This window comes from Pezoporus flaviventris, unplaced genomic scaffold (assembly GCF_033815535.1).
Source record: "Pezoporus flaviventris isolate CSIRO_AGI_PZ_B2104156 unplaced genomic scaffold, CSIRO_AGI_Pfla_v1 ptg000025l, whole genome shotgun sequence".
Taxonomy (NCBI): Eukaryota; Metazoa; Chordata; class Aves; order Psittaciformes; family Psittacidae; genus Pezoporus; species Pezoporus flaviventris.
Genome location: NW_026892573.1, coordinates 25,338,890 through 25,471,695, shown reverse-complemented (window position 1 = coordinate 25,471,695; position 132,806 = coordinate 25,338,890). Strand labels below are relative to the sequence as shown.

Sequence of the window (132,806 nt, the reverse complement as noted above, 5' to 3'; positions counted from 1 at the left end):
TGAGCAGGCAGTGTGCGCTTGCAGCCCAGAAAGCCAACCGTATCCTGAACTAGATGATCTTAAGGTCCTTTCCAACCCTAACTATTCTATGATTCTATGAAAGAAAGTGAGCATCCTTCTCTGGGCCTCAGGCCAGTGCTTCTGGCAGCTTCTTTGCTATCCCACTTCATGTCCCATAAGCTCTCAAAGTCTCCATAGACTTAGTCCAATGGAGGGCTTGAAGCAAGAAGAAACCCAAACAAAAGGAGAAGGTGGAGTGAGACGTTCACTTACAGGGTCTTAATTTCCCTGAGCCTTTCTCCTGAAAAACATGAAGAACCTGAGAATCAGTAATTCACAGTCTTGAATATCACTGCTATTCCTGCTAACCCCTGTGGCCCCTGCAGTATGTGAAACGCCAGATTTCCTGCAATGAAGAGCTAAGATTGGACAAGTGTTTAGATGCCCATCTGTTTACTTCTTCAATTTTTTATCATGGATTTGGTTGTTATGTGCTTTCAAAGGGACACAAGAGGTGGAGTGACACGTATCTAACTTCACAAATAGCAAACTGACTTGTCAGGGAACGTGGTAGATGGACTTTCTGAGAACTTCTGGTTTTCTCCATTACAACTTTCCTGCCCTGCTTGCCAAGCACCAGGCTGAACATGCCACCAGAACCTATGAAAGAGATGTCCAATGCAGCTGACATTTTGGCTCCTTCCTTCAGTTTACAGAGTACATAACTTTACAACAAGGAATAAGTCAGTCTTTTAAAAACTTTTTATCCTGGCAGGAATAATAATAATAGCAATGGCAAACATGTCCAAGAAGGTGAGAATGAGTTTGAGTCTCGTTTTTATACTGGTTTCTGATGTGATTTGAAAAATACATATACTATTCCTGTTAATGTAAGCTTTGAACAAAGACAAGAATGAGAAGAGCAGCCTCTGTTCCTCACCGTGCAATGTACTGATACACTTCGACCAACACCAAGGTGAATGAAGCAGCTGCCAGGTGACATGTAGGTCCTGAGCTGGAGATAGAGCTGAGCTAAGTTACAGCACCTCTGCTTTACAATAAAGAATGCTTTCCCCAAAAGGCGATTAAGCTCTTAGGAAACACCTCATCATCTCCACATTAGGTGTAGATCAGGTGCAGATCATCTGCGCATTTGATGTTAGGAATCACCTAAACATCTGCAAATACAGACCTAATTAAAACGCTGACTTGCCTGCAGAGCAGCTGGTTGTCTTGCAGAAAATATTCTTTCAGTACCTGTATGTCCTTTCTGTGCTCTCTGTTTGTTCTCTGAAATTCTTCTGATCTAGTTTCTTCTGCATACACTTCCCTGAAAACAATTGTACGGTCGATGGCAAAAACTTGCTCAGCCTCGGAAGCTATGGACTTCTGGCTGCTCCCTATTTGCAGGGCACACAGGAATTCAGAACAAACCATTTGTACTGAAAGCAGACAAAACCTGAAATCTGAAATACTTTTCCAAGCTACTGAGGGTTTTTTTAGGAACACGGACTTCAGCTGTAGTAGATCTGGTCTCAAACATAGTTTCATTGGTGGATTTCATCTCCCATAAAAGACAATGTCTTTGTGCCTCTCAGATTGGGAAACAGGAAGAAGGACTCCATCATCATTACATTCACAATCCAAAGTATACTCAATATTATTCTTAAGAGCCAGTTTTTTGCTGTGAGCGCTCATTGCGGGTCGCTGCCCATCAACAATGAACAGAAAACTACTCACAGACCTGCCTGAGCCTCGTTGCTGTGGGCTCTGCTGCCATCAAGTGGAAACCAGCACAAACACTAGACCCCATCTCTTAAATACGGGGGTGCTGTGTATTAATGCCTCGGTTATTGCCCGGAGGCCAAGGGGATGGACAACTCACAGCAGAGCACAGCCTGCAGCTTGCCCTTAGTCGCTGATGGCAAAGCCAGCTCTTCCGAAGTGTTGCACTGCGGTCTGTGCCGCAGGGCAAGTGGTGAATAGTCAAGCAAGGCCATTATTTTGGGGAAATGAGCATCCTCATTGCAGTTTTTGAGTCAGCAAAGTAATTTCTTTCTTATACATATAGATATATCTATCATATAGCTATCTATATATCTTCTAGATATATAGAGTGTCAGGCAGTGGTGGGGCAAGGGCAGGAGACATGGGGGTCAAGAGTGATGGTGAGGGCAATGGCAGCTCCCTTCCCAACATGGTGGTGTCCCACACTGCCCTGCCAGAGGAGCACAGCAGGGGAAGGGACAGGAACTGGGGTCAGCCACAACGCAGGTATAGCCAGACCAACCCACGGCAATGGTAGGTCTCACTCTGGTGGGAACTGAGCTCACATGTGGCACCAACCTGGGTAAACAGTACAAGTATAGTCTGATCCAAGTGATGCCTTCCCATCACCGCTGTTGGAGCTGAGCTGCTTTGCAGCAAAGTGTGCACACTGACTACCAGTGCTCCCCTTCTGCTTCCTCTCCTTCTGGTACCTCACACACATTTCTGGTACTCCATCTTTTGGGGACATAGAGCGTCTTCTCTGTTTCTTCCATTCACAGTACATAGAAACTTACCTGGCTGGCTTCTGTGTTCTACATTTAGAGTGAGATTCACCCCACAAATGTAAGAAAATATGCTAACAAAACAAATGAGTATAATAATTTCTTCCTTGTAGACAGCACTAGTATGTATTGCATGTAGCCATTTCTAAGGGTGGGATGTTTTCAAAGACTGAAAATGGTGCAAAAGTCTTTTCTACACATCATCCGATGAATGCAAGGAAAGCAGCAAACAGGAATTGGCTGCTTCTCACACAGGAGCAACCCTGTCTCCCATTTGACACCAGGCACAAGGGTGGCCAACACTCCAGCACAAATCACACCACCAACAACAGTGACCACCCGAGCACCCATAGATGTTAAATCAGTGTTCAGGTATCGTCTCTTACAACAGCAGCTCTAGGGAGCAGCCTGTCTCTCTGACAGCAGGCTTCTTCTGGGAGGCAAAGGCAGCTTCTAGGGCTTTTTCTTAAACCAGCTTAGGAAACCCCAAAGTACAATTCCAGAAGTTCAGGATTCATGTTGCCCACTAAGAGGTAGTTTGTTTTCAACTTAGTGTTGGCAATTCATATTGCAAAGCTCAACATTTTAGGAATGTAAGTACAGCCTTTACGGTTCATGTTCACCCAGGATTCATCCACCAAGGATTCAGTGCAGCACACAGATACATTTCAGCCAAATATTCATCCATGGAGGTATTGAAATGATGCGTGGCAGTGATCCTTTGACACGTTTAATGTGGATTTGTAGCAATGAGAGAACTGGACCCTTATACTTCCATAAGGTGTGTGTGCAAGGCACAAAATAGCCAAGAAGTTCTGCTTTTTATCTCAGGCCACTACATCATACAAGTCTTTCCTAACCAGATCAGGTTCCATCCTAAACATACTCTTTTCTATTTCCTTTAGTCTCTATGGATTTGCTTCATAGATAGTTAGAAGTTTCCTGATTTCATAACTGAATGGTTTCACGTGAGGTGGTTTGGGATATTTTCTCAATTTTGTCTTTCAGTTTAGATCATCTTCACCCAGTGAATATTTTCTCCTTCCCTTGGCATGTCTGTCCCGATGTATTTATAGGAAGTAGCTATATTCTTGCTAATCTTTGGCTTGGAAGGTTAAGCAAGCCAAAGTCTTGCCACATCTTTCTGCATTAATAGCATAGAATCAGCATGTACTTGCCTTCCATTGCACAAATGTGTGCAACTAAGTAAAAGAATGGCAATTGAAAATGAAGACCAAAAATACTGGGGAAAAGGAAGCCACTTGGAGCCCTGTAAGTAGGGCTGGGAACATGACAGATGGCTTTGTTCCACAGCCGCACTGAAAAATCACAGCAGGAATTTGGTCTGAATCAAAACAGAACAACATTTCTATTCAAATGTTTCTACGAAGTAATTCGGGATGGATAATTTTGGTTTAAGTGGAAAACTTTTACTCAGTTTTAAATGAAGTATTGAATTTGGTTGTCTTGTTGAATATTTGGTCTTTTTGGAGGCCTTGCCCTCTACTTTCTTGTTTAGGAAAGAGGTTTTGTTTAGGAGGCATTTAAGAATTCAGAACTTTGTAGGTTTCAGTCAAAACAGACATTTCAGCAATACAGAATACCTCATCCTGAAAATGTCAGAATTAAATGTTTTAACATGTTTACAATTTATCCTCCTCTTTTGCAGTCTCAACTATTTGTCATATCCAACGTGACCTCACAGTTTGCTTAACTGAAGTGTCCAGTTTGGACAAAGTTACTAACCCTTAGAAAACAAAATGGTCCCCATCTACCTACTGGATCTGTCTCCTCTTGTCCTGCATCCTGGGAAAAAAGTTGGTTGATAGTAGGATCAGCAAAATGAGCAGTAAATGGAGATGTGACCAGGACTCGGTTGTTACCTGCTTCTCCCAGTACAAGAGCTAAGAAATATCAAATGTAGGTGGCAGATAGAAGTTTGAAGAAAGGGAAAAGGAAAGTTTAACTAGAATTCCTTAGTACAGAACATGACGGAAACTAAAAATTACATGGGCTGGAGGGATGAATTTATGGAAAAGAAATGTTAGAGGATGACTGAAAACACAGACATCACCTCTGGCTCAGGAAGTCCCCGAGCTGCACACTGTGGAAGGTCAGAAGAATATTCTGGTGTGCGATTCTTGTCTGCTTTCTCTGCTCCCCGCAGATATAGTGCTGGAAGGATACTGAGCGAGAGAGACCCTTGGTCTGACCCACTCGTCTGTTCTGAAGTGTGTCAGTGCAAATAATGCAAAGAAACTGAATTAATGAGACCCGAGCTTGGCCACTCTGCCTGTTGAGCACAGCTGTGTTTCAGTGGTACAAACCCTATTAAAAATGTCACATTTGATGTCTTCAATGCTCTTCTGAGCTCCTTTTGGAAATTGAGCAGCTGCCCTTCTGAGACGCTTAAACAACACAGACATTATCTGTTTTATTTCCCTATTGGTAAGATGATGATATCTTGTTCTATCAAACTGTTTACTGTGCCATACCAGTCTACTTTATTTCTTCTTGTCTTACATAGGGATTCAGATTTGTTGAGAACAGTAGGGTCAATAAATAAGCAGAAGGCAACCTGCTAAGATCTTAAAGCAAAAGAAAAGAAGTGGAAAGGGGAAAAACCAATATAACTTCACTTAGATGTTAACTCCATAGCTTCGAGCTCATCAAACAGCAATGCTTTATATTTCCCTTCATTCTGCATAAACATTTAGCACAGCATGGGGGGTGAAGCTATTCCTCAAACCCAGCTCTCCCCTCTCAATGCTGATTTCATTGCATCCTTTACAGAAAGGGCTGGCAGCATTATTCTGCTTTCTCTTCTAAAATGAGCAGGGAGAAAATTAAACTGATTAAACTTTTTTTTTGAAGCCTCAGTCTTTTAGTTGGGTTCTTAAGCATCATGGTAATGTGGCAGCTGCTGGTCTCACTTGAACATATACCCTTGAAAAACTACTTGAAAATCTGTTCTGTGATACATAAGCACCATGTGGAACTCGCAGTCAGTGGAGTCGAACAGCCACTGCATGGAGCACTGCAAGAAGAATCAAGCTAAGGAGGGGAAATGTCTGGTTTTGTAACACTTGTAACAGCTTTTTTATTAATTGTTACCCATAATAACAATAATTTTGAGAATCACAGAATAGTTAGGGTTGGAAAGGACCTTAAGATCATCCAGTTCCAACCCCCTGCCATGGGCAGGGACACCTCACACTAAACCATGGCACCCAAGGCTCTGTCCAACCTGGCCTTGAACACTGCCAGGGATGGAGCATTCACAGCCTCCCTGGGCAACCCATTCCAGTGCCTCAGCACCCTCACAGGAAAGGATTTCTTTCTTATATCCAACCTAAACTTCCCCTGTTTAAGTTTTAACTCGTTACCCCTTGTCCTGTCACTACAGTCCCTAACGAAGAGTCCCTCCCCAGCATCCCTATAGGCCCCCTTCAGATACTGGAAGGCTGCTATGAGGTCTCCACGCAGCCTTCTCCAGGCTGAACAGCCCCAACTTCCTCAGCCTGTCTTCATACAGGAGGTGCTCCAGTCCCCTGGTCATCCTCGTGGCCTCCTCTGGACTTATTCCAATAGCTCCGTTTCCTTTTTATGTTGAGGACACCAGAACTGCACACAGTATTCAAAGCGGGGTTCTCACGAAAGCAGAGTAGAGGAGTAGTATCACCTCCTTTGACCTGCTGGTCACATTTCTTTGATGCAGCCCAGAATACCTTTGTTTTTTTGCCACTTTCAGAATCACATTAAGTGTCTTCCCCAAAAAAGGACAATAATGCTGTAATTGTAAAATTGAAAGAGGTTTTCAAGCCTTGGTTCATACATTATTTGTTAGAAGTTTGCAGAGGAAACAAAAATACAGTTGGTACCTTCTGATTCCCAGCTGCATTAAAAACTGCAAATGTTCAATATTGTCAAAATACTGTTTTCTCTGCCAACAGCTGCTGATTTTGCTACTGAAATGGTGCAGTGCTATAATTGGGAGTTTATTGTCCTTGGTGGTAAAGGGTGTGACAGAGTTCACAATAGATTATAGCAATCACACCAAAAAGCAGGGTAAGTTTGCAAAAGAGACATTATGCAATGACTCACTGCTTAAGGACCAGGTTAATTAAATACTAATCAGGGCCTGAAGTGTCACAATGAGAACTACTGAGCTCAGCTAAATTTGTGGCCCTGATTGCAGCTACAAAACACTTACTCAGAAATGTGCCCAGTGAGACACAAAACACACTGCTGAGGTACTTGGGCAGAGTTCTTCAACTCAGTGCATGATGCTGTATAAAGGGAGGGAAAATAGGGAAGAAAAATCAGGCTGGAGAAAAACAACGGGGATCGACATGAAGCCATAAACATTTATGCCACAGAAAGACACTACTGTTATAGAACCATAGAAACATAGAATAGTTTTGGTTGGAAGGGGCCTTCAAAGGTCACTGAGTCCAAACCCCCTGCGATAAGCAGGGACACCTTCAACTAGACCAGATTGCACAGAACCACATCCAGCCTCTCCCTAAATATCTCCAGGGATGGTGCGATCATTCTTCCTATTAGAGGAATAGTAAGAGGCAGGTAGATGTAAAGAAAGAAGAAAGGTGGCCACTGTTTAGAGGGAAGGTGCAAGAGAAGGGGTGTTGCAGATGGAGTGGTGCACTTCCCTCTTAAGAGAGAAGTAGCACTATGTTTACTGATGTAAACCAGCGATTTAACAAAGTTCGTCAGTGAATGTGACAGTGGTTTAACAAGATTCAATGGAGAGGTGCACTTGGATATTACTGCATAGAGGACAGGGTCAGAGACTGTCAAGGAGACCCTTCTGTTGGGTCATGAGGTTCAGCAAGGGCCCTCTTGCTTTCTGGACTCCTTCTGAGAGAGGAGTCTAGGTGCAGCTGGATCCAGACTTAGTCCCATACTTGGTCAGTGGTTTATGTCTAAAGGATTATATGTGCACCATCAAACTCTTACATCACTTAGCTAAGATTTCAAGGTTTATCCTGCTATTAATCACTTACTGAGAATCTGCTGTGACAAGAAATCTCTCAACCTTGAGGAGTAACCTTAAGAGGTGTCCCTACTCAAATGAAGATCCTGGCGTGCAGCCTGCTGCCATGCAGGGGAGCTCAATGGGCCCTGGGCTGTCCAGTATTTATGGAGAGGGGCAGCTGCTGGCCTCAAGGAAGGGTGGCTTCAAGATGAAGGAAGCCCACCACTGCCCTGCCCTGCAGTACCTTGCCTCTACCCTATTGCTTCCATGCAGTGCCAGCCACTTCGACTGGACATCCCCTAGTAAGGCGGGGATTCACTGAAGAAGAGGTCTAAAATAAATCAGGTGGTGGAGCAGCAGCCAGGAAGCTGATCCTGATAGTTTACTCTGAAGTGGAGGGTCATACGGATGCAGCAGTGGCTTCTAGGTGAGCATTCAGAAAGTCCCACCTAGGTCTCTTGTTTCATCAGATGAAGGTCCCTTGTTTCACCTCTATTCCTCAGTTGCCATTCTACAAAATGAGACTAGCTCCCCTCTATCCTAAAGGATTTTGTGGCAGTAAATGCACACCTGGATGTTCTGATGAAATGAAGTGGTAAGGAAAGCCACAAAAAATCTTGACAGAAAATTGAATATTTTTGGTTTTCAGAGCAAGTTTTTAAAGTTTTACAGCAATAAGGAATGGGCACCATCCACCAAATGAGAGGAAAGCTGATGATGAAAGAGGTCCTGCAGAGGAAGAAAAAGCATTTGATAATGGGTGTGATAATTAAAAACTATGTAATAATGCAGCTGGACAAGAAGTCTGACCTGGGATTATGCAGTGTTTCATTTTTTAGTGCTAGTCTTGCAATTTTAATAGCATTCATTTACTTCTGGCTGGGTACCACGCATCAGAGAGTTCTCAGATCACCTAATGATAGAGCATTCACTCCTTAATTGAGCTAAAATATGAACTAGGGCTCTGCATACGGTGAGATCCACCTTTTTGAAAGTATCTTTTTGTTAAGCTGCTATCAAATACTTTGGAGATTTGAATATTGGTAAATGTATCAGGCACAGAAGTCACTGGTTGCTTCATTGTAGACTTGGGCACCAGGTAGCTCACAAGTACCATGGTAGGGCTGATGAGTCCATCTAAGTTCTACTCATATGTATATATACATAAACAAACACAAACACACGTGCATGCCCTTGTACACACACGAACACACCCATCTCATTATGTATGTATATCTCTCACCCCTATTATTTCCTTATATCTCATCATATATAGGTATATCTCATGTATACCTGTCTCGTTATATCTCATTTGCCTGATTCTCTCTCATTCATATTTCAGAGTTTCAAAAGAACCTCAATTATGTTCTCCTGCACCACATTTCTCTTTTGTTTTCCTTCACCATTTCCCCACAGCTTGGTGGCCTCTGCAGGTTTAACAAGAGGGCACTCTGTCGATTCCTCCAGATTGTTGGTAAGGATGCTACACGGGACAGGTCCCAGGACAGACCCACGCAGCATCCCACTTGTTGGTGGCCTCCAAGGTAGAGCCTGACCCATTAAAATTGACCCTTCAAGTCCAGTCATGCAACCAGTTTTACTCATTTAGCTTTACCCCTATGTAGATCATAGTACCCTAACTTGAGTCATGCCTCTCTTACTCATTTTTCTGTACAGAGTCCTCTGTAACTAATATCAAAAGTCTGGTGTAACAAAGGTGCATACAGGAATTTGTGTTCTCCTAGGAGACAAAGTAAGCTGAATCCTAAAAAATGTCCTTACCATCAAGTAAGTAGTCTTATTAATGTGATGATTGTGAGAATGCGGCGAGACAGAAAAAAATCCAGGTTCACATGGCACAGGAACACAAGAGGACGACAATCATTAGCAGAGATGTTGAAAGGAAAGAAGATGACTTAGGAAAAAGACACTGAATGCTAATTCTCTGCTGCTCATCATTATTTCAGAGAAACTGGACCCTCTCCAAAGCCAGGCACTTTGTGCATTGCTATACAGCAATGAAAGAGCCATCTGGGGTCAGCAGTAACTGTAAAATAAATGGACAGCAAAGGAGTCCCTCATTACTCAGCTTGACTGGAGACAGAAGAATATTTGATGATCACTTTTACATTCTGTCCCCGAAGCTGACCACAATTAAGCCAATCCAAAATGATGATGGCTAATGGGATGCCACTGAGATTCAAATGTAGAATCCCACTGTACGTGAAGTCAAAGCCAGTAGCACATTCGCGTGGTCTAATTAAAAACAATAACGGGAATTTAATGAACACTGTGTTAGTGCAATGGGAGAAATGCGTGTTAAAGAATTGTCCTAACAAGAGAAGATGGATCATTTGTGAGAGCTGGAAAAAAGCCCAGCTGGCCAAAGGATCAGAAGGTCAAAGATATTTCACTATCGCTTTTAGTTTCCTGTCAGAATTATAAACAGAAGGATCTCTGAGGAACCTAGTGCAAGAAAAATAGCTTTAGCAGCACCTGAAACTATAGAGGGCAAAGGTATTTCAATGGCATTCATTGTAGCCTGAAAGAAGAAATTGCTCACTTCTCTGGGTGAAACATATTAACCTCCAAAAGGCAGTGAGTCAATAAAAATGATTTAAGACTTCTTTCTGGCCTTAAACTCTGAATCCATGAATACCAGACAACACCTGTGCAAAGCCAACTGCTTGTCATTCATACCATGATCTTCTTTATGTTTTCTGAAGTATTAAAAGGACAATGTACTTCTTCTCTACCTGACCACTTGTACATCTTAAAAGAGTTTGTAATCATATGCCAGAGACTTTGTGAGTTGTTGCTACCCTCTGGATGACCTACTTGGAAACTGTGAACTTGGGATACGTGCGCAGAATTTCAGCTGTGCTGCTATTAGCTCATGATAAAAAGGGGAATGTGACTAGGTCATGGTTCTTTAATTTTTACCAAATCCTTCTTTATAAACTATGGATTTCACATAAATCCTGTAGCTCTCACAGTTCTGTCAGGACATAAACACCAACAGTGACTGCAGAATATGAGTCCTGGTTTTACTCCCACCACAAGATACAGAAGGCAAGAGCATCTTCAAATGAAACAATTCCCAAGTCATAAAGCTTTGAGCACACAGTAGCATGAAAAGATCTTCCACGAGGTAGGGAGCAAAATATAAGCGCATCTTAGGGAGGATGTAGGAGAAGGAATGGTTTTCCAAAAGCCAAGATGGATGGGAAGGGTGACAGGAAGAGAGAGGAGAGGTTGTTGGGAAGTCCTCTGTCAAGCACTGGTGTTAGGGAAAGCATCCCACATCTCTTCTTGAGTGCAGAAATCACTGGAGTGTCAGAGGGGGTTTGTTGCCTGCTGCAGGCCCTATCAGAGGAGTCTGCAATCTGTGCAGTGCCAAGCGCTTTCTATTTGTACCTCTGCTGCTTGCAACACTGCAGTCTGACAGTCACTTCCCTGTGCAGCTGTGCACCTTCATACCCCCAGGGTACTGGGGCAGAGTTTTGTGCACCTTTATCCAAAATGCAGTCATCCTCCCAGCTTTGTGCTCCCTGCGCTGGACCTCAGCCATGGCTTTTGCGTTGGATTGCTCGCAAGAAGCGCTTGCTACCACTGTGTGAACCACCCTTTTCGTCTTTCCCTATTCACTCTTTGTTTTGGGGCTTTTAGTGTATAACATTGTGTTAGGGAGCATGTAGTGCCTAGTAGCTCCTAATAGGAGATAGCAGGCTTTTAGGTGCCCAAGAAGCATTGTCTCAGGAAAAAGCTGAGGGGCCAGTTAGCATGGGCAATACTTGTACTCTGAGCAGTATTAGCACAATGAGTAAGGGTGACTAATAAAGAGGTGAAGTGCATCAGGGTGAAACCATATAGCTACTGTATGAAGAATATCTGTGGAGCATCACCGGCTGCACTGGACGGGAAGACTGTCTGGCAATGCTCACCACCACCAGCACCACCACTGCTTCACCTCCCAGCTAAGCTGCCATGAAAGCTTCACTTTTCTCTTTTCCTTTTTCCTTTCTCATATCTCTTTTCATCTTCCTTTTTCCCTTTCCCACTTCCTTTTCCCTTTTCTCTTTTCCCCTTTCTTAAATTTGTGGTTTTTTTAGTCTTTCCTTCAAAATGGCCATTCCCACCAGGGCTGATATCCCTTGGTTCTTCATATCATCAGTCATACCCAGACACACTCTATAAAACATCCATTGTTGGATAAAACAGCTGGGTAATCAGTCACTTCAGTGATTTATTGCTGGTGCCTAGGATGCCAGGGTTTCCACTTTTAGGTTTGCAACAATTTCGTCTGAATTTATAACGATTTCATCTGAATTAATATCTAATAAGCCTAAAAGGTCTTGCTTCTTCTTGTCTGTTCTTTTGCATTTAAAAACTCTCATCCACAAAATGAGACAAACAATTCTTCCTTCAAAAACCAGTCCTCTCTTACTTTCATCTAACAGCCTGGAGCACCTACTGGACAGCTACTGTGTCAGGAGTGCTGCCGGTCATCCCTGCAACCTGTTTTATTGCCTGTCTGTGGGAGGCAGCATGCACCAGTAGACAAGGAGGTGTACAAAGACTGAAGACTGCCGGGTCTATCACTGTCTGTGTGATTCCCTTTTCTGTGGTTTTGGCGAGTTATTACACTCCTGTGTCTTAGTTTCTTTATCTGTAGCAAAGAAAGCATTTATACCAGGTTCTTACTGTTATCTGCAAAGTACTTTGACTTTAGAAATGAGAAGGGATTTAGATAAGTATAAGCATTTTTTGTTAGATCCATCTTGTTGACAATTAAATCTTTATGAACAAATAGGCCCTAAAATTAGAGGTCAGCTTATTTCATGTCACCAAATATAGGAACCTGGTGACAGGAGGGAAGCTGCTTGGAGGCGCATGAAAAGGTACCTACCTGGTCAAGTTCTACTGATGTGCTTTTATACACTCAGTACAAATGAAACACTCTGGATTCGCAGCTAATTATTACAAATGTGACTTATTTTACCTGTTTTACACATCTAAAAAGTGGGAGTCTGATTCAGACATCTAATTTCCTGCTACAGTTGAGAGGGAGACAGATTCCTTGAAGAGCAGTCCATCCAACTGTTAGGATTCTACCATGCACAATGGCATCTTTAGCTGGTATCTGCTTATCTACTAAGCATACTGTAACTGCAACATCCTAGACATGTACCGTTTTGTAGTTGCATTTCTTTGGTTGCTTGCAGTCTTTTTTGGGAAAAAGTAGCCTGCTGAAACCATTCTTCCTGGTTGTTCTCAAGAGATGTCCTCTTGGGTGACTGCAGAAATTCATTCTACTGTTCTTAAATCCATAATTTGACATTTTATGCTGTTCAATTTTTTTCCCATTTCCACTAGTTCGAATCTAAAGATCATCTATTTATTTCTTGTGAGATAGCCTGAACCTCTTCTATATTAATCAGTTCCCATAACACAATGCCATAAGCAATTTTTGTCAGCATGTTTTGACATTTAATCCTAAAATAATGTGAAAATATCTAAGAAATCAGTTACTAGGCTACTCCTTGAGGAACTGCACTCCTGACTTTCCTCCACACAGTACACTGCCCTTCAAAAGCACCCACTGCTGTCTCTCCTCTAACTAATTCCTTATTCACCTGAAATTTCTTCCACTAATTTGCATCTTCTCCAATTTCCCATATGGCATGGTAGTCCAGACAGATAACATCGATGGCATTTCTTTTGTCTAGAAAATGCGTTAGCAAAGAAGGATGTCAGGCTATTTAAATGCGCTACACATTCAGCACACCCAACCTGCAATTTATCTCATTCTTCATTTTTTTCATTGTCTCCTGTTTCTTTTTCCATTAAAATACATCAGGGCCCTGAGGGCACTAATAATCCTTAATTGCCCTGAGCAGCTCTGCCTGAGGCCTCCAGCCATCTCTTCCAGCTCCTCCAGGAACCGCCACCCCTGGCTGTACCCTCACAATGTGTTCTTAAACCTCTCATACCTTTGAGATCAGAATAATAGGCCTGTAGTTACATAAATAACACTTTTAACCATGCTTTAATAATGCCACTGCATTTTCATGCTTCCCCTGACTTGAGCTCTGTGTTGGAAGTACTGCTATTAGACCGATAGCTCTGTGTATTCTCAGGTCTCTTTACAGATGTCTCTGTAATGGAGATGACAGCCTGTCCCTGACCTGAACTCATCAATCTCTCTGACGTTTTTGTGTGCACCTCTAAGTTTTATTTCTATACTCTTAATCACAGAGCTGTCCTGCCTTTGCCCATATGTTCCTCATCGTCGCCTTTGGTAACAACTGAGAAGTACAACAACAATCAATGCTTCATCAGAAAACTTCCTTTTGTAGATCTTCATCCAGCTAGGCTGTTAGGTACATGCTGATGTGAGTAGCTCCAGAGGGGGTGCATTCAGCACCAGAGCATGGAGAAAACACAGCGTCCAGGAGTCTTGATCCTGAACAGCAGGAGCTACCAAGGGAACCCCAAGTCTTTGCCAGGCCTTGCCCAGGAGAGGGCAGCTCTCTGCAGGCATGGTGAGTGGAAAGGATGCAGTAGCCCAGCAGGCTTCAGAAGTGAGCTGCCATAAAAGACAATTAAAAATACTTTTACAAATATATTAACAATAAAAGGAGGGCCAAGGAGAACCTCCATCCTGTACAGGATACTAAGGGAAACCTAGTGACTGAGCATGAGGAAAAGGCTGAGGTACTTAATGCTGCCTTTGCCTCAGTCTTCAATAATCACACCAGTGTACTCAGTTCCCTGAGCTGGATGGCAGAGATGGGGAGCTGGCTGAAGTCCTCATAATTCAGGAAGAAATGGTTAGCGACCTGCTGCTCCACTTAGATGTACACAAATCTATGGGGCCAGATGGGTTACACCCAAGAAAGCTGAAGGAGCTGGTAGAGAAGCTTGCTAAGCCACTCTTCATCATCTATCAGCAGTCCTGGTCTAGTGGGAAGGTCCCAGGGGATCAGAGGTTGGACAATGTGATGCCTCTCTGCAAAAAGGGCAGGAAGGAAGACCCTGGAAACTACAGGCCTGTCAGCCTGAGCTTAATGCCAGAGAATGTCATGAAGCAGATGATCCTGAATGGGATTATAAAGCACATGTGGGAAAACAGAGGGATCAGGCCCAGTTAGCATGGGTTCATGAAGGGCAAATCCTGCTTGACCAACCTGATCTCTATGATAAAGTGACCTGCCTGGTTGATAAGGGAAAGGCTGTGGACATTGTCTATTTGGACTTAAGTAAAGCTTTTTACACCGTCTCCCACAGTGTTCTGGAGAAATTGGCTGCTCATGATCTGGATAAGTGGATTCTTCACTGGGTTGGAAAGTGGCTGTGTTTGAAAGTGTTCAAAAACTGTATAGATGAGGCCTTCACTGATATGGTTTAATGGTGGTCTTCACAGTCCTGGGGTAGTGGTTGGACTTGATGATCATAAAGGTCTTTTCCAGTCTAGCTAATTCTATGATTCTATGCCTAACTTAGAGGCCAGAAAACATGCTTAAACACTTCACCCTGTTGGACACTTGCACCCAGTTGCCAAGCTTGCTGTTACGAGATTAGTGACATTCTACACTTCAGCTCACATGATGTAGTCTTCAGGCATCTCAAGGAGCTGACATAGGTGACAAGAGACACTTCCCAAGGCTAAATACTGGAGCTTGCATTTTAATACAGTACATTATTACAGGAAAATATTCTCATCTAGCAGCCATGCACCATATGGTTATCTACTTTCAAGCAGATTGCTAACCCCAGACCGCCTTAATGCAAATAAATCATGGCATTCCTTAATATATTGGAGACTGCATCTGCTATCCTGCACCTGTCACTACCACAGCAACAGAATGATTTATGGTTCTAAACTTCAGCTTGTTATGAAATGGCACATGGATAGACACACATGCCCCCCTCAGTCTGGGGGACAGATGGAAATGTAGCTGTGTCATAAACTTCAGACATTATTTCCTGATAATACCAAAGCACTTTGATGGACAGGTCTTTGGAGAAACACACCTAGAAACTGGTTACTCACCGACATCTATGTGTTTCTTTGATAACTGGAACTATGCTTAACATCTGCCGGTTTAACTTATATGACATGAGGTTCATTTAAAACATTTGTCCACACTGGAGAAATGAAGATCAGTATGTAGCCTTAGAGAAGAGAAGCTCCCCAATTACTTGATGCTTGCAACTCAATTTAAGGTGATTTTAAAGTAAGTGATTTTGTGTGTGTGTATATATATATATATAAAAGTACACACAACTTAGAGAAAACAGACCTACTACTTGTTCAAGAACCTATAATGAAATATATTCATAACTTGAAACCCAACTATAAACTTGGTTTAAGTTGTTCTTTCTTAAAGATAGAATAAATTTCATGTAACTTTACCAGTCTAATATACACATGTAAGTCTCTTGTGGCTCTATGGACAATGAAGGGCAATGCCTCCCATGGTAAAATACATGTCAATACATAACTATCTGTTAAGTAGGTACAGAAGACTTTTTTTTTAGTATGTGCCAAAATTCAGTCACATAAAAGAAGATCAACGCCAGGACTTTTAAACATTAAATTAGGAATTAGCATGGCTTGCTCAGATTAAGTTATTAATTCATCTGTTTCCCTGTGTTGTTTAGACAAGCTCCTTGCCCTGGCTTCCAACTACCACTTGTCTGTAATATCATATATTACCAAGAAACTCTTACTGATGTGTGATCTTTTCAAAGCATTTAAACAGAACTGCAAATAATTTCAATTACACACTGCTTGAACACCATGAAGATAACTCAAGTAGCTTAAAACATTTCCAAACACCTTGAAGACATTTGACTTGGGAGAGCCTTAGGTTTTTCCTATTCTTCCATTTCGGCTTTCAGAGTTATCACACTCTATGCGGAGAACAGCAGAACATGGCTTTCTTCATTATCATGTAAGTATAATACCTTGAACAGCAAGATGAGATGGACAAGAAATACTATTTCTGTGTAGTCTTTGTTCTCTTTCATGACCAAATTGGAGTAACTAAATTTCTTCTGCCTAAGAACTTCATACATCAGTACAGGCAGATTATTTTTGATTGTGCTTTTCACTGATACCAAGAATCTGTAAAAGACACCAGATCTGGTCAGTAATTTTCTCTAATAAATTGTTGCACTGGCATCTTTTATTCACATTACTTTTTTGATGGTTGCTTGCCTGGTTTCCTGCCAGCTTGCTTGCTTCCTCAGCAACCACCAAGAGACCAAAAAAAGCTTCAGATTCCTCACCTTTTGAGCTCTGTGACTGCAGGGGATTAAACATGAACATAAAATTCACTGTTTCTTCAGAAAATCGCTGGCTGATTCATGAAAGAGAATACACTTGAGTCATTACCTCTACATTCAGGTTATTAAGAGCTTTATCTTGTCCCAAACAAGAAAGCTTGTTGGACCTCCAACCCCAAAACTATCAGACTCTTTTAGGCCACAAAGCAACATATTGTGGAACAGGATCCCTCTAGATCCCTGAAGTGTATCTGCAGCTAAATATTGAGATTTTCAGCTCCATTCAAACGTCTGGGGTATTAAACTCTCATCCCAGTTCTCAAAACTATTTTCACAGGTGCAAAACTTGCTTTTTCAGCAAGCTGCGAATGAACAGATGTTATTATACATCTCAGTAGACATCTCACAGCTCACTAGAGTTATGTATTTGATGCCATGCTGCAAGATTTTCAGGGGGTTTAGACGTGCAAATTGAAGGTAGGGTACTTAACAGGATCTTCAAAAAGTCCTACAGAAATCTAATTCCACTCATTTCAAACATGCTTTTTAACAGAGAAGTAAATAATATGTACAGAAGTACATTTGCACAATATACATTGTGCGTCTGTATATTGAAAACAAACATTTGTGAAATGATTATTGCTTCTGTGGCAAATAACTCTGCAACAGAGGACATGCTGCCTAGATTCGAGTTATTTATAGTCTCTACATATTGTAAGAATTATTGATGTTCTAAGGTTGTGCTTTAGAGCCTCAAAGTTATTTAAAATGCAAAATTCTTTACTAATTGTTAGCAGATTAACACTGGTTTTGAAAAAAAAGAAAAGCAGCAGACATGGGTTTTCATACCTGAATGGAAACTGGTCTTTGAGAACGCACATAAATAAACTTCAGGATATTGGGCCAAATTCTGCCTTCAAATGAGCGCAGTAAAATCTTGGCATTTTACTGAAAATTCCTAGACTGTAAATCAAGAAAGATTTTTGCCAGTGCTGAACAACAGAAACAAACCAGTCTTGGAGGAGCTGTAAGTCCCAAATTTCATTTTTCTGTTAAAATTGAACTGGCTTAGGCAAACTGCAGATCTCAGTCAACAGCTTCGCCCATATGAGAAAGAAAAAATACTATGCCAAACTTCTGCTTTCAAGTGAAAATACATCAGCGTTATTAGCTATTTAAGGCTGGAGCCAAAGCCGGTGGAAGTCTGCCACTTATTTTAATAGACTTTGATACGAATCTTTCTGAGTCATAAACAGATTAATAGTAAATAAATAATACTCCAAAAAGCAATCTCAATTCTCCTTCATTGGTTTAGATCTTGTACAGCTGGAAAACTACCCTATGGAATTACATTTCTGACATGTGAAATTACATATGCAGGGGAATCCGCACAAAGAAATGAACATTCTTCATGTTTCATCTCGTTTCCTGCGTTTTATATATAGGCAATTTCAACTTCAAACACAGCAGCCTGAAAGTAAGTGGGAAAGTTAAGATTTTGAATGAAATAAAAAAGACAAAGAAATCATTGCTGTCTTAAACTGTATGGGAGCAAGCTATTTTTAGTTGTGTTCCTGTAGATTACCAGCAATTATATAGAAATATATACAAATAGAATACCAGATTTATATTCTTTAGGAAAATAATGTTACCAATTTTCTAAATTTAATAATTTTCTTATATATTTTTAGTGCTTTTCTTGTAGTTCCAAATTCTTTGGATACAGTAATAATGCAGCAATTCCAGGCTTCATTGGAAACCAAATTAAATTTCTAATCCCTAGAGCTAAAGAGAAAAGAGCGTGCCAAACAGCTAACAAAAAGATCAATTAAATCTGTAGGGTTTTTTAATCCAAAATCATACTTATTGGAAATATTAGGATTTAGCAGCACTGAACTACTATTAAGGATACAAAAAGGATACACTTGCATCATTGGAGGTCTTTTTATATTCTCATTATATCATTATATGATTATATTCTCATTTATTCTATGTTAATCAGTGTAATTTGGGGGTTGAAAGTAGAATTTGGTTTGTGAGCCAATTTTTCTTATGTTGCTGGCAGTCCCTTTATCCCCCTGCTGAGATACATACTGTTCTCAGAACAGACTGGAACCCCAGTCAGTACTCCCAAAGGAGTCAGGTTAGCAGAAACACTCAGAAACAGAGAAATAGCAGTGGTAAGAGACTTAGAAAATATGGCCTGCCATAAGAGGTTGAAAGAATCAAGATTCTTTAGCCTAAATCAGCCAAAAGAGAAAATGTTTGTATTCTTTTATACCAAATATCGCCAAAACCAGGAAAGGACTTGCTCTGCATAACTGGGATGGACAGGATGAGAAGTCACAGGATTAAGCTGCAGGAAGGATCATTTCGGTTGGATATTAGTAAATGCAATTTGATACGTTTTTATAACAGCCTTTTGACCTGTTCCTCATGATCCCTACCACTGATTGTGTGTTAGGGAAAAAGAAGACTTCTATAGAGGACTTTTTTAACATGATTGATAACAAAATATACGGCATTCAACTGTAGATCAGAATAACTACTTAGGTTCTTTGATTGGTAGAAAGTGAAAAGACAGAGAAGGCAGAAAAGTAGAAATTAACTGGTGGTTTACAGCTGCTTTTTCGATATCCTTCAAGGGTATATTTCATTATAATGAATCCAGAATGCAGAATTTCCCACATCCTAGAGGAATTATCCCATCATTCCTATTCAATTAAAAAAAAAGAAAATTAATCAGTCTCTTTTTGAACAACACTAATCCAGTCTCTTTTAAGGCATTAAGATCTAATTTATACACTCAGTCATAAGTTTCACATATCCAGCTGCATTACAAGACTTTGATGTAAAGGGCTCATTATGCCAACCACTGAAACTCCTGCCACATGCAACTCCTCAATCTAACCTAGAAAAATCATGTAGTTACATTTATTTACTCCTTTTACCTGGAGATATCAAAGTGCTTGAGAAACTTTAATTATCCTCACAATCCAACAAGGTAGCAAAGTATTAGTGCAACCTATTTAAAATACAAGAAAATAGAAGGACAAGACTAAGTAATTTTCTCGAGATCATGGAGAAAAAAAGGAGCTATCATTAAAGCAGATTAAATAATTCTTCGTTTCTATTCACAAGATGGTGCTTCCTCTCTAACCATGACAATGTCCATCAGGTGTGACATTTCCACTTCTCTTGTCATTTGCCCTTTGTCTCAATTTTAACATGCAAAATTGGTGTTTCATAATAGTGTCTGATCAGATCAAGCTTCCAGAGCACCCAATTCACTGAAACGCAGAGGCCGCTAGGTCAGGCAAGACTCGCCCTTGGTGAAACCATGCTGGCTGTCTCAAATCACCTCCCTGTGCCTTATGTGTCTTGCTGACACCAAACACTTCTGCTTCACCCTACACATAAAGCCTTTCAGATAACTGCAGAATAGAACAGATCCTGGTTGCCCATGTGAATGTTTTTTGTCCATGTAGCAGAATACATGCAGTAGGTTTTTTCCACCTCTGCTTTGCCTCTGCTGACATTAATTAACGTAAGTAGTTGTATAAAGTTGTATTATTGGATCAGTGGCTTTTGCTGAGTGCTCACCTGGGCATCTGTCCTGGGTTTAGCAGTAGCAGTCAATTTTTCTCCTTCTTAGTAGCTGGTGCAGCACTGTGTTTTGACTTCCAGCCTGGGAACAGTGCTGATAATACCGATGTTTTCAGTTGTTTCTAAGTAATGTTTACCCTGACCAAGGACTTTGTGAGCCTCATGCTCTGCCAGGGAGGAGGGGAAGCCGGGAGGAAGCAGAGACAGAACACCTGACCCAAGCTAGCCAAGGAGGTATTCCATACCACAGCACGTCATGCCCGGGGAGGTAACTAGGAGTTACCTGGAAGGACACGGGGTCTTCTGGGTCAGACTCTTTTCTTGGCTGGTGGTATCATATTCTCTTCCCTTGTTATTTTCTCTTATCATTGTTGTCATTGGTGGTAGCGGTGGTGATTTGTGTTGTAGATTGGTTGCTGGACTGTTCTTGTCTCAACCCGTGGGAGTTGCATTCTTTCAATTCTCTTCCCCATCCCTCTGGGAGCGGGGAAGGGGAGAACCCCTGGGGCAGGGGGGACGCTGGCCTCGACTGCTTCCAGCCCGGCACCCCTCACTGGGAGTGAGTGAACGAGCTGTCTGGCTGGGTGTAAACCACGACAGCATCTCTGCACTGCTTCTCAGAGGTCCACTTAAGACACTTAAGCAGATAGATCTCACATGTCTTAACCCTGCTTAAATGAAAAGTATTCAACAAAACACCATTTTCATTAAATTGGATCCATATATTTCTTTGCAGAAGAAAATGCAACAAATCAAATAAGAGAAGTGATCTAGCTCTGTGATATTTTTCAAAAAAAAATTATATCCTTAAGCACATAATGGTGTTAGCTATTTCATTTCTGAAGTCTTCACAACCTCTTTTTGATATTGAGGTGCCCACAACAGTTCATTGTTGTGACAGCCTCTAATATCTAATAGCCATTTAACATCTCTGTGCACTCTGGCCTCCTGTACCTTTTCACAGTAGGAGCTATATATCCTCCCTGCCTCAAGGGCATAGCTACTCTGTAGCTCTTTTTTATTATTATTATTTTCTTATTTTGCTTACTTTTCTGGGAAGACAGCATGATTTAACATCTCCCTGGAAAATGCCAGGCAGCATTCACTCCTCTCTAGGTCAGCTGTACCAGTTCCCTTTTAAATTTATTAAACCAACCAGTCCTTCTAGTATTACCAGCATGATTATTACTCATTAGTTGTACTGCAGAAACACTGCAGCGCTTCATCTTGTTACACACTCCAGCAATAAATAGCAAATAATTGAACCTGTTCTCAAGACAAAAAAAAAAAGGGGGAAACTGTGGATATGACAAATAAGTGAGAGGAAATGCGAACTAATCATAGGAAATATTCTGTGCCAAATTTGTTACAGAGGGAAAACAGACAACGAATGTCATTCTGGTGACAGGTAGATGAACTGCTCAGTATATGTAATTACAAACAAGATGCTCTCCTCTCCAAAATATGAACAAGCCAGTCTGGAAAAGGCAGTGCATGCTGGAGCAAAGGGAATGTGTGACTCCTCTTTCTCTTCTGCAGGCAGGAGGGCTTACAGCAAAGCAGATACACAGCCTCCAACACATTTCTGGATTCCTTCTACCCATTTTAATTACCAGATGTCTGTGCACTCCCAGTTCCTTGGTATTTGGATACTGTGATCTCCTTAAGGGCACAAACAATCCCTAAAATCCCTGATGAAATAAAACTTCACTGGCTTTACTTCTTTTCAGGATTTCACATTTCTTTTTATATGCATTATCATCTGCCTTCTGGTACATTCACAACTCACCTCCAAATTGTGAGTATGGTCGTAATGCTTGAAAGGCAGTAATATTCTGAAAAGAAACCTCAAATGGCACTGTATGGATGCAACCTTTTATTGTCTCCCTGCTGCTTCTAATGCAAGCTGTTTACTTTGGCATATTTGAAAGGCCACACTGCTATTTGTCCTAAAACTTGCTGCAGATTGATTTGATAATCATGCCAAGTTCTTTCTGTTTCTGATGTCTTCAGTCCTAATAATTCAACTCATTTATCAGTGCTGGTAAAGGAATGGAATGCCTCTTGCTGTGCAGCGCTCACAGAAGTACGAGTGAAAGAACTTTTATCAATCTTATGTGTCCAAAAAGTGCTATGAAACACTCAGCATGGTTCCTGTATGTTGCACTTCTGAATTCACACAACTGTAACCATTCTATTTTGTCTACTTTTCTGACTTTCAGTCCTTGACATAGATACGTTCGGTCTGCTGAGGGCACAATGCTCTAAAGTTCACATTGAAAAGCAGATCACCAGAAACAGAAAGATTAATTTCAACCTTTTGTTAATTAGAAACTTGTGTTCTGCCTTTAAGAAATTAAACTTAAGAAAGACTCAAAATCCTGTGATCTAGAAATCTACCGCACATATTTCCTGCAGTATATAAATGATTTTTTAGATGCAATTACCACAAATGTAAATAAAAAGAGTCAGTGTTCCTCTGGAAAACTTGTCTATGTTACCATTTGCATCCACTTTTAAACTTTGCAGCTCCTTGACAAATTACTCTTTATATTGCATTGGACACATTCTGAACCAGTGTGACTCATTTTCCTGTGCTAGAGATCCTGGCATATCACAACACAAGAGCTACTAATCTCAGTGTCAATATGCAGTTAATTTGGAAATGGAAATCAGCTTGCCATGCAAAAAACTTAGCTTGAGGTGTGGATAGAGAGCCTGAAAGAACAAACAGAAAAAAAGGCACTTGATTGAAGAGTGCAGCTGATCTGCAAGAAGCTGTGCAAAGATGAGCCACAAACACCGGTGTTCAAATTCATGGAATTGCATGTCACAAGGACTTTATTACTTTTTTAGGTTTATCATAATGGAAGATAGTTGGTTCAATGCGTGAAAAAATAATGCAGCTAGCAAGGTAGCAAATACACTTCTGTAATTTGGCTACCTTTATATAGGTACTTACAGCTGACGTACCTGTGTGGCAGGGCAATTTCTGTCCTACAAATATGGCAAAATCTTTGTAACTTCAACAAAGCTAAAAAAGTGAGAGGAAAAAAAGTAAGTAAAACATGGATGCATAATTGTCTTTATTTTGTATTCCTTACTTTATCCACTCATCAAGTATGGGTAATGATTTTTTTTCTCTGTGCCCTCTAAGCACGTACGCTCATAAACCTGGAAACTGTATCCAACTTTCATAGCACTCTTATTTGTAAAGTGATCAGTGTGCATTTCATCATGTGCTCAATATGTTTGTTTTTTCCTTTCAGTCCTACTTCAGTTCTGAACAGAGATCTGATGTACTGATACACAGTTTGGTCCACTATAAACCACAGTGAATAAAGTACTTGGATATTTTTATGCTTTTTGGACTTAGTGAAAGGAAAAGGTAAATGCATACTAAGGTGATGGGCGTGAGCTTAGATGTTTCAAAGGAAAGCGGAGAAAAGAGGAGCTACCACAGGCAGCAAAAGACAGCTGTCATGTTCAAATACAATGTCTACAGGATAAGGATCCCCACAGATCCCTGGGCTCCCTTGAGAGAATTCTCTTTCTTTACAAGTTCAGACTGTGACTACTAATGCTACAAACACCCTGGTTCCATCTTTTGTGTGCAGTCTGTTTACACTCTCTCCTACTGCAAATAAAGAATACCCTGTAATCTGTTTCTTGAACAGAAGCAAAAGCAAAATATTCAAGGCCTGTAATATCTTAGTTTCTTTGATCACAGCTGGGTGGCAATATAGACTAGAGAGACTAATGACTTGTAATGAAGGAATATTCCCCACACGTTCAAACACATTTACCTTTCCTTTTTTCCACCTTCCCCAAGTAACATGAAGAAATGCAGACAGCCTTTTTATTAATAAAAAAGTTGATACAGAAGTGGATGAAACAGGAGCCAAAACCAGCAGGCACCAGGTAACCATGATACTAATTAGCTGTAATTTTCTTTCAAGCCTTTATCTAACTCACCTATTCAGACTGCACTGTACCATTAGACTGTCTCTTCTTTCTGTTGGGTATACTTATATTCCAAGCTCTGTAATCCAATGATAAGAAGGTTTTTGGAAGTCATTTAGTCTTTAAGTCATATAAAATACGTGAAGACAGGCAACAAGGACCAGGATGCAAAACTCCTTTCTTCTCATCGGAGTATGTACTCTTCTCACCAGAATACAACTCTCTATTTTCTCCTCTGGTCACATTAATCTTGAATTCTTCTATACACAGTAGCTTGATCAAGCTCCAGTAAAAGTGATAGAAATCACACCCTGCCAGAGACCCTCTGGACTTTGAAAGGGTAAGACCAGGTTTGCAAATTCGGGGGTTTTTTTACTAAAACTTCCTCACCACAAGGTTATGTGCAGGAAATATCTCACACCATTACTGCCGAAGTCCAACCGTTGGCTCTCTGATTCCTGAAAGATATAGGAATCAGACATAAAACAGGCACACACTTTGGTAAAGCCAGGTTCCAGCTCAAATACAGCTCTGCATATTGTGTTTCTTCATGCTTTCTCCAGCTGGGCCCTTCGATGTGATATGAAGAGTCAGAAGACTGTCAGTGGAATGTAAACAAGCAGTTTCAGAGAATTTTCATGCTAATACTTCTGGCAGTGAAGAGAGGCGAATAGTAGCAATAGCATTAAATAAATTATGATGATTTTAAAATAATTCTAAAATCCTCTAGTTGTATCAGTCAGTGGTTTTGTACACAGAATTTCTTCTATCAGAAATAGGAGACAACAAACTATAATCAGAATCTTCAAAATGCAGTAAAAATGTGTCAGCCGTTGAACACAAAAATGTAACAATGGGCCTCATCCCATGGGGTATGGCCCTAGAGAGAAGAGGGGTCCAGCAAGCTGGTTGATATTCAGGTATTACCATGTCCAAGCTCAAGAAAGATCCATCCCAACAATCTGGAAATCAAGCAAAGGTGGCAGGAGGCCTGAAGAGGTAGGGAAGGAGCTCCTAACTGAACTTTAGACATAAAAAGAAGTGTACAAGAGGTGGAATCAGGGTTGGGTTAGGATAACCAAGGCCAGCCTGGAGCTGAATTTGGTGAGGGATGTGAAGAGCAACAAGAAAGGTTTCCACAAGTATGTTAGCAGCATAATAGGGAAAATATGGGCCAGCCACTGAATGGGGCAGAAGAACTGTTGACAAAAGACATAAAGAAGGATGAGGTTATCAATGTCTTCTTTTACCTCAGTCTTTACTATTAAGCCTGACCTTCAACAATACCAGACCTCCGAGACCAGAGGGAAAATCTGAGATGAGATGAAGACATACCTTCAGAGGAGGAGAACCAGGTGAGGCAGCACTTAAAACAAACTGGGCATGCAGAAGTCCGCAAGTACTGAGGGAGCTGGCTGATGTCACTGCAAGCCACTTCTGATTATCTCTGAACGGTTATGGCATCTGGGAGAGGTTTCTAAAGACTGTAAGAGAGTAATTGTCACTCTGCCTTCAGGAATGGCAAGGAGACAGATCCAGGGAACCACAGGCCAGCCAAGCTCACTTCAGTCCCTGGGAAGGCGATGGAGCAAATAATCTTCTAAAACATTCCAAGCCCATGAAGGACCAGAAATTGATTGGGACTGAAACTGAAAGGGGTGGATGTTGTTTAACTCAACTTAATTAAGACTTTTGACACTGACAGTCTCCATGACACCCTCATCGACAGGCTGACACAAGTACAGGTTAGGTAACTGGACAGCAAGGTGGACTGAAAACTGGCTAAACAGCCAGGTCCAGAGGGTCGTGATCAGCTGCAAAAAAGTCCAGTTGGAAGCAAGTCATTAGAGGTGCGCTCCAGGAGTCAATACTTTTCATTAACAACCTGGATGATGGGACAGAATGCACCTTCAACAAGTTCCCAAGTAACACAAAAGTGGGAGGAGTGGCTAATAGATCAGATTGATGTGCTGTCACTGAAATGAAGAGTTTGGAGACATCAGGTGACAGTAATCTCATGAAGTTCAAAAGAGGGAAATGCAAAGTTCTGCCTCTGGGGAGGAGTAACTCCAGGCAACAGTCCATGCTGAGGGCTGACTGACTGAAAAGCGGCTTGGCAGACAAGACCTGGGTGTCCTGGTGGATAACCATGCTGACCATAAGCCAGGAAATGGACTATCATGGCAAAAAAGGTCAAAAGCTGCAACTAGGAAGAATGCTGCCAGCAGGTTGACGGAATACTCCAGACTGTGATATGTGAGACCACATCTGGAGCACTGAGTCCAGTACTCCCCAGTACAAGACAGATACAGACTTACCCGATTGAGTTCAGAGCAGGGCCACAAAGACAGTTAAGGGACTGGAACGTTTTCCGTACGAGGAAAGGCTGGGAAAGATGGGACCGTTCAGCCTGTAGAAGTGATGGCTCAGGGTGATCTCATCAGTGTTTATAAATGCGTGGTTGGAGGGAATGAAGCCGGACTCCTTAGAGTAGTGCCTTACAGAGGCTGAGAAGACAAGAGATAATGGGCACAAATTAAAAAATATTCAACTCCATCTGCTCTCACTCACTCTGCTTGAGCAGGAGAATTGGACTTGATGATTTAAAGAGGTCCTTTCCAACCTAAATGATCTGTGATTCTATGATAGAAGAGCAATGGAAAATCAACTAATTTCTCCAAAAGTGACAGCACTCATGAATTAAGACATAGTAAAACCTGCTGAATGCCTCATTCTCAGGAAATAAAGTAGCAATTTGGTCTCACGGAAAACCTAGTGTCACAAAAGACTGAAATAAAAGCACAATGTTTCTACAGAAACACTCTGTAGCTCTGGAAACCAAAATCCTCTGTAGAATTATGAGTTTCAGTCATCTTGAATCGCACTAGAACATATTCTTGCAAGGAAAGATAACAGACTGCTAAATCAAAGGAAATAAAAAATCTGCATTGTTTTAAAAGCCCGCCTTCTCATTTAAGAAAGCCTTAGTCAACTCCAAAGCTTACAAAAAGTATTATTATTGAAGTGAAATGTGTCTAAGAGAACTGCCAAATGAAGGTCAGGTTGAACACTCTGCTGAAGTATACATTTTTAACATAGCATATCTCCTGTGATGTCTGCCATAAATAAGCAAAGTAAAAAGAATTCTGAATTTTGAACAAGGAATAAAGTCCATGCCTTCTGATTCTGTTTTCACTGCTTTTTGGTTTAAGTTTTAGAGCAGGGATCTCTGTATAATGTCTATTAATGAGGCTTCAGGTCCTGTGTGTATCCTGTAGGAGTCACTACAGTGCAAGTAAGTATAGTTCAGAGAGGACAAGGTGAAAAAGAGGTAGATGAAAGAAATAGTAGAAATAAAATTGATGCAAGTTCAGCACAGACTTTCTGTGTTAAAATAATTTTCAGGGGAAAATATCAGAAAATAACACATATCTAAGACAATTAGAATCACAGAATCACAGAATGGTTTGGGTTGGAAAGCACCTTAAGATCATCAAGTTCCAACCTCCCCACCATGGGCAGGGATGCCTCACACTAGACCATGTCACACAAGGCTCTGTTCAGCCTGGCTTTGAAAACTGCCACGAACGGAGCATTTACCACTTCTTGGGCAACCTGTGCCAGTGCCTCACTACCCTCACAGTAAAGAACTTCTTCCTTAGGTCTAACCTGAACTTCCCCTCTTTACATCCATTATCCCTTGTCTTATCACTACAGTCCCTTTCTGGCCCCTTTCAGACACTGGAAGGCTGCTCTGAGGTCTCCACGTAGCTTCTCTTCTCCAGGCTGAACAGCCCCAACTTTCTCAGCCTGTCTTCACACAGGAGGTGCTTCACCCCCTGTATCATCCTTGTGGCCTCCTCTGGACTTACTCCAACAGCTCCATGTCCTTCTTATGTTGAGAACACCAGAACTGCACACAGTGCTCCAAGTGGGATCTCACAAAAGCAGACTAGAGCAGCACAGCTTTCTCTTCTAACACTCTTGCCTCAAGGAAAGGGTGTTATAAGGCATAGTCTGGATGGAAAAGGAAAAGGAAAGGAAAGCTGGTGCATGAGCTTCAAGGGAGCCATAGCATGCTGGAACATCTGGGTAAACCATGGAGCTGCAGAGGCCATAATACAGAAAGCCAACGTGATTTTTTTTATCCCATTTCCGACAGAAGGAAAATCAGTGGTTCTGTCTGATGAAGACAAGTGGGAAGAAAAAGGTAGGGTTTAGGTGCCTAAACACTGATATATGGTACCATAGACACCATAAGGTAATGCAGATACCTGCTAGCATATATCACACATAAAGGAAAATAATCAGGGGCAGAGGAACATGTCTAGATGAGAAAGAAATTAGTGGTGCATATTATTGCATTATTGGTAGCTACAGAGCTTCAAGAAAAAAATAACACAAAGCTCCTTAGATTTCAATAAGCAGTGCAGTCTCAGAGGAATAAACATCTGAGAAAGCAGCATGGACTCATATTAATTTTGTGCCAGAAGTAAAAGCTAATTCATAATATTGTAGAAGCTAATGACTGTTCGATGTTAGAATAATACAGTCAATTAAGTTATGAATCTTAGAAAAAGAACCTAAGGATTTGGACAGAATTATCTAAGCAACCAATTACTGGCATGACTTCAACCTTGGCAAAAGATCCGCCAATAATACAACAGAAAGAGAGTGACTTAGGGACCCTGGCAGCACAGTTGTGATTGGAAATCCACAAGTAAAGACATACAGATGAACTGTAGAAATCTGATGGGTTTGTTTCAATATTTATTTTTACTAGAAGTATTCCAAAATCATAAAAATAAGAATAAAACCTTCAGCTTCCAAAGTGAAGTATCATGAATAAAAACCTGAAAGTTATTTTTTACTTAATGAGCATGCATGCCTCAGAGTGAACAAATACCTTGAACAGATAGAGCTCATTGTCCCACTCACAAACCACTGTTCTCTGAGGATAAATGATATTCTGGAAACGCTCATATCTGAATATGATCTATAATATCCAAAGCAACCAATACCAAGTTTGCCAGACACTCCACATCTAACTAGCAATAATTTCCAAAAGCATCAGAAAAGAGTGTGAAAATCACAGAATGTAAAAATACCTGAACAGTCACACAACCCCAACTGCAGTAGTATCTTAATCAGAATTAGTTATGTGTAATGAACCTAAAAGAAACCTTAGAAGTGGGGAAACTTCTCCTTGTCTGCTGTGTAGAAACACCTCAATATAAAGTCTTGGATCTCAAAATGAAATATGTAGAAATAAAATTTCAATAATCAACTGGCTTTGGAGTTCCTGTGAGAGGCTACATCCTCTACAGTTAAACCAGACAAAAACAATATTTGAAAAACTTACCCTTAGAAATGTCACAAGATCATTTTTCAAGATGGGATTAAGCACTTATCACTTCCTGATCCCCTGCATTCAAACCCGTATTCAAAAAGCAGTAAAGAAAAAAGACAGCAAGTCAAGGAATCAAAATTCTATTAAATCACATTTTTCACTTCCTGAGACATTGTTTTGACAGGCTTCCCTGTATCATTAGCAGCAGCATTTTTAAAGAAAGGAATGTCACATTAAGTAGTAGGGCTCTATATTCAAACTGCCTGTGCAGTATTTGCTGCTATTCTAATTACTTTAGATGGTGGGAAGTATCACATTGATGTGAAAAGTGTTGTCTGAGTTTAAGACTCAGTTCACTTAGCTTTAGACATATAATATACAGTTTTCTATGTGAACTAGGCATCCTAACTTCCTTTTCTAATTACTGGAGAGTAATAAGAGCTCTGAAGGCAAGTCTCATCAACCTAATTTTAGATACATACATTAGGAAGACATGAATTGGGCCTAGAAATGCTTGTCTCTTCTCATGGACTGTCAAGAGACAAAGTCAGAAATTTCAGCTGTAGACAAATACTACGTAGACCTTCATAGTCTTGAGGCTTTGATTAACTTCATTTGACCTAGAATTGTAGAAAGAAGCAGTACTTTTAACCAGGTATTGAGGAATCTGTTGCATGCTTACTTGACATCAAGGTATTTATGTTAATCGTAGTTTTAAAGATATAGGTACCTTAAGAAATCTATTTTTATGAAATACATATATCACAAAATTAATATAATGGAAGTGAAAATGTTGTACACACTTTGTCTGTATTATTCTTTACTTCCTACACATCATTTATCTTAGGTTCAAAAAGCCAGTTGAAAAATCATGGAATATACAGCAAGACTATTATCTCTGCAGACTCTTTTTCCCCTCCTTTGTCTATTCTTCATCCTCATCTAACTGAAAAAGTCCCTACTCACTGCAGGGTGTGTGTGGATTAGGTAAATTTTAAAGGTCCCTTCCAACACAAGCTATTTTATGACTTGTCTCTTAAATTATAAAATTTCTATGGGAGGAATCTCTTACCAGAAGCTTCCTTTATTGAGGGCTAAACCAACTCAAATTTATTCCCATTTGTTGCACATCAAGACCACAAAAATGCTGAATTACTATGAAGCAGCTGCTAGACAGTAACTTGTGAAAGTGTCTAGAACACCACTTGGCACCCTGAACCTACTGCTATAAAAAATATATTTAATGGAATACAAATAATGCAATTGAACCTGACTTGACCGAAATAAAAAATGGTTACACAGTTGGCTCCAAAGAACTACAGAATAGCTTTTAAATCTATGTTTGGCCTTGTATAAGTTGAACAGCTACAAAATTATTTCATGTATCTCACTGAAAGGCATTATTGAGATACAAAGGGTGATAAGGCCTGGGTAAACCCTTTAGTAGCAACAGGCAATGTCTTTACTGAAGGTAAAGGGTTAATGGGGGTTAATGTGTGCAAAATGAAAGATAATAAAAAGGGAGCTGTAATGGGGAACTGCTTAATAAGGAAATAATGTATTAGCATTTGACTAGTGATTCCGTTTTTCAAAGACAGTTGATTAAAATCCTCTTACTGGTTCAAAGATTTCACCTTAGGCTACTTCACTCTGTGTTACATCAACTATGAACACTATAACTTACCAAACTACGCATATACCAAACATATACCAACAATAAATGGCTTTCCAGGCAGTGAGAAGGATGAGGAATTCTAAGCTTGACTACACACTAAAAGTGATAGAAGATATCTCCAAGTCCACCATTTGTACAACAACATATGTCAAGTTTTATAACTATTTAAAAATAACCTACTAGAACCTGAAAAGATACAGGAGGCAGGAATAGAAATGTTTGCAGATTTGGCTCCATGTGGCAGTAACAGATGACTAACCATGTGGCTTGGGAGTCACATTCACTTCCCAAAACTTAAGGAAAGGAGAGCAATGAAGTGAATCCTTTTGGAAAGCAAAATTTGCAAATATAGTTACTCTCTATGCACTGATAAAGAATTCAATACCTCAAAAGAAAGCAAGCTTTTTTGCCAAGGTTTGAAAGAATGCAAAGAGAACACAAAAGTCTTTATCAGCATGTCAGTTGATGCTTTGATCTGTGGATTTTATCCAGCAGAAAACTCTGTGGGAAAAACCCTTTACACTGTATAACAAGAACCATCAAAGCAGCTTAATCTTATATGGTCAAAACTCTGCTTTTTAGCACAAAGATGCTAAACTGCAACGAAGATGTTCCCAATGTTTCTAAGCAAATAAACTATTATTTAAATAGATAAATTGAAAAGCATATTAAAAACCTAATTTCTAGACGTGGAAATGTTTAAAAGCCATATAAAAAATTCCAGTATCCCCCTGATTCTGCTAACTGAATGCAATCCTTCTGATTTCAAAACACCTCTAACAGTCATTTTGTAAAATGATCAATGATATGCATTGAACTGCACTGGAAAACAGGATGAGAATGCAGAATGCCTTTTCATTACAGCCTATTAACAGAAATGTTAGTTTGGCTTAGATCTATCTTTCCCTATCATGCAAGATGAAATTTCATTAAACTAATTTTGCTGAAGTGAGTAAGAAGAACAATCTGTGAATGAAGAATGTACATGAATAATTAATGTCATGGTCACTGAGCTATTGAATCCCAGCCAAGAGAATTATTGGATGTAATGGGACCTTGCTAACCAAGCCAAGGCTCTGTTTCCTAAATATTGCATGTACAATAAGTAGGGAATGGTCATTGTGGCAACAGCCAAAGACAAAGGATAGATAGACAAATGAGAATATAATTAATTACATCTATTTTCTGTATCTGGAAATTAATCCAAATGGTTTGCTGAAAAACATATGAAGCCTATGACAAAGTTCAGAGTTAAGTCCAGAACTCATGAGTTCACAGAATCACTCCTTCTCTATTTGCTAAAGGTCATGACTCTATACATTTGGCCATCACAGTTTCTTTTTCTGCAGTAACCATGTGTAAGAAGTCCTAAACTCCACACAGACTGACTGCTTTCAAGCATCCTCTGACACTTTGGGTAATCAGTTATCCCACTGAATAAAGTTCCATTAAGTGCATGGTTTTGGCATGAAGCACAAAATGATTCAGGAAAATTGCAGAAAAATAGGAGTAGCTGATCCCATCTCACTGATCTATACATTATGTAGCAAAAGGAATTTTTTGGGTGGGAGAAGTGAAACTAAGTAAAAGAAAATCTTGGACAAAATCCCCCAAAATACTTACCCAGTAAGCTCTATCTGCCTGTCAAAGAAAATCTCCAGAAGACAGCCACTGTTTCAGTCAATAAAATCTAGCCTGGATATGAATATCATTAGAATTGGCCTTTAAAGATCATTATGGCCTTGAGAGAAGTAATGCAGGATGTTCTCCATAATAATAGGAATTGAGGGGAGAAAGCTATTTTTAGTCAGCAATTTTGTATTTGGTTTTCAATTTAAACTACTGGGAACGTGGAGAGCTGAAAATATTGCTTTAATATCTCCTCAGCTGCGGACTTTTTCTGATAAGATGGAAAATAATAATATCACCTTATATGTATGTAGCTGCCTTTGTCCCAAAGGATCTTTGGGCATCAATCAGCTATTCATAAGGAAAAGTATATTCACTCAATTATAGATTACAGCAATCAGATATTAGTCAGGAATACAAAACTTGTTAGAACAAAAGATTATACAAGGACACTGGTGTCATATGCAAACCCCTGTGTTTACAGTGTATGTTTAGGCAACCCTGAAAGTCAATAACTTAATTATCCTACAGTTGGATTTGAAAAGTAAGTGGCACCAGAAAAGGAACAAATGCGGAGCCTTTCCTGGGATGGTAGAAGACGGTAGAGGAATACAGCATTTCTAGTCAAGCCAACTTTTTATCTGAATGTTCCGAAAGAAGAATGTGTGAAATTGCTGTGAAGAATTGATATGGAAGATACTGATATAGAACTAGAATTGTTTTAGGGCAGAGAAAGAATATGCAAGAATGTGAAAGGATCACTATAAAACAATTCCGTGGTAGCTTTCATGTTACTAAATAATGATGTTATTTAGTTACTTAGGAACCAATTAGGTTCTTACTGAACTAAGATCTTCTCTGCAGACCTATGTCCACTGTACATCTGGTTTCAATGGAATGTTACAACAGTAGCTAATGAAGTTCTGGAAATAAAGCTATATTCACCATTCAGACTTTCTCCTTCACACTTGTTGCAAAAGTTTGAAAGGAGGATTGATTCTCCATCTGATACTTGTTCAGTCCTGTTTCATCTGACCTGTACTCCTTCACTGCTCCAGCCGCAATGGAGCCATGAAAGGCAGTGCGCTTGTATGCATGGTGGACTCGACAATTGCACAACACAGGTACATCATGAAACTGGACCAAATGCCATAAATGCTGTATTATGGATGCAATTTGTCCTTTGAATGCTCCTTTGCCCAGCACCAGTGTGTGTATAGCTAGCAACTAGCATCCCAAACAGCCCCTAATATACAAAGGTGATTTTGGTCAGTACGGGCAGAATCTCATTCATCTTACTTGACAGCAAACTACTGTTCTCTTACCTCCCTTTCGCATGTGTGCTCTGTACCCACCCTGTCTGCTCCCATTCCCCTTATTCTTTCATCTACCTAGTCCTTCCTGGTGTTTTTGACATACCATGCCGATGTCTGTGAGGGCTGCTACAGGACCATCTGTTTTCTCATGCCTTGTGTTTCAGATACAAAGAAGGAAGCAGAAAATAAATCCCTCTGCTCAAAGGCCAGAGATACAAATAAAACTAGGGCTGATTTCTTTCTTGCTTTCTTGTCACCACTTTACAGTAATTGTCTCAGTTCCCATAGTATGCACACAAAAGAAAAACAGATCTAATTGCTGTTTCATCGGAAGGGCAATGGAAAAGGTGACTAATCAGAGGTTGGAGTTCTTGAAATTCAACAGTGATGCTCCTTCTCATGCTACTGAAAAACTGGCTCAAACTATGGCCAGTTATTCACAAGAAAAACATAAAATTTGACAACGTCCAGGTAAAATCACCCTTTGCTCTCAGTAGCATCAGAAAACCATTCCCTGAATACACACTGTCTTTTCTGTTGGCATCTTCATTGCTTTGCCTTGAGACCTGGTCAAGGTCAGGCTGGAACCAGCAAGTAGCAGAAAGCAGCAGGCTTGAATGTACTAGTGAGGAAAAACACAGCCCCCAAACCAAGAGGGCTCAGCCAAGTTCAGGCAGGGAGGTCAGCCAGAGCAGATGCTTTGAGGAAAACTCTGCCTAATGCCCCAGAAACATCCAGCAGCAACTTGGCCAAGCAACCCGAAAGCTATGAAAAGGCAGAGGTCAGAGTCAGCTGTAGCACTTTTCTTGCCATACCAACTGAGCTGGGCGATTGGATGTTTCAAGAGCCATACCTCTCCAAGAATCTTTTGTCCTGGCCAGTCAATCACCCAGGACAAGTGTAAGGTTCAGAGTGCACATTTGTGTTTGTGTATGTTTGCACACGTGTGTGTCTGCATGTTTCCCCATAGGTCCTAGACATTTTCCCCTCTAATTTGACCAGCTACTCTCAATAAAAGCTAAATTGACTGTGGCTTGAATCTGACCAATTAGTCTTTTGGGCAACAGCATAATGCTCACAATGTAACAATGTGATGCCTTGAATAAAGTTGTAACATGGTCTTATGAGGTGGTGTTGCCCAGGTTGGGAGGGAAAGCCAACGATTAAGGATCTTCTAGAAAGAAACTTAACTCTATCCCAGCCAAAACCAGAACAGGCTCCTGGCTCCTCTGCTGAAGAGTGCGAGAGCACTCCAGCCCTCATTTCCAGCTTTTAGAAAATGTACTGTATTCCTGTAATCTCAGATTTTATAGGAAAGCCTTGCTTGCTGTTTTTCCAGTAAGCTGAAGCAAAGTTTTCATTGCTGCTGTTGCTGTTCTATATCTGAAGTACTCATACTAGCCAAAGTTTCATCACTGTGTATTAACGATTGTTACACAAACTTGAGGTTCAGGTAGGTGCAGTATTTGCTCAACCCAAACTCAGCCTTGAGCATGTAAATAATGAAGAGCCTGCAGAGGGCAAAGAAAGTAAGCAAATGTTGTGTTACTGTTATTTGCACTCTAAATAGAATGAAGACTCTCAAGGTCAGAAGGGTGAGTTTAGATGTGAGATTGTTCAAAAGCAGTTTTCTGTTTCTAGAGAAAAGCAAAAGAATGGCATAGCCAATATCCAATCTGCCTGTCTCTGAGACCCTAATTCGACTGACCAAATACCCTCCTACATTCAAGTCAAATGGAGGCTTCTCCTTGCCAGACAAGTCAAATAGCTCAGGGCTCTGAATGAACTTCGGTAGAAGGCACTACAGCAATACATTTTAACTGTTCTACCACTGTACCCCAATTCTAAAAATAACAGTATTCAGATCATTAGAAAACTAAATGATGAACCCAAAGATAAAATAAATAAAATGAATTATGGCAGAGTACATGATCATCAAAGCATAACCTGAAAATACCATCTAAATATAACCAATATAGTGTTGCATTCTATATGAATACATTCTTATGCAAGCGAGTAATGTGAACTCCCACGTCGTCCCCCCAAGTGCTAACTCTGAAACCCTGAATGACAACTTAAATGTCAGCACTGTTAATTATTTCTCTACAAGCTATTTCAACAGAATATTCACTTAATGTGCTTGAGTCAAAAAAGTAAATCTTGAATCTTTGCAAGATCACAAAAGTTCCAATTATCCACCTTTCAGCTGTCAAACTTAAATGTGGCCAAAAGCAGCTTCTACAATCCTTATCACATTTGAAATGCCATTGAAAACTAAAATGATAGAGATATAAACTAATTAAAATTTAACATGAAACAAAATGCACAATTTGTTTCCTGTCACCCCTTCAGACAGTACAAACTCAAATATATGATTTAGAGAGCTTATATGTTTCTCTATCTTGCCTATTTTTAACTAGAACGATTCTTAATAAATCCTTATGTCAGTGTGGCACAATACAGCAAATGAAGCAACTTGTGGCACAAGATACAGCAACAGATGAAATGCACAATATGAAGTTTAACAGTTTTTTCTTTTTAATTGCAGAAAAGATCACAGAAAAGCAGCTACTTCATTTTATAAGTAAAAACAAGATAACCAAGAAATATTGCCTAGCACTAGAAACCATCCCCATACTGCTAAACCATGAAGTAGAATTTTTATGCTGCAGTAGCAATAACTACAAAGGAAAGACCATGCCATTCTAAAAGAGGTTTTATAATGCTAAGCATTATTATGAGTTTCCAGAAAATGTCAGCAGAAAGCTTTAAAAAAGAGATTTTTCTTTTGTGCATATATTATCTAGATGAGATTCAATAAGACTTGGTGCTGGGTCCTGCACCTGGGTCGCAACAACCCCATGCAATGCTGCTGACTTGGAGAAGAATTGGCTGGAAAGCTGCTCAGTGGAGAAGGACCTGGGCATGCTGACTGACAGAGCTGAACATGAGCAGCTTGTACCCAGGCAGCCAAAAAGGCCAATGGCATCCTGGTTTGTATCACCACTAGTGTGGCCAGCAGGGCCAGGGCAGTGATTGTCCCCCTGTACTGGGCACTGGAGAGGTTGCACCTCAAATCCTGTGTTCAGTTCTGGGTGCCTCACTACAAGAGAGACACAGAGATGCCAGAACAGGTCCAGAGTAGGACCGTGAAGGGTGCTGGTGAAGGGCTTGGAGCACAAGTGTGATGAGGAGCAGCTGAGGGAACTGAAGGTGCTTAGTCTGGAGAAGAGAAGGCTCAGGGGGGATCTTATCGCTCTCTACAGCTACCTGACAGGAGACTGTAGTGAGGTGGGTGCTGGTCTCTTCTCCCAAGTCACAAGTGATAGGATGAGAGGAAATGGCCTCAAGTTGTGCCAGGGGAGTTCTATGTTGGGTACTAGGAAAAATGTCTTCACCATAAGGGTTGTCAAGCATTGGAACAGGCTGCCCAGGGACATGAGTTACCATCCCTGGAAGTATTTAAAAGACATGTAGATGTGGCACTTAGGGATGTGGTTTAGTGGTGGACTTGGCAGTGTTAGTTGGACTCAACAATCTTAAAAGTCTTTTCCAACCTAAATGATCCTATGAGTCTATGATTAATTTTTGGCATCATTAAAGACTGACACAGAAAGATTAACTTGTAATTGTCATAGAAACAGATCTAATGGCACCTTTATCCCCTTTCTGCATTCTCTCAGAGCAATACCCTTAATTTTCATGTTTCCTATCACAGGATAAATTCTTACAATTCTCCACTTTTAGGTAAGGTCCCAGCCTACAGTATGACTTATCAATCGGTTTACCTGGCAAATCCAATTAAATCCAAGCTCTTTCTCTTCTTCCCTTCAGTGATTTCATAAGCTGCTTATGAAAAGAGTAGTTTTCAGTTTAAACTAGAAACAAAACATTTAGAGACATCTAGCTGCCTCTATGTCTGTATTATGTCAGGATTTATCACCTCCTGCCAGTAAATTAGTTAGGCACCTTCAGAATCCTCAGGCAGATTTTATGCATGCCTAATTTTCAGAAACAGAAATCCCTCTTTCAAAGGTTCTTTTTGAAATGTCATTCTTCTCTTATTGCTTATTTCTTAGGGATTTTTTGTAGGCTTTATTGTCTCTCAGTGACTTCTGCATATTTGTTGATGGATGGTTTATGCTGAGCTATTCCCTTTCCTTTCTGTCTGTCACTTCCAACAGAGCTTCTGTAAATTAAGTTGCTATGTTCATAAACATCCAAACTAACGTACAGAATGTAATTATTAAACTAATGTACAGCTTCTTCGAATCCATCACATAAATACCATTAAACCCATGTGATTTCTATGCTGAAGGAATGATTGTATTTCTTATGAGAGCTACACTGAGCCTACTTCAACAAAATATTCAATCAAATCAGTCATCCAAGATTGCAAGGTAAGGTATGAACATATCCTCTAAATAAAAACTGTATTTAAATACACAAATGCACTTAACTTTTACCTACCATTACATTTTGCACTACAAAAATAACACATCTGGAAGACTTCAGATAATCATCTCTTTTGACTGGCTAGCTTTGATGCCCCCCATGATGCATTTTGCCCTCTTTGTTGCCAGGACATATTGCTGACTCTCACTGAACCTGCTGTCAATCAGCACCACCAGATCCCTTTCTGCAGGGCTGCTCTCCAGCCACTTCTCCCCCAGTTTATACTCACGCTCACTGTTACTCCATCCTAGGTTCAGAATCCAGCATTTCAACTTCTTAAATTTATTTCCATAAATATTTTCATTATACCACAATGCTTCAATCTATCTAGATTTCTCTGCAAGGCATCTTCCTAACTAACTCCTGTTGGTTTTATACGAATATCAATGTTGCAACTTGTCTCGTTTGACATTTGGTCTTACTCTGTTGTGTCCCTGCCCTGATCTACCTCCTTTTTTTCTGCAGAAATGTGCTTATAGCTTTCCATTAATTTTGATCTATAAGCTGATTTTACAGTATTTTTCTAGGCATTTGCTGGCTATCATAATTTGTAAAGCATGTTCTTTAAGGCCAACAAAGAAAGGTTTTGCACCTCATAAGACGAGCTCTAGTCAAGAGAGGATGTGGATGCGCAAAAGCAAATAGCAAATGTCAACGTTCTGATATGGGACTTTTTTTAATAGAGTGAATGAGGTATTTAAAGACACATCAGGGCATTAGAAACACACCTCTGGCTAATGGCAGCGGATATGTCCTTCTAAAAAGCTTTGGAAATGTTGATATGCAATTTTTTCTGTATATTTTTTAAGTTGCCCACCTCCCCCACTTCTATTTGGGCCTGACAGATGGAAGTTGCATTTCTGAATAACTGATTACCACTGAGAGATGATGAGACAGGGAAGAAATTAAAATATATGCACTGGGAATATGGCTGAAAAGTTCACCTCAGTTGCTGCAAATGAGCAAATGGAAATCTGCTGGCAGTTACATTAAAAATTATCTCTAGTGCATAATACTTTAAATCAATATAAACTTAAGTATTTAAGATAATACAAACTAAATTTCATTTTTTTAAATAGCTTAAAACAGTAGAGTAGAAGAAATTTTACTTGGAACATTTCAGGTTATCAAAAATCAAATGTTTCAGTGAGATTTCTTTGCATTATTTCTATTATAGTAAGTAAATAATGAAGAAAAGTGTAATTAAAGAAATGTAATGCAGAAAATGTTTTCAGGGCTCTGAGTGCAGCAAACAGGTCCCACAACTTCCTTCCCTCTTCCCTAATAACCTCAAGATCAGCTCTGACATGGTGTAGCCATAACCTGGGGTCAGTCCTGCTACAAGAAAGAGCAACAGGATGCTGTGTGTGAGATGCCCTCAGGTCAGGAGCAGCATTTCAGCTCGGGGCTGTTCCCCTGGGCCCCATCTGAGCAATGCTGTAGCTATGCCTGTGTTCAGCACTGCAGCTCACTCTCTACTTCTGCTGGGTTGAATTCCAGAGTCACCTCAGACCTGCCCATCACCACGGGCTGTGGTGAACACTGGTTACCACCCCTGTCTCTGGCTGGGTGCTGTGGGTCTGAGCTGTGCTGGCGAGAGCACTGCCCTACACCTCACCATTACCATCAGATCAGGGCTCGCCTGCCCTCATCCTGCAGCTGCTCCTGACAAGGAAAGATCTGAAGTGTCCCTGGGATATTCCTGAAATGACATAAAACCATGAAAATAAAGTGTAAAGCAAAAATAAAACCAATTTTAGTGATCTTTAAGAAAACAACAGGGGAAAATTGTCAATTATCTTCTACAGTAAGCAAACTTTACCAGGAGCTTTCCTGAAACTCTGAATGTAATTTTATTTTACTCTTTCATTTAAAAATATTTTTTTCATAATTCATAGCTTGAAACAGGATTTCTGCTGACATGAAAACCATCTGCCTCAGCACAGCAGGTAGGAACTAAATGAAACAGATTATGCCTTAGAACTGGTATTAAAAATGCAGTTCACTTGACTAATATAAGTAAACAGTCCAAACAAAACAAACCAAAAGCACAAAGTTTAGTGTGCATAAATAGACTAGCAGCTCCCAAAAATGCCACATGCAATTTTAGGACAATAAATACAAAGTGAATTGTACTGTCCTGGCAGAAAAAAAATCCCTGGAGTTTGAAGACATCTATAAACCCTAAGTTTGGAAGCACAAATTATTACTGTACAAAAGTTGAAATAGCTGTGATTCTTAAATGTGTTCTATTGCTGATTAAGGCAGACTGAAGCCAACAAAAGTGTAGAGAAGTGTCACCCAAACCCAGGTCGTGTGCACAATAATCTGTAAAACTGAAGCCATTTTACAGCAGTATAGCTAGTCATGCAGGAAGAAAAGGTTGTGTTGAGCCCTTTCTAGTAATAATAGCATTTTAAAAGAAAAAAAAATAGGAAAATTTCTACAACCCACAAAAAAACCCCAACCAAAACACCCTGCCTACTGAGTTCTTGAATGATGTATAGAATATATAGAATGATATACAGAATCATAGAATGGTTTGGGTTGGAAAGGACCTTAAGATCATCCAGTTCCAACACCCCTGCCATGGGCAGGGACACTTCACACTAAACCATATCACCCAAGGCCTCCTCCAACCTGGCCTTGAACACTGCCAGGGATGAAGCATTCACAACCTCCCTGGGCAACCCATTCCAGTGCCTCACCACCCTCACACTGAAGAATTTCTTCCTTATATCCGATCTAAACTTCCCCTGTTTAAGTTTTAACCCGTTACCCCTTGTCCTACCACTACAGTCCCTAATGAAGAGTCCCTCCCCAGCATCCCTATAGGCCCCCTTCAGATACTGGAAGGCTGCTATGAGGTCTCCACGCAGCCTTCTCTTCTCCAGGCTGAAAAGCCCCAACTTCCTCAGCCTGTCTTCATAGAGGAGGTGCTCCAGTCCCCTGATCATCTTGGTGGCCTCCTCTGGACTTGGTTAACGTTAACGCAAACTACATGTTCTTTACCCTGGCGCTACTTCCTGAGGTGAAATTCGCTCCACCTTCCTTCAAATCCATGGGCGGCTGGATGGACGCAGGGCCCTGCAGAGGACACGTGTGACACAGGGGTGCCTGCGGCAGCTCCCTGCGGCCCCGCAGGGTCCTCTCGCACGCTCCTTCCCTCCGCATCAAGCAGCAGCCGCCCTGTCCCTCCCGAGCCCGCCGGGCCCTGCCCCAGCCCCTCCGCCTTCCCCTCAGACCCCGGCAGCCCTCGCCGCCACTCCGGCACCCATCCGGAGCCTGTGGCAGCCCCTAACCGAAGCCTGCCTTGCGCCGTGGCCGTCCCGCCTCGCCCTAGCCGCCCTCCGCCTTCCCGCCTCGCCCTGCCGCCCTTCTCGTTACCACGGCGACGGGAGAAGCCGCCCGGCACCGTCCACAACGGGCGCTGGGAGCGGCGGGCAGGGGAGGCCATGGGCGGGAGCCGGGGCGAGAGGGGGCAGCGGGGGAGACCGGGCTGCGGAGCCCATCCCGCGGCCGTAGAGACATCGAGGGCGAAAAGAGCGACGGGGGGAGAGCGGCAGGTAACGGGAGGGGAGGGGCAGCCGCGGGTCCGGGACGTGCCGGGAGTGCCCCGGGCTCCTCAGGTGCCCGGCACAGCCAGGGCTGCTCCGGTTCCTGTGCTCCGTGGAGCCGAGGGTGGTGGTGCTGTGGCAGTGTCACCTCCGGTGCTGGTCCCTGTTAGAGCCGTGACTGCCCTGTGGCAGTGTCGCCTCAGGTGCTGGGTGCCCTGTTAGAGCCATGACTGCCCTGTGGCAGTGTCACCTCTGGTGCTGGGTGCCCTGTTAGAGCCATGACTGCCCTGTGGCAGTGTCACCTCTGGTGCTGGTCCCTGTTAGAGCCGTGACTGCCCTGTGGCAGTGTCACCTCTGGTGCTGGTCCCTGTTAGAGCCATGACTGCCCTGTGGCAGTGTCACCTCTGGTGCTGGGTGCCCTGTTAGAGCCATGACTGCCCTGTGGCAGTGTCACCTCCGGTGCTGGTCCCTGTTAGAGCCGTGACTGCCCTGTGGCAGTGTCACCTCTGGTGCTGGTCCCTGTTAGAGCCGTGACTGCCCTGTGGCAGTGTCACCTCCGGTGCTGGTCCCTGTTAGAGCCGTGACTGCCCTGTGGCAGTGTCACCTCTGGTGCTGGGTGCCCTGTTAGAGCCATGACTGCCCTGTGGCAGTGTCACCTCTGGTGCTGGGTGCCCTGTTAGAGCCATGACTGCCCTGTGGCAGTGTCACCTCTGGTGCTGGGTGCCCTGTTAGAGCCATGACTGCCCTGTGGCAGTGTCACCTCCGGTGCTGGTCCCTGTTAGAGCCGTGACTGCCCTGTGGCAGTGTCACCTCCGGTGCTGGTCCCTGTTAGAGCCGTGACTGCCCTGTGGCAGTGTCACCTCTGGTGCTGGGTGCCCTGTTAGAGCTATGACTGCCCTGTGGCAGTGTCACCTCTGGTGCTGGGTGCCCTGTTAGAGCCGTGACTGCCCTGTGGCAGTGTCACCTCTGGTGCTGGGTGCCCTGTTAGAGCTATGACTGCCCTGTGGCAGTGTCACCTCTGGTGCTGGGTGCCCTGTTAGAGCCATGACTGCCCTGTGTCAGTGTCACCTCCAGTGCTGGTGCCCTGTGGATCCAAGGCTGCAGTGCCGCATGGCAGAGTCCACACATCTGTCTGTACTGGTATCCATGCCTTTGGGAGCCCCTCTGCTAACCACCACGAGGAATTCGGGCTTTAATGTGTTTGGTTCCTGTTCTTGCATGCCAGGCTTGCCCCACGTCCTTGTGTGCAGCTGAACCCACAGAACTGGAGTGGCCCCAGCAACAGTCATGTTCTGATCTTTCTGCCAAAGTACTTGTGTATCTCAGTGTTGCGTCTGCTGAGTAAAGGAGTGAATCATCAGTAGGAGTCCAAAATTGTGTTGGAGAGCAAGTATAGCCTGGGTATAGATTAATTGGGGTGTGTTGATGAATGCAGCCGTAGGTCTGGTACATACTTACATTTTTATGTTCCAATGTGTCTTGGCAAATCACTGACATCACACAACGGAGAATGACCCAAAGCAGACCTCCCTGGATGGAAATCCAGGGTTATCCTCAAGCTCGCACCTCCTCTAGTATCTCAGTGCTGCACTGAGTGCAAGAGTTACTGACACTGAGCTGAGCTAACCTCAGAAGTTTTCATCTTGCCCATTCCAGCCTGTAATTAGAGCTACATTCCCCTGTTATTTGCAGTGGAAGAATCACAGAAACTGAAAGGAAAGCATAGAACTACCCAGTATGCACTACTTGGCCGTGTAAATGCATGCATTTAAGTATCTGAATGATGTAGTTATGTTATTTCAACAGGTTAAAAGAATTAAGAATAACATGGAGCAGGACTTAGAAGCATTTCAGGAACAAGCTGTCGCTAAGTAAGTAATGACTTAGTGTCTGGGAGTTGAATATACAATGAGATTGAGTTATGAGGGTTTATTAAAAAATGTGAAACATAAAATATTACTGATTTTAGAAGCAAACATGATTATTTTTCAATTTCTCCTGCTGCTTTCTATGCAAACTAGGGAGATTAGTGATAATTAAGACAGCAAACCTTACTGCTTTAGGCAATAATCTACTGACTGTTAGTTAATTATTTCTTTTATATATTCATACCTGAACCAAAGGGGGAAAATGAAAGTTATGTGGGGTTTTATTAAGATGTTAAGAAATGGCATTTGAAACTGTTTTAAAAAATAGTTGAAGTTGCTGGGCTACAGCAGCTCTTAAAGCATTCAAAAATCTTAAAAACAAGGCTATTGATTGCTAAAACCCTGGTCTTATATTGCACAGGTAAGAACCACAGAAGTTCTTCCTAATTATTAAGTGCATTTTTCATCACACCATGATCATCACTTTTGACATAATCCAAGTTTACTTATTTTAGTGCTATCTAAAAAAACATTAGTACAGCAGATCATCTTTCTAAAGAAGTGTAAAAATGGGTGAGATTTGATATAATACCTCATCCTGTCCAGACTGATCAAGGAACACAACAATATAAAAAGTACTTCCCCATATAAATATAATACTTAGCTATTATAATTTGTAAATAAACTTATTACCCATTTTTCATATTAAATAGTTTAATCTATCATTATTACCCTGAAGCAGTCCAAGATAATATGACAATATGACACATACTAAGTGTAAAGTCTTTCATTAAATAACAGAAATATATATTCTATCACATCTTATTCTGGACCAAGAAAGCTTTAATAGGATTTGAAAGTGTGCTCTGTTGTACTGAAGAACAATGTGTGCACTTCTCATGATAGGAAAAAATTGCTGCAGTAAAATATTATATTCTGAACAATGTGTCCCTATTTTTGGCTCTAAGGGACATTCTTTTTGTTAGTGAAATGACTGGTAAATACAGTCATATAAAAACTTGAATTTTAAAAATAATCAAAATATCGCTATTCTTTGGGTACTATTTTAACACGACAGAAGCCAGTTTCAGGAGTTCAGACTCTGCCTTGCCTTTGTTGTAATTGACACATGGGAAATTTCAGGTTATTGCAGATGAATCTAGACAGTGATTTGTCCCATCCTAAACCAGCTATTCTCAGTAGCTATTTATTTCCATGAACTGTAAAACGAACCTGAAAGAGTAGTTTGAAATACACATCTAATGGCAGGAGATATTCATTTCAGTCTATGCTGAGAGTATTCCAGAGATAATGCAGATAGCTTTACAGTTTGGGAAGGTGATCGAATAATGCTGGTGGAAATCATGACAATTACATCCCAGCTGCAAGAATTCATAAGTCACAAATTATCCATCCACAGCTGTGTGTGATTCTGTATGGCTGAAAATTGTTAAATAAATTTGGTTTAATTCGTGTAATGGAATTTTGGGATAGAAGATTCTAAAGGACTATTGTATCACAAGAGGTTTATATATTTCCTATTTTTAAAGCAAGTTTAAAGAATATAAAATGAATCAATATTGGTCTAGAAACTGGGTTAAGGATCAATGGCAAGTGAATGAACCATGTAAGATGGAAATCTTTGTTAACGTTGTTCTGCATAAGTTTTGCTTGTTTAGCCTAAATATGGCCATGCATATTTTCCTATTTGTCAGCAAACCTGAGTAGTAAGGGAGGAAGGCATGAAAGAAAGACTGACAGCATGAACCAAACATTTCTTAGAATGTCAGTTTCTGAATTACAACTTTATTCTAAAGTGTATAGACAATAATAATCTTTCTATGTCTTTTGAGAAACAAACAGAAAAATACTGATCTGTGCAGAACTCCAAAGAAAAGGACAGATAAATAGAGCTAGAAAGGCCTAACTAGTGCAAAATTGTTTGTGATAAAGACTCAGAGATGGCAAAACTTGTTACCTGGATTTTGGGTTGTCTAAATTTGGAAGTATTTAGATTTTACATTAAGATAAACAGTCATTAATGACAGCAGAATATGAATAATCTCTATTTTCACCAATTTGGAAAGAGAATAAAACAAATCTAAGAGCTTGCCTACATCACTTTAAAATGGAGATACCTGTGTTTTCTGCTGTTTCAAAGTAAATGCAACTAAGCAAAAAAGATCTGCCACTTGCTTAAGTGCAATTCATTACTTCCATGTATGAAGAATCCATTTGATGTATGCCTTCAGTGAGGTGGGAATGCTGAATGCATATGAGTAAAAGACCATAAGCATACTTCTTCACTTTAGGGGAATACTTGTTCCTTTGTGTGTTTGTTTACCTGATGACATATTAAACAAAATATATCAGTTTTCCATGTTTTCCACATTCACATCCAGTGACCACAGAATCATAGAATGGTTTGGGCTGGAAGGGACCTTAAGATCATCTAGTTCCAACCCCCCTGCCTGTAATTAATAATTACAGCAGCTAGTAGTATCTCTATGCTAGTAGGTGGGGATAACTGCCAAAGACATCCCTATGCAGATCTATTTGTAATACCACAACCACAATACAGAGTAATTCTGGTAGTAGAACAGTAGCAGTAATCGACAGCTTCAGGTACAGCTTTCCTTTTTCAGCTGCAGCTGTACCTACAGGATCTAAGTAAAGAATTAGAGAGAGAAGGTGAAGATAGACTGAGAAGCTGTTTTGGAAGGGGGTTTTTTTTCAACACTACCTTTTATATATTGGTGGTTCTATGTTTAAGAAGCATGCAAGAGTTGTTGAGAGAAGATTTTCTAGCCACAGCTGCAGGACTTGCTTTCTTCGGGATGATCTGAAGGAGACAGGTGAAACTGAAGAGGGAAAGATGTCAGCCATGACATCCGAAAGGGTATTTGAAAGGGTAACCCAATGATCCATGCTAGAAGTTGCATTTCCACTTGCATAACAATATTTAGATGATACATGTGACGTGTAATAAGGTGCCTGTTTCTGAAGGCTAAAATTAGATAGCTGAGTCATTGCTAGTGGTTCACCAAAGTGTTGCCACCTGACATTACATGAGGCTGGAAGGGCACGTCCTTAGAGCAATATCAAAGAAAAGGTAGTCCTGATGCATTGTCACTTCATCTTCTGTTTTCAAAATGCCATTTTATATTGCACCCAGAGGGAATCCAAGCTTGCTTTATCATTAATGCTATTTTGAGATGAGTTTCAGGCCCTCAAAGGGGGGGCATTTTTGTTTTGTGATCCGTACATCACAGTGTAATACTTGCTTGCACTTTGGTTATTATCATTCTGTGACTCATATTAAATTTTTAAGATGGCATTGCTAACAGTTTTAACATTAAAAAGATATTAAGATTTATATTTGCATTTAAAAAGCCTTTCCAAGCTTAGCATAATGATGAAGTTTTAAGGCTTTGTTGATAAAAAAGTTTTAAAGAATTTTATGATAGAAAATCATGTTGAGTTTTAATTATAATACTGTAAATCTAACAAATTTGCTCCATTTTCCTGTAGCAATTATCAAAACAAGCAATATGCATCACTTAAGAACAAAAAAATGTATATTCAATAGACACCTATCCATGCTAAGGAATTCTTTTTTTAGTGTAGTGCGTTCAGAAGTTGAGCATGCAGGGTATGAAATGCAGGGTGTATGGGACCAGTGCTTGACCCAGAGCACAACCTACAGACAGGGGATTTCAACATGGGCACGAGAAGGGCAGACATTTGGAGAGCTGGCTTCACTGCTGCAATATGAAACATTACCACAAAAGAAAGGAAGCATTTTCATGCTAGCATTCACACAAGATGGTGGTATCAACTACCAGGAGTAAAAGCAGCTGCTTACATGAAGTCTTGGTTTGCACAGTCACTTAAAGTGAGGAGCACATTAGCTGGCTTACATGTTCTTCAGCACTGTGCTGGCAGCCTGCTCAGCAGTTGAAGGCTCACTGGCAAGAGGGATATTGCCTCTGAACACATGGCTCTGTGTTTGGTTAAGTGCAGTTCTGCTAAAGTAGAGCTCCTAATTGCTTGGCACATTCTCTTTTGTCCCCCAAAAAACATACGCAAGATTGCAATGTTCGTGACACAAAATGACATTCTGTGCTACTTTTGGGTACTGAAAGCCTCTCCAGCACTTCCTAGGATGGAGCAGATACAGGCACACTGCTGTGCTTTTTATCATTAACCCTTTCCTAGGTTCCTGCTTCATTATTCACATGCTGCATGGTCTTTTGTCACTGTGTGACTGTCTCTATGGCAATTATTTCATAAAATAATAGCTATGCTCATTTTAAGGAAATAGCTATGCTCATTTTAATGAACCATTGTGCCACAGAGATATTACAATGGCTGCAAACTGATTAGCGATCAGAAAGGCACTTCTTGTGCACATAGAGGCACACAGAGGTGTGTACCGTCAGCAGTCAAGAGAATACATACCATTTAAGTTTTTATAAATGAAAGAACCAATTCAATTATAACCAGTGGCCATCACTTTTACCTTGGGGGAAAATGCCAGTGAGATAAGTAATATTATTAAAAGGAAAATGGAGCATGTCATAACTCAAAATGATGTCACAGCATCCTGAGACCATTTTAAGTGAAGAAACTCATTTTACAGAAGGCTAAATTTATTATCACAAAAAGTAATAGGTTACAATACATCTTTTTGCATCAGTTTAGCTATCAAGAGGGATAGTTGATAAATTTATGAAAGAATACGATTGTTGGCTCTATCAACGGGGAATTCAATACAGGATTCTAATCAAAACCAAAAAAGAATAAGAAGAGACTTGAAAATTATGCAACAGTATCAGGAAATAGAAGCGTAGATTAAACCTCAGTTGTACAATGAATGCTGTGTAACCTGCTCTAGGTGGCCCTGCCTTGGCAGAGGGGTTGGACTGGATGATCTCCAAAGTTCCTTTTCAACCCTAATGTCCCTGTGATTCTGTGAATACACTGTGACAAATGCAAAAAGGGAAGATAAAGCAGATGTACCACTGACAGTTTACTAACAGTGTAACTGGTTGAGATAAGGGTGAGGGAGTTGACAGTGGGGAAACAACACTGACTATATTTGTACTTTCATTTAGATACAGCAGTAATTGGATACACTAACCTCTAAATAGCTGCAAAGGGAAATATGCAGAAATTTGCACAAAGATCAGATCATACCATTGATAACAGTAATTTTAAGATTTTAAATGGGAATAATCTTTTTCATGGCCAAGATGTAGTTGCAATGACTAAAGAACATGTGACAAAGATAAGATAAAAGTATGTCTTCTACAAAAATTAATCATAGAATCATAGAATCATAGAATAGTTAGGGTTGGAAAGGACCTTAAGATCCTCTAGTTCCAACCCCCCTGCCATGGGCAGGGACACCTCACACTAAACCATGCCACCCAAGGCTCTGTCCAACCTAGCCTTGAACACTGCCAGGGATGGAGCATTCACAGCTTCCCTGGACAACCCATTCCAGTGCCTCACCATCCTTACAGTAAAGAACTTCTTCTTTATATCCAATCTAAATTTCCCCTGTTTAAGTTCTAACCCATTACCCCTTGTCCTATCACTACAGTCCCTAGTGAAGAGTCCCTCTCCAATAATAAAGCTGTAGATTAAGGTAACATAAATAGAATCTCTTATTTAGAAAAAAAAAAAAGTAAACCAATTAAAACTAGAACAGGTAAGGACAAAGGTATTAGAAAAGCTCTAAAAAAGAAATGAGAAGTTGAAAAGTTTATAGCCAGTTAACTCATGGGAACAGGATGTGCAGGTAAGAGATTGTAAAACAATTGTGTGGGAACAAAATGTTTACAGAAAGTGAAATGAAAGACATGCTACCCCTCAAAAGTTTAAAACTGAACACATTAATCCACTGGTTAAAAACAGTCAGGGAAAGGTTTTCTTTTGCTCCAGTGAGATACGTGCTTAGTATAAAATTATCTACAGCCAACGTTCTGTGTATGACTTTTCCAAAACCAAATTAAGTTGATAAATGACACAAAGCAAGTGATACAATAGTAAGTCTGCTAAAGACTTTTATCAGAAACATTGTCTGAACTAATTCTGATATAGAATTAATATCTCAATTTAAGTAAACTGAGATTAAATTAAAGTCTTCAGTGATTGAGAAATAACAGATTGGGTTTGGTGATGTGTAATTAATCACAGCGATACAAAATAAACTTGACTTTTTTTTCCAAATGACTAGATGGAAATAAAGTTTTATAGAAAATTTATGGGCTCCTATACATAGTGAAGCAATTTGTTCAATAGCTCAGCCTTCTTTGCAGCAGTCCAAAAGCACCTCTGAATGTTAATGGAATAAAATTCCCCTTCTTTATTTTATGGGGAGGAATTAGGCAAGAGTGTACATTGTCTCAAACATCATTTTTCCCAAACTCTAGAATTCCAGGTTAATTCGATAAGAAGCAGTAAATTAGGAAAATAAACAGGAACATTTTAATAAACATTTTTAATTATGACATAAAAATAAAATCAAACTGGAATTTTTCCCAGGAAGATGAACAGATCCATGAGTTCTAGAAAGAGTCTGACTTTTAAATAAATAATTGCAAATGTAAAATGCCAGCTGTAAATGTACAGGTTGAGAGGAGCTACCAGCTCATAAAACAATTGAGCTTAACTGGGCAATAAACTTCAGTAAAGAAATGTCATATACCCCAGAAAGACTGTAACATTTTGATGTGAAATTGTCATTTTCTACAAATAAAATGTTCTAGAGAGTAGAAAGAATTATACAATCTCTTGCATAAAAAAGCATCCAGAACCAAATTTTCTATAGTCTGTATCTTTCTTATCTCATTTTTTTTATTTCTATTCATCATCAAATACAAAGTTGGTATCAAATGGATTTAGAATAAAGAAATCTCCATGCTAAAGTTCAGATACTTTGTGTATATGTGCTAAACGGTATACATCAGCTGATTTAAACTTTGCTTCACACTGTCCAGACAAAAGCAGTTTCTAATATAGCATAAATTCACCATACATCATTATTCTGCTACTTAGGACACATCATATTCTAGAAGCAGCAGAGTAAGACATTGCCTATTGTTGATAATGAAGTTGTAATGCAGGGGGTGTATTCCAAATTTAACCTCAGAACTCTGGAAAAAAAATAAAATGTATATGTTGCAGATATTATACAAACCTCTATGAAATCCACCACACAGTCCCCCAAAGAGAAGTTCTTTTTCAAAATGCACTTCTGTGCTTTGTAGTAGAATAAAACCTTCCTATTATTATACAAGTCACCTTGTTATGTAAGTCCATTTTCCACACACAAAATGGGAAAACAGTGTAGAGTTGAACTAGCAATTAAGTATTGTGCTTTGCTTTAAAGCTGGCTGTTTAGTAACAAACTGCTTTCATCCTTATGTACTCTTACTGGGAAGTCCTGTGCCCAGTAGCAACTTAATATTCAGCTTCTCCAGCTTTGTCCATTGAGGTTTGGGCCTGGATATTTTCAACTTAACTTACGCTTACATCACAGCTCATCCCTGAAGGAGTAAAAGGATATCAAACAGCATTTAAGCTAGACAAATAGTTCAGAATATGTTAAATACTCTGATTTTTACTTTAGGCAAACTAAAGATGGATGAAATGAGATTCTACCTGCATTTGAAGGCATCATTTAACGTTCCCATTTCTTTCTTCCTGATATTGAAAAAGTAATTATTTCCATTAGAATTAAAATAAAATCTTAGCAATGTAACTAAAAAAATTGTTTTTTCCCTTATTCTGTATTTGAAAAAATAAATCTCTGTTTTTTACATTATTAGAACTTCTGCATGTGAAACTGAACTTCCGGAACTAGTGCATCAAATTGATATTGTGGTAAACAGCAAGAAAGTGGAATGGGAAAGGAAGATGAAAGTTTTAGAAGCAAAGATGGATATCCAGAATCAAGAATTAACGAGTGCCCAAAGCGAACTGGATCAAAAAGGTCAAGAGGTATTTAAGAATATCACATTCTATAAAGAAAGTATTTATTCTGGTGGTTAGTTAATAGTATGCTCTAAATGCTCTGTAAGAAGATGTGTTTGTTCTAGCATGTAAAAATACCAAACACCCTCTAAAGGTCACTAATTATCCTTAGTGTTATGCCTTAAAGTGTGCTTCTGTTCCAAAAAGTGATTGTAAAAATGTCATTGAAAGTCTCATATTCCTTCTGTTTCCCTAAAGACTAAATTGAATATCCTCAGTTTACCTGTAAAAAGATAACGTGATGTTTTTTCTAAATGCCAACACTTCTAGTTTCATCAAAAATTTTAAATAGAAATGTACAGTTCAAAAAGTTTCAGAAAATTACATCTTTGTATTTCCTGTTTACACCTGATTTTTATTATTTTACATGATATACTGTCTTTGTATGATAATTTTATTATTAAGAGTGAAGATCCAAAGTGTATCACCACTTAAGACTTGCTTATCAAACTGACAGCCACAGTGTACCTGATGTTGCCTGTACTTCACAGTCTTGTCTTCTGAATATTCATTTAGAAGCATCAGTAAATCCTAGCACAACATTCAGTTCTAGTTCAAGACATCTGAAGTTAGGTGTTTACAGTTGGGCATCATCGTGTGAGCTAGGTGTCTTGAACTGCCAGAGGGAGTTTTGAAAATGAAATAACTCTCCCTAATGAGCAATTATGAACTTGCCCTTAGTCACTGCAGCCAGAGAAGCCAAGAGAATAATTCATCTAATCCAGTCCTTAAAGCATCAATTTATTTGCCTGTATGGAGATGTTACCTGAAATATTTTTGCATATTCTACCTATCTTCCAGCTGCTCTCACCTGAAAAATATAGATGTCATGTATGCTCTTTGTCATATTTCTCAGGTCTCTGTGCAACTCAGGTAATTCAAGATTTCTCAAATGGCACTTTACTTAGGAAGCTGAAATGAGACTACAGTATCTCCCAATAATTTGAACATAACTAGTTGAAAGTCATTAATAGGGTTGTGTAAGCCATTCAAGCAAAACTTGCTTAATGGAGCACAGCAGTTCATAAAGTGGGGTCAGAAAAACTGCATTAAATGGTCTTTCATGACAGGCTCATACAGTATTATCATTAAGTCATAGCATAAGCATACAGTGAGACTTTTTACTATAAAATCCCTAACTTGATTTTGACACAATGTGGGTTCGCGGTGTCCAGTTTTGTTATTAAGTTACTGAATGAGTATATATTTTTAGCACCTATCTTTTAAGCACATGCCTGCTTTCAAGGTTTCAAATTACTAATCCAAAAATGATATACTTTGGAACACTTCAGAAAAGGTAAGTTTGAATACTTATTGTAACTGTAGGTGAGACTACTTCAACAGAAACTGGAAAACTTACAGAAAACTAAATATGAAATGGCTCAGAATTATGAAATTCAGCTTCAAGAACTGAAATCTGAGGTAAGAAAACTGTCAATTTAATGATTTTATGATTGCACTATAAAGAACCTAATGCCTAATGGTATAGATGTACCTTTATGGATTTGGGAAAGATGAATCATGTCATACAAATGATAATGACTTCAGCTTCTTACCAGGCTCCAGTGTCATTTCTGTAGTGACATGTCCAAATTCTTTTGATGGATTTTGATGTGACTGCAACATCTGTTATAAAGGCAGATACTTGATGTCCTGACTAATAAACCAAAACCTTGGTGAATGAATAAAATACATAATTAGATTCAGCTCAGTAAGATTCTGATGCACATCAGGAATATTTAGACTTAAACTGCTCTCATCATGTCTTTGCCACAAGTTTTTCTGGGTTTAGTTTGCCTGATTTACAGGGATTATTGATGTGGTCTGATAGCTCTCCATAAGGGAACATAGTATCAAAACTAGAGTAACTTGGACTATTAATGCTGGGAATTTGGTTTGGCTTTATTTATTTCAGAGTGTACTTGCAGCCCAAAAAAAGCAACCATGTTCTGAGCTGCATCAAAAGACACATAGCCAGCAGGTCAAGGGAGACGATTCTCCCCCTCTATTCCACGCTTATGAGACCCCACCTGGAGTGTTGTGTTTAGCTCTGGGGTCCTTAGCACAGGAAAGACATGGACCTGTTAGAGCAGGTCCAGAGGAGAGCCACAGAGATGATCAGGGGACTGGAGCATCTCTCCTATGACAAAAGGCTGAGAGAGTTTAGGCTGTTTAGAGTGGAGAAGAGAAGGCTCTGGGAAGACCTTATTGCAGCTTTTCAGTACTTAATGAGGGCTTATAAGAAAGATGGGGAGAGACTTTTTGCCAGGGCCTGTAGTAACAGAAGGACCAAGGTTTTTAAACTGGAAGACAGGAGATTTAAATTGTACATAAGGAATAATATTTATTTCTTTTAAATGAGCGCTCTGAGGCGCTGTTACAGGTTGCCCAGAGAAGCTGTGGCTGCTCCATCCCCTGGTAGTGTTCAAGGCCAGACTGGACAGGGCTTGGAGCAAGCTGGTCTAGTGGAAAATGTTGTGGTCTAGTGGAAGCCTGTTGCAGGGGACTTGGAGTAGACAATCTTTAAATGCCCCTTCCAACTCAAACCATTCTGTGATTCTGTGACAGTCTTTAGCTGTGTTTGTCCTGTGTCTGTACTTTTGTCTCTTCATTATTTTCCACTTTAATCATGAATCTAAATTCTTGCAAACTTCAGTCTATTCTGTTTTGCAGATTTTAACAAGTTAACGTGCATAATTCTGCATTTTTTTTTTGTTTGTTTTTCCTTCTATTCTACTGTTTCCTTCACTAGATTCTCCTACCAAGGGTTTAGTGTTAAAATTAAAAATTCCCAGTCATTAAACTTACCATGGAGTCATTGGATTGCATGAATTGGATATCATTATATTCATTTAGAGGTGATAACACCACCCAAATCCATAAAATGGCTAAATGTATAGCTTACTTTTAAGTGCATGTTCTCTGTTATTTTTTTTATATATGGAAATTGGTTTGGCAAACAGCTCTGTGTGTAAGCAGTAAATGCTTTGGTTGTTATATAATTAACACTTTAAATTATTTTGCGAAGTACCTAGAAATAAATGCTGTTTTATAATTGACACAAATTACAGGAAAAGAAACAGTATCTTAGCATGATCACTGAGAAGATAAACACCATACAATGAAAAACTGTGACTTTTTACATGGCAGTTGTAAAGTACTCTTAGCAATGCAGAACTATCCCCTAAAATACAGCAGATCTGTTTTCTCATCCTTTTTCACATTTGCTGAAATATTTTTCATTCAATTTTTATTTATCATAAGCTAAAAATGGGTTTATGTTACGTGTTATTGCTCAGAACTTCACTGAAAGGGAACTTTAGGAAACTGTAACTTTCAAAATGTTGATTGTGAAGCTGTTCATTACCTGTAAGTCCTTTCCTTGGGTCAGTACAATCTGTTTTCTCTGTGGTTTTGTTGTTGTTTTTTTTTTACCTTGGGTCAGTATGATCTGTTTTTTCTGTGTTTTTTTTTAACAGTCTTATACCTCCTAATCCACAAGCTTCTCTCTGTAAACCTGGTTATAGTTCTTGCCAGGCTTCTGCATTTTACCCATCATTCAGACAACCTAACCTTTCTTTGAATTTTCTGATTGCTTCTTCTTTTATCTTTATGCAACAAGTTTGTATTTCTAGCTCTTAAGAATATGCATCATTTTCCCAGTCTATGTGTCCAAACATTTCCTTTCTATCAGTCATTCTGTTTATTTTACCAAAGGTTCCTGCAGTGATGCCATTTGCATTTTTTTTTCCCAATTCCCATTCGTCTCCTTTCACCATACCACATTTCTTCATGAAATATCCATCCTGAAAAGTGCCTAAGTTAGGAGGCCTGCCTAGATTCTCTATGTGACGAACAGAAAACTTGCCTGTCAAAACAATTCCAGTTCATTCCAGAAAAATTCCTGTGACAGACAGTAGGTCTATTTTGCTCTGCTCCGCCAGCTTTTGCCACATCTCCTTATTCAGTTTCTTTCTTAAATTACAGTGCTGTGGTGTCTACAATAGAATGACTTCAGTTTCCCTGACTCTGAGCTGCACAAACTCATACCTAAAGTCTCAAGCTTCCCTGACAATACCAAATTTCCTTTGTCTCTTTTGGTTCTTACCCTCACTTGAAAGTTAGACCTCCTTCTCTGCTGTATAATCTTAAAAGCTAAAATTTAGTTTCGCACAAATGGGTGTGTTGCTATTTACCAGTAACATTGTATTTTTCTCTGCAGATGTATTCTTAAAATCCTTCCCAATTTTTGTTCCTTCCTAATTTTGGTACAAATAGGATCTCTTTTTCTCACTCTCAGAATGCTAGCCTATTCAGAACAAATCTCTCTGTTATACTCTTGCTTCTGTGGTCCTCTGTGCTTTTTAACCTTGCTCCTGATAAAAGCAGCTATTTAATAACCAACATTCCCACTGAATTGTGTGTCTTTTGAATGAAGAAAAATCAGTGTTTTTCTTGTATTGGGGAAATAATTTCTGATATGTTACCTGAAGCTCTTAGGGCGCACTGCTGCACTCATGCAAATATACAACACTTTCATAATTAAATAGCAAAAACTTTAGGGGCTTATCTTCATTACTTTTCTCCATACTTTTTTTCAATATTGTTTGGTAGTTATTCTCCTTTTGAAAATGACAGAAATTCTTCAGCAAAAGAATAAGAGTCCATTCTTGCTCTAAGCACTTTGGCAACTAATTGCCTCACTTACACATTTAAAAGCTAGATGGCTACATCTGAGCTAGCTCAGGCTTCCTTTAGTATCAAGGAAATAGACACCCCTAGAATATAATTCATGTCAGTTTGTGACAAGAATTTCAGATAACTGAAATGACTAAGCTTTTGAAGGCAGCTTTTCTAATGCAGAGTAACTCAGGCTTGGATGGCTACTAAACTTAGATAAAGTCTTCCACCCCAGAGCTCACTAAAATGCCAGAACTCACTTGTGCTCCGCGCAAAAAGAACAACTTGGATGTAATTTTTAAATCAAATATCTAGCATTAAATTGAAGGAATCTTGGATTTTAGTCTAGTTACTGGTCATGATAACATCCAGACAATAATGTGTGAGATATCCTACTTTCTTTAATTTAATAGTAAAATAATTATATATTCTCATTTTGGATATTCTGTTCCATTTTGGACTGGTTTGCTGAAGTGTTGGATCCTGTATTTCCTTACCTTTTCACATGAAGTCTAATAACTTCATGTGAGTTTGCTCTTCCCAGGCAGTTCACATATTCCATGATATTCAAGAACAAAACTCCTGTTATTTGAAAAAGGATATATTTCTTCCAGAGTCAATGAGTTCCATGTTGCTTGAACCTGGATACTCTGACCCATTTTAAATATTTTATCTTAACTGTGTTCTCTGGCAAGGTCAATTTCAAATACAGGCAGCTTCCCTGCAAGACTTTTGATTCTGTTTTGAAGATGGTATCTCAGCTCTGTACGTACATGTTACTGGATTTACATTCAGAAATTCTAAGTTGGGCAAATCTGTCCCTGGACCTCCTGTTGTGGTATCATGGATTAAACCCAGCTGGTAACTCAGCACCATGCAGCCGCTCACTCATTCCTCCCCACCCCACACACCAGACGGATAGGGGAGACAATTGGAAGAAGGTAAAATCCATGGGTTGATATAAGAACAGTTTAATATTGAAATAAATTAATATATAATGATAATAGAAATCATAATTATAATAGGAAAAAGCAAGGAAGAGGAATAAAATTCAGGAAACCCAAGTGATGCACAATGCAATTGCTCACTACCCGCTGACTGATACCCAGCCTGATTCAAGCAGCAATCAGTCCCTTCTGGGTAACTCCCCCCTAGTTTATATTCTTGGTATGATGTGCTGTGGTATGGAATATCCCTTTGGCTAGTTTGAGTCAGGTGTCCTGTCTCTGTTCCCTCCTGGCTTCTTGTGCCCCTCCTCACTGGCAGAGCATGAGAGACTGAAAAGTCCTTGATTTAGAGTTAAGCACTACCTAGTAACAACTAAAACATCGGTGTGTTATCAGCATTATTCTCAGACTAAATCCAAAACACAGCACTGCACCAGCTACTAGGAAGAAAATTAACTCTATCCCAGCCTCCCTATTTCATGAAACTTTGTAGTCTAGGGCAATCTATCTTCTGGTCATCTTTTCAATTCTTTTTTGCTGTTCCATAGTATGAGTTCCCAAAATCATTTCAAATATCTCTAGGAAGTTTCCAGATGATTTTTAAACTCCAATTTCTGTTCTGTATCTTTTCTGGACTACTCTGACCACTTTTGTTATCTGCACAGATCTCAATTGCTTATTCCTCATCTGTTTAATAGGATTCAATTCCATTTCCAATTACTACCTTGGAAGTGATTTCTTTTCCAAACAGTAGTTCACTTGAGCAGTTAACAAAACCATGAGATTTTATGGATTTTATTTGCCTAGTCAAATAACTTTATGTTAGAGTCAGAATTTTTAAGTCATATATACCTGAATCTAAAAGAACATAACAGCAGGATCGGTGTTCATAGTTGTCAGCTTTGAAAAGAACACTCAGCATCCATCAAGACCATATCTTTAGTGCTTTCTTTGTCAATATCCTTGATTTTCTTGTTTTTTGATTTCAAACCCAGATGTACACATCTCTACCAGTAAATGTCAGTTTGCTGTGTCAAGCCTGTTAATGGCCATAGTCCCTTTGCTTGTGCAGTATAGCTCACTGCTGATTGTTTTTCTGAAGAAGCTGGTACCTTCTGAAGAGACTGGTACTTCTACTGGTCCCCTTCCTTCTCTGCCTCTGATTCTTTTGCCTCTGACTACCAAGCCTTGCTTCCATGGTAAGATCCATAGGCAGAACTTAATGTCTAATTCCCATAGACGGTCTTTGGCACTTCATGATTCAAGAAGAACGCAGTCATCACACATATAACATTTCAACTATGTTCATGATAAAATACATTCAAGTTTAAAATGCGTTAATGCTAATCCTTCATCTGGGTAGTGAAGCACCCTTTAAAAATGTCAACACAAGATGGCAGTAAACAAGTATGGAACATTCCATATAGACGTAGTGGAGGAAATGACACTGTGGGTAACTGTGCCATAAAGGACTTCAGAAGAAATAAGCAGCTGTCAGATTACCCCATGTGAACAGTTAGTTAACATTCATATGAAAGCTTACTCTTGTTCATCTTTAATAAATTAACTTTATTGATGGACTGACTCTTTGTTACGCTGATTAAATATTTAGAATGCTGAAGCTGCAGTTGGGGATTATAGTTTAAGGAAAAATTTGGCAAAGTGGTTATCTTTGATAGATTCTGCTTGTTTAACTCTGCTTTCATTTTTAGCTTTCAAAGTTGGCACATAGCTATGAAAAGCTACGGTTACATCAGTTAAAACAAAAAAAGGTTGAAAGTAGAGAAAAATGTGAGGAAAGGATAGAGACACCATCTGAACTGAGCAATTTATACAAGAAACTGCAGGTAAGAATACTTTGTTATTATATTCTAATCTTAATGTGCCTTTAGACTAATTTGTGGCTTACAGTTATGAACTTTAATTTCCTGATAATTGTACAAAAATTTTATCATTTGCTTGCTCTAGCAAGAAAAGGTGTATCATTAATATTCAGGTTTTGTTCTTTTATCCAAGTTTTATTAGTTTTTTTAATAGTTCTATGAATTCATATAGATAATTTTCTTCATAAGTGTAATTATAAATTGATTTTATTTTTTCCTGATTACTGGATATATTATCCTGGATTATATTATCCTGTACTGGATAATATAATCTCTTGAGGCATGAGATCTTTTACATATGCAGGGTACAGTCATGTAATTCCTACCATTAATTCAAGTTTTATAGATCTCAGGACAAACTCAACCATGTAGGGCTAGATAAGACAGGATTCAGTATTGGAAAACTGTTTGTTACACCCATTTCAGTACAGGCTGGGGGATGAAGGGATTGAGAGTACCCCAGAGGAGAAGGATTTGAGCATACTTGCCTGTCTTCTATGTTATTCCACAAGATACAGGACTAACCTCTGCAATCTTCAGATGACTTTGCCTACATAACAGGACACATCCTAGACACATTCTAGCTTTACGTAATGTTGTTGTCTCTTCCGCATGGAAGAGTCCTTACCATCAGAAGAGCTACTACACTTTGGACTGCAGCGCAGCAGCCAACATCTGCTAATACAAGAATAATAAATGGGTTATATATCTATCATTGACAAAATATATCACTACTGTGAAGCTATCTGATCCAGCTAATTTGAGAATAACCTTCGTCAAAATTAAGATGTGAAAATAATGTAACACAATGCTGTAATTTGATTAATTATGCAGGATGAAAAATGTGTGCTTGGAATATATTCAGCGAATTCTAGTATTCAGAAAATAATTACCATGTTGAAAATCTACTAAGCTCAGCAGTGCTTTAGTAAGGCCTTGAACCAGCCATCCTCATTAAAGAGTCTGAAACTCCGTTTGTATCGCATCTTGTAAAAAAGAATGATATATATTGGTTTAAAATGCCAAACCGGATATGAGGAAAGCTGTAAGAGAGGATTTGTATTAATATATCATAGAACCATATGTTGGTTTGGGTTGGAAGGGACTTTAAAATCATCTGTTTCCAACCCCTCTGCCATGGGACACTGTCCACTAGACCGGATTGCTTCAAGTGCCATAAAACCTGACCTTGAATACTGCCAGGGATGGGGCACAGCTTCTCTGGGCAACCTGTGCCAGGGCCTCACCACCCTTGTTGTGAAGAATTTCTTCCTACAGTCTAATCTAAATCTCCCCTCTCTCAGATTAAAGCCATTCTTGTCTTATCCCTACATGCCCTTGTAAAAAATCCCTCTACAGATTTCTTATAGGTCCCCTTTAGGCACTGGGAGCTGCTCTAAGGTTTCCCCAGAGCCTTCTCTACTTGAGGCTGAACAACCACAGCATTCTCAGCCTGTCTCCACAGCTGAGGTGCTCCAGCCCTCAGAGCATCTTTGTGGCCTCCTCTGGACTCACTTGAGCATGTCCACATCCCTCTTATGTTGGGTCTTCAGAGTCAAACTGAGTACTCTAGGTGGTATCCCCTATATGTTGGAAAGCAATCAATTTTGCTTCAGCAAATCAATTTAGGGCATAAAATCTTATTTTTTTTAATTTGGGAAATACACCAGTACACAACAATTGTAAAAATTATTTTGGAATCAACATTTCTATTCTGGAAAAGGAAGTTCTTATAACAGATTATAAGTATTACAGTTTTCACTGTATAAAACAGTATACTGTTAATTTGGTAATTCTTCAAAATAAAAGAACAACAGCTCTAGTAACTGGAGTTCTATGTGTTTTTGTAGGATACTGCCTTTAACATTTATTTGTGAACATATAAGATCTGGAACAATTTAAGAGCAAATTCAAACACACTGTAAATAGGGATATAAATGCAAATGCAAACCCAGTACTAAATAAATCAGATATGATAGAATTTCTTTATTAAGTTTTTGATTAAGCTAGGTGAACTTGCAACCAGAAGCAGCAAATGTAAAGAGAGCAAGAAGTAAAACTTATTCAAAGTAGCTGCTGTCCAATTTGGCAAAATAACCCTGTACATTAAAGGTCTGAGTTCCTGCTGATTACTCTACTTGACACTGATATAGCTTTAAAGTCACAGGAACTGCCCTCCACTAAAATGGGTGTACTATAGTCATAACTCCAAGATCTACAGTGCTGGAAGTCATTTAAAATATTTTATCATTTTTATACAATTATTAACACCCTTTTTTTCAGCTTAACGATCTTTAAGACTTTTTTTTTTCTGGTGGGGATGACTGGATGGCTGCTTTGTATCATTGCTCTTTTTTATTCCTTTCCAAAATTACAGAAAGATTCTGTGTTAATTAAACAACTGGATTTTTCTTAGAACTATACAAATTGCAAAGTTATTTAGATCAAGATTTTTTGCCCTATATTTACTAGCCTTGTTCTGCTGTCTTCCAGGAATTTAAGGCAAAATCAAGAGAATGGGATAAGATGGGGACAATCTGCCAAAATTATCTTGATTATTTAGATGCTCAACAAAAATTATTGTACAAGAAATGTAATTTATTTCAGGTAAAATTCTTATCTTCCTGCTTTAGGAAGAAAATGATCTGTTAGCTCAGCTATGGTTCTTTTATCTTAATCTAAAAAAGTCTGAACACCACTAAACTTACAGTGAATCTGACAATACATGGATATATTGGTAGTGAATACATTGCTTTAGGCAAGGCAGGCCTTTAGGTAAGGCATGTTAATTTTTCCTTTTTAAATATAGCTTGGGGATAATTTTACCTTTTATGCTATTTACTAATATGCAATTAATTGTGATGACAAGTTATTGAAAAGTATCTTACCAAATAAGAACTGCATGCCATTGCTAGCTTGAATCAAATACAAAGTTCCCTCAAATCTAAGAAAGCCCTCTTTTTTTTTTTTAGGATTGTAACTATATATTAATATCATTTATGCAAACATTTTCTATATGCTACTTCAAAATCACAACTTGGAGTTGTTTGTTGGATCACTTACCCCTTTTTTATCATACTTTTCAGTTTGAAGTTATCATTCAGTTGTTGCCTGACTTCCTGATTGTTTTATACTTGCCAATTTTCTATTACTTTTTTTAGACAGCTTATTGATCTAGCATATTTTTATTTTTTTAATTCCTTCCAATGCAGAACAGAAAATTGATTTAATGATGTCTTGATGACCTATCCTGCTCTAAAATAATATTAGAAAATAACTTACAAGTGAACTGGGCCACAAGACAGCTCAAAAATTAACTAAGGGGAAGCCAATTACATTGCTGACTGGTAATCCTCTTTTCCACTGTTACCAAGATCATTGGACCTTAATCTAGTGAAACACTTTCTTAACAATTCCTAAGAGAATCTTAATGTTTCCAAGGATGGCAGTTAAGGTTTGGGTTTCAATGCTGAAAGCATTATACTGTATCTCTAACTTCCTTACAAATGTGTTAAAGGAGCAAGACTTTGACAAGACCAAACTAGAGGGATGCATGTTGATTATTTAGGTAGACAAGTCAAAGTACAGTATGCTCATTCACATTTTTCTGTTGAGGCTTTCACTGATGTCAGTGAACTTTCTTTGAAGACAGTTTTCTTCACAACTGTAACATAATACTGACTACTTTATCAAACAGAAGCCTGATGGACTGTTACCCTTTAACTGTTCTGAAAGCATTAACTGGTCCTGTGACTTTGTCTGAAATTCCTCTTTTCTGAGGTCTTGGATTTCCAGCTGGAGTCTGGGGTGCACTGTATTTTTCATGGGATGTTTTAACAGTTTGGTATGTCAGACTCTGTAACTTGATGTCAAGGGGACCTTAATTTGTCCACTATAGAAATGAATCTTACCTCCAAATTTCTTTTGGCTTTCATTTGCTATGCAGCCAGTGGTCAGTTCTACTTGAGTGTTCAGCTAACACAAATTATGGGAACATAATCAAGTACATCAAAAACTGTCTAAAGCATGTCTTTTTGCAGTCCTTGTCAATGACATACGGCGTTTGTAACCCTATTTATTTTTAATACACATTTTCTTGCTCACTTGATCTCTGCATATGAAATATGGTTTCCAGATTATATTTTATTGTCATTTTTTGGTGAATTCTCAGTCTTCTGAAAAATTACTGCTGCTTGTTAATGTCCCAGTAGGGGGATCTATCCAGATAAGTTTTTAAACAGCAAACCCAGTTGCCATAGCAATTATGATTCTTCTCAAGGCCTGTGAGTTCACAAATCCTGGCAATACCAGTTTTCTGAAGGTTTTGTTTTAGGATTTTAATTAGTACATGAAACTGAATGGAGTGTGGGACTCTGCAGAACGTGCAGATGAATCTTCCCCACGTTTAAGGATAATGGTATCAAAGTGCAGTTCCTGTAGTAACTGAGCTGTTTATACATGAACTATGTAATGCTAGCCTCTAGTCAAAGGTTAATATCTATCCTGAGGCGCACACACACACAACTCCTACCGAGTTCAATGAATCAAAGAAGGACGTTTCTCTCAAATTATTTTTTATAGGTAACTGCCTTGTGTAGGTCATCAGAATCACCTTTTCCACATTTGAGGCTAATTAACATTAAGTACTAGGGAAATACACAGCAGAGGAGAAATATCCTTGAAAAATTTCTGTGCCCTTCAAAGTCTCTGAAACACTTTTTTGACTGAGGACAAGGAACATGAGACTAAATAAAGGAAGAATCCTTTCGAGAAGTTATGCAGGCTGTTTCAATTGTGCCATCTTTTCTAAGCAGATCCTGGTGAAGATGGAAATAGCTTTATGTTTTAAATAGGAATGGTCTGGTCCTAGCAATTTACATAGAATTACTGAATTTCATTTAAAAGATTTTCTTTCTCTGTAGAAGCAGACCCAGAATTATCAATTCCAAATAAGCAATAAGAAACACGAACAAGAAGAGGTAATTACCTGTGACCAGTCCAAAAGTGAAATGGATGAGTTGATGATTGAAAAACTGAAGGCAACTGTGAATGAAATAGCAATAAATAAGAATAAACTAGAAGAGGAAAATCTGAAACTCCGAGAGGATCTAAAAATGTACCAAAACCAGTGCCAGGTAATGATGGGTTTTCTTTTTCCCCCGATGACTGAGGGATTAATGTTGGTTAATTAGTTACTTAGGAATATACTTTAAAAAGTTGTACTGAGATGCCTTTATAAAAGATCTGTACATGAGATATATGATTTACAGGAACACAGAATGAGCTGTGAACAGTATGTTTTTTTAGTGGCACTCAAAAAGAAAACAGAAATATGTTTGATACGTAGTGCTATATTTTATTCTTGTCTGTTTATCTAGGGGTTTTGTAATTTTCCTATATCCATAGCATCTACAAAAACTCAGCCTAGTTCACTTGGTTTATTGTGCATAAATGACTTCTATGAAACCTCTTTATCTGATTTACACCTTGTTGTACACTGTGCCTGCCGCATAGCTAGTAAATAAGTATATAGAAACGTGTGTGGTGCACTTTATTATTATTGAGGGAAGATTTTGAAGTCAATGAATTTTTAAGTTGCCAACCATGTAAAGAATCCTCAGCTTTTATCTTATCCCTAGTTTACCGTTTTTCAGCATAGCACTGATGTCTGAAGACAGCCATTTGTGCCTCTTCTTTTGGTCTTGATATATGAGTTCTGACAAGCCCAAGATAATACAAGATCTTTACAGACTTTTTTATTAGCTATGTTTGAAATAGATCACAAATGAGATTCTCGTTGCTGTGTTTTTCTGGTAACAAATATAAATTATGCATTTGCTTATTCATTGAAGCACTTTAAGGTCCAGTAAAGTATTGAGTGGCCTATAGTAACTTCAATTCTTTCTGAAGAAGGATAATCTATTTCTGTTTATAGGCAACCTTGCAGAGTTATAACTGCATACACAATATACTTCATGTGAATTAACATATATGTTGTGGAGGTTAATTTCAGGTGTTGTTTGAACAGCCAAGTTTAGCTCGTGATGTTCATACATTTCATCTGGACATTAGTATACAAGTTATTGGTATGCAACCAAAAATCTCTGTTTTGAGGCCTGTTAGAAAGTCTGCCATCAAAAGTGGTAGGATTAGAATACGAAGTGGAAGAAATTATGGCAATCGGAGCAGGTGGATAGATGTACAAGAGAGAAAGTAGGTGTTATTGTGCTGTAGCCTTAAAGAAAATCTTCAAGCAAGAGGATTTTTGGAATCGTGTGAATAGAATACAGGAGCTGTAGGAAGCACTGAAGATATTTTAAGTAGCAGCGGAGATAGATGTACATAACATTGTCAGCTAAAGGGCAGAAAGTTGCAGAATAACTGTGCTGGTAGCTTGGAATACTGCTGTGTTAGAAAAGCCACATTTGCAAATAGCTGCAGACGGAAAACACGGATGTAAAATTCAATTTATGGTGAAAAGGTGTAGCTCAGAGAAGATATATTTTTAGGAATGTCTGTGTGAGAAAGCAGGAAGCACAAGGCCTGTTGTCAGCCAGAAGAAGTAAGCAAGTTTATGTGGAGTGCTACATGGAGGATGGAAATAGCTGGACCTGATGTGGGTAAAGAAGGGAGAGGTAAATGGGAATCTAGGTGGGGAGAAGGCTGATGGCAATGGCAGCAAGCCTAGTATTGTGCCTCATATATCTTCCCTATACCCTCATGAAGAAGAAGGAGCAGTGGAGACAGTGTGTGATGAATTGACCATAACTCCCATTCCCCATCCCCCTGTGACTGCTCTGGAGGAGGTGGTAGAGAAATCAGGAGTGAAGCTGAGCACAGAAAGAAGGGAGGGGTGGGGGAAAGGTGTTTGAAGATTTGGTTTTATTTCTTATTACCCCACTCTGATTTGATTAGTGATAAATTAAATTAACTTCCCTGAGTTGAATCTGTTTCGCCCATGTCAGCAATTACTGAGTGATTTCTCCCTGCCCTTATCTCAACCCGTGAGCCTTTCAGTATATTTTCTCTTTCCTGTCCAGCTGAGGAGGGCAGTGATAGAGCTTTGCTGGGCATCTGGAGTCCAGCCAGGGTCAATCCACCACGAACAGCTTTGAGTAGTATTAGAACAGGACTTGATGAGGAAACTTTTGAGACTTCCTTTTGATATCAAACATGGGAAGAAAAGAGGATTTTGAATTTTTTTCAGATTGAAACACATTCTTTAAAAATTTGTATTCCATTAAATATTCTCTAAACAAAACCTAAAGTTTTCTGGTTCAAAATTACTTTTCTTTTTGGTGTTTTAACTAGATGCAGGAAATATCCCCTAAAATAGTAAGTGGTACATATCTAAATGATTTTTTTTTTGCAGTGATATGTGAAATTCTTGACCTGAAGTTCTGTTTCAATTATTACCGTGGCTGCTGTTGTGGCTGTTGTTGTTCCTGCTGTTATTACAATTCACAGAAGAAAATACAATTTATGTAAATCTGTTTGATGACTCCAGTCACATATGGATTCTACCACACATTTGTGCAGCATTCATTCCTCTTATCCGCCCCAGAATGAAATCAGGGGGAAAACCCTCCCCCAAATTCATATATTATAAAATAATTGTGACTATTTCTTGAATGTTGAAGTCATAAAGATGATCATAAGCAAGTCTTGCAGAGAATTTTAACAGTTCATTAAGCTTTATTTCACATGAATATGCCCAGACTTGCATTTCAGAGTTTAAAAAAGCTCTCTCAGCCTTATATTAACAAAGGATAAAATGAATGAACCTATATATGCAGCAAAAGCACTTCATATCTGTCTGCAGCAGCCCTTTTAGCCAAAGAAAACCCACAGGCTTCTTGGAAGGAAGGTCATTCTCATATAAGGCTCTAAGGAAAACAAACCTTTGAAGTTCCTTGCTTGCAATGTCATTTCTGGATTCCAGTTGTCTTATGAAAGTTTAAAGACTTTATTTTTGCTTTTAAACATGGAAACTATATTAAAATAAAATGAAGAAACTATGAAAAATACTAATGGATTTAGTGTAATGGTGTTAAAGGCAAAGGATCAACATCCTTGGAAAATCCTTTGGTTTAATCTAGAAGATGCTTTTAGATCTTGGGTGAGAGGAAATAAGTATTCTCTGAATATTATTATTGCAAGAATCTGGTTATTATTGCTACTTTTGTTATTCATGGGTTATAGTTCAGAGTTCTTGAGTATGTTCTCGGTATATTTGTGGAAATTCAGAGTTTGTGATGCGAATGTAACATCATAGATCTTCAGATTGTCTACCACATTATCAGTCAGAAATTAATGGCAAAATAGAGGTAAGATTTGTGGAGTCCCTAAGAAGAATCTTTTTGTGATAGTTCAATAATTTTGTGATATTCACTTAAATAAGCAGTTGACTCCATGCAGATAGAACTAGTTTTGAAGATGACTGAGCACACACCGTGGCTAAGTACAGATGTCTAGATGGATCTGCTCCAAGCTTCCAGGAAATGTTTAATAAAGACATGCACGTAATCCTGCCTTTCTATAGCCTTGTAGTTTTCAAGCTTATCAATTTGGAAATGCCATTAGGAAAATAGAAAATGGAAGTTACTTGTGGCACTTATTCTTGCATGTGAAGCATGTTCTAGGGTGGAGAAACAAGCAAACTATGTATTTTAGATGCATTTAGTACAATGAAGAACTTCTGAATGATGTTTCCTATGATGGTTTCAGAGGCAGATGCATGGGAACATTGCAAGAGCTAACGAATATTCAGCATCTGATTTTTAGATTACATTTCTGGAAAAGAGAACTGACATGAAAGCAGTGTCTTTTGCAGAAATGAAACTTATAATAAAACCATGTATGTCCTTTCATCCAAATTATACAGGTATTGAAACTGATGTGTTAACACACACCTTTTTGAGCCGTCTAAATTTATTTAACTATTTATGTATTTGCTTGTTTGTTTAGAATATGGAGGCAGGCTTTTCAGACATGAGGAATGAGCTGCAGTGGCGGGATGCTCTCTGGAGAAGGATACAACTGGAATGCCAACAGATGCATACAGAACTACAGAAAATCAGAGACTATAAAGATATGCAGGAAATGTATGTTGAAGACAATATTTAAATTAAGAAGTACTTCTGAGCTAATAACTTTTATTTTTACATTTGATATAAATTAAAGCTGTTTTAAGATACTCTGGATTCAAATGTTGGATTCTAAACAATATTAGAATAAACATTTTCATTGGCAATTATATACAACAAAATGGCAGCAATAGATGCAGGCTCTGTAAAAAGGCTTTAATGCTGCTGAGATCTTTACAAATCAATGCATTTAATCTATTTCTGTTTATATGTTTACAGGCTTTTTCCATTTTCTCAGCATTAAAACACTTTGGAAATAGTGTAATTAAGATTCTCCCTAACATCCCTTGAGTAAAACATTCATCTTTTTATGGTTTATCTAATCTACTTCAGCTATTTGAGGTTATAGGAAATACCAGTCTGCAAGAGATTTCAGGATTCTTTCTGCATGCACTCGCATTGTCCTTAATCTCTAGAAATCTCACAAGATCCAACCTGGTTTAGGCCAAATCTTTGATTGTTTTATTTTTTCGTCAGCACACAGCTCTTCCACAGTTTTAGACTGTAGAGAGGATGCTGTAAGGTAAAGGTTATTGAATGTTCTGTTTGTTTCATGTTTTGTTTATTTCTTATTTAAAGGCATCAGCCATTTTGTGCACAACTTACTGAGCAACTAGAAAATAAAAACACCAAGTTATTACTATTGGCACAAAGTCAAGAATGCCAGCAAGAAGAGCTAAATGAGGTATTTCATATCATTAAGTATTTCCAGGTCTTAATTGCAATATAGGATTTTTAGAAGAGAGAAAAGTACTGACCTTGGGTATGATCGTATGTAGAAGAGAGCAGGAGATAAATTGTGGTTTTAGGAGAGCATGAAGTTTTCATACATGAGAAAGTTTTCATATATTGTTGCATTTCTGGAGGTAGGTGCATAGCTGTAAAATTGACATTCGATTCTGTGCAGAGCTAGCTACTTCACTGAAGTGAGGGAAGAGACCATGCTCAAGCATCACTGTGGTTCAAGTAATACCATGCAAATAATAAACCCTCTAAGGCTAAAAGTAATTAATAGGCTTTAGGAGGTAAGTAGTTTGTAGGTGGTCTCAAATGTAAGATATGTCAACAGATCAACTGCTACAAGTCAGTAGGACAGATAGCTGCACAAGGGCAAGCTTAGTCAGTCACCTGCTGCACAATCTATGCCGCGCTCTTTAGTTTGAACTACATACCGCATTGCATTGCACATTTCTCAAGTGCTGTCTGCAAGCAGTGGTGGCATAGCACTGTGGACTGGCATATGGCTTGGCAGGCCAAAACACTTTGGGAGTAGAGGATGCTCAGAACTCCTCTTCAGGCATGTTGTGGTTTTGCTCAGTAGCACTCAAAGCAGGAATATCTCTAATTGCATGCAGCTGACTCAGATGCAGCAATTTTGGCATGATAGGCATGATCTAACTCTTGGAGTTTTTTGCATCTCCATCTATTTGTTTACAATTCTAGTATTTCTGTGTAGTTTGCATAAATAAAAATGAAATGCCATGTGTTACTGATTGTGCACAGTCCTGCAAGGAATTATTAAAATAGGGCTGAAAGGTTGTTTGCTGAGTTATGTAGTTTTGTTTCTTACATAATAAAAAAGACCTATCAATCAGTGCTGAATTGTAAAAGATATGAGAACAACCTTTGTGCTGATACTTTGAAGAACTGTGCACAGGATACAGTGCAGAAAGTTTGACCTTAAATTTTATGTTACAGTAGGAAAAATTCTCATACAGTGATTTACTGTATATGCTCTTTATTTCTAACACAGTTTCTCATCAAAGAGTCTCTAGATTGATTTATTTATATTGCCCTAAGTTAATTTAGGCTGCATTAAACTTATTTCAAACCTAAATTAACTTAGGAGCAATATAACTAAATCAGACTTAGGTATATTGAATGGATATTTCCTTGGATAGTCTTTGCCATAAATACCAATTTTTAGCATTCTTTTTAGTACATTCTTTTTAAATGTCAATTTAAATGTCTTGTATTGTGTTCAATTCTAATACTGAATAGGTAAATGAAAGCACAACAGAAGGGTTAAAAAACCAAACCCATAAAAATAAATAAAGCTATATGCCCTGATTCACGAAGACATTTTATTATGCAATGTCAAAAATCTCCGGTTCAGTTAGAAGAGTTGATACCTTGGAAGCAACAGCAAAAAGGTCACTGATAGGTAGCAAGTGATGCAATCATATATACTGCATAACATTTTTTCTTCTTGAAACCTTTTGCTCCAGATAAGAAACCATGTTTATCAAGAGGACCAGTCCCATCACTCTGAGAAGGAAAGAATGAAGACGGAAATCTCTGACCTGACAGAAGAGCTTCATCAGGAGATCACTATAGCAACTATCATGGAGAAAGCTAGTCTTCTGGAAAGACAGTTAAAAATGGAGTTGGAGATAAAAGACAAATTGTTAGCAAAACAACAGGTATGCAAGCAGGCAAAACCAGCGTAGATCATTTTACTCCACACTATTGGTAATGACATATATTATCTGCGAAAAAAGACATTACATTTCTTGCTGTAGTTTTCATCAGCAGTGCTGTAATATCTGTGAAGTGTTACTAGAGCAGCCAAATTGACACTGGAACAAGAATGCACTGGCAAATGTCAACTGTACATCTAAATTGCAATTCATTCTGACTATTGACTGTAGTTATCATTTTATCATGCAAAAGAGCTTGAAAACTTCAAGTTTGTTGTATTATATGCACTTTATCATTAGAACTGTTTGTTAGAGTATCTAGAACACTTTTTCAGGGATTTTTTTAAAGCTTTTTGAAGAATGTTACGTATCTATCTGCTTAGAAAATTCTGATAATTTGAAAGCTGAAAACTGTAAGATACCAGTGCTTTAATGTCAATTTTTAGTATTAAAAACAAATATGTTACCTTCATTACTTGGCTTTGTGAACAAAAAGAACCTTCATATTTAGAGTTTTCTGGGGATCTCTGTTTTTTGAGAAGGTCACTGCATATTGAAAGTTGTATTTAATGTAATACTTCATTTTTGACAATAGGAAAGTTAGTGCTTGGGAAAATGAGACATCTCCTATTGTGTGGCTTTACCAGCCTATATTCCCTACCATAGCACTAAAAGAGTGGATGTCGTTTCTAGGCTCCATGACTAAGATTTCACCCAGTTTCAGTGGCCTGCAAAATCTGTCTCTCTTTGTATCTCCTAACTGCAAGTGAACTCCCATATTTTCCTAAGTGAAAAAAGGTAACTAAAATCAGAAGCATTGCACCTGTGTATCTTTTATAGGTGGTTTAAGACTTCTTCCTGCTTTATTATTGCTGTATTTAAAAAACATTGTATTTAGTTTCATAATTATGTATGTTTTGTAAAATTAAACATATATATCTATACTCAGTGTCATTTAAAGTTAACAGTAATGTTCTTGTATTTAACAGAGAATTTAATCTTTTCCTAGTTCCTGGATTCCAAATACAAAGTTGTGAGCTCTGAAAACACACATCTAAAAGAGATGGTGGAAAAGCAGGTGTGTAAAAGTTGCATGGTATTTTTTTTAATCTATGCAATATGCAGAACAGTTACTTATATTTACTGTAAATGTAGATTGAGATCATGGCAGATTTAGAGATTTCTGACCTAAGTAAAACAAATTAATACAGATAAGGTGTGAGACATAATCAGCACCAAGTGGATTTAACTCAGCCTGAAGATGGGTATAGCTAGGAATAATTTTGACCTTAGCTGTAGTAAAGCAGAAGTAAGGTAAATTTTTCAGTAACTGTCTAGACAATAAACAGTTTCTTGGAGCTTATTTATTGTAAGTTACATCACTTATTTCAGAAAATATGTCTTTTTAAACTGTCATCATTCTCACAGATACGAAGATATGTCCTGGTTTTACTATATTACCGGTTTCTTCATATGATATTTAAATAACTGTGTAAAAACCAGACATATATTGCCCCCACCCACCTTATTTTTGGAGTTCAGCATTTATTTTTCTTCAAACAGGGGATTTTTAAAGTTTAATTCATAAAAAGTGTGCCACAAAATCATGTAGTACTGTAGTTTTTATGGGTACAATAAATGTTGTATATGCTGCCTTCCACAAAAAGCTTCAAAATGTCTCCTGTTTACGGAACATCTGCAGTTATTTTATCTATCACTAGAAAAAACACTGCAATGTTGCTTGCAAATTGTGCTGTAAATATATCTTTGGGGGATTTGTAGCCTGTTAATTGCCTTACTCTAGACTGACAAATGTATGAAAGAATGCCACATTTTTCCACACCCTTAAAATAGCATATATGTCTGTCAGTGATGTATTACCTATACATACATGTACACTATTATGGATATATGTATGTGTATATGTGACATTATTGTGGAAACGTAGACAGATGTGTTTATGCATGTCTAGCTCTTCTCTATGGTGGCATTCTTCATGAAGATTGAGAACTGTCTGAAAAGTATCTTTGTAGATACCATGTCTGTTAAATTTGAACAGTAAAATCCAGTCAGTAGATATACCAAGGTCACTACATATATCAATACATTTATGGACTTAACAAGTCTTTCCTACTTTACTAATGTATTGGCAAAATCTAAACATTAAAGATTGCGAGGTATTTCATGCTAAGATTGCAGGAACTGGAGAGATTTTTTACAGATGTGTTTGCATAGTACAGCAGAGCACTACACAGACTCCTCAAACTAATGCTAAGCTTAAGTCGGTGTGGTGTAATGCATCACCAGGCAGGGTTACTTGTTTAGATTTAAAAAGCAATGTAGCTGTGCCATCTCAGTTTTGGGGTACATGCTGTTATAAGTGTACTGCTGACTTGAGAGCTAGTAGTGGTAGTGTGACTTAGTGCTCTCCTTCCTCTGTTCTGCCACTTCACTTTGGAGACACAGCTGAGCCCCTGCCTGCCATCCTTGCAATAAATACTAAATTTCCTTTTACTTTCTGGCACTTCCATGCCAGCTTGGCTCATAAATTTCCCCTAAAATTAGCTAAGTGAGGCAAGGGTTACAGGAAGAGATAACATTAGATCAGATAGTGCAAAGAATAGACAAGCTTTCAAGTTGTGCTAACTGTATACTAAGATCCAAATGCTTAATACTCACGAGTTATCAACTTCCAAAAGAATAAGGTAAATCTAGAAATATATGAAAGCAAAACTTAATAGAATGTTTTGGGTTTTAGTATTCTGTGTATAATCTGGACATGGACCTGTTGGAGCAAGTCCAGAGGAGGCCACAAAAATAATCAGAGGACTCGACCATCTCTCCTATGGAGAGCAACCTTTCAGTACTTAATCAGCGCTTATAAGAAAGATGGAGAAAGACTTCTTACCAGGGCTCGTAGTAACAGAAGGGGCAAAGGTCTTAAACTGAAAGAGGGGAGATATAGATTGTTCATAAGAAAGGGGTTTGTTTGCTTGGTTTTTTTTAATGAAGATGGTGAGACACTGGCACAGGTTGCCCAGAGAAGCTGTGGCTGCCCCATCCCTGGCAGTGTTCAAGGCCAGGGTGGACGGGGAGCTTGGAGCAACCTGGTCTAGTGGAAGGTGTCCCTGCTTGGGGCAGAGATGTTGGAATAGATTATCTTTAAGGTCCTTTCCAACCCACACTGTTCTATGGTTCTATGAAATCATTTGAGATTTTTCTGTCAATGACACTGTACTGCTATTGCAGATATACTTACACAATGCAATGCAGTATTATGCAGAGAAGTAGTTTTGAATTAGCTAGCTCTGGTGTGCAGCATAGGCTTTATAGAAAAAGTGACAGGACAAAAAAGGAACGCAGTATCCTGGGTAGTCAACTTCCAGAGCTAATCTCCATCTTCCCTTCTTTATACCTTAGTGGATGGTCCTCTTTAAGCCCTAGTTGCAGAGCAAATGTTGCTTGCACTTTTAGTATTACGACTTGTATACTGTGTGGACTAACCCAGCTGAGAAGCAGGGTTTAGTAACACACAGAGCACTGTGCTAATGTGGCTTTACTTTACTGCTTCTGAAGCTGAAGGTGACTGTATCTTGACACAGATATTAAATTGTGCCTGTAGACATACCCTATATATAGTAAAGTAATGAACTTCTATAATTTTTTGTTATTATTTCTGGTGGGATTGCTACTGGAGGGAGCAATACAGTCTGCAGCTATAGCTGTTATGGTTTCTTTTATGTCATAAGTTTTACAAAGCAACTGATGAGTTTACAATAATAATATTTTGGATGCATGTTTGTTGAGAAACTTTAATTTGTTTTATAGTGTTATAGAGGCTGTTATCCATTCTTTTCCATTTATCTACAGTGGATTTTTTTCTGGAGGCAATTCTCTTGGTTTGCTCTAAGTGCTGCATGATTATATATAGTAGCTAGGTCTTTCTTTAGCATAGAACATTGTTTGTGTTTGCTTGTTAAAAATACTAACATCCATTTGTTGTGGAGAAGATAGATAACTATATAATGATGGCTTTATCTTCTTGCACAGAGTATAGATTTATGTAACAAACAACACGGAAATTTCACATCTTCCATTCACAAACCGGAATATGAGAATGTAAGATTACAAAGTAGTCTTGTTAAACTTCAAAATGACACGGAAACATCACTGCTGGGTCGCATGGGTACATATGGAGAAACAGAGCACAGCTACCAAACCCACTCAAAGATGAAAGAAAAGGAAGAGAGGTAATAGTTAAATTGTCATATATATGAATCTTCCTGTAAGGTTTTTGCAAGCATCTAACTGGGCTGAACTGTTAAGCTTTTCTGCTGTTTCTGCTCATTCAGAACTCCCACCAACATAAATATCAGACCTAGTTAGTATATTTGTAAGAATTCCCTACATTTTTCTAGGTGGCTGACTGAATTTGGCAATAAATGAAGTCCTAGACATGTTTGATCATTTTTTAAATGTTTTTCACATGAAATGACTTTAAAAACTTTTTATGTGCTGCATAAGTTACTCTTAGTTCCAGGTCTTACAAAACAGGACAGGATGTATTTTTACTGCCAAATAAAAACAAGACAAGGAAAGAATATAAAAACCAACATGAGAGGTAAACTGCTCCACAGGAAGTTATCTTAATAAGCAGTTTGAACTACAGCCCCTTCTGAAAACCTCTCTGTCCCACCAGTTTCATTTGTTGGAGGTTTCATTAAATGTATTTTAATGCCTTGTCTAGTTTTGGTGTTCTTGGGTGACCTGATTTTTAAATGAAACATAATTTCAGGTGCCCTGAATAAATAATTACTACAATAAACTCCTTGTTAGGGAAAAATAACGAGACAAAAGTACTCAGGCTATAGAAAACATTGTAGTGATGACTTCCTTCTTATTTCCCTGTATTCAGTGAAGCTCTGAATTACCTTCAAACATGTTATAATCATGGCATTGCAGTAATAAAAAGAAAATTAAACCCCATGCTAAACAATATTTCACAGTACGCGAGAGTAAAATTAATAGGAAGCTAAATATTTTGATCATTTGTAAAAAGAACTTACATGGTAACACTAATGTGGATCAGTTGAAGCCAAAATTACACAGGTTATTTCAAGCTCATACATTCAGTCATTGGCAAAATCTGAAGTCATTTTCTTGCTGCAAAATAGAAAGGCATCCCATTATATGTAGCAACATTCTTGCTTAAAACTTCCTCTGGAATATTTTGTTAAATATATAGTTTAGTGTTGTAGGTAGTATTCAGGTGTATACAAATACATATATATATATTGTATGTGTGCATGTACATATATATGCATATACATAATACACATATATATATGGAAATGGCAGGTATGGTTGTTTTCCTAAGTTTCAAATGATAGAATTATAGAATCAACTAGATTGAACAAGCCCTTTAAGATCACCAGATCCAACCTTTACTCCAGGACTGCAAAGTCCACCACTAAATCATGTCACTGAGGACCTTGAACACATCCAGGGATGGTGACTTCACCACCTCCCTGGGAAGCCTGATGTTGAAGGTTTTGCTGAAACAAATATTTACAAACCAAGTTACAGAGTATTCTGCACCTCAGAAGGTGCAGCTCTCATAATTTCAACAAAAATTGGTGAGTACATTTTTTGCTCATGCTTCCACTCTCTTTAATAGAGAGAAAGTCAGATTCTCTCAGGAATAAAACTTGCTGTACATGAGGAACTGTGAAATTTCATTTGTGAGCATGTAAGTGCATGAGACAATAGAACTATGCAGGTACTTTGCAGGATTCTGATTATTTAGCTACTGAAGACCAACATTAAACCAAAACTGGGAGAGAGAAACCTGGGGAAGAGAACCTTTCTAACAACAGAAAAACCTCAACCACATAACTGAACACAATTTAAAATACGATTCTAATGAATTTGGTGAAACAGATCTATTGAGCCTGGTTTTCAGGATCTGAAACGTGATTGATTTGCTAAATGAAAAGTTATTTAGCTAAATAAATACATACACAAATTCCACATGTAGTGTACATACACATCAGCCAGCCAGTCTCTTTAAGACTGAGCCCTCTCTGTACTGTCAGTTCCCTGTTCCCAAACAGGAACTACCTCAAGATTTTCTCAGAAAACTAAAATTGAATTTTCAACAATCAAATGTATGCAGATAATTCAGGCAATTTATGTTGGTTGAGTCAAACTCTAGGGTATATTTTATTTTATTGTGAGCATAAACCATGTTATTTCTGTTTTAATTTGCAGTTCTGTTTCCATGGTAATTATGGCACTGAAGAAAGGACAAAACCACTGTTTTTTATAGAGTAAAAGAAGTAGAAAACATGGTGTTTGTGCAAGAGGGGTGTTTGTGTTTTACAGAGCCATTTTCAGAAACTTTACTTTTAGTTTTTCCTATTTGCATTCAGAAACGTAGAAAGGTTTGCACAACTACAAAAAGTCTTTGACCAGCTACATTCCATAATGCTTTTCAGTCACGTCCCTCAACCCGTACTAGAATCCAAGGCATGGGCCCCGGCATTAGCTAGATAGGAGACCTCTAGAGAAAACGCAGGAAATTGCAGGAGGTTCCGTTGTTTAGAAAGAGCCCTGATTTCTGCTTTTATTCAGTATGCAGGGAATTTCTAAATATTACAAAGTAAGATACGCAGGAGTGGCATCTATTACCTAAAAAAGCCTGTAGTCACATCCTACCTACAACCACTTTAAGTAACTACTGTTCTCATGTAGGGTAGTTGACTTACTTCTAATTGCCGTTCACAGAAGCTTTCCCCACCCTCAAGACTCCAATCCTTTATTTAGACCTCAGCCACATACAGTTGATTTGAAGTTTGGTATGGTTGAAGAGGGCTTCCTCTGATGAAGCTGATTTATTTAGCCCATTTCTGCCAAAATTAAAACATGCATGTGAGCTCCCAATGAAAGGCTACTTATTCACCACGAAAGTACACACAAAATAGGTAATTGGACAAGCCAAAGTGCTCTTTCATCATCTGGCAAAAGTGAGGGGTAAAGGCTAGGAATGAATGCCCACTAAGGTAGCTGGGGATCACTTAAAGGATCTGTCTTGACAGTGAACTGTGTCTCAAGGAGGTTTTCACTACCTTTTGGAGTTCACAGACTCTTTGTCACGCTCACCACTGGATCAGGTGTTGCAGTAGATAAACTGGAAGCAGTGAAAACAATCTCTTAGGAAAATACTTTTTAACCATTTTTACAAACCAAGCCAGCAGTTACACTTGCCAGGTGAAAGCAACAAATTCTGAAGACATTCTGGTCACTAAAGATCTGTTGTTTTCTTTCTCAAGACCAGGTATGACAACTAGCACAAGCTGTGTAAGTAATTTGTTTTGCACCACTGAAGTCATTGATCACATAAAGACCAGGCTGATTTTATATATGAGTCTGGAAAAATCGATCCTGTCTATATAAATTCCCTTTGTGAAGACATCATTCTTCCACTTCTTGTCCCATATGTCACCATGTCCACCATGATATTATTTTTGTGAAGAATGTAGATATGTTCAATACTCTCTGACAATAAACCCATTGAAAGCACAGGTTTTTCAACTGCAGTTATAGTGTATTTGCATTGCCAGTACTAACAAATGGACAGTTTTGAAAAATTGCAGATATTTACCTACCTTTACATTTGCATTCAAAGAAGAACTCTGTTCTTACATACTATATTGCACTAAACTGGCAGATATTTAAACCCCAACTGTGAAGTCTGTCTGAAGTAAAGGCATAGTACCCATATCAAAGCACCTAAATGTAGGTGTCATGTTTTTCCCAGCAATGCTATGGATTATAGTAGGAATGAAGTTCCTTTATAAAGTCAGTCCTTTTTTGGGAGGTATCTGATTTTGCTATCTAAAAGCCACCAGAACTGTAGGCACCTGAGTCTGAAAACTCTGGTCTTAGTGAAGCAAGCCATAGCGTAACAGTAATAACTGTTATTAAATACACAGAGAAGCAGTTCTGGGGGAAAATAAAAAAGAACACAGCTCACAGACTTTACTGTGGGTTTACAGAGAAAATTACTTCAAAAGGGTCAGAACACAAGATGAAAAAATATTTGTGATTTTATTATTCATTCCATCTATCTTCTGTGCCCTTCATCCAAACAATAGATGGAATTGACTTCGGAAGGGGGGGGGGGGAGAAAAAAGGCATCTGTGGCCAAAAAGCAGAGTGTGTTTATTTGTTTATTTAAAGAAAAGAATGAATGAAAGGAGGAAACTCTGCCCCCATAAAAGTAAACATTTTAACTGATTAGAAAACTGGAAGGCTGGGTAAATGTTCTCAGAGAGTTTTATTTTAGAATGTATAATAATAATAATACAATAATAATAATATTACAAATCATGCTTATAATTTGCTTTCCTATAGCATTTGGAGTATCTTTATCACTACATCTTTTATAGCCAGAGAAAAATACGTTCTTCATTAGTTCTCTGAGTCGCTCTGCACAGTCTGTTGATGGAGTGCTCATTTTCATGTTTAAGGCTGTCAGGGTTTAACCTGGCAGGCAGCTGAACACCACACAGCCTCTCCTCACTCTCCTTCCCTTCCTGCAGTCAGATGGGGAAAGAATTGGGAAAAAAAAAAAAAAAAAGTAAAATTTGTGGGTGGAGATAGAGTTTAATGGTACAGAAAAGGAAGGGATGATGACAATGATAATGATGGTGATAATAATAGTAACAACAACAATAATAATAGAATCAGAATATACAAACCAGGTGATGCACAGTGCAGTTGTTCACCACCCACAAACCAGCCAGCTCCCAGGCAGCGGCCTCCAGCCAGCTTTCCCCCTAGTTTATAGACTGAGAATGACACCATATGGTCTGGAATATCCATGGAGTCTGCTGCGGTTAGCACCCCCAGCCCACTTGCTTTTGGGGTGGTGTGAGGCACAGAAAAGGCCTTGGCTCTGTGTAAGTGCTCCTCAGCAGTAACTAAAACATCCCTGTGTTATCAGCACTGTTTCCAGCACAAATCCAAAACATTCCCATACCAGCTACTATGAAGAAAATTAACTCTACCCCAGCCAAACCCAGCACAAGGGATTAAGTACAAGCAGGGTTCATTAAGACTGTACAGCCACCCTCTCCCAACACCAAGTATTGAAATTAAGATTAGAAAATGATGGTGTGCTCTTTCTGCAGGAAATGCTGTCCTTTCCCTGTGCTTGGCAAATTCTTCTTTATTAAAAAAAAAAGAGCTGTTTTCCTTAGATCTGAGCAGCCCTGCATACTCTTGAATATTTATAACAATTATACTTCAGTGTCAGAGAACTTGTCTTTAAAAGCTTTTATAACTGCATTTCAAATTAGTGAAGTGTTTTAGGATATTGCAATGATGGGATCTTTTCAAACAGCTATCATGTTTAAGTTGTTACCTCCCAAGACTACAATTCCAATTTTATTATAAGCACAGACCTCACTACAATGGAAATTTTTACATCAGTCAGAAATTTTGTAACAGAAAGTTAATTTTTTTTGCATGTTTTGCTATATAATCATAGGATCATAGAATAGTTAGGGTTGGAATGGAGCTTAAGATCTTCTAGTTCCAACGCCCCCGCCATGGGCAGGGACACCTCTGCCCTAACACCTCTGACACTAAACCATGACACCCAAGATTCTGTCCAGCCTGGCCTTGAACAGGAGTACTCACAACTTCCTTGGGCAACCCATTCCAGTGACTCACCACCCTCACAGTAAAGAACTTCTTCCTTATATCCAATCTAAACTTCCCCTGTTTAAGTTTGAACCCATTACCCCTTGTCCTATCACTGCAGTCCCTGATGAAGAGTCCCTCTCCAGCACCCTTAGAGGCCCCTTTCAGATACTGGAAGGCTGCTATGAGGTCTCCACGCAGCCTTCTCTTCTCCAGGCTGAAGTAAATACATAATAATAAATACAAGCAAAGATGCAACTGAAAATTAGTCTAATAGAGCAGGCACATGGGCAAGCTACTCTTGGTTTCAGAATTGTCCATGTCGAACAATATGGTTTCAGAATTGTTCAGTTAACTATCAGGAAAAGAAAATATTTTGGATGGGAAGAAAATAGCTTTCTTTTGTTCTGTACGTTATCATTAAATCGGTGGCAAAATCAGTATTGCAGTAAAAATGCAGGCTCAAAGATACCTGTACTAGTTTTTTATTCAGCAAAATCCTAGCTATTTGAACATAGTTGTTTAAAGTTATATTAGATCAAAATTGGCTAATTATTCAATCACTAATAATAGGTTTTGTTTCTCATCTCATCTTCATATTTCATTTCCTCTATTTGTTGGCTAAATTCACTCTAGATCCTATCAGACTATAAATTGTGAAGACCTGGCTGAAGACTGCTTACTTAGCTTCTCCCACTGAAAAACTAACAGGGTGATATCCTTTGGCAAAGGATGACCAACAAACACTTAAGGAATATTGGTATTTTCAATACCTGAAGCAGGTTTGTGGTTTAGCTCTTGTCCTGCCATAATTATATGGCAAGGTTATCCAACTTCACCTCCAGTGAATAGGTTTAAATTTGTGTGATTTAAGTCATAGCCGAGGCAGACAGGGAATGCACACTCAGATGTTTACAGCAACTTACCTGGAAAGATGCAAAATTGCTGCAGCTTGGTAGTTTTTGATCTGCATGAAGCAGTTTGCACAGGTAAGTAATCAAAATTGCGCAAACAAACAACAGTAAAAACACGCTTGGCTTTGCTGTGATAGCTCAGAGTTCCAACTGGTTTTCATACTTTGATTTGTTTTTCTCTTAGAACTTCCCAAAAGAAAGATGCATGGGAAATGGAATGTCAACAGACTACTGGGTTCACAGGATACCACAGAAACCACAGTTCTGCTTTATATGGCCAAGGCAGTATCACTGGTTCAAAAAGTGATAAGTATCCTTTGGGCTTCAGTGGGATGTTTCCTGAAGAGGGCAGAAGAGGCAGTTTACTGAGCCCTGCTTACAGTGCAGAAGAAATCAAATTATCAGTAAGTAACTATTTTCCTGTAACACAAATTCATCTGTGGACCAACCACAGCCCTGGAGGAGCCAAAAACTAGATCACCCCTGTTGTCATTATTATTTATATAATGCCAGCCCAGCAAAAATGGAAATACCTTAACATATAAAGCAGTTTTTTCTGGAAATTAAACATCCCCTGCTGGGCCATACCTTTGTTCTAATAACGATGGTGATAATTACCTGCCATTATGTGACTGTGAGAGAGATTTCTACATTTTAGCTTATTGTCTTCTATATTGGCGCACTCCTTCATACTGACTTTTGTAAGGGCACTCTGCTTTAAGTGTATTTCCATAATGCCTGCAAACTTACTGTCTTAAGTGCTGTTTGACAAATCAAGTTTCTACAGCATTCCACTGATGGATGAAATTAGAGGAATTGCAGCAACTATTTTCTATGTGTTAGCTATTGTATTTGAGAAGGAACAGAAATGATAACTGCTGCAATCTTTCTTTTTTTTGAAATGAAAGAGTAATAGTGCAGCATTCTGCCTTTCAGGCTTCAAAGGCTGAAGGTTACCAAGTTCCATGACAAGTGGGATAAATCTCCCTTTACCTGGGGCAACTTCTTAGGAAAAACTTTCCATAATTCTTTGACTTTAGATCTATCTTGAAAGTCGAGCTTTATCCTCTTCCTTAGTATCTTCTATTCTTCCTGAGGCCTCCACTAAAGGCCACTATGGTTTTCCACTTGAAAATTTAGCCCTTATTTTCCAGACCTCAAACCATATAGCCACACCATCATTAAATAACAGAACTAACAGATTAGTAGGAATAGACTGTAGCCATCTCTCTGTCCAGCTGTGATACATGCATTTTGTACCCAGTAGATCCTGAACTGCAGGTGTGTGGCTGAGCCTTATGGCTTGAGAGTTTTTATCTTTAAATTATTAATCATGACAATAATTGTTTGGACTTTTTCAGCAGAATTTGATAAATACCAGGTCTCCTCCTCTCTTCTGTCGGAAGTGTCAGACAGAGACTCCAGACCACAGATCCCAGAGCTTCTATTTCCAGCCAGCCCAGGTAAAACATCCATTCCGAGACACTTCTGCAATCTGCAGGGAAACTATTTGCCATCTGGCACTCAGAACCAGGTTGATGCCAAGACTAGATTTAAAGGAAAACACTTTCCAGCTCCTGTGTAGGCAAAGTACAAAATGAAATTATTAAGCAAGGTATATTTCTCGTACTGAATCTAAGTCCAAATCAGTGACATTGAAGCAGGTACAAGCCCAGAAGATCTCCAGAATGAAATGATTATTCAGACTGACACTGGATACCACAGCATTAGTGCAGAGAATACTCAAGTCTATTACTTTGGAGTTCTGTGTTCAAATGGAAAGCCATTGCATCAAGGAGAAAGAGTAGAAAAACATACAATATGTTATAAATAGAGTTCTCTGACAGAACTTGCAGGACTGATGTTTCACCTAAGTGCAATCTCCAATATGTTCAAAATGTCTAAAGATGTTATAAGGGACTATTTTTCTGGAGAATATTTCTAGCACTAACTGAAAACATCAGCATTGCAGGTGATGTCCTGATACCTACCAAAATTACTCTGTCGGTGTCTAGGGAAGACAGAAAACAGTCTCTAGGGCTTTATGCAGAGACTAACATCTCTCCTCCCAGTAAGGAATCATCAGACAACCTTAGCAAATGTTCCACTGGAATCTCTGTCCTTTCACATTCTTACTTAGAGGTTACATATGTAAGAGAAAGTCACTCTTACCTTAAAGTAAACTAGAAAGCTGAGCTAGGATTCAGTGGGAATTCACATAACCCCCATACTTCTTGGTTTAAGGCTTTCCAAATCTAGGAAAATACTTTTTCTCTGAATAGTACTTTGGACTGTGCTCTCTCTCTCAAATTAACAACTTCTGAAAATGGTTGCCTGATCTATTCCCAGTTTCTGGGAAGACTATTCCATACAACAGTCCAATGTCCTGCTTCAGAAAATAGATAGATAGATACCCAAAAAGATTATCTGCAGCTTCAGAATACTGCGTTTCTACACAATTTCTCCATTTCAGCAAGCAGTTGTGTACATTGTGCTTCTTAATCCAGAGCTTTAACTTTTAGTCACAAACACCTTCTCATGTTCTCTTCATATGGTGTACAGACATTTTTTGTTCTTGCTTCCGAGGCTTGGATAGACAAGAAAGACTTAAGCTGTAGCAAGGAAAAAATAAATGAGACATTAGGAAACTTTGTAATATTAAGTATGGAAAACTGCTTAATAAATAGATTGCAATGGAAAGTTGTGGAAATTCTACCACTGGACACTATTAGGACTGATTTTGACAGTCTTGGTCCTACCCTGAAGCATGCTGTGGTCCGTGTGCCCACTCTTAGCTATTGTGATTACTTAGCTGATGAGGTTGCTAGGCCCTCTAAAAGCCTTCCTGTGTTTCTTGGCAATTTCCTAGGCATCTCAATTTTTATTTTCATATATGAGCAGAAGCATGTTGAAGACAGGCATCTATACCTGCTACCTAAGATGTATTGCAGTGTAGGGTTGGAGAAAACTACTCCCCAAAGCCCTCAAATGTAGTCACAGCAAGACTAAAATTAGCCAGACCAATTTCTACTTTTGGTGTTACAAGAACTTTCCTGGAAAGCAGAAGAGGCTAAACATCAGGAGACTTTAACACTCTGGGATTTGACCACTCACGATTTGACCACTAAATGTTGCAATATCCTAAACGTTAAAGCTGTGTTGCTGCCCTGCTGAAGGTGCATCCAAGAATGCTGAAACAACTCATGGGAAAAGAAAGAGATTAAGCAAATTAATTAGGCAGTCTGTGAGAGAGAAGAGACCTAGCTTCCTGCAGTGCCGCTCCCCAGCAATCCAGAGTTAATTCATAGGCACTTTGGGTGCTTCTTGCTTAAGGAGAAGACATATTTAGCATATATTTCATACGTGGAAGTACACATTTCTGTCAAGTGCACTCCTTCATTTCCAGCAAATCATGAGGCAAAAAGGTGATTACTATTCTTGGTGTACAGCAAAGAAATACGGGATCAGCTGAGTCTGTAGAAATGAAGACATAGAGTCCTTGTTGCCTAACTACCCAAACAGTTTAGGGTGAAAGCTTGCCAATGAACCTATTTCTATTCAGCTTCAGTTAGAAAACCAAAAGACATAAAGAAGTGTTATCTGAGGAAAAGAAATTCAAACCTAGGGACCATGAATCTCAGCTGAGACACGGATTAAAGTAGTTTCTTTAGTTTTAATTCCTCAGGCATCAAAAGTAAAGACAATAAAGAACACAGTGAAAGAACAGACCAGAGGCTTGGAAAGCAAAGTTTAATTGCTAACAAGAAATGTTGCCTTTTAGACCTGTTTAGATACAACCTATTCTCAAAGTGCATAAAACCCAGTGCATTAGGGACCTATCCAAAACGGTAATCGGCGTCTGACCCTCAGGTAAGGAGCTGTAGGGAACCATGATCTGCTTATTCTAAGTGATGAACATTCTTCTCTGATCTCTGAGGAAATTCAGAAATGTCTCGTTCGGAGTTTACAGTGTATTTGAAGGAAAAACCCATCAAAGTAAGTCCCAGTTATAGCAAAGGACACTAGCCTATTAGGAAGATAGCTTGGTCATCGGGTCAACGTGTTTCTAATGACAAGCCAGCAATTGTAAACAGTGTTATAATGAATCTCTGTGAAGCTCTCATAACTTGATGCAACATTTCTCAAGACTCACGCTCATGTAAATTTGCTGTCCATATGGAAAAGCCCAACATAACTTTTTTTCTCTTGACGCCACCTATTAAATTTGCATTTCAGATTTACATTTTCCCAGTTTTGCACGCGTCTCACTGGAAGTATTTTCTTTGCACAGTGCTGAATCAGTGATTTCAGAGCTGGCATTCAGTAAATGAAACACATGGTGATTCTCTAAGTAAAGCCTCCAAATCCAGTGTCTTCTTCATAATACAAAAGCCTTCTTTAATACTTCATAGTAGTAGTGCCACCTCTGTTGTTGAATCCAAATGTTGCAAGGATAGGTGTGTAATCTAGCGCATGAAAGAATCAATGTTCATGTAGCCATGGCATTCAAACTGTCAGCAACAACTCTTCATGTGAAAACATTGATGATTTATGGCTGGGACATCATGCATGCATCTATAAGGAAAACCAGAAGGCAGGTGATCTGCCTCTGGATTTTCTCAAATATTAGAAGATTAACTTTCTTTCTATTCACTGCTAGTGCAGGGATTGGTACAAGAGTTTTGTGGCACAGAGTGATCCAATAGCTTTGGGTTCTTTATACAAGGCAGATTAAATAACTTTTTCTTCCCTGTCCTGTTAAATATTTGGAGGGACTGAGAAAAGGAAGATTCTGCTTTATCTGTGAATTTCATTTTAGGAGCCCTATACATCAGAAAGTCTGCCTCACTCTAGAAGAATTTATTTCCACCTATCACTTACTTACTCTACTTTGAAAAGAAAAGGGGTTTCTTATGGGAAATCTCTACATTTTATCTCAAGGTCTGCTGCAAAGAGTGTGGAAAGAATATTGCTTTAAAGCATTTACCTAGTTAGTATCTTTTGGCCTGCAAAAACTGCTAAAGGGCAGTTTTAAACCTGGCTGAAAGCAAAGACCAAATCTGCCTCTAGTTGCTGTGGAAATGGCGAATAGCCGATTCTGATGGACTGCAGCTTAGGATAAAAAGGTACAGGTGTCATAGAATTGGCCTTTCCACAAAACGTTTGAATATATAAACCATTTGAAGCCCTTCCTATTTGATGTGCTGACAGAGAAACTCTCTCTTTTAAATTCCAGGAGAAACAAAACTAAAGATTCTAAACTTATAACTCAGTCAGTTATTAAAACTATTTTACATATGGTTTAATTAAGATAATAAATGTCAAACACCCTTCTCAATATATGATCATATAAAGACAGAAAATTATCTCTCTCACTCAGTATTACAGCTCCTATACTAAGTTTTTTTCTCAGTCAACTTAAAGATTCATGTCATAAAACTATTCCTCTATACAAACAAACACTGAATTTATTTAAACAAGCATAATACCTTTAGGCAAAGAAAAATTGCTTCACATTTCTTTTGATAAACACATTCCAATGAATGCATCTTAAGCATTAGCGAAAGAACTAAGAAAAAATGCTGCTTAAAAATTTAGGACTTGTTCCATCAAAAATTCACTCGTCCTTTGCTTTCTACAACTCTGCATCCCGTGACAACCATTTTAAGACCGATTTCAGTATGGTTTATGTCTCAGTCTACTAAATGCTCATTAAATGGAAAGCAGATTTTTCAGTGAACTACTTGCAGAGAATAAAATTTAGTACACTCTCCAGAATGTCAGGGTCTGAAGTTGATGGCACTGAAATGCACGTAGGTTTTCCTCCTTTCCTCAGAAAGCAGCACACCACAGGAGGAGAGAGCTAACATTGCAGGAGGCAATCAGCCATATCCAATGCTGTAATTCCAAGAAACAGATTATTGTCCTCTGTCCTGGTCTAAATTACACAAGTGACTAACATATCCTGTAGCTGATTCAAAGATTCTGGAGGTTCTGAAGCAGCTTAATTCTGTCTAATGGGATTTTTAAGTTTTCAATGTCAAGTCTACATCCTAATGCTGTGGATATCACAGGTATTCAAACATCATGTTCGCATTATGCCTTTAAAAATATATTACTAAATTCATGCTCTCTTGGAGAGCTATAAAGTGTTTTAGAATTATTAGCTGCTCTAGGTTGAAATGGTTTTCAAAGCTACAAACTTGATAATGCAAACACGTTGTAGTACTTGCTGCTTTTTACTAACCATCATTTTCTATTCATTGCTCAGTCCTCCCCTGAGATGTCCTTCCTTGCAACAGCAGAAAAGTTCCTTCAAGAGGAAGAGAAGCACACAAGAGAGTTTGAAGAACGTTTAAATTTGCACCTTGAAGAATTGCAAAGACACTCTGAAAATACCCTCCAAAAATATACCAGGTCACAGCAAAGCAGACACACTTAAGCCAGTCACACAATTAAGGAAATAAAACCAAGTAATCACCCATGACTTTCTTAGAACTAAAATCTGCAATGAGCTGCTTAATATAATTAGGCCCATTGCCAACAGCATGTATTTTTAACACCAGGGTTTCAAGTAAGATAATAATTTTAGGATTTAGATGTATTGTAACTCAACTATATTACAGAATACTGTACTCTAAACATATTCTAAAATATACAGGTTGGTTTTGCATAGTTAAATTATGTGCCGCAGCGACCCTGGTGCAGCACTGTGAATTAAGTAAGATACTTCGAATTCTGTGATGTATGGAGGGATAATAAGTGGAATTATTCCCTTGAAAATACAATCAGCCAAAAGAAATTCTCTAGATTGCACAGAACAAGAATAACAGGGGCCTTTAGCCATGTCATAGCTCCTGGCATAAAGAGCTTATCTATGCTCTAGTTATTCTTGGCTATAGAAACAGCCCTTGGGACTCCTGAAATGAGAAGTTTGAGCTCTTTCTTTCTTACCTCTAAGCCATGCAGGTCAGTGAGAGGAACATGAATAGACAAAGCACATATTTTGAAGCTACCCATATTGCCCCTTTTACCAGACCTATAGCCTTCACCTGGGGCAGAGCATGATCTCAGGTGCTTTTCATGCTTTACAGTAATTCTGTATAATTTTTTAATCCTGTTTTGAAAAACACCTCTTTTGGTAACAGTGTTTTGATGCTATGTTGGCTTCTTGTTTGAATACATTGGAACAGGGAGAAATACTTTAGGCAACTTGTGGTCAGTCTTAGGTAAGGGGCTAAAGTCTTTATAGTTCTCTACAACACAGGAAATCATTGTAAAACCGAGCAGAGTTAACTGAGCTCAATGTGCCAAAAACCTGCATAATGTTGAGATTCCTTTTATTTGCAATTCATCCTGAACTCTGTTGCTGTGCAAGTGAAACAGAAATTACAGCCAGTGTAGATGAAGCACCGATTTCAGTGAAAGAGATACTGAAGAACTGCCTCCCAGCGTAGACTGTTGCCAACTTCCTGGAAAAATATGGATAAAAATAATACCAGACTGTCAAACAGCTCCAGTTTGTGAGTAAAAGAAGTCTCATTAATATTCAAGACCATAGCAAAAAATGTGAATTGGTTTTGGAAGCTCTATTTCCATTAAGACAAAATACACTACATCACACTTACACAAAATACCGAGATTTTAAATACGGGTTTGGCTCAGTTTGCAATAAAATGAGTAATGAAAATGAGGACATCAAAGAACCTTTTAGAGGAAAATTCAGGAAAATTACTAGACTCAGCTGTAGGAACGAGGACTGAATGAAAAGATGATGGGAAGACATCTGAACAAACTAAATATATATGTGTCCTCAACTTAAGGGGAGATCCAGCTGGGTGTTTCAAAAGAACTAATGAAGAAATTTAAGACCTTCTGGAAAATGAAGCTAAATTTTAAGATGGGAAAGATCTGTAGAAGCAAAAAGATGTCAAAATGTTGTCTTTCAGGGAGGCAAGAGAAAAAAAATATGGGATATTAGCAGTTGGCCAGATTCTGTCACAACTGCACGGTTTAAAAATACAAGAAGACAGTGTGCTTCTGATCTTCAAAGAACCTACATGTCTGAGTCCAGTCCAGGCCTGAGGATCCATCTCATGATACAGGTCTGTGTGATGATACAGAATGAACGAATGAAACGATCAAAAAATGAGTTAGAATTTTTTCTAAATCCTTGTAAGATCCCACCAAACTACTATCTTTGGCTAATTAAATAACAGTTAGTTTCAGCCTGCCTTTGCATAGAATCATGGAACAGTTTGGGTTGGAAATTACCTTAAAGCTCACCCAGCTCCACTCCCCTGCCAGGTAGAGGGACACCTTCCACTAGAGCAGGTTGCTCAAAGCTCTCTCCAACCTGGGTTTACTCTTATGCCCTGCTTAGAACATACTATGCCACAAACATGCCGAGACAGTATGGATCAAAGCGCCCTTCTCTTTGCTAGCCAGTACCAGCTCATCTGACAACCCCCAAATTAAACAAGTCAATTGCCAGACCACAGCTGGAGCCACACCGCTGGTTCTGAATACTTCCATTGTATTAAAAGGTAGAAAGGTGATTGAACTGGTGAGAGGCTCCTGAAGGCACATACATATTCCTAATGTCAACATGGCAAAAATATTTTGTACAACATGTACCACATTTCAAGTTATTTGAAAAACTTTTGAAAGAATGATGGACAACAGAAATAACAAAGACCAAGAATGATGTACCTTATGAAGACGGGTTGGAGATGTATGAATATTGTACAAAAAAAGAATAACCAGGAGGCTCCAAAGCAATAAATGTCTGAAATCACCAATAAAAATGAATTATTAATTGTAGAATCATTTGACAGGACAAGGTGCGATGTTCAGGAGCCACGGATTACCCAAAACATACAGAGCAACGAAGATGATTAAGGGAGTGGAGCATCTCCCTTATGAGGAAAGACTGAGGGAGCTGGGTCTCTATAGTTTGGAGAAGAGGAGACTGAGGGGTGACCTTATTAGTGTCTATAAATATATAAAGGGGGAGTGTCACGAGGATGGAGCCAGGCTCTACTCAGTGGCAAACAATGATAGGACAAGGGGTAATGGGTACAAACTGGAACACAAGAGGTTCCACTTAAACTTGAGAAGAAACTTCTTCTCAGTGAGGGTGACGGAACACTGGAACAGGCTGCCCAGGAGTCTCCTTCCCTGGAGACATTCAAAACCCGCCTGGACACATTCCTGTGTAACCTTATCTAGGTGTTCCTGCTCCGGCAGGGGATTGGACTAGATGATCTTTCGAGGTCCCTTCCAATCTCTAGCATACTGTGTGATACTGTGAAACTCACTATTCTGCTTTGTAAAGAGCCAGGCAATGGAAAATTCTTGTGAGCTGCTGGACTTCTTTTCTGATTTTCCAAAGCTTTACCAAAAAGGATGGGTTTGGCTCCCGGTTGAAAGATTTATTTTAAATAAAAAGAACAATGGTTCAGGCTGCCACCACCTTTTCTGGCTTAAGGAAAACCAGAGGTCATGTTCACACAGCTGCCAACATGTTTCATGGAGGTATGATATTGAAATACTTGGTGGTATAGGAGCTGCCAAACTGTTGTTGCCCAATTCACTTCCCCAGACTTACTCTGATGGGGCTGTCAGTAAGTGAACAGAAACTTTGAAAGAGGCTCACATAAACGCTGAGTATTTGGACCATTTTTCTTCCTACTATTTTGTACTCTCTTCCTTTTTGCGTGGGAAATTTAGGAGCTAAATTTCACACAAAGCACCTAAACCCTCCAGTCCCACTGTTCTGGCTTTATCACAGTGTAACTGGTTATAATTCCTGGTTTCACAGGGGAACGGCAGTGCACAGGAACAAGCCCACCACCACTTAGCAATTCAAAACCTGACGAAACACCACCACTGTGAATGAGAAAGAAGTCCCTAGAGACTGCCTAATGGGACGAGCCCCAGGTGATTTTACATCTGTGGAATGGACAGTGGGATTGAGTGTGCCCTCAGCAAGTTTGCTGATGACACCAAGCTGTGTGCTTAGGTTGATACGCTGGAGGGAAGGAATGCCATCCAGAGGGACCTTGACACGCTTGTGAGGTGGGCTGATGCCAACCTCATGAAGTTTAACCATGACAAGTGCAAGCTCCTACACCTGGGTCGGAGAGATCCCAGGCACAGCTACAGGTTGGGCAGAGAAGAGATTCAGAGCAGCCCAAGGAGAAGGACTTGGGGGTGTTGGTCAATGAGAAAATGAACATGAGCCGGCCTCAGTGTGCGCTTGCAGCCCAGAAAGCCAACCGTATCCTGGGCTGCATCAAAAGGAACATGACCAGCAGGTCGAAGGAGGTGATCCTGCCCCTCTACTCTGCTCTTGTGAGACCTCACCTGGAGTATTGTGTGCAGTTCTGGTGTCCTCAACATAAAAAGGACATGGAACTGTTGGAACAAGTCCAGAGGAGGGCCACGAGGATGATCAGGGGACTGGAGCACCTCCCGTATGAAGACAGGCTGAGAAAGTTGGGGCTGTTCAGCCTGGAGAAGAGAAGGCTGCGTGGAGACCTCATAGCAGCCTTCCAGTATCTGAAGGGGGGCTATAGGGATGCTGGGGAGGGACTCTTCATTAGGGGCTGTAGTGACAGGACAAGGGGTAATGGGTTAAAACTTAAACAGGGGAAGTTTAGATTGGATATAAGGAGGAAATTCTTTCCTGTTATGGTGGTGAGGCACTGGAATGGGTTGCCCAGGGAAGTTGTGAATGCTCCATCCCTGGTGGTGTTCAAGGCCAGGTTGGACAGAGCCTTGGGTGACACGGTTTAGTGTGAGGTGTCCCTGCCCATGGCAGGGGGGCTGGAACGAGATGATCTTAAGGTCCTTTCCAACCCTAACTGTTCTATGATTCTATGATCTATGAATGTCAGTGAGTCATCATAGTTTTATTTACACATCCAGTTCAGGTGTGTGCTGATCTGTGTTCTGTCCCACCACTTTCTGCCCAGCAGCTCCCAGAGACCAAAGAGCTGGAAGGAGGCTAAGGGCATGGCCAGAAGGTCCTTGGCCTTATCATACAGACGGCGGCTTTACAACCCACAACAGCCAATTACATCATTCCCAACCACAATTTTCCATGTAATTCTATGCAACATAGCTATCCACTAGATTTTACACCTTCAGTCTTGTGCTAGGGAAGGTTTTTTTTCTTCTCAGACACCGCAGTCTGTTGAGAAAACACTAGGTGCAAGACGTGTCATAGCAGAGCTCATTTGGATTGGCCAAAGCAATGTGGGAACTCTGTTGTTTTTAACTCACTGCAGGGTTCAGATCTCAGAGTTCACTGTGTCAGAGTTACCATTTAATCACACGGGCCCCCTCAAATCCATAAATAGGCTGTAATTTAATGTACTGCATCTGAATTACTGCTAGTGGATTGAGCAATACCCCTGGACACTGATACGCCGCACTGCAGCGTCCCTAAACCAACAAAGCCATTGGATTGTTCCTCTAATCTACTTTTCAGCAAACTGCTAGTGGCTTTAAAACAGATTTATTGAGAATGTTTGTCCAGTTACCTTAAGAGAACATGTCTGAATGCAAAGACCAGTCCTAAACCAACCTCTCACTGGATTCCTGCAACAGATGTAGGATTTACTTTACTTGAAGTGAACCCTTGTACAATTCCAGATGGAGCAAGAAATCCTCCAGAAGTCTCCAGGGAGACTTGTAAGTCTTCAGTACCTAAATGGGGATACAAGAAAGCTGGAAAGGGAATTTCGACAAACACAGATAGTGACAGGACAAGGGGGAAATGGCTTTAAGCTGAACGAGATTTACATTAGACATTAGGAAATAGTTCTTCACTATGAGGGTGCTGAGGTGCTGGCACAGGGTGCCCAGAGAAGTTGTGGCTGCCCCATCCCTGGCAGTGTTCAAGGCCAGGTTAGACGGGGCTTGGAGCAACCTGTTCTAGTGGAAGGTGTCTCTGCCCATGGCAGGGAGTTGGAACTGGATGAACTTTAAGGTTCCTTCCAACCCAAACCAGTCTGTGATTCTATGAAGTCCCAGTCCTCAGTATTCCATGGAAGCCCCATAACAAGAAATGTTTCGGTTGAAACTTTTCAGCCAAATAAAGATGGTGCAGAGAAGACAACAGCAGCTGGCAGCTCCACCTGTAGCAATGATGGGGATGCTTGACTGGGACACGCATGGCAGGATTTAGCTTGCTCGTGTGTGGTGTGTGAACTGGAACCACCTGCCTTGGGAAGAAACTTCTCCAGGTAAGAAATATCTCTGTGGTGCAGATCCAATCCAGAGAATCCAAGTGCAGGTTCCAGTTCACACCCTCCAGAGCTATGGGAGCATCCAGGCCTGTGCATGTACTATCCAGGCACCGAACATACAGAGTCTGGAAGAAGAACAGTGCGTTTTCTCTGCTGCCTGTATTTAAAAGCACCATTTTCTGAACATCAGGATGTGAATAAATATTTTCTTGTAGATGGATTGAAGCAGGAGACCAAGAGCCAATTTCTCTGAGCTCTGAAAATATGTGTTGTTCTTCCTTCAGACCATGGGCACTGGCGCTGGCTTCTCTTGCTTGGCTTTGGGGAGTGGGGCCATGGTTGACACCGATGGGCAAGGATACCCACCTCAAGGATACCTGACACAATTCCACCGTTTTCTTAGCACTTAGAAGGCATTTACAAAACTCCATTCAAACCATGATCTTGAAGTATTTGACTCAGATTTGATTTATGCTTTGAAAAATAGGGTGTAAAAAATTGCTTCTGTAACCCGATTTATCAGAAGTCAACGGCAAGTTTTAATGACTTGACCTGATAATGAGCACTTATAGAAAGCAAAAGGTACCATAGACACTGCGGAAGAAGTCTCTCAGCATGAGTTTTCTGGTAAAATGCCTGTAATAAATCATTCCATTTTGCCCACGAGCTGCTGTGTGCCGGGGAAAAATCCTATTTCCAAAACAGTTTTGAAGGCAACTGACAGTCGGAGTAATACGCACCCTTAAAAACCAGAGACGCACTTACACCTTGGGCTGCGAAGGTTCTCAGGAGCTGACATTTGGGCAACTGCCATTAATTTACTTGCCCATTGCTTCCCAGAGATTTTTGACAGCTCCTGTCTACAGAGGCTTCCACCCCCCCCCAGTCTTCTATGAATGTGTATTCTCACATCCAGCATTAGCAAAAGGGAATTTGGTTGAAAATGTCAGAATCCAACTTCATTGTTTACTAAAGAAAAATACATTCCTCTTTTTCCTTTGAAGCATCAAAGTGTGAAATCAATTTGGCTTCTGCATAAGGAACAATTCCGAATGTGCAAGTTTTCCTCTCAATTAGCACCCAGTAAAATTGCACATTTCAGGGACGGAAATCAACAGTGTCTCTTATTAGCATTAAGCTATAGTTCATATTAATAAACATTTGGCTCCGAGAAGATTATTATTGTGACCTGAGGAATTCACAGATGACAAGAGAGAAAGGGAGTGCAGAAGAGAAAGCAGCAGAAATGAAACATCTCATTAGAGAAGTAATCTTAAATACTACCTAACCCAGCTGACCTGCTACCTCTTCAGTTGTTACCAGCCAGTTAATTGCTCTTATGTGTCACAGACTCAGCTCTTGCAGAAAATTAAGGGAGGAGAAAATACCTCAGGGCTCTGAACAGCCTTTCCAAAGGCAAATTATTGCCTGTGCTGATAAAACAGCCCTCAGGTGGAAGGGGCTGAAATACACCTGCTGCTCTGAGCTGGGAAATCACAGGGACTTTGACAGAGCTGTCAGACAGTACCATGGAATGAACAGGCACAGGAAAACCCTGATTAAGGATCTACAAAGATGAAGATGATAAAGAGGAACCTATAGAAGAGATGAGCAGGAATTTTGCTTCTCTTCTAGACAGCCAAGGTAGCAAGCACCCTGCAGAACACAAGTACCTAACTAAACCACACATGCGTTTGCTCACATCCTCAGGCATGGCTTTATTCAACACCTCCCTTCAGAAACAGGCAAATGACCGGAGCTCCATTTCATTTTATCCCAGAGCGAGGATAAAATTAAAATAGGACAGAAAGGATTTGGTGCCAGGAGAACAGGAGCAGCTGTGAAATAGCGCAGACTGAGCAATTACTGTTCCAGCTGCATCGTTTCAGATCTCTCCAGCAGAAGGAAGCGGCTCCTGTACCAAAGCACAAGTAATTTCCAGTGGCAGTGCGTGGTTTGGTGAGCACATCCCAGCATCACCAGGTATGTGTCTTGTTCTGAACTGGGTTAGTTCAGAGCTGGCCAGACTCACCCACGCGATGCCTCAGGGCGAAATCCACTGCAGGGAACTACATGTGCTTGCCTAGAGCGTTTTTACACCAATCTTGAGAAGTGACCAGTGTGCACCTGCGACAAAGAAAGCAAACAGGGTGCTGGTGACACCAACATGGGTATCATCAGCAGAGATGATGATGTCATTGTCCCACTATACTCAACACTGGTCAGGCCAAACCTTGACTACTGTGTTCAGTTTTGGTCCCTGATACACAAAAAGATGTGGACAGCCTGGAGAGGGTCCAGAGAAGCCACAGAGAAAATCCAAGGATTGGGAAGCCATGTGAGGAAAGGCTGAGAGCTGGATTTGTTCAGCCTAGAGAAAAGAAGACTCAGGGAGCCCTCACCACCCTGTTCCAGTATTTAAAGGGCAGCTACAAGGCAGACAGAGTGTCTTTTTACAAGGAGTCACATGAAAAAGACAAGGGGTGATGGGCACAAGTTACACTTGGGGAGATTCCAACTGGACACAACAGGAAAAATTTTCACATTGAGAACAACCAGCCACTGGAATAATCTCCCTAGGGAAGTGCTGGACTCCCCAGTGTTGGACATTTCTAAGATTCAGCTGGACAAAGTGCTGGGCCATCTAGTCTAGATCATGCTTTGCTTAGAAAGGTCGGACCAGACGATCCCTGAGGTGCCTTCCAACTTGGGATTCTACAATTACATGATTCAGAGAACAGTTTTGGCTGGCAGCACCACTCACACAGGATCAATACTCAGGATAACGCAGAAGCAAGGCAGCGCTGTCACTGGTGCACATGTGAGGGGCTAGGACCATCCTTGTGCCAAAAGGTAGCACCTACAAGGATGATTCAAGGGGCCTTTGCCTTTTGGCACAGGAACATCCCCTGTTGCGCTTCAGTGCACTGCAGCATCCCATTCTTCCTTGCTTGGCTTATATTTAAACAGCAGTCAAGGGTTCTCAGATTTCCTCCCTCAAGTCTGCTGAAGGTAAATGCTTACCAAGTGCCTTGAAATATTTGGATGAGAAAGGGCTGTAGAGGAATATGGGATTCTTGAAGCACTTACGGCTTGATCACCTGGAATAAAACTACTCAAGCTCTCCTCACAGCCTCCCTGGAGTGAGGAAGAGAGTGGAATGTCACAGGACAGCAGCTCATTGCAGCAAGCACAGCAGACTTAAGTTCTACCACTGTTACTTTTCCTTCCTTTAAAATAAATCAAATCAAATCAAGGGTTGTATCCAAAATCATCTTTTATTGCCACTTACACAGATTTAAATATTTAACATTCAGATAAACAACTGTCTGTGTTCACATCACTCATTGTTAGTTACTTCCCCATAAACTCATAGAAACCTCCATTTCTAACCTCTGTAAGATTCCTTTTGGCAGATCCTGAAGAATTCAATTGATGTGGTGGCATCTCACAGCAAAAGAAACTCTTTTTAGGGGAACTCTGGTGTGTTTAATGAAAAAAATCACTACACAATGTGGGCTTTCACAATAAGTCACATTCTTTGCAAAATAATTTGAAGATTCCAAGACTTCTCTCTTTTATTCAAAAAATAAATATCTCCTTTCTGAATCAAAGCACTTCTTATGACAGTAAGTACAAAGAAGAAATGCACTTCTTTGGAAGTTCTGAAACAGACATCCAGGAGCTCATGGGGGCAACATTATCCGTAACAGTGATAAAAGCTGAAAGCTGATTTTATACAAATTTATAGCAGAGCCCAATTTCCTTTTACAATCTAGAGCTTCCAATGGATTTCAGAAAAACACCATTTTAAAAGTCTGAAAGGCACAAGAACTGACCATAAAACGTACCGGCACGCTCACAAATACGTTTTATGTTACATTCCTAAAGAGGCTCCACAGGACCCTATGAGAGAAAGAGTGAGAAGCTGACAAGTTCCTCTGTGAAGTACTAAGGGAGCGGCAGGGAGTTCCTTCTGGCTTTTGATAAAACAGTTAAAACCCCAAGGCTGGGAGTGTGAGGAGCTGCATCACTCTGTTGTGTTTGGGCGAGTGGCTACATACACGAACACAACGATCAGCAGTACTACAATCGCCAGCGTGGGCAGCACGACGGTGGTGATCTGTTGCCGGGCCTCCTGCATTGCCTGTTTCCTCTCCTTTTTATCTTTGGAGGTCTCTTTTTTGGGTTTTCCTCTCAGCTGCCTCATCCTCCTCTTAGGGTCTTTTGTTCGTTGAAATGGGAGAGAGAAGGGAGTTGCACAGCAGGAAACAGTCCACAGTCTTTTGAAACAAGAGGTTGAAGAATTCCTACTCCTTCAAGGGGCTGGCTGCACAAGAAACTGCAAGAGAAGGAAAGAAAACAATTCTTTTGAACAAGATCTACATGCATTCCAGTTACGTTCCACAAAGACGCTCCGAGGGCTGGAGCACCTCTGTTATGCAGACAGGCTGAGAGAGCTGCAGAAAGCTCCAGGGAGGCCTCAGAGCAGCTTCCAGTGCCTAAAGCAGCCAACATGAAATCTGGAGAGGGACTTTTTACAAGGGTGTGTAGGGACAGGACAAGGGGAATGGCTTTAAACTGAGAGAAGGGAGATTTACATTACATTTTAGGAGGAAATTCTTCATTATGAGGGTGCTGAGGCGCTGGCACAGGGTGCCCAGAGAAGCTGTGGCTGCCCCATCCCTGGCAGTGTTCAAGGCCAGGTTGGACAGGGCTTGGAGCAACCTGCTCTAGTAGAAGGTGTCCCTGCCCATGGCAAGGGGATGGAACTGGATGAGCTTTAAGGTTCCTTCCAACCCAAACCAGTCTGGGATTCTATTATTTATTAAAGCCATTTGCAGCTCCACTTGGTATATCTTCTAAAGAATTTCTTCCTAATATCTAATCTAAATCTACCGTCTGGAAAAGAAGAAACAATGCCAGCTGCAGTGTTGAACTCAAAACACAGAACAGATTTAGAGAGACCAGAAGTGGTCAGTGAACTCCATAACGGGGAGGTAAGTGGGAACTGGATGCAGTAACTACACACACCATCCATTCCATCTTTCAGTCAAATGGGACCATTTCATTTCTAAACTTTCATAACTGTTTCTTCTCAGCAAATCCTCAATTCTCACCAATTCAGGGCAGAGTCTTTTTGGTATTCCACCTTCTGCGAGCTGTGGGCTTTTGGTTTGGTTTTGCCGTTTTATCACTTCTAATAGCTAACTCTTGAATGTCCGCAGGGGCAAAAGAAATCTCTGTTTTACCCCTTCCCTTTCCATGCCCTCTCCTCCTGCTTGGTCATGAGCTTTATTTTCAAACTCTAGAAAACAACTACTGCGCAAAACTCAAGTTTGATGTTTGCCCTTTGGGTGATCAGACAACCAGAGCATTTCAGGCTGCAGCGTTTTCCTAATGCTTTCTGTCTCCACTGTTAATGTACGTCGGGGGGGTTGTATTCAGATTTCTCACAAGACCCAAGAAGTGATGGACAGTAAAAGCCTTTGGAACTTCTGTGTGCCACAGTAATGAACAGGGTTGCCATGAAAACTAACCTCTCCAACAATAAATGTATGCCTTGCTCCACACAGCATCACTTGCTACCCAGACATTAAAAACATCAGCGTGGTTTTTTAAGTCTCTTTTGAATTAATATTTCATTCTGAAGCAAAATTATACCAAGTTAATTACATACACTAGCTAACATCTGACAGCTTAGAAGAGAAAGCCTTCCTGCAAATGTCAGCACCACTTGAGCTGCGAGCTGATGCTCTCCAGTTTGGGAATCTGGCATCAATCTCCAAGTACATTTCCAGTAGACTGGGTTACTTGGCTTTGCTACTGGCAGAGAAGGACTTGCACAGAAACTGGACCCTAGTTTTCAGAGAGATGAGCCTTAGGGTTCATTAACTGAACCATGAAATGGAAGCAGTGAATCTCTGCAAGCTGCTGCCAGGCTCCTGCTGCCGGTATGAGCACAGAGGCTCCTGCCAGGATTAGACAATCACTGCAAGAGACAGCGCTTCCACACAGGAAAGGTCTGGGATGTTGTACATGCTGCTGTGTTCATGTGGGTATGAAACAGCACTTAAAATCCGGCGCTCAGTTACACAAGACGAAATCCTACAGCCCATGTTGTGCAGGCAGAGTAAGAGTGCCACAGGTATTCCCTTCTGCTGCCAAGGCTCTTACCGGCCACGTATGGACTCCACTGGAAGGCAAGTAACTACTGATAGGGGAAAGGAAGAAACAGATCCATGAAGTACAGCAGGCCAGAGCGAGGGTTACACAGGGTCTCAGTCCCTGTGGTGTGCATGGCCTGTGAGAATAAATTAATCTCATGTTACTGAGCTACATCCTCCTTCAGCCAGCGATCACCCTGCCTGTGCCTGAGGCTGAATCACGTGAAGAGAGAAGGAAATACTATAGCACTGGGATGGGTGTCATTAGGCTAGTTAGCAATGCCCATTTAAAACATCTCCGAGCAAGCTGGTTTCAGAAGGGCAATAAGAAAGTGATCTCCTGCAGGTCCTTCAATGTTGTGCACACTCTAACCTTCGTGACCAGCCAACTCACACTGCAGGAGAAGTGGAAACTCACCTTTGCTCCTCAAACACAAGCTTCCCACTCCCAGTCTCCCAGAACAGGAGAGGGCTCATTGCCGCAGACCGCACACATCTCACTAAGACTGATTCCCATTTCTCTTAACGGCTCAGCCTGGGCCAAGCATCTGCCAAGGCTGGAAATTATCAAACTAGGAAAATCAGCAACTCGCTTCACTGGGATATTTGTAGGACTAGCAACAGAAGAGTTTAAGAGGCTCCAGCAGAAGTGGGGTATCTGTAGTCCACAACAGCATGACAGGAGCCTGGCACTAACCAGAGACTGGAACTTCACCTTCCTTCTATGAATTTTGCAATTTCAAATTTGGTAATAGAATTGTCTGGGGTGATGAGATTATTATTAAATTCACTATAGCAAAGTTCCTTCCTCCCCCCCCCCTTCCCCCCGCAGGAACCTTCTGGCTACAAAGAAACCATTCCAATGGTCAAGAAAATGAGTGTTGACTTGATACATGTTTGAAGCATCCGTTTGGCAGAGCCTCACCCTTTCTTCTCTCTAACACTGCAGTGCTCCATCTTGACACTGAAAGGCTGAGGTTTCAAGCAGAACAAATCACTAAGAAGTTCCATCTACTGAAGACAAACCTAAACACATCATTCTTCAACACAGTAAAAAAATCACAAATTAGTACCCTGCCTTGACATCCCCTACAGCAATGACATCCCTCCTCACCAATCATCCACCTTGCTTCCTATATATATATATATATATATATATATATATATATAAGCGCTCTTCATTCTACCTTCTGGGTTAAGTCACTCTGAACTGCTTTTGCAGAGCTAACCCCAAAACCTAAAAGCATCAATCAGTGGGCTTGCTGAAGTCACTCATACCAATGCCGAGGCACTTGCCAGCATCTTAAAGCAAGTCAACTACGGTTAAGCAGAGATCATTTTGTACCAGAAGGCTGTAGTGAAACTTGGGGGGGCTGATACCCTTCAGAACACATCAACCATCTCCCAGCCAGAATTTATGGCAGTCTGGTATAAAGTATTGCAATTCTGCATCTCCTTCTACATGCAACACATGCACAGATGATTTCACTTATCTGCACTTAGTGTACTCGTACGTCTAGACATCTAAAGAACTTATTATCACCAGCCTTCCAGCATGAATTAGCGGTGTTAAGCTGAATAATTTTCCTCCAAATCCCAAATTACAAGGGTTTGCAAGGCAATTTGGGTTAACTTGGCCTCATGATCCTGCTTGCTGACACTGTAACGTTTCTGCAACAGCAAAACATCTTGAAATTCAAACAATGAATCTGACAAGAATTAATTTTTATCATTTAAGTTTTACCCCCTGGGGCCATGGATGTTATCGAAACATTAAAAATAAACCTAAACAACAAAGCAGCAACCAGGACAGGCTGTATTCAAACTGCCTGCCAACCGCAGTGAGAAAGGACACAAGACACCTAAGCAGCAACAATTACCAGATTATCTGAGTGTTGAACAGCCCCAAACCCAGCAGTTCCCAATCACCAGCACACACCAGCATCAGTCAAGAACTAAAACGAACAAACTTATCAGCTTTTACCTATTTTTGCTGCTGGGCTGATTGCTTCAGGGAGCTGCAGCCAGAGCTGCTGTATAAGAAGAGTCCAAGAGATGGAAAGAGGCAGAGGTGGGGACACCAGGGGCAAAAGGCAGCCTGGTTAGCAGGAACTACTACTCCGTGCTGAACAATCCTTACAACAGGAGCACTCCCTGGCCTGATGGTAAGGACCACGCTTCCCACTAGTGAAGCAGGACTGTTCCCTGCTGCCCAAGCCCCGGGGCCATGGGCACAGGGTGCTCTGCTTGCATGGTCCCAGCAGAACAGACACAAAGCCAGGAACAACACGTTGACTGAAGTAGGATCGTTCTTACTTCTACCCTTAATTAAAGCGGGGTCTAAATGATAGATACAAGTTATTTCCTACCTTTGAAACCATGCAGATGTTTGGGGCTTTTGTAATAAATGACTGAACTGTAATACTGTTAAACAAACCCTGGGTACTAAGGGCAAGACTTGTTTTAGGCTACCCCATATTTTTTATCATTACTCCAGAAATGATTTTACCTTGAGGTGAAATGCCACATTTGGATGTGGAATTTTCTTTCCTGCAGCTTTAAGGTCTGGCCATTGCTAGAGCAGCATCAGCAAGGTCACCAATTTCTAAGGTGATTTGGCCAGCTTACAAATGCAGCTAAATGGGACTTTTTAAGAAGTATTTCAGTAGGAGGCTGGGACAGATTTACACAAGAGGAATATTTGCGTACAAAGCTCTTGCTGGAGTCTCCAGAGACCTCAGTTCTGCATGCAGCCTTCATCCATCCATCCATCCATCCATCCATCCATCCATCCATCCATCCATCCATGTCCAGCTATGTCCCTTGTTTTTAACCTGGTGTTTCAGTTTTGGTAGGTCTAAGAGAGTACAGTAACAATTCTCATGCCCTCTCTAAAGAACACCTTCACCCTCTTGGGTGTCTGCTACCTGCATATGATTTGCAGTGAACGCTTACACCAGTTTGCACCCAACTCCTGTACTGAGACAGAAGCTAAACCTGCTCCTGTGTTTGTGTCAGACACAAACCTGGCTCCAAAGAGGGAGATTTTGCTTTGAAAAGCTTGATTGTAACAGTTTTAATGCAACTGCAGCAGTGGTTGTCCAGCACTATTTCCATCCCATTCAAACACAACTGCTACACTGTTTTAAACACTAAATGTAAAATGAGAGTTAAAAAAATACTTTCATTATTTGACAGGCTCTAAAGGAGCAAAATGCTCTGGGTAATCACTTGTGTGGGTGACAAAGATGGATACAGCAGGGATTTGCCAATTTGACTAAGAGAGCTGAACCCTAAACAGCACGCCTGCCCAGAGGATTAACAGAATGCTTTAATCCCAGCCACATCCTCCTCCCTCCCCTCAAACCTCCCCAGCCAACCCACTTTCAGCAACACAAAAGTGGCCTCATGACAAAGTGAATATTCCAACTGTGGGATGATTCCTTTTGGTCCCGAAGCACAGCTCTGTGCCACCACTAACAAGGAGAAATGATTATCACCTGCTCAAAAAGGAAATGGCCTCTGTACAAGCCACCCCCTAATGAAACAACCTGAGCACATGAGGGCTCTGCGGGAACAGCCACACACCTAACTCCAGGTTCGGCACTCTCCCATGCTCTGGATCCCCCAGTTTGGTCCTTTTCAACCCAAGTTGCACAGGGGAACCAGTGCAGAGCTGAACGCAAAGCCTGAAGAGATGCTAAACTTGAGATCTTCTCTTGCAGTGACACTGTCCTGATTTCAGTGTGCTAAAAATGAAGAAAAGCATTAAGAGAAAATGTCTCGCTCTGTGAAAAATGGATTTTCATGTTACAGCATGAGGCCAATTCTTATTATCATGAAAATTTACCTCAAGTCTATTTGACTGCAGCAAGGAATTAGGATCAGCAAATCAAAACAACCCTGCTTTCAAGGGTAAAAGCTTTTAATTAGACACACAACAATACGGGACTATTAAGATTCTGTTTGAAGTCAGTTCAGCATTATTTTGTAGTGAGGGGTGGTGGCTTTCTTCCTCAAATTACAGACCTGAATCTGAATTGACCCATCATTACTACAACATCACATTTACTGGAAATGTGGCTTATGAAAGTCTCCAAACTACTCAGAGCGCTTGGAAAATGAAAGTCAGCACTGAATGCTGCCATAAAGTCAGAGAGAACAAGGCCACCACAGCACAAAGCTACTTCAATGCGGTTTTCACAATGCTGAGGACTTGGATAGAGCGAGTAATCTGTGTTAGAAACAAAAAGCCACGGATCTCTGCAGCTGGGAAGGCATTGTTAAACAGAGGTGAGGTGACAGTGGTTTTGGCACGCACAGCACTGGAACGCAATGCTATCTGCCCTGAATGCAGCAAAGAAACCCAGCAGAATGCAATTAAAAGGAAGTAAATTAAAGGCAAATCCTTCTGCTCCGCACACAGGTATATAAATAACCTGTATTCCTCTTTGTGGGTGAAGAACCAGCATCAAGCCAACTTGTGCAAACAGGCAGTCCAGTGGAGAAACAGGACTAATGTTTCTTATAAACACAAGGAAAACAAACACCTAATTTGTGTCACTGCATGGATTCAGTTCCTATGGGAGGCCAGAAAAGAAGAGCTTGTCATTCCCCACCCATACAGCTACCGAGGATCTTACACATAAATGCAGTAAACTACAACACCTAGGGTATGACGTGATATTATGCGTTTGCTCAGCTGCTTTCTTAAAAAGCAATTTTCTCGGCTGCTCCTGAGACACATCCTTTTGTGTCCTTTGGATACAAACCATCCCTCTTCCCACTACATTTATGGAAACTCAGCCCGTTTCTAAATAGCTATGCTAAATAAATAAATACAAATGAAGGAGCTGCTTGTGTCAGAGCCCCTCAGAATGTATATGCTGCTTTCCCACACCAACCCCAAGTGTTAGGCATCTACAAGAAGGTGCAGCAAAAGGAAACCAGTGTGAAAGTAACACTTCTGTTCTCAGTGCTGCTGCGTCCAGGTCATGAGCCCCCGAGACCCGGGCTGTGGCTGCTGACTCACACCATGAGCTTAACTATCACCTGAGCTCATCATCCGAGCCGACAATGACCTGGATGGGAAACATTGTTCCTATGATCCACTGTGGGGTCTGGTCATTTACTTCTCCCATTCAAACTACTGGTACAGCATCACTATCAACGTGTTTGAAACAGATCCCCAAGACACGCACCCAGCGGAACACCAGCCGGTCTGAAGCTTCATGTTACAGAATGCAAACAGAAGAGCTGAGGGACTGTCACTGCTCTTTATTATAATTCTACTGTCATTAAAATGGTGCTGAAAATTCAGGCCAGGCTAAAGCTTGGCTGGCAGAAAAATCCATACCCACAGCGAGAATTGGTCATTAAATCTAAACCCACAGAACCCACAAAGGCAACGGGTGAGCCTGGGGTGTGTGCATGCAGCAAGAAGGGAACGGTGTACACAGGACTGACCCACAGAAAATAGCTGACAGAACAGCTTCTAAGATACCAGGGCAATATCTAGGAACAATGTGTGTACTTCCTGACCAACAGACACTCTGATGATGCTGGACTCAAACTATTTGTGAAACAGTTTGTTTCTTCAGAAGGCATGAAGTGAAATCTTGCTCTTCTAGTTCAAGACAAACCTGCCACAGGAGAAAGGCAAGATGGATGTGTACCTGGAGTCCTGAAGCCCTCCTGAGACAGGGCTGTAGGGGAAAACGAAGACCACTGCACCAACAGTGTCACCTCCCATTTGATTTTATGAAGTAACTGGGAGGTATTCACGGATTGAAAGCAAGCTGGATGCAACACGAGAGCACGCCGAGTGAGGGGTTCAGATCCCAAACTCACCCCCTTCAGGGCTAGTCTGAAGTTCTGGTTTTTCCAGCTTCTCTTGGCAAGGCTGGTTTCCAGTAGGAGGCTGAGGAAAGCCTGCTGGCACCACGCCTGCCTCTCCCTGCTTGTACACGTGCCAGGGGAGGACGCTGGAGATGAACTAAATCACACAGAAATCAACCCAAACGCAATCGCTGGAGTGGGTGCCTGTGTTACTCCCTTCCTTACTTGTTTTCTAAACAGGGAAGGCGTTTTAGAGCGTATGCAGTGCTGTCATTTGGCAGATTTTATTCCCAACTCTGTTGCCTTCTAGACACTCATTTGATCTGGGTAATCAAGTTATGAGTGAATGAAACACCCCCCTCCACATTACATTACAACAGCACTGCAGGTTTAAGCTACAGCTCTTCCTCCAGCAGCCCGAAATCTGCACTTTCCCAAATTCCTGTCAAAGTACAGAAACATGCTCAGTATGAGTGTGACAACAATGCAATCAGGACACCTTTTCTTGGGGGGAAGATAAGAACTGGGCCTTGCTACACAGGATGGGTGGGAAGGTTTCTCTTCCTATGGCTGGGCTCATTAAAGTCTCATTCTGTTTACTCCCCAGCCAAAAGCTGAGGCCTCATTACATTTCACTAAACAATCCCACATTATAATAAAGCCGCAGGTTTCCTGCCATGATAGGTAGGCTCTGTTTGCAGTTATTTAAGGAGAAAGCACATAATTACATATAGCTGGATTAGGCTGATCAAATCCCTGTTAGTGCCCGTCAATATGCACATAAAACAGTGTGACATTAATGTAAACTCATTTAATTGCAGAAAGTTTAATTAAGACTTAATAAAATTACAGAGACCGAAAGTTTTGCACAGTCTAACCAAGGAGTTTCCCAGCAAAAACACCTCCTAAACACAGCCTTGTTTTGCTCAATCAGTTCTGCAACACTGGTTCTTGCTATTTATTAGTGCTCCTATTTACAATCCTGTCGTGGTTTAAACCCTAGCCAGACAGCACTGCACTTTACACCGGCTCAAAGCTCAGAAGCAAAAGCAAATGCTATGGAGCCTTGTGTGTAACAAAGTCCATTATGAGCAAGCTCAGGTAGACAGAGGATGGCTCAGAAGTTCCTCTACAACATTCAGCAAACAGCTACGGATCAATACCATAGTTCAACCACCATGAAGTGCAAGTGACCTTCTCTTGAAGCACTTACCAAGACAAAATATTACATCCCCCTCCATAACAGTATTCATGTTCTCCCTTCTCATTTATTCCTCCTGCACAGCCTCCCTTTCCACTCGGGTTGTTTCTAAAGCAATCTGCTATATGCACAGTGCTCTCAGTCACCAATGATACACAATCGTGCATTGACCCCGATACGCTTAGTGCAAGGATATCAGCATCATTCTCTGCTGAACAGATCCAAACTATTCCAAGGGTAGTCATGCTCATGCACTGCTTAAGTTGTCTTTTTTGGCTGCCCAGAGAAACTGCGGCTGCCCCATCCCTGGCAGTGTTCAAGGCCAGGCTGGATGGGACTTGGAGCAACCTCCTCTAGTGGAAGGTGTCCCTGCCCATGGCAGGGGTCGGAACTGGGCAAGCTTTAAGGTCCCTTCAACGCAAATGGTTCTGTGACTCTATGATATGGATGCAACTGAATTCCTAACCACAGATGGAACACATTAAGTGCTCAGTATGGCATACAAGCCACTTGAGCTCCTGTAAACCCACACATGCAGTGCCAGGGAGATGTGGGCATGGATGCCAGGTGTCCTGTTGGTCCACACGCATTTCCTTCCCCACTTCGCTCTGTGACAATGACTTCCCCTGTTCTGCATGTGCAGGTGTGTTATCTCTATTTCTAACCCAGCAACCTTCACTGTCTGTGTGCAAGAGACTGAGACAAGAAGGGCCAGGAGTGCCACTGCAGAGCTTCTCTCCACCAGCAAGCATGCTTGTGCTTCTCTACATTCAAACTTTGGCAATTTTTGGCACACAGGGCAATGCACTGCTCCCCAGAGCACCCGTTTTGCCACACTAGGGTTTCCTGGTATGCTCCCTGCCAAATCACATCAATCTAAGGATCTCAAATAAAAGAACATAGCAAATTCTGGTTCATCTTTAATAGTCTCTCTGCCAGTTGAGCCTCCTGCTCTGATCCGGTTTACTTTAAGCTTTGTTTGCTCCTCAGCTTAGCTCCTCTCTGCACAGGCCCTACAGTGTTTCCAGGATTCCCGAAAATGCTGAGATGCCATGAAGGAGCCTCACCAGGCCCTTAGCCAACAGGGCAGAAAAATCTCTGAACGAGTCCATCTCCCAAACATGGATGTTTCCTGCAGTTTTTGTCAATGGGGGGAAGGGGAAAGGAAAACAAGGAAAAACTTGAGGAAATGCAAGTGCTAGAAAGCATTACAGTGCAACCTGCTGGAAAATGTATTATAATTCAATACTGTATTAAAAGTGACCAAAAAACTTAAGCCCTCCCTTGGTCAGTCACATCCCTCCAAAGCTCTTGGAAAAACTCTCCATGCTAGAGACAGATCTCTGATAGATACCACGTTCTGAGCAAGTCTATCACTTACTCTGATTCCTGTCCCCTTCCCTTTGGCAGCACAGCTATTTGCGTCACCCTCCTAACCCAGAGCCTCTGGTAATTTCTCTTCTCTGTTCCACTGAAATTCTTCAAAGCATCATAAAGGCAGATTTAATAAGCACCTCAATTTGTATTGCTTTCTATTTATAATACTGCAAAAGCACCTGCTGCTGCTGAGATCTACACAGGTATCTCTCTTACTTTGTAGAGATTAATTCAGATTAATATTAATAGTTCCACATTTTAAAGCAATTGCAAGCAGCACTGCCCCAGGCTGTTCTGTGGGTTGGTTGGAGGGTTTTTTTCCATCTTTGAGGTTTATATTTTCTGTCTTTGGGGGCTCTTTATTCATTGGCTTTGTGGTGCAGTTGTTTTCCCCCCCCACCTCCATTTTTACTGAGATGCTGCTGACCAGCTCTTTAAAACAGGGCTAATTTTGCTTCATTGTTCACATCAGCCACATTCAATAGTATGCGTCCTGGAATATTCAGTAGATCCCTCATGCCAACAAAACAGCAGGCACTCAACAATCAAACCACTTCAGGTTGTACCCTGAATCCATAACAGTGTCAGTCAAGGCAGCACTGGGGCCCATGGATGGTTTGGGAACTGTGGGTGTGCAAAGAAAGGGTGTGTAAAGGCACCTGCCCATGACACAGTAGGCACAGGGTTTGGATCACGTATTACCCGACCTTCTCTCCAAATGGGGATATATTAGTTTTTAATCTCATCAAAGTGCCTGTGAACACCAACTGACAGCTAAGGCTGCACAGTACAGAAGTCCCACGTCTGACCTTTCAGAGGGACTCAGGAATCATGTCCTTAGGCATCTCTTCAGAGCCTGTCTTTCACAGCTTACTGACAGAATATTAATGGCTGCACCCAGGGCTGTAGGCTCCTGGTACCTACAACATCCACACCAATTGCTCTTGCTGTTATCTCATTTAACACCACCACAGATGGGAAGTTTAATGCAGTGGGGGGAAAGAAAAACATACATAAATTGTGGTGCAGTGCGAGTAGGTGAGCAAGATGATGAAACCCAGAAAGAGCAGGAAAGCCCCCTCAGTGTGCAAGAAAAGAAGCAGAACAAAAGGAAAGATAAACCAGTGCATGGAAGAAAAGCTGCATGAAGTGAAATAAAGACTGGAATAAGTGGATGGAAGAGTCAATCCATCAGAGCAGACAGACAGCAATGATCAGTCTCACCTCTGCACTGTGTTTATTTACTCTTAGTGGCTGCCAAGTGAGGTTTATACTGCTCATCCATCTCCCAGCTATGTATTTAGGTGTGATGTAGCACACTCCTCCACAACCAGCCAGGAGAGCTCAGGGAAGAATTCACAGGACATTCTGAGTCAATTTCATCTCAAGAGTGACTCTTGATGCCTCAAACTCCTACTCCAGAGGGATGCTATGCTATTTGCCTCTGCAGTATTTAATATGGGCTTTGCAAGGGTAAGATTTTCAGTGCTCCCATTAAAAATGGGCATCTTTCTGAAGAAAAGGAAGTCTTGTTGCTGTTACTATTCATCCCACCCTTGCCAAGATGAGAAAAGCTGGTCAGAAATACACAAAACAGTTTTGAAACTGGTTTTAATCACTTTCACTGAAAAACTAAGCAAATTTAAAGGCTCACAGACACAGGCAAACATCATTGCATTGTACGCAGTATCATATCCTCCTCTTACTTCTCTGTCAACAACAAAAGCTCAATATAGCCATTACCTTGGGAATTCACAGATTTTAACTTTCTATTAATGTGAGAGAGATGAGGATACAGATTTGGCCAGAAAACAAGCGAGACACAGGGACTTGCATGTCATTTAAAAGAGGAGATGCCATCTATCTTTTCAGCCTCTGTCCCAAAACATCTGTAACCTTCATGAGTTCTCATCCTCTTCCACAATTATTTCTTATCATGCAGGGAGGTTTTGAACTTTTGCAACAGCTACATTGAGTACATCAGCTATGGGCAGACATGCTATAGATACCCCAAGCCGATAGCTAATTGTGATTTTCAGTCTTTCAAGCAAATAGGACAACTTAAAATGGCAAACATTACTCTATCTACTCATCCATAAATTAGGAGTGACAATAGCAGATTATTACTCATTCACTCAGAGTGTTTGTTTGGCCCTGAGAGAACTGGCTTTACTCCAAGAGCTGGCAAACACTGGTTAATATACATGTAAATGTTTTATTCCTCTCAGAGTAAGCAATTGCACAAAATGAAATACCAAATGAAAGACAAGCTCAGTTTTTCTGCTGATGCCTGTCTCGGATGCAGTGCTGCTGAAAGCCTCTGCAAGCTTTTTCACACCGAGTCAACAGGGAAAAAGCCACCTTTTCTTTTGAGAGCGAGACAATTTCACTGTGGAAACACAAAAGCTTTTATATAAATATTAATCATCCAAGTTGTCCTGGAGTTAAGTGGATGGAGACTGGCTTACATAAGGTTGCAGTACTGGCTTAGTAATAGCGAGATGTACTGAAATGGTTTTGCAAACACTGCTCCAAACAGGCTGTTCCTCAATACAAGATCTGCAGTGCCAGAAGTAGATTCAGCGACCCCAATATTTAATCTGACAGTACTATAAAATAGTACTTCACTCCCAAGAGTGAAAAGGTGTATTTTGTCCTTTGAATTTGTGGTGCAGGCATAAAGGAAAAGGAAACTGTTATTTTCCTCAAAAACTGTCACTAATTTGAACTAGAAGGAAGCAGGGACACTAACAAAAGGGACAGAGGTTCAACAGAGAGAGAGAGGCAAATAAACCAAGTACCTGGACAGAAAATCAGGCAGTGATTTAACAGAGCCCTTAGCGCAGAGCCTTAACCAGTCCAGAACCTGAATATTCTAAATAAAGCCAAGTGTAATGCACCCATACCCTTGAGCATGGGCTCTCCAAAACACAAGAGAATCAACAAGCACATTCTGTGCATTTGGATGCGGGGACAGTATGCATCACCTCCAGCAGGATGCTAAGAACCATCCTGCCTACAGAGGGCTAGAGATAACAGAAGATACTTAGATTTACTTACTCCTCCTATGTACATACAGGCCATCAAACATTGCTTACCCCTCTGTCCAACAGTGAGGTGAGATTTACTCCCCCCTCAATTAACCGAGCCTTGAAACTAGAACTACAATCACGAAGGTTTTTAAAGGGGAAAAGGAGAAGCATAGCCTTTTATCTTGGGTACTGCACCATATGCAGCAGCTCACTTTCCTTGAGAGCACACTAAAGCAGGATGGTAGCAACAGGTCAAAATTGTTTATAAGCCTTAGACAGAAAGGACACCTATTAAATGTACTTCAGATAGCAAGTTTAGAATGAAAAACAAAACAAAGCAGAAAGCTCTGGCTTAAGATCATGGTAACCTGATGGAATCAAAGTGAAAAAAGTGTACCGCACTTAAAAAACAATCATCAGGACACCTACAGTCAAAATTCATCTGTTCAAATGAAAGGAAAGATGAAAGATGAGCAAACACTGATGGGAAACAACACTATCAGCACAAGGGACCTTCAAAAGACATGGGACTATGTACATGTTGCAAGAGCTGATGGGAAGTTCAGCTCCCATCTGGCTACTTGTTTCAGTTGCTATTACAGTGCTCCACAGGTTTTACCCACGTCTCTCCATGGACACAAATATCTATGGATATGCAGCAGACAGCAGATCTGCATTTTACATAAATTAATCATAGAATAGTTAGGGTTGGAAAGGACCTTAAGATCATCTAGTTCCAACCCCCCTGCCATGGGCAGGGACACCTCACACTAAACCGTGTCACCCAAGGCTCTGTCCAACCTGGCCTTGAACACTGCCAGGGATGGAACATTCGTAGCTTCCTTGGGCAACCCATTTCAGTGCCTCACCATCCTAACAGGAAAGAACTTCTTCCTTATATCCAATGTAAACTTCCCCTGTTTAAGTTTTAACCCGTTACCCCTTGTCCTGTCACTACAGTCCCTAATAAAGAGTCCATCCCCAGCATCCCTATAGGCCCCCTTCAGATACTGAAAGGCTGCTATGAGGTCTCCACACAGCCTAGAATTGCTCTTCTTCAACATTCTCCATTTTATCAGAAAAACAATTTACACTTCACAGGCTGTTACATTAAAGCTACTTTTGACATCTTTCCCTCCCAAAAATTCTGTGGATTTCTTCTTAACCTGCAAAAAATTACAGAGCTGGTTATGGCTGGAGCAAGCTCACTGACTAGTACCTGACAGTACTTTACCTTGAACCTCGACCCTAACACTGTGCTTCTCAGGGCAGCTTTCACACAAAGCAGACTCTCCCTCTTCTTGTATGCTAGTGCTTACATGACACTTTCAGATCTCACAAGGGGATCTACTGAATGGAAGGGCAACTCAACAGAACAAGACCCAGGCTCAGCACTGAAGAGGATTTTAAAACTTATTACAGGGTATCACTTCGACATTCAGTGTTATACGTGGCTGAAATGAATACACATGCCAGGCTGAGCTGCAAGAGAAGGCACCTCTAGAAAAGGCAACCGCACTATTACCAGATAAGCCCCCAGTTAGCACGGATCACCACACCGGACAGAGATTTAACTCATCTAGAGAGCAGACAGCTAATCGGATTTCTTAATGGGCTTCTCTCTGTTTCACTGTGGCTGATGTATACTGCATACAGGATTTTGGAAAGAGATTTTTTTTCCTCAAATAGCACATTCTGCTCTACTACAGCATTCTGTTATCATCTTAGCTTATGCTTATATAAAGTACCAGATGGAAAGCCAAAAGTTACATCAGCAGTCACTAAGAGGTTAATCATTAAATTCAAGCTATGCCAGGGCAGTGACAAAGCTGAACTCTTGAATAAATGGAGCTTGAATAAAGGTAGCACTGATTTTCCTGAAGAGGCTTCATTACTTAACTCCAAAAGTGTGATTTCTTTTGAGAGGATGAAGTTAAGAGTTAACCCAAATGTATTATTTCTTTTCTACCGGAACAGAAACCAACCCATTTACGATGCAGGCAACACAACAGACCTCCCTTCCTTTCACTGTTCTCTCCCCCCGCAAGAGAAACTCAACTTCACAAGACTTCAAATCTGAGAGAAAAAATAGCCCAACAACATAACCAAAAACCTTAAGAAAAACCACCCCAGTTCATCTTTATCCTACAAGCTTTTCTTCCAGTGCACATTTTCTTCCAACTACTTTCATCTCCGTGTTGCTCTTAATGCTTTCCTAGAAAGGAGTTCCTTTAGCATGCAAGTGAAAAACTAATTTGATGAAGAGACAGGGAATGTCTGGAGCCCAGTGAAGAGACACGAGGAAAATATTTGGATGTTCCAGACTTCCTACCATATTTTACGCTTTCCAATTCTGATCTTCCTGTTTCCAATTTTAAAAAGGTACCAGAATCAACCAGCTGACTACTACAGGCTGTACCACTGAACAGAAGAGTTACTCCTTTACCTCCTTCAGGTCTGATTAGGATCATTCAAAAGCAAAGCGATCTGAGTTTTGATTTCCCACAAGTACTCCAAAACACTTATTGAACCATGGCAATTATGCCCGTGACAAATCCTAGGGACTCAGTGTTCCCTGACTTTCCGAAATCACTGTTTTGACTCACTCACATCTCTGGAAATGTGAAACTTACTTAGGTAAGGTTTAAGAAAAAGCAAGAAGATTGGAGAGACCAAGTTAATCAGGAAAAAACAGGGAAAAATAGCTCCCCAAACAAATAACTACATATCTTTCCTGCGAGAAGGGGCATAATTTCTTACTCTCCTATTCTGAAAGCACTACCTCTTTCACAGTTAAGCAACGTTTCTCCACAGAAGCCATCACTGATTGCATTCATTTGAAATTTTTTATGTAAACAAGTGTTGGAATAGAGAATGAGAAGCCAAAAAAGGATATTAAATTACAGGATGTATACATCCCAGAACGTTGCATGTATCTCTTTGGAGAGCAGGAACAACAACAAATTGGACATGAAATAGAAATAAAAGTAGACAAGAACGCGGAACCTGAAAGGGGTTTGCATAAGGTCCCTCATGTCTTAAGAATTTATTAGAAGATGGTGTTAGAGCACCTGAATTTCAGAGAATTAATTCAGAGATAGCTCCTGTTGCAGCAGTTTCTGGTAGAATATTTTACCCTGGCTGTCAGCCAAATCTCTGCTATGCTGATGCCAAATAAATGATACCCAATTTCAACGACAGATGCTGTTGTGTTGACACATAATTGATACGTTCATATGCAGGGCTCCCTGGAATTCTGTAACAGCAACATTTTATTCGCAAGAAATACAACTGACAGTCGAATTCAAAAGGATTTGCACATAGCTGATGCTGCGACACTGCTGGCACTGCGATTCTGAAGGGAAGAGATGGCTATCCAGGGTGGTCAGGAGCAGGGGAGGCCATAGATTTTCCAGGGCCATGAAAATACGAAGTGAATGCAAAGTGGCTCAGGCAGAAAGCTCAGAGAAACAGGAAACCTCAAAGTTTTCAACACAAGTTGCATATCCCTTTCCTGCAGAGCTTGTAACTGTGTAGGAGATGGAAGTCATAGAAACGCCACAGCACTGAAGTAACAGATAGGTCCATAATCTCCTCCTCTCTTTGACTTCCTCGGTTTCCTAGGCAGTAAACAGTTTAACAACCTTTAAAAATACACTTAGCAAAGGTATGTTCCAAAGAAAACATTCTGTCCCCACCTCCTTGTATGTTCACTCTCCTGGAGTTAACTTGAAATGAACTTTCATAAACAGTATTTATTTTGGGAAGCAACCATATCCCTCCTCAAGCTTAACAAACCTTCAGCATCTACTGTGATTCTTACAGGGAGAAAACAAAAGACAACGACACTGTGAGATATGCCTGCAACCTAGATTTTCCTTGGGTTTAGTAACACAGCATCGTATTATTTTCACACAATGAACAGAAACATTCACAGAATGAAAATATTCAGAGAAAAACTCATACCCCTTCATTTCACACCAAAAAAAAAACCCACCCCAGCAACAACTAACATTTGGCACAAAACCCAGCAGTGACTAAATGCCATACAGCAGAGTTGTCAGTCAGTTATTCAGATAGTGTATGTTATTCAGCACAAACGCAATGTGAAGTACCTTGCCATGATGCCTCTTTTTAATTAAAATAACGTTAAGCTTAAAAATACTTTTGAATTGCAGGTGTATGGATTATTTGAAGCTCAGAGATGAGGAGGAATCACTAACTGGAAGTCTTTTCAATCCCTGGAAAACCTATTTTGTTGGCTGTTTCTCAAACTACATTTCAGAACACTGATCGCAGCCCAGAAAGCTTCTGTAGTGTAATATGCTGCTGCTGCTTGTGGGGCCTTATCTGGCTTTCAAATATTGTCTGTGCTTCCCTGCTAGTACCAAAGGGAAGATTTCTTTCTCCAGTCACCTCTTTCCTTACATTATATGAAAAAAAGACTGATGTTAATTCTTCAGACTCTGCACACGGCGGCTCTTTCCTTTCATTCTTCCTCTCCTGCGCTTCTAAGGGTTGCTAAGGCCAAAACTGTCAGTAGACCTCTCTTCACACTGAGTTTCTCCTTCAGGAGTGCCCAGCAGAGAGTTTAAAGTTATCCAGACGAAAAAACCCCAATGCATTTATCATCAAAGCTTGTAGCTCTCGCAATGCCAAAACTGTCATTTAGTTCAGCAACATGGCATACGTAAAACATCCAGGTTTATATCCTTGCAAAAGCTCAGTGATTGAAAAGGTCAAGGAAGTGCATTAAGCAGGAAAGCTTTAGGCGTTCTTTTCACTCTTACGACAGGCATTGGAAAACCAATCTTTGCCAAGAAAACACATCCAGACATCAGACGTCCACAGGCACCAAGTGCACAGGTACCTTCTTCTGAATGTCCCAAACCCCCCAAACCAACCAACTCCCCTCTCCCCAACTAAAAACAAACCCACCACCACACATACACAGAGACCCCACAGCTGTTTTTCAGAGTCACAACAGCCAGCTGAGACTAACCTCCTTATGGCAGCTGGGCATCCCAGGAACACATACAGAGGGTGGTTAGGCACTGGCACAAGTTGCCCAGAGAAGCTGTGGCTGCCCCATCCCTGGCAGTGTTCAAGGCCAGGCTGGACAGAGCTTTGAGCAACATGGTCTAGTGTGAGGTGTCCCTGCCCATGGCAGGGGGTTGGAACTGGACGATCTTAAGGTTCTTTCCAACCCAAACCACTCTGTGATTCTATGAATGAGGAAAGGAACATGAGTAAACAGTTAAGCCAACTGTCACTTGCATTGATATACCAGAACCAGTCATGGGGCATGACAGGTTGGTACACCACGGGCAGACCCACCCTTCCTCACTCCTGTCCAGAGGATCAGATGCAAACCATCTCCAGTTCAGAAGCTGCAGTTATTAGTTAGACTGGTGCTGTACCTGAACTAAAACAGGCCAGCCTCTCAGTGCTGCATTTTAAATTGAGCATGGTGTTGAAATAACAATGCCAGAAGGCTTAGAGAGAAGCTCCAACTCCTGTCTAATTATTTGAGAGTGTGGGCAGAGAAGTGCAGGTCAGCTGCAAGGCACTGTATAGCTACTCCCTATCTGTGTTAGGAAGGGCATTATTAGTCCAGAAGGACTGCACCAATTTGAACGTTTGTGCTCCTAAGATTTATTCCTATAGGTTTCTTTGGGTGTTGGGAACTTCCCTTAAGCACACACTAAATTTAATAACTTTCTTTAAAAATAATAAAAATCATCATGTTCAATAGTAATAACCTATCCTGTTATTAACAAAGGCAAGGATTTGAAAAGTCAACAGTAGGAGTGAGAATCAATTTGGCTTCTGCATTTTGTTCGGTTCGGATACAGAACAGAAAGGTCTCACTTTCTCCCACTCAGGAAGGCACTGCTATAGCTGGAAGATACAGAAAAAGCAATAAGACAATTGTATACAAATAGTTCTGTTTCTCTTCCCCAATTTATAATGTCATTAAAAAAAAACCAACAACCCAAAGCATGTTTGTTGGAGGTTACTGTACAATGAGTTAACATGCTAAATAAATCACAGAATCATAGATAATTCTATTATAATTCTATTACCAGCAGAAAGAAGTAAAAGCAAGTCAGCTTCAACCTGCAGAAATATAAAAGACTTAAAAACAGTTCAGGCTATCAGATTTCAGAGCAAATCTTCCTTTGACAGGCACTGTTTCCCATCCTGTTAAGTATTTCTCTTACCACTGTGGGAAAGACTTAAACAATGGAGGGAAACTGGCTATGGCTTGCTCTGCAGGCTGAAATAACCTCAATTCAGCAACAAGAATTAGCATCAAGACTTCTGAATAACAGTATCAAACCCTAAAAATTAAGCAAGAAGTTAACATGCAGCCCTTTCCCCCATGCCAATGTCCTTCACCACAAGGAACTTTAGGTCTCCAAGCCTTCAAACATACCCCACAGCAGTATAACTACACTCCTTTACACAGTTAGGAATTCAATAAACTTGAGTTGTTTTGCACTTAAGACGGATGTTTATCCTTCAGTTCCTATCCTAAACTATGCTAGAGTTTAACTCCCACCCAAAGTAGGCTGCAGCATGATGGTACGTGTGCTGGGCTGATAGTGAGACCCAGCCAGCACAGTAAATGTAATAGTTTCTAAGCAAAACCAAACAATTACAGGAGAATACCCTGAGCCTTTTTGTGGCACAGCTCCAGGCTCAGAGCCACATTTTATACTGGCACCAGTAAGGTCTAATAAAAGCTCAGGGATCTTGAATCTTATTTGTATCATGACAGCCATGTACCTAAGCTATGTTTGCGGGGGCACTTCTGTAACTAAAAGCGGTTTGCTGCAGCTTCCCTGAACAACTCCTTCTTTTTGTTATCCTTCTAGTTGGGTGTCAGAGTCAAGCACAAGATCTTTCATGACACAACAATGCTATATAAAGTGCAAGACACTACTGACATCTAACTACCAGTAAGCAGCCACTCTAGGAACAAACACTTCAGAGGCAAAGCACATCAGTGAGTTTCAGTAACAGATTTATGCAGCACACCTCCTCTCCAGACCTAATGCTAAGCACTGTACTGTGGTCAGAGAACTTCTTTCCAAATGCACACGCAAAGCCAAGGTGTCAAACAAAACCAAACTGACACTGGGTAAAAAAGCAGAGACCGATTTATAAACAGAAAGCAGACTGAGGAGATGGATCCACACTCTGAGGTTGGGTACATCCAAATCATGATTATCCATGCCTCTAGCATGATACAGAGCCCAAATCAACATGGCCTGAATAAAAGGTTTTTATACTTAACAATTAATAAGGCTCAAGGACCCTTATCAAAGAGCCTATCTGAAGGCAGGTAGTACTTTGAGCACGAAAGCCCAGCCAGGCACCTGCTCAGATTCCATTTTTTTTCCAAGTTTACTATTACACAGCCACAGCTCCTCAACTCCTTAACCACAGTGTATCTTTACACTTACTACATGCTTTTAGAGCTGCCTATGGCCAAAAGAAAATAGAAAAAATACAATAAATCACAGCTACACAAGTGCTTGTAAACAGAAGTACCAAGACAATACAGTCCCAATCAAAATGGATTGGGTTTGCTACTGCCAGAGTCTCAGGGGTGCCCACATAAGTAAACAGGAGGCCACATCATTCTGTACTCCCCTCACCAGCTCATTTCAGCCTGGAGAAGTCGTTTGTGCCTGCAGCAGGGCAGGCCACAGTTCTACTCTTCAAGTGACAAAGCTGCAAACACATTGGCTTAGGCAGAAGCAGCTTTTGCACTGATGCAGCTCTTTATTTCCCACTCTTTTTGTGAAATACAGAAACAATTTCTGAGCAAAGCCTTTGGGGAAAGAGCTTTACTCAAAATCACTAGTCCTCTGTCTGGCACAATAAGAGCAGAGAATGCAAATGAGCTTCAATAAAAGCAGCTGGCAATCAATACGAAAGGGCTGGTCTCCAAGAGTAAACCGAGTTCCTCTAAGGATAAGAGTTAAAAGGGGAAAAATAGAAGAAGATGGATAAAGGAAGAACAAATGTAAACAACACGGGGGGATGCACAGAAGGAATACAATCTAATGATGCAATTTAAAGAAATAAAATCAGACCGACTGACAAAGAACAGCTTGGAGTAAATAGGAAAGAAAAATACAGATCACTATAGTGCAAGGAAAAGGATCATTAGGAGAAGTCTAATGAATACATGTGCAATCCAAACAAGACAAAATAAGACTCATGAAAGGGAGGAGATCAGAGGCTAGGTGGCACGAAAGCTTAAGGCACCACCGAGTTCATGCTCTAGCCTGATATGCAGCTGGTGGTGAGTCCAATAACGAGTTACAGCATTCCTGCTATACACATCTGGCCACTTCACAACACCTTGCACACTCATTCCTCTGACCTTCTGCCATAATGCAGAAGATCAGTACTCACCTGAATGGAGCAGAACCCACCATGCATGCAGTCAGGCTCCTTTTCTAAGTTTCCTTACCTCAGGAAGTCCACAGACACCTGGCAAAGGACCTGCAAAAGCCCAGCATTACTGTTACCAACTGTGTAAAGAAAAAGCATTCCTCAAGACTGACACATTTGCTGACTTTTCCCTATTACTGTGTCTCATTTTGGCTCATTGTGCCTCATATTGGGCTCATATAAGTCCATTAGAGAATACACTGTGGTCACAGCAGCAGCCTTCCCTTGCAGCTCTTACAGACAGTACTCAATACAGAAGTGAAAATACAACTATTTTGGCACTGTTGGCAACCTCTGCTCAAGAAAAACCCAAAAATCAAGTGTCTTGCATACTCCAAGTCAGCATCACAAATCACCCTCCATCTTCCATCTACAAACCCAGCTTCATTGGCTGGTTTTATCAATGTCCTCCACCAAACACTTGGTTAACATGGAACAAAGGTCCCTATTTCACAAGTGCCATTAATACTGCATATTAGCACACAGGAAGACAAGCAGTTCCTTTGCTCAGAGGCTTTTTAGCCCCAAAGAATCCCACCAGCAAACTACACAATGAAACTCTTTTGATCCCAAGAATGTATCTTCAATAAAGTAGCTGCCTAAATAGCATACACTAATGATACAGGGTGTAAAGTAGTATTTTTCTACACTCCTATGAAACTGCAGGGGAAGTCGTGTCACCACATACTATTTACTTAGATTGTTTTGAGGAGCATACTGATGGCACAGACTTCTCTGTCTAGTCAAGTTGTTAATACACTTAACATTATGCTTATACTTTCAGAACTTTAATAGCAATTTGGAATAATTGAATAATTAAGGAATTCCTGTGAGATTTCTAATGACAAAAATGGTCAGAAACTTTGAGGCACACAGACATCTAAAAGCACAGAACTTGCATTTTAAAGAGACAAATCTGAAGAGGGACTTTTTAAAAGGGCATGTAGCAATAGAACATGGGGCACTGGCTTTAAACTTAATGAACGTAGGTTTACATTAGGCATTAGGATGAAGTTCTTTACTGTGATGGTGGTGAGGCGCTGGCACAGGGTGCCCAGAGAAGCTGTGGCTGCCCCATCCCTGGCAGTGTTCAAGGCCAGGTAGGAAGAGGCTTGGAGCAACCTGCTCTAGTGGAAGGTGTGCCTGCCCATGGCAGGGAGTTGGAACTGGATGAGCTTTACGGTCCCTTCCAACCCAAACCATTCTGTGATTCTGTGATGAAGTGACTTGCTTCTTTGCAACTAAAATCAGCATACAAGAATTCAAACAAAGTAGGATGGAGAAGACAAAAAAAAAAAACAAACAAAAAACAAATCCAAAACTAAACCAGTGTTAGGGCAAAAGACAACAAAGAGAATATTATCACACATTCTCATCCCCGCGCAATATAGATGTGCCTAAAGGGCTCAAAAATACCTGATCTCTGGCTGTTTGCCACATCCAACATACAAAGCCTACTTCTTCAGTTGCCTACAGCAATTACTTTAGGGTTTGTTTTAACAAGTAAAAATCTCTTTCTCAAGAAAAGAAAAAAGTAGGGAGGAGAGGCCTGCACTGCCGCATTTTACATCAACAAACTCAAGGCCTGCCACTACTGCTAAGACAATTACAGCATTTTAACAGCACATTTCCCTAAGGTAGCAAGCAGTTAAGACCTTTATATACTGAAAGAGATGGCCTTTCACATTAGCATGGCCTATTAGCCACAAACAGGATTAAGAGCTCAGCAAATCCTCACACAGCCCACATCTGTCAACATAACTCTTTCCCATAATGGGCAGAAAGGAAGGTAATTTCTCAGCTTTACTGAGCCCTTACTGGAAAGTTGATACTGCAGTAATTTAAAGGAACAAAACCAAAAGGGGAACAAAAAAAAAGGGCACAATCAGGGAGGGCCCTCAGGATCTGTTACCTTGTAGAAAAAAAACATGCCACCTGATTACAGAACTTGTGGTCTTACAGAGCAGCTCTGCCATTGCTCTGGTGTCCCTGTACAGCAACCAACCCTAGGAAATCTCCAGAGAAGATAACAGCCAAGATCTCCTCTCAGGACATTTCTATAAGCGTGACAGGAGTTCCATAATCCATCCAAAACCAGAGAGATCCAGACTGGGATGCTACTGAACATCAACCTGCCCATAGGTGCATCTTGCAGCTCATGACAGAGATTAGTACAAAGACAGAGACAGTTTTATTCTGGAGCACCTGGACCAAAATAGTTGAATCAAGAGATGCCAGATCCATTCTGGAAGGCCCTAGATGGCTTTGGGAGCAGCTGGGACACAGCTGTAACAGTCAAAGCAAAACCCAGCCCGATTCAGTACAGCGAATTGGTGCTCAGTTCCCTCAAACCCTGATGCCACTGTAAAGGATCAATGTGTCTGAGTGCAATCCCCACAACAGCAGTGCTACCTGCTGAACCAGGGTAGGTCTCCTGGGACTCTTAATGAAGAAATTCTTTCAGCCCCTCTCCACCACTGCTTCTTGGTAGTGTACACCCCATCAGGACAAGTCTCGCTGGGCTTCAAAGTAACAGGCAAAAGAGAAAGATGGTGGAGGGGGAACATTTGTAACAAAAACAAACACAGAAACTGCATTGCATTACATTACGTATTAAGTGCCATGGCCGAAAGACTTAGGGTATAGTCCATCTACTGTTCCATAAGCCAGCTCCTACCACCTAATCATCATGTATATCATATATATGTAAAAGCATTTCACTGTCTATTTAATGCATGGAAAAACACGATTAAATAATAATAAAGTAAAAGATCAAGATTATTTTGCTAGCACACAGATACAGCAGTGACTTGTTGGCATACAGTCCACTCCTCACTGTTACTACACACACCTCTAAACAAGCAGCAAGGAAACAGCCATCAGCTGGGGAACAGCCTTGTGCCGCCTCACACAGGGCACTGTCCACCCAAGTCTGATGCTCTGGTGCAGCGTTAAAGCTCAGGTGGTGCTTCATGGACAGGAGGTGTGGGAATGCGGCCACTGCTAAATGACCTGATGTCTTGCACAGAGCAGTCCCATCGACCTGTGAACACCAACCACATCCCTGATGGGTGTTAAGTGTGCTAAGGACCCATGAGAAGGAGGGCTTTCCCATGTCCACTCTGGCAGCACCCAAAGATGCCCAGCTCTGTAAATGGCTTCTTTACCTTTCTATGTCTGCAGTGCTGTGCTGTATCACTCTGCATTCGTGACAAACAGCTCTGACAAAACCCCCCTGAGGAGCAGAATCTTACGCAAGTCCACCCTGGAAGAAGCACTAAAGAACAGGCAGTTCCTAGAGTTTCCCATACAATAAGGAGTATTTGACAGCCGCACACAAAATTCCAGTTGATAGGTACGTCCCTTCCACATTTCCCACAAAGCATGAGGGAAAGCAGCAGCTAACATTGCTATGACAAGGAGCAGCTCATTTACCTGACAAAGATCTGTGAAAATTCTGTCTACAAAGGCTGAGAACAGTCTAAAATCAGCTTTCTTCTTAACTTCAGTCTAGGAGGGCTCTATGTTATAAATAGGCCACTTAAAGGCAGTTAAGAGAGAGGGGGGGAAGTTATTAAAAATGTACTAATGAGAAACTCATCTCACTTTTTTTAACAGGGCATCAGGGAATTCCTGCAAGGCTTCTGGTTCATTTAAAGGAGGAAATTCCTTAACAAAGCTGAAGACAACTGACAATCAAATCTTTACAACTGAGAGGAACACGGAACCCCCGGAGGTCCCAGCACAGGGTGGTACTGCAGACCCACACCATACAAACCTCAGGCAGGATCGGGACCTTGGAATGGAAATCTCTGTGACTGAGAACATCCAATTCCTGCTGCTTTAAAAGATGGTCTGAACCACAACCGGTTTCGAAAGAACAGAAAACAAACCAATCTCTTACAGGTAACCAGCGATGAGAACCAAAGAACTATGAACCGAACTCATGTTTGTATGGACAAAACACACACAAATTTAGGCACAGAGGTTAAAATAAGAGAGAAAAGCCACATTTTCACTTTCAGAAGATTCTTTTTTTTCCCCGGGTCCCATTTTAACGCTTTCCTGAGGGCTTTTTCCCCCCCAACCGGTTGCTTAAACACAAGTCTCAGTCGTTCCCCGGTACTCGCGACGGGTGAACCGAAATTAAGAAGGAAAACCAGATCAAACCCTTGAAGTCTTCCCCGAGTCTCCTCAGGAGCTGCCCTCGCTGTGTCCGCGCTCAGCTCCGCTTCCAGGGGCTGCAGTTCACACCCCCCAACCCCGCCGCGGCTCCGCTCCGACACCGGCTCACCTGAGCTCTCCCCGGGCAGCGGGACCGGGACCGGCCCCGGTGGGGTCCGTGCCCGGAGCGATCGGTGTCAGGGCTCTGAGGCGAGAGGCGCGCTGCGAACCGCCCGCCCCCCCCGCGCTGAGGCGGCGGCTCCCCGCGCCCCGCGCTCGCCCCCCGGCTCCCCGCCGCCCCGCACCGGCTTTGCAAACTTTCCGGTTCACCCGCGGCCGCCGCCGAGGAGCGCTCGGAGCCGAACTCCGCAGGAAGTTGGCCCTCCCGGGAGCCGAGCCCACCGCTCCCCTGGGCACACCGCGGGCTGGGCTCGGCCCGCGGCCCCCCCTCAGCGCTCCCTGCAGCGCGCCGCCCGCTCCCCGTCGCCCTCCCTCAGGCCAGCGGGCCGCCAAGCGCCCGCACTTGGACTTGCGCTCACCGGAGGGACGGGCACAGCCCGAGCTGGCCGCCGGCAACTTCCCCGCTCCGCCACACGTGGAGCTGAGGCGCGGGCCGGCTGCCCCGCCGCTCGGCGCAGGAGACGTGGCAGCTCCAGCCCGCCCCGGCCGCGCCGGAGGCTCCTCCCGGCCCCGCGCTGAGCGGAACGCGGGGCGCCCTCTGCCGCACGCCGAGGGACCCGCTGCCCCCGGGCCTCGCCGCGGCTGCGCTGCCGCTGCCTCCTGTGGTGGAGCGCGGCGGGAAGCAAGGAACGAGCCGGCGCCGCCGCCGCTCCTAGCCCGCCTGAATGGAGGCAGCGGTGGGTGGGAGGTGAGTGAGTCACAACCTGGGCCCCGCCGGCTGTGCGGGACGGGAGGGCAGCAGCGGGGAGTACGAGGAGCCCGAGAGCGGATCTCGTGCGGGAACGCGTTACTCCGAGCCGTGCCGTGTTGCCTTTACTGGTGAGTGCCCACATAGAACACCAGACTGCTCTGGGTCGAAGGGATCTTAAAGATCATCTCGTTCCAACCCCGTGCTATGGGCAGGGACACCTTCCACTAGAGCACGTTGCTCCAAGCCCCGTCCAACCTGGCCTTGAACACTGCCAGGGATGGGGCAGCCACAGCTTCTCTGGGCGCCCTGTGCCAGCGCCTCACCACTCTCATGGTGAAGAATTTCTTCCTTAGGTATAATCTAAATCTCCCCTCTCAGTTTAAAGCCATTCCCCCTTGTCCTATCCCTACATGTCTTTGTAAAAAGTCCCTCCCCATCTTTCATTGTAGCCCCCTTTAGGTGAAATCACAACAGCAGTTGCTTTCTTGTGTATCAGTAGGATGAAAGCACTTGTTGAGATAATGAAACTGCTATAATGGGCCTCAGACAAAAACAGAGAGCAGTGTCCTCCTCTTGGGGACAGCTGAATTTGCTGAGGAAGCCCATCACACCCAGCCCGAACTGCTGTTATCTCTGTGCCAGCAGGACCTCAAAGCACCTGTAGCTGCTTCCCAGTTTTCCATGGTTTAGGCTGACTCCACCACAGAGATGTTCTGCTTTCATATTAAGAGACCTCTCGCTGTGTTCCTAAACAGACAGTAGCTGTTTAGGTAGGAAACACCTCAAACATCTATCTGCAGTTCCTTCTGTTCAGGATTGCATGTTTTGGGCTTTGTCATTGCAGAGTGCCTGACGTGGAGGTTTTCACTATGAAGGTCAGTTGGGAGGAGTCTCACCTTTCCTCCAGGTTAATAACAGCTACAAAACTCTTCCCAAGCTTAATGGTGTCATCTTTTTTCTCACACCTTTCTTAAGCTGTTTCCTGTAAGAGCATTCGTGTCAGGCACGTTAGTGTAACCTTAATGTGCCTCCTAATTGAGCGATACTAGACCGTGGTGTTGTTACCTCCTATTGCTATTGTTTCTCCTGAAAGCATCCATTTCTTACAGTGCCAGGCAGAGTTTTAATCTTGAGGTGCACTGCCAGTTTGAGGTTAGGATCTGACTTTGAAGTCGTAAAGAGGTGCTGTTGCTGATGTTCAAATAACGCTGAACCGCTTCGGGCTAAAGCAGAGAAGAAATAAAACTGTGTTGTTCTAAAACATCTCTCACTCTGTGGTTATCTCAAAGGGCTTTATGAAGTAACGTCAAGTAAAGGAGCACCTTTAAGTACAGAAGCCATTCTGTGCACAAACGCACCTTTGAAGACAGACATTTTTTGGCATTACAGCTATCTATACTCATTTAGTGTCTATATAGTAGGGCTGTTACACATTTAATGATCACCTGCAAGGCCATGAGAAATGTCCAATAATGGTCACTGCTTAAAGGCATTAAGGTAAGATAAAGTATGTGTGTATATTAAATTCCTCCTTGGGCTGACTCAAGGTATGAAAAAGCAGCCCAGGAGATGTAAGGTTAAAACGAATGTGTGACTCTTTGCTATATATTCCAGTAAAGCTGCTACATTTATAAAGTACATACATTTTTGTGTTATCATGTATTTATGCTGAAGTGCTTCAACAAAAAACTATACCTAAACTTAAATTTGAGCAATAGATCATCTCACATGGGCTGGCACACAGTTAATTGCTACTGTATTCACTCCAGCTTCGGCAATGCTCTCGCAGCAGGACATTGCCATTTAGGAAGCACAGCTTCATTTCTAAGCTTTAAGCAGAAGGCAATATGTGGACCGTATAGGATTTTCCAATCTGCATCTGTCCAGAGGAGATATGATTAAGTGCATTTTTGTTTAGATATTGATTTCCTCACCTGGCTTCCTCAAATGTCAGATATGTGTAGGGGTTTTGTCCAAGAAAAATAGGGCTGTTTGGAGTATTGATTGCAGCAGTGGAGTCTGCAGTACAGCTCAGTAAAAAGGTCTGGTTCACATTTTAAGACATTGCACTGTTCTTTAATAATCCTGCACATCCTTTGGATGTAGATGTAAAATCTGCTGCCAGGATTATATTATAATCTTTATTATGTTATTTGTAATCTAGAAAAAAAGTGTTTTCAGGTTGAGCTATCAGCATGCAGTAATCTCCCCTTAAACCTGCTCAGAATTTATACAGGTTTTTATGTGGCACTGTAAAAGGATAAGAAATGCTATTACTGAATTCAGTATTTTTTCCTTTTAAGGAATACAGATGTTTTTACGTGTGTGTGTACGGACAGAAAGATGAAACAGCACACGTAAACAGTAATTGAAGTGCAGCAACTGTGGGAGGAGTTACAAGTTCAAGTAGAAAATGTAATTGTATGGGTGCGAATACGTATATGCTACAAGGGCTTTTCCCGGGAGAATTTTTTCCTTCCATAAGAACCTGCAGTGGTAAAACCTGCCAGACAGTATCATTCCCAACTGTCAAAATATTTCCTCATAGTAAGAAACAAATGTTGCTTGCCAAGGCTCTTTGGATTTGTGATTTTTCACAGACTCCAGCAGTTCCGGACCTCTTTTTCTGCAAAGGGTGTTGGAGCCACAGCACTCATACAGCAAATACTTCCCACCTTTGTGCAGTTCCACCTCTGGGGTTTGCTGTGAACTCCTGTGCTTTCGATTTCTTTTTGGTTCCACAGTTTCAGATTTATTGTGGGCTCTTGTTTCCCTTATGCTCTGTTCATGTCATACTCCTGTGGGACCTCTCCTGAATCACATCATTACAGTCACCTTTCTGTCATGTTAAATGGAGAGATTTAACATGGAAATATCCCATATAGTTACCAGAAATGCTGAAGCTAGGTAACATTCATTTGCCAAGTTCTGGGTGGGAGGGATGTGCCATGGAAGTGTCTATTTATCTTTTACTGACTATAAAAAGTACATAAAAAGTAAATCAGATTTAGACACTTAAAGCAGGGTGAGATGAACTTGTCTTACGAGACTTCTCTTTTGCCAGTGAAGTCAAAGACAAACTCCGAGTAATTTCAGTACTGAAAGATAAGGCCCAGAACTTTTTTGTCCTGGTAACAATAGCACCTGAGGTGATGGATAACGATTGCCTTCTTTTCTAGCTCAGCAGCTACCTCAGGACACAAGTGAACATTAGTTATTACTATCTGAAAGTAGTTTGGTAGTCTCTGAAAAATGAGACTCTTAATCTCAATTCTCAGAAATGACTTCATGACAGATGTCCCAGAGACTATAGCTCTCTTTGTCTTCTGGAGAGGAGATCTTCAGAGCTCAATCTAACAGTGGCAGAACGAGTGCATGAAAGAGATGCTTTCAGGAGTGAATCAGCTGTGAAGTGGAAGTATCTGTGTGGGGAACAACATTCCAGGAACAGACTTTTCAGTCTCCCAGGTTAACGCTAAAGCTCAATATAGTCACACTAAGAATGGGATTAAAACCATGCGTGTAAACAAACTGATGGAGTAATATACACCTGGTATGACTTTAAATGTGTCAATACTGGTAATGTCTAAATTGAGACAGGATGCTTACCTTAAAAAATTCATACAAGAATTGAGCCCAGAAATCGTGATGACCTCTGTATATACAGAAAGTCAGAGTAAGTGATGGAAGTGCTTTCTTCTGACTTCACAAACTATGGGATAAGTCCTTCAAACAGAAAGCCAGTCCCTATTGTCAAGGTAACAGAAGTGGTTTGCACTGTCACCATTCTGAAGAACAATTCTTTCCTGAACTCTGGGTAGCAGTTTTACAGTCAAAATGGTTCGATCAGGGTAGAATCTAAAATAGCTTTTAGAAGAATATGTGAATTGTGGTAGAAAACAAAAGACTGGATTCATCTGCTGGTATTGTCAGGGAAATTACATTGATTTACAAAAGGAAACATTCTGGTCTATGAACATTTGAAGCTAAGACTAAAACACCCAGATCCTATCCTTTTTCCCTAGAGCTCCATGTCACAGCAGGACTCTTGGAGTTCAGAATTCCTCTTTCAGCAGGAAGCAACGTGTGATATTCTGAAAGATATTATAGAAGTACGCTGTCGCCAGAACTTTGGCTGATCTTATCTGAAAAGCATAAAAATGTTATTCAAAACTGGCAGATAATTTACATTTAGTATGTTGGCTACACTACAATAACTGTTACATTTTTCAGGCTAATTCTGTAGTGCATGTTTAGTCTTTCTGCATTTCATTTGCTGTCATAAGTGATCAAATGACAGATAAAAAATTTACTTGATAATAATTGAGTATGTCATCTGCTTTCAAAGGCTCACAGTTCCAAAGCTGAGAAAGACTGAAAGAAGATGTATCTGTAGCGTTACGTTGTACTTTATCTTTCACGTAGCTAAATATTGTGACTAAAAGTCAGATTAGACAGTTACATCTGCACAATGTTTTACAGAAGTGGAAAGATAAGTCATGGACATTGACAAAGTTTTTTTCAATACCCGCTATTGATATAAATGCTTTAATACATCTGCTTATAATTTTTCATGCTGTCTCCTCTTTTGGCAGTGAACTATGTGAGATTTACAAAAGCCACACCTGCAGCTCTCTAAATCACAACTGTTCTGAAAGTTGATGTCTATGTATAACATTTTCACATTCAATCAGCATAAATATATTAATAGTTATGTGACTTACAGTGAGTCCCTGAAGATGTAGGCTTGAGAAAAGATTTTCTTTGCTTCAAGATGTCTTTCTCTCTGAAGAACCTGTCATACCAGCCAGACTTTCAAAATCTCACTATAAACACTATGGTGTAGTGCTGAGCAACTTCCTGCAAGTTACTAAATGCTTTCAAGTCCTATTGATCTTTTAGGAATTGAAGGAAGTGGACTACTTACGGGAAGAGCTGAGACTTTTAAAGAATCAAATGCAAATTAATTCCATTAGCTTGCACATTTGTAGTTACTTTTAGGTATAGTTTGACATTTTCTATTTTTTATTCTTGACACAAAAATATACTTAACTGGCAAACACTGTCACTTCCTTTAAGATTCTCACATCAGCCATCAACTTCTGTTGCTGTTGATGCTATCTTCAGTGTTAGGGGACAAAATGTTTTGAAGAAACCTGAAGTGTAAAAAGCTTTTAGTTCTCACAGTTCATGTGCAGTTCCATGACTTTCAGCAGATAATTTGCTTCCCTTAGGAGTATAAAGATACTAATGCTGGGAGCTCTTCTGTAATTTTCCTAAATCATAACAGCCAGATATCCAAATGGCTTATTCAGTTATGGACTTTTCTTTAAACAGTCAACCTAATTCCATAGCAGAGCTGTTGCTGCTCAATGATCTGTTGAAAGAGTCAGTAGCATTTGGCACATAGATATTGTTTACAGCATGTTCTTTATTCTTTCTGGTATGTAACAGTGCCTTCTGCTTCCTCCTGCTTCCCTGATGATCACCTTATTGTGACTGGGGAAGCAAAATAATGGAATTAAAGGGAGCGTAGGTATCCCCAGATGACATTAGAAAATCACACAGCAGTATTAGACCACTTTGTGCTTTGCATGTTTAGCAGAGATGAGTCCTGTGCTTTTTTGACACAGATGTCAGTATAATCCTTTGTGATGGGTCTTCACATTTGATGACACTGCAAAATCCAAAAGCTTTAAGTCAGAGTGGGATAGAGTCAACCCTGAAATACAGTGCAGTCTGTGAGAATAATTAAACAGTGGGTGCCTTAACAAGGCAGTGGTACATCAGTGTAAATTAAAAGGCTTAAAGTAGGAGTCAATATCTTTTTTACAAAATACATATTAATCATGGGAGAAATTTGCAGCCTGTGCTGAGGTTATGGGCTGGAGACATTGCAGTTCCTTTTGGTCGCAGGAACTATGAATCTGTAAGCATTTCCTTTCTTCATGGGTCATGGTATAGTAAGCAGAATTGTGTCCATAGTCCTTGTGCTGCTCGTAGTACTTGCAGCTCTCTATTAGGCCAATGTCTGTAATTAAATCTCATCTCTCAGGACTTTAGATGATTAGGGGATTACACTCAGGGTTGGGCAAAGGAGTGGAGTAGATTCTGGCTGTATGTCAACTGGATCCAGTAATATCACTAATGATGTCACTATAAGATGTTTCCATATATAACATGATAAAAAGTTTGGTTCCTGTTTACCTGCTACTGAAAAGAGATTTGTAACTGAACCATAAAGACCTTTCCAGCTACCACACTTCTCAAAGGGTTATATAGTCACAGAAATTGAACTAGGCAGTAAAGTCCTGTCCCTCATAAAATTATGCAAGTTTACTTCCAGCCTAAACCCCTTTTCATTTATTAATACCAGACTTCGAGATTTTAGGAGAAGTGTGAGAAACTCTGTCTTGTATCAGCAGTTCTTTCTGGGCTCAGTTCCAAAGTCCTTCTCCACTTGTATCCGTGGATATAATATCTAATACTGTATCTCTGGATGTTCTTATCAGTTCAGTCCTGTGTATCCCAAAGGCCAAGTCCATAAACTTTCTTTTATTTCCCCCAAGGTTTTAGATTTATAATGCAAAGATATATATTACACTTTTTTTGTAGTATTGCAAGAAGTGAAGGGAGGAGATACTCTTATCCCCTGCTTCTTCACTATAGCTTGCATGAGTAGGTGCTACTCAGCATGAGCAGTGACTAGAGGCGCAATCTCACAGTGACGAGGTGGGCATAAAACTCTGTTTCAAAACTGGACCCACACAGAAGCTCACAGTTGGAGGTGGTGGGTATTTGAAACAGTACATGCCTGATGGCTTCAGATTCCGAGTTCTGGTTTCGGATCTTTTTCCAGTAGAGATAAACATGATTATGCACCCTAGCAATTCCAGTAATCTCTAGTTACATTTGGACTCACTGCTATGTATGTTTCCTCTCATATATTAGGGATTAGTTCTGTTTGCTTCCATCTATGTAGTCATGGTTTTTTTTTCTATCAAATTCAATAACAAGAAAAAAATTTAGTGCATTTATACTCACAGAAAACCAGTCATGCAAAGCATTCGCTTATGAAAGAGAGATGGTTACACTGAGTCAATACTAATACAATTACCTACTTGAACAAGCTCAGCTACTCTATGCGTTACCTAATTCTGGCTCTTGAGAGTCTTCTCTTTTTTTTTTTGCTGTAAGGTTTTCTTTCTGTATTCTCTTTCTCTTGTGTTTTCAAGAGCCACCACAAGCTGGAAATGTAGAGGCGCACACTGTTGTCATGGAAAACCTGTCCTATCTATACAGATATTGTACCATCACTGTAAACAAAAACCAGATGCCAGATCTGCAAGCTGTATTTACAGCTCTGAGACACAGTCTATTGGGTAGGGTTGGCTGGGATAATCTTAAAATAAGCTTTTCTCATTC

The 132,806-nt window shown here is 40.5% G+C and overlaps 2 protein-coding genes and 1 long non-coding RNA gene across 8 annotated transcripts; 1 reads left to right on the top strand and 2 right to left on the bottom strand.

The window, feature by feature from the left end:
• Nucleotides 1–42,192: 42,192 nt before the first annotated feature.
• On the top strand, nucleotides 42,193–88,486 carry DEUP1 (deuterosome assembly protein 1). The gene is made up of 14 exons (XM_061457891.1): nucleotides 42,193–42,402; nucleotides 44,200–44,264; nucleotides 52,100–52,271; nucleotides 53,631–53,726; nucleotides 59,644–59,778; nucleotides 62,308–62,421; nucleotides 64,737–64,949; nucleotides 68,782–68,918; nucleotides 69,540–69,645; nucleotides 71,189–71,383; nucleotides 72,390–72,458; nucleotides 75,431–75,630; nucleotides 82,187–82,406; nucleotides 88,274–88,486. Exons 1-14 carry the CDS (start codon nucleotides 42,292–42,294, stop codon nucleotides 88,442–88,444), a joined length of 2,004 nt encoding a protein of 667 aa, XP_061313875.1. The 5' UTR covers nucleotides 42,193–42,291; the 3' UTR covers nucleotides 88,445–88,486.
• LOC133271627 (uncharacterized) lies at nucleotides 75,653–96,140 on the bottom strand. 2 transcript variants are annotated; one of them, XR_009744200.1, is made up of 4 exons: nucleotides 95,962–96,140; nucleotides 83,381–83,579; nucleotides 78,508–78,569; nucleotides 75,653–76,543 (listed from the first exon to the last, which is right to left on the bottom strand). It is a non-coding gene; the product is annotated as an uncharacterized LOC133271627 (long non-coding RNA). The 2 variants fall into 2 exon arrangements; XR_009744201.1 differs by lacking the exon at nucleotides 83,381–83,579.
• Nucleotides 96,141–97,518: 1,378 nt separating this feature from the next.
• Nucleotides 97,519–125,197, bottom strand: SMCO4 (single-pass membrane protein with coiled-coil domains 4). Of its 5 annotated transcripts, none has more exons than XM_061457894.1 (3): nucleotides 125,050–125,197; nucleotides 123,198–123,389; nucleotides 97,519–98,601 (listed from the first exon to the last, which is right to left on the bottom strand). In XM_061457894.1, the coding sequence occupies exon 3, from the start codon at nucleotides 98,467–98,469 to the stop codon at nucleotides 98,290–98,292; it is 180 nt and encodes a 59-aa protein (XP_061313878.1). In that variant the 5' UTR covers nucleotides 98,470–98,601; nucleotides 123,198–123,389; nucleotides 125,050–125,197; the 3' UTR covers nucleotides 97,519–98,289. The 5 variants fall into 5 exon arrangements, with proteins under 5 accessions (XP_061313878.1, XP_061313879.1, XP_061313876.1 ...); XM_061457895.1 differs by lacking the exon at nucleotides 125,050–125,197 and adding an exon at nucleotides 124,816–125,001; XM_061457892.1 differs by lacking the exon at nucleotides 123,198–123,389.
• Between the last annotated feature and the right edge of the window lie 7,609 nt (nucleotides 125,198–132,806).

Bases quoted from the DNA above. Each gene is read 5' to 3' on its own strand.
- DEUP1 (XM_061457891.1), top strand. From the start codon at position 42,292: ATGGGCGGGAGCCGGGGCGAGAGGGGGCAGCGGGGGAGACCGGGCTGC. The intron at 59,779-62,307 runs GTAAGAATACTT...GCTGTCTTCCAG, and splicing joins ATTTATACAAGAAACTGCAG to GAATTTAAGGCAAAATCAAG. The intron at 71,384-72,389 runs GTATGCAAGCAG...ATCTTTTCCTAG, and splicing joins AATTGTTAGCAAAACAACAG to TTCCTGGATTCCAAATACAA.
- SMCO4 (XM_061457894.1), bottom strand. From the start codon at position 98,469: ATGAGGCAGCTGAGAGGAAAACCCAAAAAAGAGACCTCCAAAGATAAA.